We start from the raw sequence: 144,179 nt of genomic DNA, 5'->3' as shown, positions 1-144,179 counted from the left end.
CACTGCCGCAGACTCGCCACAGCTAAGACGGTGTTCATCGTTGTTTTGAACGCCACAGCTCGTGCACGTGGGTGAGTCTACCATGTGGATCGCATGTAGCCTTGATCTGGTCACCTGCTTACCGTTGACAATGATATACCACATCGCCGTGACGTCAGTGACCAGTGTTACGTCGTGAATTGTCCTCCACACTACTCGCCAGTTGACGTTCGGGTGCTTCCTCTCCACGACGTTATCGGGTCGTCCACGTTGGAGGACCCGATAAACCGTCTTTGCCGTCGCCAGTTGAGTCGTTGGTAAGGGAAGTCGAACGTAACTGAGTTCAAGGTAAAAGACACCGATGTAGAAGAGCGAGGAGGGGACGTGGTGTAGCGGAACAGGTGGCAACAGGGAGGGCGGTGCTAGTTCTTCTATTAACAAACTCGTCAGACTGTCCGGACGGCGGTGCCATAGTTTGACTAATGTGCTCTCAAATAGGGCGACCGCTCTGTCATGAACGTGATAAAGGCCAAGCCCTCCGCGATCCGGGGGAAGGGTGAGTGTCTCATATTTAATCTTGAAAAGCATTCCTGAACTCACGAAGGACCCAAAAGCCGCAAGTATACGGCGAGCTAACATGACCGGTATAGGTAATATCTGGGCGATGTGCGGAATGTGTGACGCTAAATGTGTGTTGACATACTGGGTCCTTTGGAGGATTTCCAGGGCTCGTAGGCGGTTCTTGGCAATTCCAGTGCGAACATTTCGTAAAAGCCGTCGAAAGTTGTGAGCAGCGGTCCGTCGTATATCGTCTGTGAAATCAATGCCGAGACATTTCAAACTATCTCTGAGCTGTAAGGGGGTGACACTGTCCTCAGACAATCCGACCCCGATGTTCATCGCCACCGATATTGCAACGTTGATACGACTACCAGTGGCCATGCTATATGTCGCTATCCAATTCAGTGCGCTAGCGGTGTCGTCGCCGTTGCTGATGACAATCACCAGGTCGTCAGCGTACGCTTTACATCGGAAAGTGTGGCCTCGTAACGTCATACCCGTTAGTCGTTGGCGCAGGCCGCATAAAAGTGGTTCCATGGCCACAGCGTAAAGTAAAGTGGACAGAGGGCAGCCTTGGCGTATCGATCGAGAAATGGTGAGGGGCTGCGTAGGTCGGCCGTTGACGATCACATTGGACGTCGCGCCACGGAGTAGTCGCATGACGACAGTGACGAATGGCTGTGGGTACCGCATATGTTGGAGGACCGCATCCAAATAGTCGTGGTCCACTTCGTCGAAAGCTTGACTAAAATCGATTGCCGCCAGTGCACCCTTCAGACGACATGCCCTCGCCAGTGAGATCAAGTCACTATATTCACTGAGTGCTGTTTGAATATTATTGTCGCCCCCTAATGACATTTGATCGGGTGAGATAACAGTTCGTAAGGTCTGGCGTATCCGCGCCGCCAACAGTCGAGAAAAGATCTTAAAGTCGCAGTTCAATAGCGTCAACGGGCGGTAGTCCTGCAGCCGTGAGCCACCGGACGGTTTGTGAGTAGGAATAATCATCCCTTCCACAAGGACCGCAGGGAGCGGCACTCCGGGGATAGTAGTTCGCGACAGACGTCCATCCATCGGGACGCTAATAAATATTGAAAAGTAAAATTCCAAGGGGAGGCCATCAGGACCCGGAGACTTTTTGACAGCTCCTTTTCTAATGGCGTCGATCACTTCCTCTTCTGTAATATCTTCCATCAAGGCCGCTTCCATTGCCGGGGTGACGGTGCCGTAAATCGTCTGAGAGACGTCCGCCGGCCGCGGTGGTCTCGCGGTTCTAGGGCGCAGTCCGGAACCGCGCGACTGCTACGGTCGCAGGTTCGAATCCTGCCTCGGGCATGGATGTGTGTGATGTCCTTAGGTTAGTTAGGTTTAAGTAGTTCTAAGTTCTAGGGGACTGATGACCACAGTAGTTAAGTCCCATAGTGCTCAGAGCCATTTGAACCATTTTAGAGGCGTCCTCCAGTGCTGTCGGATCAGGGGCCTGCGCGGAATAGAGTTGGGAATAATGATCGTAGAACGCTGTGTTTATGTTTTGTTGCGTGGTGAGGCGACGACCGTGTCGATGGAGCGTATCAGCGCTCGTTGGCGTCGTTTACGTTCAAGAAGGACGTGGAACATTGACAGGCGCTCGCTCGGTATGCGATCCTGCGTCCTCGAGCGGATGACTACACCCTCTAGGTGGCGTCGCATATGACCGATGATCTGAGCCTTAGCACGGTGGACCGCCGTTTGCCGTTCCGGAGACGGCGCCATAGCATCGAAGTCGTGCAGTACCCTGAAGTAAAAGTAGAGTGTAAGTCTACGCCAAGCAGCGTGGTCGCGACCGTAGGTTATCAACGTTCGCCTCAGTGCCGGTTTGGCGCAGTCCAACCACCAGCGGATCGCTGTGGGATATGAACGGAGGCGATTTTCACACGAATGCCACGTATCCTCAACAGCTTGGCGGCAATCCGGTTACGACAGGTGAGAGATGTTTAATTTCCACGGGCTGCGGCTTCTCCACACTTGTTGCCGCCGCAGGGTGACGGCACAAATGTAAGCTGAGTGGTCCGAGAAGGCTGCACGCCACAGTTCCGCATCCTGTGTTCCAGTGGCGAGAGAGTGTGAGACATGAATCCGATCGATACGACTGGAAGAGTGACTTGTGAAGTGTGTGAATCCCGGTCGGTGGCCGTGAAGAAGTACCCAAGTGTCCACCATCTGCAGGTCTCGAATTAGCGCCTCGAGTTCCGGGCACGGATTATGTCGTGGGAGTTGGTCTCTGGGCGCCAGTACGCAATTGCAGTCACCTCCAAACACTAGATGGTCGTGGCGGCTTTGGAAGAGCGTGGCGACGTCTTCCGCAAAGAATCGTGAACGTTCCGACATTTGTCCGTCCCGGAAGGTGCGTTGATATTGATAAGGCCGACACCCAGTACTGTGATTGCCATTCCTCTTGCCCCAGGTAGAAACAGGATATCGTCCACCACTATCCCTTCCCGAAGCAGTACAGCGACACCGCTGCCTGTAGGGGAAGCTGGAGAGACGCAAGCATCGTAACCGTACATGCCTGGGAAGTCGTCGACATACACTTCCTGGAGAAGGGCTATATCGATGGAAGCAGAATTCAACATATCCTGAAGCAAGGATAACTTAGCGCGCGTCCGTATAGTGTTGATGTTTATAGTTGCAACGCGATAAGTTTGAGGTCTATCCATAGCACCTGTGTTGGCCATCAATACCCTTGTAAGGCTGTCTCGTCACTGTATCTTATGGCGGAAAAGGATCAACACTAGTGGGGTAAATTTCCCCGCGTGTCGTCCGACACGATGGGCAAGGAGATTTCCTCACAGTCGTCCGCCCAGTCGCCATGAAGTACATCGGCTGTTGGTGGCTGTTAGTGGCTGCTGTGGCACTCGCCGCTGACTCCATCAGCTCTACTGCCTGGGAATCGGCAGCGGCTGTCTGCTTGTGATCCTGCTGTTCTGTGGGGTCGGAGGGGCTGAAGCCGTCACCACGGCGAACTGTTGAGTCTGATGTTTCAGCGGCCTCTGTAACGCCGGTACCGTCGTCGGAGTGTCCAAAGTCCATGTCAGACGATTGCTGCAAACACTCCTCCGATGGAGCACGCCGCCGTCTCTTGTGTTTTCGCGAGGAACGCTGTTTACGGACGTGTGTTTCAGTATCTGGATGTGGGTGGATTTCTTCAGCTGCTCCGGTGTATGGAAGAAAAGCCGCTGTCGGCACAACCCGTGGGTCAATGTCCATCCTGGCATCCACGCCTTCTTGCAAGGTCGGTCGGTGATTATCTTCAGGTGGGGGCGCCGTTGTAGAGGCCGAATCCTGTACTGCAGAATCCATCATGGTCTCGCTATCGGGAGTGGTTATCGGACTAATGTGGTCAGCATCGGAAAGGGTTGCTACCCGTACAACTTCGGCGTAATTGAGAGGAAGGGTCGTCACCGTAGGAGTCATAGATTCACCTGTCGGGATTTGAGTAAGCCGTCGCCGGAGACAAAAGGTTCAAATGGCTCTGAGCACTATGGGACTTAACTTCTGAGGTCAACCAGTCCCCTAGAACTTAGAACTAATTAAACCTAACTAACCTATCACACACATCCATGCCCGAGGCAGGATTCGAACCTGCGACCGTAGCGGTCGCGCGGTTCCAAAGTGTAGCGCCTAGGACCGCTCGGCCACTCTGCCCGGCCGTCGGAGACAATCCGACCGGACGTGCCCTTCTTGGCCACAACCAGAGCAAGTGCGTGCCTAACCGTCATACATAATGATCGCCCTATATCCGCCGATGACAATATATGACGGTACATGTTTGGTCAGTTCAATTTTGATCTGTCTTACCCCGTTAAGAACGGGGTACGTTGTAAAGGTGGTCCATTTTTCGGCCATATGGCTGATCACTCTGCCGTAGGGCTGGAAATCCGCGGTGACTACCTCCGGTGGTTATTAGAAAGAGAGGCCAAGCCCCGCGTGATCGATAGAGACTGCCCCAATATGGCCATCAGAATGTTTGAATTTAAGATCGTTCGCATGTGCAAAGTGCGTGCCTAACCGTCATACATAATGATCGCCCTACATCCGCCGATGACAATATATGACGGTACATGTTTGGTCAGTTCAATTTTGATCTGTCTTACCCCGTTAAGAACGGGGTACGTTGTAAAGGTGGTCCATTTTTCGGCCATATGGCTGATCACTCTGCCGTAGGGCTGGAAATCCGCGGTGACTACCTCCGGTGGTTATTAGAAAGGGAGGCCAAGCCCCGCGTGATCGATAGAGACTGCCCCAATATGGCTATCAGAATGTTTGAATTTAAGATCGTTCGCATGTGCGCGCATGATTCTGTTGCACACCTCGTCACTTACTAACTTGACGTAGACAACACTGCTCGTGATAGAGAGATGGATACCAATTATGTCTCACTGTTCAATTTTAACGTCGTCACGTAGAAAACGTTCCACTTCAAAAGCTCGCGGTCGTGCATGATCGGGTTGAAAACTGATCTTGATGGTGGTTTGTCTGTATGAATGTGCCATGTTGCGTCGGTAGTGATGGACTCCAAACTAGCGTCAACGCAGTAGTAAACAACTACGGTCACTCGCGACCGTGTGGACGGGACGTAAACAAGATGTCCTCGCCGCAGCGCTGCGGAAAGCAGACTGACCAACTGAGTTACCCAAGCACGACTCACGCCCCGTCTCATTCTGGAAACATCCCCTAGGCTGTGGCTAAGCCATGTCTCCGCAATATCCTTTCTTTCAGGAGTGCTGGTTCTGCAAGGTTCGCAGGAGAGCTTCTGTAAAGTTTGGAAGGTAGGAGACGAGGTACTGGCAGAAGTAAAGTTGTGGGGACGGGACGCGAGTCGTGCTTGGGTAGCTCAGTTGGTAGAGCATTTGCCCGCGAAATACGAAGGTCCTGAGTTCACGTCTCGGTCCGGCACACAGCTTTAATCTGCCAGCAAGTTTCATATCAGCGCATACTCCACTGCAGAGTGAAAATCTCATTCTGGAATCATAAAAATTGTCCACCATAGTGTATTTTAAGAAACTTCTCTTTATATACTCTTATTTTAGACCTTTTGAGCGGTCTAAGGCGCTGCAGTTACGGACTGTGCGGCTGATCCCGGTCGAGGCTCGTGTCCTCCGTCGGGCGTGGATATGTGTGTTTGTCCTTAGGATAATTTAGATTAAGTGGTGTGTAAGCTTAGGGACTGATGACCATAGCACTTAAATCCCCTAACATTTCACACACGTTTCAACACTTTAGAAGTTTTATGAAACCTTTGGATTAAGAGTGGTTTTATCCTGTGGCAACCCATCCCTTCGCGGGGAATTAAAATAACGAACTTTTCCAGAAGATGGAACGAGAGCACAAAAACGTCGCAGACATACTGTGGTTTGGCGCGTCAAGAAAACGAATAAGTTTTTTTTTTGTGCTGACATGGAGCAAAAAGCTTCATTTTTAGTGCACAGGAGAGACTACAGTTTGGACGGACAAACGTCGGTAATAAAGAAGGGAGAAAGACAGAGCTAGGTTTTACAGTGAAGAACAGTTTTTTAACCGTACTGCTGAGACCGCCTAATGTTTGTGTGACCAGACTGTGCTGTTAGTGCTGAGTGGTTGCAGCATACTGATATAACGTATCTGTGCAGTCTAGAACTATTTGCCTAATATAGCATATTGTTGCAGGTAGCCGCGCGTGATTAGCCGAGCGGTCTGAGGCGCTGCAGTCATGGACTGTGCGGCTGGTCCCGGCGGAGATTCGAGTCTTCCCTTGGGCATGGGTGTGTGTGTTTGTCCTTCGGATAATTTAGGTTAAGTGGTGTGTAAGCTTAGGGACTGATGACCTTAGCAGTTTGTAACCTCCCCACAAAAATATAAAAATGTAAATGAACCATGCGTAAACTCCCCACGGAAATAACAATTAAATGAATTTTAAATTATTGTAACCTCTGAACAAAATTGGCTCCCATTTATAATCTCTGTGCAGAAATGTATTCACATTTAATGTTCCCACAAAATTCTTTTCTCATTTAATGTGAAGTTCGAAACAGAAAAATTCCTAACACAAAAATAATAAAACATTCAGTAACCTGGTAAATTTTATGACGACAGCAACGCTGCGCCTCGGCCCTGTACTCTGAATAAAAAAAGCAAAAGTTCTTACCTCAATAAAAACTGCGAATATATCTGCTCTTACATAAAAAAATTTCGGCACAGCTCCGTGCAATGCTGGCCTATGCTTTGTGACTCGTGAAAGGAAAGATTATTCATTGGATAAAATCTTTAAATTGAAATGAATGCTTTTTAAAAAAAATTACTTTATATTATAAAAATTATTATTGGGGCATTTTTTTAAGAAATTGATGACAGTTAATATACATTACTAGATATGCCCAAGGCTGCTTCTTTACCTTCTACAATAATACTCATCCTCCATAGTCTCGACCAGAGCAGACTCCCGACACGAGCCGACACGCGCACACAACTGCCGACTATTGTCGACTACCGAAGACTAAACAAGACTACTGCCGACTAGCGACAAGCAACAACTAACTACGTACTGCTCTCTGGTCAGAGACTCTCCCATGCCCTGCCCATCGCCGGCAACGCATACGTCTTACATAACCCTCCACTGGGGGGGCAAAAATGTGGCAGCGATGGTGAGTCAATTGGACTTGCCATGAGCAACAAATTTTTCTTAATTAACTAAGTTTACAATCACAGAATATATACATATATATAATTGCAGAACATGAAATAAAATATTTTGCACATGCACTGAGTACAGAACATATCAAGCAATGACAAAATGTATACACAATGAGTACAAAACGTATTAATAAATGGCAAAAGTGTACACGCACTGTAGTACAGAACATATCAGGAAATCACAAAATGTATAGGCAATGAGTATAAATCATATTAACAAATGACATAAAGTGCACACGCACTGTAGTACATACATAATGAATACAAATCATATTAACAAATGACAAAAGTGCATACGCACTGTAGTTCAGAATATATTAGCAAATCACAAAATGTATACGCAATGAATACAAATCATATTAACAAAATGACAAAAGTGCACACGCACTGTAGTACAGAACATATCAGGAAATCACAAAAAGTATACGCAATGAGTACTAATCATATTAACAAATGACAAAAGTGCACACGCACTGTAGTACGGAACATATCAGGAAATCACAAAATATATAGGCAATGAGTACAAATCATATTAACGAAAGACATAAAGTGCACACGCACTGCAGTTTTTTTTTACTATTTTACAAGAACCAGGATAGGAAAGGGAAGGATTGCATCATGGTTGTAGCACATTAGGTTGCACGCAGCTGCACTGAAATTCCATATCTTTCTACAGAGGCACAACACCAAGTGAGACAATCTGAAGTTATTTTCCCTGAAGTATTAATCAGTGCAGCCAAGACACTGAAATGTCGTATTAATATTCCATGTTATCATTTCGGTAGTACATTAGGTACACCAAACATTGGGACCATAATAACATCTCCATCGCTCAAGGTGGTGGACAGCATGTCGTTTCAACACCACGTTCTTGTAAGGTACACCAACGTATAATTAGTGCAAAAACCAAATATAGTGCTCCATGAGCATGACGATAGACAGGACAAACGGATATTACAGTAATTTCTGGTAATTAGATCAGAAGGTGAAGGACATTAAGTCTTATGCCAGTCATCATTGATAATTACACTAGTCTAAAAACTAATTAGAGTAATTTGTGGCACTCATCGCCCAGTTATTGAACATTTCTGTACCATGTATGAAGTATTACAGAATAATGTTCGTAAGTCATTTTTTTACAGAGAACATTGACACTCATTGACCAGTTACAAACCATCAGAAGTCATCATTCAAAACAGTAGTTAATGAGTGTAGCATCAAGCTACTGGTATTCATATATATAGCATGAAAGTGACATAATACAAATTTAAAGTATAAGAAACAGTGGCATTAATTGGTCAGCAAGTGCTGAATATCATAAAACATTTTTCATCATTCAAGTGACATATGACACATTTAAAAATAATTATTGGCACTCATTGGTCAGTTACAAATCATCAGAAGTCATCATTCAAAACAGGAGTTAATGAGTGTAGCATCAAGCTACTGGTATTCATATATATATAGCATGAAAGTGACATAATACAAATTTAAAATATAAGAAACATTGGCATTCATTGGTCAGCAAGTATTGAATATTACAAAACATTTTTCATCATTCAAGTGACATATAACATAATTAAAATGTAACACTCTGTAGCTATTACTCAAAGTCTGTGGTTGGAAAAAAATTATTCCGTATTACTCATAACTCTTTTAAATTGGTATCATTATTTGGGACTGGTAATACATTTTTTTTGTGCTAGCAATGCATTGCGTTGGGATCGATAATTGATTGCTGGGGCACAACAATATTTGCATTTGACTTATTGCTGCAAATGAAGATGTGTAAGGTCATTCGTCATGAGACAGCTGTAGCAAGGTTATGAAACAAATAGAGTATATGTGATCACATTCATGAATGACACACGTTTAACAACTAACTGCTTATAGCACATTAATTTCATGAATAATTTCTCCTGCAAAAAATACAAAATGGATTATTAAGCTGAAAGAAGAAACGCATATTATGCTGAAAAGTAGTGAACTTCGAATTAACAGGTAATGAAACGTGTATTAAATGTATATGTTCTCTAGCTGTCCTTTCCAAAACCTTCAGTCATCATACCATGCGACATAAGACATACTGTCAAAAGGAACTGCAACAAATACTTAAATAACTACATAGCATTTCTTAACTAACAGTAAATATATAAACTTCATCTGCAAAGAAAAACTTCATTATCATTACTATCATCACCTGCAAAGAAAAACTTCATTAACCATATCATCATAACTCGATTATTATCATCACCTGTAAAGAAAAACTTCATTATCCATAGTAGCATATTCTTCATCACTATTCGTCATCATTCATTATCATCTGCAAAAAGACACTTCATCATACAATTATTCACAGAATAAAGTTCCTTATTTCTAGCACATTTCATCACTAAAACTAAGATGTGTAGTTCTGTCTGACAGTCTGCATCAATCGCCTCGTATTCTGAAAGAAAAAATTAGTTAAGACTGCTATCATACGATGTGTATAGTATATTCTTGTTAATGCTTGTTAATTCTGATCCATTTACTCTTCGTGACGAGGTATTGCTTTTTCTTTCGTCCATTCCGAAGGTGAAATTCCCATTTCTGTTTAATTTATTTGTTTTACACGTTATTTCTTTCTGAAAATGATGAACAATGATTAATGTCTTGCATTTAAATCACATACCCATTAAATAAAAGCTGGTTTCTAGTGATATAATTGAGCATACAGCATAGCATGACAGAAAACGTAATATGTCAAAAAACATAGACTGTGTTCAGATGCAAAAATGTACACAGAATATCATAATGTAGCAGCAAAAAAAAAAAGTAAAATAGTCACGATGTTGAGACATCATAAGGCAAAAATATCAAAGTCAACTGTGTTTGTTACATCTTAAATATTTCATAATGCGTACAAACAAAACAGGAAAACAATCATACATAAATGAAAAATGGAAAATGTGCACAGTCTGATGTGTAACGACAAGAAAAGCGACCTGCTAACCTTACCTTGCCGGGCACTTGCCAAGAAAATATATGATAATCATCAGTAAGTAGTCACATAAATATAATCGCATAAGTGGTCCTAAAATGTGTAAGTTCATCTGGAAAAATATGCACGGTCTGATGTGTAACGACAAGAAATGCGACCTGTTAACCTTACCTTGCCGGGCACTTGCCAAGAAAGAATATGAAAATCATCAGTAAGTGTTCATGTGAATATAATCGCAGAAGTGGTCATAAAATGTGTAAGTTCATCTGGAAAAATGTACACGGTCTGATGTGTAACGACAAGAAGAGCCTCTGTTGGATAGATAGTGCGTACTACTAATATCTTCTGTCCAATGTGAAAGTCACGGCGTGTACAAACCAGTTTTTGCTGTCTTCTCCGACGCTCTGCGGCACGTTTGATGTTGTTCACCGCAATGTCAATTATTTCATGGTGTCGTAGTCGACGAGATGTAGGAAAGGTTACTAATTCTTTAATTTTGTTAGGTGGTTCAACATTTTTCAGTATAACAGACGGAGATAGCATAGTAGATTCATTTGGTATGGAATTAATTACATCCTGGAATGAGAGTATGTGTGTGTCCCAATCAATATGTTTTTTATGGCAGTATATTCTACACAGTTTACCAATTTCTTTCATTAATCGTTCACAAGGGTTCGAAGAAGCATGGTACCTGGATATATAGATCGGAGAAATGTTTCTAGCTTGTAACATACATGTCCATATAGCAGATCGAAACTGTGGTCCATTGTCGGAAATTACTTTCAACACATGCCCTACATGAAATAGAAAATGTTTTACAAATCCCTTCTAAACAGTTTTAGCAGTAGCTTTGCCTAACGGAGTGAAGGTAACAAATTTTGAAGTGAGTTCAACAGCGACAAAGATGTAGCAAAAACCTCTATTACTTCTTGGAATCGGACCAAAAATGTCTACAGCGGTCATGTGTCTCAATTTAACAGGTACAATGGGATGTAATGGAGGAATATGTGAAGTCGTATCTGACTTAGCTTTCTGGCAGATTTTACATGACGCTAAAACTCGTCGAATACGTTTCTCCATGTTGGTAAAATAACAGTTCTGTCTCAGTATAAGAAAACATTTTCTGGCTCCGTAATGTGCGTAACTTAAATGAGTATACCAGATTAAGTTGTTAACAAGCTCGTCAGGAATACATAATAACCAATTGTTGCTATCAGGGTGAGAGCGGCGAAACAGAATGTCATTGCGTACAGTGTAATGGTTTCTAATGGTAACATTATTCCTATCTTGCCAAAGCTGTTTAATTTCTTTCCACACGTTGTCTTTACTCTGCTCTTGTGCTATGTCTTGTAATGACGACGAAATGAAATTCTCAAATGCAACTTGTTGAATGTACATGACGCTGAAATTTGCTTTGCAGAAGTTGGTTGCGATGTCTTGCTGATTGTTGCTGAGAGAACGCGATAGTGCGTCTGATACAATAATTTGTGTACCGGGAATGTGAACAATTGTAAAATTAAATTCCTGCAAATAAAGTTTCCATCTACTTAATATGTCGTGTGTAAATTTAGCGGAAAGTAAAAACTGTATCGCTCTATGATCTGTGTAGTGTTTCAAGTTCTGTAACAGAGTAATTGCGTTCAGCAGGTGACAGAATGCGACTCGCAAAGGCGATGTTTTTAATTACTGTACAACCATCTTCTTCAATTTCTTGAAAAATATGTACGCCTAAAGCGGTGTTAGAAATGTCGGTGGCAATGAAAAAATTTCTAGTAAGATCTGGATGTGATAAAAGAAGTGCATTCAACAAAACATGTTTCAAAAAACATTTCGTGAACAAGATTCTGCGTGTCAAAAGTATCGCTTACGTTGCTGGAAGATGCAACCTGTACTGTATCTAGTCAAAGTCTATCTGACGTGCTATTATTTTCAGGAGGATGCTGTGGCATTTCGACTATTTGAACTGTTCTGTTATTTCTTCCTGACGTATTACGTTCGGGATGATATCTACTGTCTGGTTCATTCATAATAATTTGTTGTTGAGGATGATTCTGCTGCTGATAAGACCGACTGTTATTAAACGTACGCTAAAAATTCTGCTCATTACTTTTACGTCTGTCATGATAGTCATTTCTATACGGTGCATTGCGATAGGAATTTAAATGGTATGTTTTCTGTATGTACTGATTCCCTTGTTGCTGTGCATTACTATTTGTTGGGGCCGACGCTATACGCGTAGGCGGCGAAACATTAAAGCTTGGTTGACCTTGCAGACTGCATTGTTGGTTAGGTATGCTAACCGGTTGGTTTCGTTGTTGTTGCGGAGAAGAACCTCTATTGTTACCAAAATGTGTTTGAGACTGCTGAAAATTTTGTACATACTGATGATTAAGATTTTGTCTGATATTAAAATTACGCTGGTAGTTCTTGTCATTTCGGGAGCGTATAATGATAAAATTGTCATTTTCGGTAAAACTTGTCTTATCAGGTTTTCTTTACTCATTCTTAATCCTAGACAGATCGATAGTTGAAGAGCTGTTTTAATAGATATAAAGGATAGTAGAAGAGAAGGCAGCAGTGCAGAAAACTAAAGACGAAACTGCACTACTACGGCTCGGGGCCCTGTGCACGCTACGGCACATATTCATTAAAGCATAATGAATCCCCTGAGGTTAATTATGCACTGCAAATAAATTTTAGTTTCTGCGTTACAGGCAATGCCGGTGAAAATTCAAAAACAAATTGTTGTATCCAAGCTAATGCTAGTTTCTGCATTAGAGGCAATGCTGGTGGAAGTACAAAAATAAATCGACGTATCCAGTTCAAAACATGTACCTGTGCTCTGTCATTTTTAAATACCTTAGATTTTCTTACGGATAAAAATTGCTCGTAATCTACGTTATCGTCTCTGAATGTCTGAACAGGTTCAGGATTGTATGAGAATCTATTCGTCTGTGATTGTTCGGAATCCATGTCACGTACTCTCTGTAAATTACCTAAATTATACTGGCTGTGTGAGTGTGACAAATGTTCGGAATGTGGCGTGTGCTGTGACGTGTTATTGATTGAAATATTTTTTTGTCATCTCTTGCTGTAAAGTCGACAATTTTCTACGTAACTTATTATTGGACGAATCTATCTCACTGATCGTCTGCTGTAAATTTTGGAATTCAGGTGTTTGATTAAACAAAATCGGTGAAGTATCGTCTGATTTGCTGTCATTATTACTTTCAATAACGTCAATACGACTGGCCAATTCATCATATTTTTCAGTCAGTATTTTTACCTGATCATCGTTTTTAGTGTCACAAGCATTAATTTGTTTTTGTATTTTACGTGTGGTTTCGTTCAATTTTTTAACGTCTGCTTTGATGACACCGGAATCCTGTCTTAGTTCTAATTGTTCGAGTCTGTCGGTCACTGTCTGAAAGTCTACTATGTGTGTATCTGTTTTTGATTTATGATCGGAAATTTCATCACGCAATTCGGTGTTCAACTGTTTGATAGTATTAATTTCGTCTGATACTGTAGCAATATTGTTGTCTACGTATGGTTTTGCTTTCGTAAACAATTTACATTTATCTTCCTGTCTCTGTGCGGTAATTGTTTCCATGACTTGTCGCTTTACTTTATTCTGTTCCTGTATAAATTTACGGAAACGCGTTTCACTGTTTTGTAGGTGGTGATTAAAACGTTCGTCAATTTGACTGTTCTGTTGGTCGAATTTCGCGTCTACTTTTGCATCCAGTGCGCGCGAAAGTTCTGCTGACATTAATTTAAACTTGTCGCGTAACTGTGTTGCGTTTTCAGAGCATTGTTTACTGACTGCACTAATTTCGTCTCTAAGTGATTCTGTTGTAGCTGTTTGCGTATTCCTTAATTCTTGAGCAACAGATCTAATTTCTTCACTACTTTTCCTAGCACAAGCCTTAATTTCCTCACGTAATTGTTCCCTAGTATCATGACATTGCGCGGCAACGGCTCTAATCTGTTCACTAAGTTGTTTGTTGTGTTCATTAAGTTGTTTGAAATTTTCACTAAGTTGTTTGTTCTGTTCACAAAGTTGTTTGAAATTTTCATTAAGGTTGTCTTGTTTTTCATTCAACTGTTTGTAATTGTTGTCTAGTTTTTCATTAAGTTGTTGTTTGAGATTTTCTATATTTCCATTAACTTGTTGTTTGAGATTTTCACTAAGTTGTTTGTGATTTTCACTCTGTTGTAGCAATACTGCCATAATTTGATCCAAGCCAATATTACCTACCTTATTCTCTGTGCTGTTTGATGGCGTACCTGCAATTGTCACGTTTTGTGTAACCATTTGGTCGTTCTGTGATTCTCGAAAAGGTTTGCCAATCGGATGTGCACTGTTAGTCACTACACCGGAATCAAATAAATTTGACGTACTTTGAGTACATTGTTCATTTTCGTTAGAAACATTTATCTGTTCATTACGTAAATTTTGCAAACCGGGTGTGTCAAGCTGGGCAGCGTTCATTGTAACAGAACGTCCCGTGTCATCAATTGTCGTTAAATTAACATAGGACACAATTGAATTCGTTTGTTCATCATTAGGATCAAAATCAATATTAGTGGTCGGTACGCACTGATTGTCTGTAAATGGAGGATTGTCATCATTACACTGAGTGTCGCAAATATTATTGGTCAAATTATTCGAGTCGGCTATTTCACTCATTGTACATCGCGATGTACTGTTAACAGTTTTTCGCGGCATTTTCACTAATCAAATTTAAGCACAAATGAAACAAGGACAATGCAAAAATGCAACAAACACAATTACAACAAAGAGCAACAAATTTCTGATGATCTGTGAAGGAAAGAGTGAGAAATTAGTAAATGCGTTGCGCCAGATGCAAACTACGTTTAAATAAATAAGAGCAGATATATGACTACTTATCAGAAGATTCACAAAGAAATACGATCCTGGCCGGATGTCGCCAAGTGTAACCTTCCCACAGAAATATAAAAATGTAAATGAACCATGCGTAAACTCCCCACGGAAATAATAATTAAATGAATTTTAAATTATTGGCTCCCATTTATAATCTCTGTGCAGAAATGCATTCACATTTAATGTTCCCACAAAATTCTTTTCTCATTTAATGTTAAGTTCGAAACAGAAAAATTCCTAAACACAAAAATAATAAAAAATTCAGTAACCTGGTAAATTTTATGACGGCAGCAACGCTGCGCCTCGGTCCTGTACTCTGAATAAAAAAAGCAAAAGTTCTTACCTCAATAAAAACTGCGAATATATCTGCTCTTACATAAAAAAATTTCGGCACAGCTCCGTGCAATGCTGGCCTATGCTTTGTGACTCGTGAAAGGAAAGATTATTCATTAGATAAAATCTTTAAATTGAAATGAATGCTTTTTTTAAAAAAAATTACTTTATATTATAAAAATTATTATTGGGGCATTTTTAAGAAATTGATGGCAGTTAATATACATTACTAGATATGCACAAGGCTGCTTCTTTACCTTCTACAATAATACTCATCCTCCAGAGTCTCGACCAGAGCAGACTCCCGACACGAGCCGACACGCGCACACAACTGCCGACTACTGCCGACTACCAAAGACTAAACAAGACTACTGCCGACTAGCGACAAGCAACAACTAACTCTCCCATGCCCTGCCCATCGCCGGCAACGCATACGTCTTACAAGTTAAGTCCCATAAGATTTCACACGCATTTGAACATTTTTGTTGCAAGTAGATCAATTGCCGAACAAGTAATGATCAGTTTCACATACAGAAACACTTATCTGTGACCTGACACAATTATTGTTTACATACGTTGAGTATGGTTGATATTTTAACAGGGTCTAGTGACCAGACACAATTATTATTTACATACGTTGAATATGGTTGACATTTTAACAGGGTCTATAGTTAACACAAATTTTAGCAGGCGCGCGGCGTAGCCCCATGGTCTTGGGCGCCTTGTCACAGTTCGTGCAGCTCCCCCCGTCCGAGGTTCCAGTCCTCCCTCGGGCATGGTTATGTGTGTTGCCCGTAGCGTAAGTTAGATTACGCATTCGTAGGGACCGATGACCTCAGCAGTTTGGTCGCATAAAAAAAATTGTAACATATCAAACTGTGCATGCTGATATGATAAGTCAATTTCTGTACATGTGCAAATAATTCTTTGATGCTACGTTTTCACTTGTGTATATGGCACAGAAAGTAACTGACACTCATGAACGTCAGTGTTCGTGATCAAGAGAACCTCGACTAATTATTCAGATTACACTGTGCGCCGTGGTGCGTATTTTCTGGCACACCAGCTCCTCTGCACGGCTGTCGATTACCCGGCTGTATTACGATCATTGCCCCTGTTGTGATCGAGCGGGGGTATTTGCGGTCGGGTAGTTTGTCGTCGGACTCGCTACGAGGCGCTAGCACGAGCTAGAGGAGACGAAGGAGCAGAACACGCGGGCTCGGCCAGCAGCGGCGCGGCCGGTCTGCCTTGCAGGACAGTCGCGAGTCTGTGGTGCGCCTGCCCGATGTCGACTCCGGGCGCTGCTCGCGGCATTGCTTTGATGCCTGTTTTCTCGGACATACCCATTCCTCGAGACCATCTCGAACAACGCTCTCCATCGAAGGTGTAAGTGGTTCTGGTGCCTTCGTTTCTTGGAACTAATTGCGTTGTGGGGACTGTCACTTGTTGGTTGGTTGGTTGCCCTAATGTACATGTTGTTGAAGTAAGAGCAGCGGGCAAGGTGTGTGATCGCATGGACACCAGCAGTCCCTACTTGCTTTAAGGCAATCAGCGTCCCCAAAAGATGTAATAACAGTAAGGTATTGAAGATATTAGCTGATAGTCGAGTTCTGATTTTCTGCATACCAAACTTACATAGTTAGCAGTTACATTGCAGACCTATGCAACGAAATTAAAGCGCACGAACCTAGTTTAGTTGTGAAGTTGTGCATTTGCATAACGTGATAGTATCTTGAAATTATTTCCATTTCATCTTTGTACACATTGTCTTTCTTAATCATATGTGTAAATATTGTTGGGTAAACTATGAGAGTGTAAAGGACTGATATTGACAGCACTGCATTGGTGTACAAGTCTTAGTTTAAATGTTATACAGCATTAGTTTCTATTGAAACCACTTATCGGTTTTTTAATGTATACTGTTTATTCATCTCTCAACTTATATTAATTGATGTTTGCTTGTTGCTTGCCATGATTTCTGTGGTCTGTTTGTGTCCCTGTTTTCTGCGAGTTGGAGTGTGTGGGAGTGGTGCTACGTTCCGCTTCGGTGCACGGAAGCTGTGACGTGTAGTTTAATGGGAAGTGGCTCCCGGTTGGGCCCCGGTGTTTAGGTGTTGTTTTGGATGGTTGCCCTGCTGCTTCCGGCATTTTTAGTTAAGTCACCTTTTTCCCAGGGCAGCCAGGCGTCACTGCCCATTTCATAAACATCCAACATCTCTCATGTAGTTTTTTTAAAATTTTGTTTAATTTGCTCGCCAATGAATTATATTAAGTGTAACATATTCTGCTAGTTGTGTTATTGCTGAAAAAAACTTGTCTGATCCATCTTTTAAATTACTTCAGATTTCTTCTTCATTAAGTAATTCTAATTTGCTGCTTGCGTGAGAAGGAAGCTCTTCGTCATTTTGGATTGTTCTCAAGACGGGTACGTGTTCATTGTATGTTAGCTGTTTTATAAATGTAGTCTTGAATAAATTGTTAATTTATTGATCTACTAGTTGTGTTTCAGGAGTGACATTATAGCGGCCTTGTCCTTCCATGCTAATCCCGACTTCCAAAGTCACACACTGATTGGCCAAAACTCGTACTCACTAGTGACAAGTGTATCCATAAGCATTTCTTGTAAACTTCAACCCGTTTCGGCATTCATCGTGAAACCAATATGAGATCTTGCCCCTCAGCACCCTCTCCCCCCTCCCTCCCCCCTCCCCGCGCTGCCCACTTAGTCTCCTCGTAGCGTGGGTACGCTTTTGCTTCAAACCTGTCTATAACAGACTGCACAGATTTCGTATTTATTGTCAACGCTAGCTCCGTACTATGTATCTAGCTGTGCACGCATGTCTTTATATGACAGAAGCTTTCCTGTAACATTTGTTACCTAGTGTCTATAATTCCCAATGGAAATCAAAACGCAATAACGGATGTTTCTTATGTATTTTTAATTAATGTCTTAGTAAGATGTCATAAACGTGACTCTGAAGGTGACGGATAGTAACTCTACACCATATACTGGAAGACTTAAAAACGTTAAAATATAGTGAGTTTCTCTAATTTGTTCCAAACATACTTCACAGAATGAGTTTTAAATCATTTCTTCAGAGAGAGTTTGTTAAACAGCTCCTGACATAATAGCATCCAAGGCTTTCTTGTCAATTTTATCTCTTTTCAGGACCCAGTTTGCAGACAAGCTACTATGACAGGTGCCCATCAGTAGAACTTCGTCAACGGAGGTTAGGTGCTCGAAGTCAGCTGTACTCTGACGAACGTAGAAGGGGAAGTGGGCTACTGGGCTGGAGCAAAACGTGCCGTAGGACCGAAGGGACCACAAGCTCTACAACTGCGATGTCGCAGTGCATAAGCGGGGAAATAATCGCTAGCTTCGCTGTTGGGGCCACTTAAACGAATTTTCTAAGAGAGACGGACAAAATTTTGGACGTCGCACAGCAAGTAAGTACACATAGAAAGACCACGTATAAAATAACATTGTTGTCTACAATTCATTGGCAGCATATTGGATAGGTTCAGCTGTCTACGAAAGAGGTTTAATCAGATCTCCTGGGACTTGTAACCTTAACATGTTGTTCATACTCCACAAATCTTTTATGCTAAGTGCTCCGAAATCATTGTCATTTCAGCAGTACAACATGCCTGTGATCATCGTGGAAAAACGTTTCGGCACATAAGTGAGTGGTCTCCTGGCGTCTTCAGTTACTATATTGTAAAATGGTTTCAAGCATTTTTTACGTATCGGGTCTAAGGTCTTTGCCAAGAATCGACAAATTGCACACCTGTCTCCGATTTCCTCAATTAAAGGCTACACGATGTTGGTGATTGATGATGGTTTTGTCAATTCACGTATTTTCACTGATGTACTGAACGATGAACAGACACGAAGTGAGGCGTAAAATCAAAAGTAAACTTTCCATTACTTACAAGTAAAAAGTAAACCGAATTCCCGAAACTGTGGAACCCGTTTACAAGTAATGCAGCCAGAAGTTGGTTGGAGATCGCCTCACTCACTCCGTACGTCACCTATTTCGCCAAAAAATTGGACACTACCCCCCTTTTGGATCTTTCTTTTTTTTTTTTTTGGTCATCAGTCTACTGACTCTGGTTTGATGCGGCCCGCCACAAATTCCATTCCTGTGCTAACCTCTTCATCTCAGAGTAGCCCTTGCAACTTACGTGCTCAATTATTTGCATGACGTATTCCAGTCTCTGTCTTCCTCTACAGTTTTTGCCCTCTACAGCTCCCTCTAGTACCATGGAAGTCATTCCCTCATGTCTTAGCAGATGTCCTATCATCCTGTCCCTTCTCCTTATCAGTGTTTTCCACATATTCCTTTCCTCTCCGATTCTGCGTAGAACCTCCTCATTCCTTACCTTATCAGTCCACCTAATTTTCAACATTCGTCTATAGCACCACATCTCAAATGCTTCGATTCTCTTCTGTTCCGGTTTTCCCACAGTCCATGTTTCACTACCATACAATGCTGTACTCCAGACGTACATCCTCAGAAATTTCTTCCTCAAATTAAGGCCGGTATTTCATATTAGTAGACTTCTCTTGGCCAGAAATGCCTTTTTTGCCATAGCGAGTCTGCTTTTGATGTCCTCCTTGTTCCGTCCGTCATTGGTTATTTTACTGCCTAGGTAGCAGAATTCCTTAACTTCATTGACTGCGTGACCATCAATCCTGATGTTAAGTTTCTCGCTGTTCTCATTTCTACTACTTCTCATTACCTTCGTCTTTCTCCGATTTACTCTCAAACCATACTGTGTACTCATTAGACAGTTCATTCCGTTCAGCAGATCATTTAATTCTTCTTCACTTTCACTCAGGATAGCAATGTCATCAGCGAATCGTGTCATTGATATCCTTTCACCTTGTATTTTAATTCCACTCCTGAACCTTTCTTTTATTTCCATCACTGTTTCCTCGATGTACAGATTGAAGAGTAGGGGCGAAAGGCTATAGCCTTGTCTTACACGCTTCTTAATACGAGCACTTCGTTCTTGAACGTCCACTCTTATTATTCCCTCTTGGTTGTTGTACATATTGTATATGACCCGTCTCTCCCTATAGCTTATCCCTACTTTTTTCAGAATCTCGAACAGCTTGCACCATTTTATATTGTCGAACGCTTTTTCTAGGTCGACAAATCCTATGAAAGTGTCTTGATTTTTCTTTAGCCTTGTTTCCATTATTAGCCGTAACGTCAGAACTGCCTCTCTCGTCCCTTTACTTTTACTAAAGCCAAACTGATCGCCCCCTAGCGCATTCTCAATTTTCTTTTCCATTCTTCTGTATATTATTGTTGTAAGCAGCTTCGATGCATGAGCAGTTAAGCTGATTGTGCGATAATTCTCGCACTTGTCAGCTCTTGCCGTCTTCGGAATTGTGTGGATGATGCTTTTCCGAAAGTCAGATGGTATATCGCCAGACTCATATAATCTTCACACCAACGTGAATAGTCCTTTTGTTGCCACTTTCCCAAATGATTTTAGAAATTCTGATAGAATGTTATCTATCCCTTCTGCCTTATTTGACCGTAAGTCCTCCAAAGCTCTTTTAAATTCCGATTCTAACACTGGATCCCTTATCTCTTCTAAATCGACTCCTGTTTCTTTTTCTATGACATCAGACAAATCTTCACCCTCATAGAGGCTTTCAATGTATTCTTTCCACCTATCTGCTCTCTCCTCTGCATTTAACAGTGGAATTCCCGTTGCACTCCTAATGTTAACACCGTTGCTTTTAATGTCACCAAACGTTGTTTTGACTTTCCTGTATGCTGAACCTGTCCTTCCGACAATCATATCTTTTTCGATGTCTTCACATTTTTCCTGTAGCTATTTCGTCTTAGCTTCCCTGCACTTCCTATTTATTTCATTCCTCAGCGACTTGTATTTCTGTATTCCTGATTTTCCCGGTACATGTTTGTACTTCCTCCTCAACTGAAGTATTTCTTCTGTTACCCATGGTTTCTTCGCAGCTACTTTCTTTGTACCTATGTTTCCCTTCCCAACTTCTGTGATGGCCCTTTTTAGAGATGTCCATTCCTCTTCAACTGTACTACCTACTGCGCTATTTCTTATTGCTGTATCTATAGCGTTAGAGAACTTCAAACGCATCTCGTCATTCCTTAGTACTTCCGTATCCCACTTCTTTGCGTATTGATTCTTCATGACTAATGTCTTGAACTTCAGCCTACTCTTCATCACTACTATATTGTGATCTGAGTCTATATCTGCTCCTGGGTACGCCTTACAATCCAGTATCTGATTTCGGAATCTCTGTCTAAATATGATGTAATCTAATTGAAATCTTCCCGTATCTCCCGGCCTTTACCAAGTATACCTCCTCCACTTATGATTCTTGAACAGGGTATTCGCTATTACTAGCCGAAACGTGTTACAGAACTCAATTAGTCTTTCTCCTCTTTCATTCCTTGCCCCAAGCCCACATTCTCCTGTAACCTTTTCTTTTACTCCTTCCCCTACAACTACATTCCAGTCGCCCATGACTATTAGATTTTCGTCCCCCTTTACATACTGCATTACCCTTTCAATATCCTCATACACTTTCTCTATCTGTTCATCTTCAGCTTGCGACGTCGGCATGTATACCTGAACTATCGTTGTTGGTGTTGGTTTGCTGTCGATTCTGATTAGAACAACCTGGTCACTGAACTGTTCACAGTAACACACCCTCTGCTCTACCTTCCTATTCATAACGAATCCTACACCTGTTATACCAGTTTCTGCTGCTGTTGATATTACCTGATACTCATATGACCAGAAATCCTTGTCTTCCTTCCACTTCACTTCACTGACCCCTACTATATCTGGATTGAGCCTTTGCATTTCCCTTTTCAGATTTTCTAGTTTCCCTACCACGTTCAAGCTTCTGACATTCCACGTCCCGATTCATAGAATGTTATCCTTTCGTAGATTATTCAATCTTTTTCTCATGGTAATGGTAACCTCCCCGTTGGCAGTCCCCCCCCCCCCCCCCCCAGAGATCCGAATGGGGGACTATTCCGGAATCTTTTGCCAATGGAGAGATCATCATGACACTTCTTCAATTACGGGCCTTATGTTCTGTGGATACACGTTACGTGTCTTTAATGCAGCGATTTCCATTGCCTTCTGCTTCCACATGTCGTTGATCATTGCTGATTCTTCCGCCCTTAGTGGCAATTTCCTACCCCTAGGACAAGAGAGTGCCCTGAACCTCTATCTGCTCCTCTGCCCTGTTTGACAAGGCCGTTGGCAGAATGAGGCTGAGTTCTTATGCTGGAAGTCTTCCGCCGCCACTGCTGATTATTTATCAAAATTTAGGCAGTGGTGGGGATCGAATCCGGGACCGAAGATGTTTTGATTATGAATCAAAGACGCTACCACTAGACCACGGGTAATCCTACTCCCATATAAATTTTCAGTTCTAGCTCAATCACTTTAATATAATTTCTTATTAAAGGTGAATGTAAGAAAATAAATTTAATATAATTTCTTATAAAGGTAAATGTAAGAAAATAAATAAAATGAATTGGTGAACAAAAGTGAATGACTCATTTCCCTAGGTGAACGATATTATTCGCTTTCGTCTTGGGCAGCCATAAGATTTTTATGAGTAACTGTGTGTAAATGTTTTTCGAGATAAGATTTATTTACAGTTTTACCACATTCACAAGTAACTCTAATTTTCTCATTTCTCTTTACACATTGTTTACATTTATCCTCCTGTTCGATATTCATTTTTATAAAGTACTTCAATATTTTTTTAAATCACACATTCGCTGCACTGCTTTAACTGTGACTCGGTGCTGTACATTTAAAGATTACAAAATTTAATAGGAAAAAATTTCACGTAATGAATTCCAGATCATGACATTCATCACTTTTATTATTAAGTTTCTTCATTCCTTTACATTTCAGTTTCATCTGTCCCTCTTCAAAAAACTGAAGATCACATTTAGAAATTAATTTAGAATATCTACTTGGCAAAATAATTTTAAAATCATTATTAAGCTGTATACTAGTTTTTTTTCTCCATATCTTGTATTTAAATATGCACATCCAGTAACATTATATAAAATATTTACCTCCATCTCACTTATTATTTTATTTTCTTTCAAGTTACTTACATTGGAGTTTGATAAGTCTCAATTTCTACAGTGAAATTTTTAATAGAGAACTAATTCGTATTTAATTTTTTTACTACTGAATTTTATTCATTATAAATAGACTCAGGAAATAACAACAACTCTAAAACAGTTTACACTGTTGAAGAAAGAGCAGAAATGATTTATAATGCAGCTGAATTAAGATCATTTTTTGGAGAAGAAGAAGAAGAAGATGATGATCATTATTCATGTGAAGACTATCTTCAATATTATGAAGATGACAATAATGAGTAAATCGACTGGTGACATCGAAAGCAGTCTTCAGACTGCATCTGGTTAAGCAGTCCCAGCTGTCTTCAGACAGTGACTGCCAAATGTCTATAAGGTAATGTATGTATTTTATTTTCCAGAACATATCTTTTGTGATCATGTGGGCTCAAACCCTTTCTTGTTTATTTCAATTATGTATATTTCGTGTTTTAGACTTCGAATCAAATTCACTGTTCTGTATTGATTTCAATTGTTGAATAAATAATCTTTCTAATCTTCTAATCTTATGGTTTTTTTAACAACACATTTCTTACCCTCTTTAGTTTTCTTCTCTATTTTATCACAAATTTTATAAGCCTAAATTTTTGGTCTTAAATTGCAGAATACTTCCATTACTTTTCCATTACATTTATCTTTCATTTTTCCTAAAACTTTCTTGTTTACTTGTGTAATTTCAGAAATATTGTCTGGTGGATAATCACTTGTAACAAAGTAATCAATCATCCATATCATGTCTGTATAAAAATCTTCTGTGTGTATATTACAGATATAACTGTATATTCTATAGTGAAAATTATACATCAGCTCTTTAGATAAAGCAGGTATTCTTATTCCAACATAGATTGGCTTATTAAAAATAGTTCTTCCTTTAAAGTGTGGCTTTGCTGTAAGTTTAACACATTTTTCTCCACCTGAAACTAATTTTATGTCTAATCTTTTTCTTACATTTTCCATTGTCTTAACAAACACAGAATTGTTCATCAGTTTATAGAAATCTTTTTCAAAATATTTTTCTAGCTTTATTTCTTATTTCAATTCTATATATTTCTTCAACCAATCAGATTGCTTAAATTTTAAGACTGTGTACTTTTATTAACTTCATGTCTAGAGATAAATACTGTTTAAGATTGGTAATGAACTATGTATTTATCTTTCAGAGTAGTAAACAACTAGCTTTCTTTAATTCCAGGCACAATTTTATTTTCACGAGTGAGGGGTAAATCTTTCTTAAATCATGTAACTCATTCAGATATTCTAAATCTACTTCAAAAATATATCAAGTTTTAGCAGTATCTGAAATCTCACATATATTCGTACTATCGAAAGAATCAGAGTGCAGCCTCAAGGCTGCTTCAGCTGCTAATGGTTCAACCCATTCAAAACTTCCATATGGTAAATATTGACTCATAGCATAACCATATAAATTGTTTGCATCTAAGTAAGCTAAATAATTTGGTAACTTAGTCACATCATAATGACTCACACATTTGTTGTTTACCTTTACATATCACTTGCAATATTGTGCTATTCCTCCTCTTTTTCCCCTTTCAACCATCAGAACCATATCATAATCATGTAACAAATCAAGTGGTTGTTGAGTCATTTTCAACATCGCAATCCAAGATAAACCGAGTGCAGTAAAATACCTAGATGGATCTAAATTGTGTACTATTATACAAGTTTTTCTAAAATTTTCAAAAACATCAGTTTGAAGATACAGATCATGATATTGAAAAAGATTTTTCATATTAAATTTTTTCCAATTTGATTTTGCATGATTTTAGTCTTCATTACTTATTTCACACTCATGCAATTCATTGTAAAATTCATCTTTTGCTGGTAATTGTCTTCTCAAATTTCTTCCAAGAATCCATGTAATCATATGGGAATACATCCTTTCTGATCACTGAATCAAATAATTCTGCTTTGAAAAACTTCTTAATTTTTTTTCACTTAATCATTTTTCAAATCTGATGAAAGTTTGTCAAGTGAAGAAGACATAAATTTAAATGTGTCAATAAATCTTATCTTCAGACTTTCATTCTTTTTACCAAAACTGATATATCTATCTTCATTATTGGGTATTAAATCTCTTTCTTATCATCTGAAGTTTTTTAACAAAGACATGAGTATCATATCCAGATATGTTATGTAAATAGATTGGTAGAAAGCTAGGATGTTTTAACTGTAAATTACAATTATTAGACAATGGATTTATATATTTTCCAGTCAAATGATCGTGATATCAAACCATTACATTATTTATTGTGTAATGACATCCACACAGTGTACAAACTTTAGATTTGTACTGTCTTGATTGTTCTTCAAGAGTTAGTGGTCTCATTTCTTCATATCCAGTATAAATTCTTACAATTTCTTCAACCTCTTTGTTTATGGATCCAATAAAATTTTTATAAGAATTTGGTTGTCTGCAAACAACAGGATCTTTATAATGGCCATAAGTGTACTTGATATAATAACAGAAGCCACTTCATTCATGCTTTTGATATTTCATGGTAAATGAATTTTCTGGATTCGGTTGACATTTGTCCATGATTAACAGTAAACATTCAAAATCAGTGTAAATAACAAATGGAACTTTTTATGTATTTTAATAATTTTTAACATTAATATATAACCCTTTCTCTAACATTTCCACTTATAATTGTTTGTTAATTAAACAGCTTAGATCAGGTTTCTTTAATTTACTATAACCCTGTAAATTATTTCTTTTACAATAGTCACAAAGAAGAACAGTTGTGATGTTCTCCATTTGACCTCTCCAATAATTGTTGAGATGAGCAACTGTGAATCTCTCCATTTGGCCTTCTATTTAAAGAAAACAAGAAACAATATTCTTGCAGACGCAATTCTTATTTAAATAGTTAATTATTAATTAATATCGTTTTGTCTTTCATTTATCATATATTCTAAAATACACTTTCTGTAGCTACTATCATATTTATCTTCATGTGAAGGATTGATATACAAACAACTTAAATATTTCATTTCTTGACAAGCAATACATTTTTTGAGAATGGGCGCTGTCCTGTGGCCGATTCAGCAGATGCTTGATCAATTTGTTCTTTATCTTTTTCCATTCATGATTATACTTTTGAATGCTCTTCGCTGGCAATTCACCATAAATACTTTTTATAATATATTTAGCTCTGTCTTTTCCACATACACAAGGAATTCGATTTTCACTGTAATCTATTATGTGAAATTTATTAGAACATGTCTATACATTGCTCTATAACTATTTTTGTATATTTATGTAAATATGTATGTTTATGTAAAGTAAAATTATCAATTGACTTCACAGTATTGCAATATTTATGTATGTGATTACGTAGGCTTTCCCAGTGTAATAAGTCATAACAGTCTCTTTGGGTTTGCTGCCAGACCCTAAAATCAACTTAACTTGATATTTCGGCGATCCAACTGGTCGCCATCTTCAGGAAAATGCTGCTTCTTCTGATGAGTCCCACTGAGAACTGACGCCAGGTTGCAAATCGGCGTCCTATATAGGCCACCTTTCAGTACACGGCGCATGCGCCGCCCATCACGGTTTCTGCCTTCCAAAACAGAGAGGTGGCGCCGCCCTTAGTGTAACACTGCTGGCAACGATATATCGCAATCAAGGCCACACCCAAGAACCTTCAGTTTTGATGCGAGATAATACAGGATTCCACGTTTTGCTAAGAGGACACCCATTGTCGCTGTTGATTAAATTATCAGCCAAGCTAATTTCAATCGCCTCTTTATAAACACTGTTCCAAAAACCAGAAATGTTGGCAACCACAACAGTTTCCTCAAATTTCATTTTGTGTCCCTCATTTAGGCAGTGTTCTGCTACCACCGACCTTTTCCGGCTGTTGTAGCCTCGTATGAAGGCGATGTTCCACACACTTGTCAAGCTCTGCTCGGCTCTGTGAAGGATGATTTGGGGCTTAGGAAACCCAGGGTTTACAAAATTCCGTGTCAATGTGGGAAAGCTTACGTTGGCCATTCTATTCGCATAGTGCACCTTGTAAGTAGGCTGTTTAGGTTTTCTTGTTGGTAACGCCACGTAGCGCTCTGTATGAAACTCACTGGCTGTGCTGTGTGCAGTCTGTGGCTACTTTGCATTGTTGTCTGCCATTGTAGTGTTGGGCAGCTAGATGTTAACAGTGCGTAGCGTTGCACAGTTGGAGGTGAGCCACCAGCAGTGGTGGATGTGGGGAGAGAAATAGCGGAATTTTGAGAGCAGATGATCTGGACGTGTGTCTATCAGAAACAGTACATTTGTAGGAATGGATGTCATGAACTGCTATATACAGGGTGAGTCACCTAACGTTACCGCTGGGTATATTTCGTAAACGACATCAAATACTAACGAACCGATTCTACAGACCGAACGTGAGGAGAGGGGCTAGTGTAATTGTTTAATACAAACCATACAAAAATGCACGGAAGTGTGTATTTTAACACAAACCTATGTTTTTTAAATGGAACCCCGTTAGTTTTGTTAGCACATCTGAACATATAAACAAATACGTAATCAGTGCCGTTTGTTGCATTGTAAAATGTTAATTACATCCGGAGATATTGTAACCTAAAGTTGACGCTTGAGCACCACTCCTACGCTGTTCGATAGTGTGTATTGGAGAGCACCGAATTACACAGGGAGCCAAAGGGACCGGTGATGGACCTTAGGCACAGAAGAGACTGGAACAGCACATTACGTCCACATGCTAACACCTTTTTATTGGTCTTTTTCACTGACGCACATGTACATTACCATGAGGGGTGAGGTACACGTAAACACGTAGTTTCCGTTTTCAATTACGGAGTGGAATAGTGTGTGTCCCGACATGTCAGGCCAATAGATGTTCAATGTGAAGGCCATCATTTGCTGCACACAATTGAAATCTCTGGCGTAATAAATGTCGTACACGCCGCAGTACATCTGGTGTAATGTGGCCGCAGGCTGCCACAATACGTTGTTTCATATCCTCTGGGGTTGTAGGCACATCACGCCACACATTCTCCTTTAACGTTCCCCACAGAAAGAAGTGCAGAGGTGTAAGATCAGGAGAATGGGCTGGCCAATTTATGCGTCCTCCACGATCTATGAAACGCCCGTCGAACATCCTGTCAAGGGTCAGCCTAGTGTTAATTGCGGAATGTGCAGGTGCACCATCATGCTGGTACCACATACGTCGACGCGTTTCCAGTGGGACATTCTCGAGCAACGTTGGCAGATCATTCTGTAGAAATGCGATGTATGTTTCATGGCTCTCCGATACACACGATCGAACAGCGGAGGAGTGGTACTCAAGCATCAACTTTAGGTTACAATATCTCCGTATGTAATTAACATTTTACAATGCAACAAACGTTCTGATTGCGTATTTGCTTATTTGTTCAGATGTGCTAACAAAACTAACGTGGTTCCATTAAAAAAACGTAGGTTTGTGTTACAAAACATACTTCCGTGAATTTTTGTATGGTTTGTATTATACAATTACACTAGCCCCTCTCCTCACGTAAGGTCTGTGGAATCGGTTCGTCAGTATTTGATGTGGTTTACGAAATATATCCAGCGGTAACGTTAGGTGACTCACCCTGTGTATCATGACTTTTGAACACTTTTAAGGTAAACACATTGTTTGTTCTCTATAAAATCTATAATTTGCTAACTATGCCTATCAGTAGTTAGTGCCTTCAGTAGTTTGAATCTTTTATTTAGCTAGCAGTATTGGCGCGTGCTGTATTGCAGTAGTTTGAGTAACGAAGATTTTTGTGAGGTAAGTGATTTGTGAAACGTATAGGTCAATTTAGTCAGGGCCATTCTCTTGTAGGGATTATTGAAAGTCAGACTGCGTTGCGCTAAAATTATTGTGTGTCAGTTTAGTGTTCATCAGAATAAGTAAAGAGAGTAATGTCTGAGTACGTTCAGTTTTGCTCAGCTGTTTGAAAAGCAAATAATGTAAGACGTTTATCAGCACAGTAATTCAATAATTTTTCTAAGGGGACGTTTCATATGGCGACCCTGACAGGATATCTCACTGGAATCTTCTGATTTTTTCTGGTAGTTTGTGTAATTAGTGTAGCTATCGTTTATTGCTAGTTTATAATTATAGGGAGAATTTCCTTTGTAGTTGTTGTTTTTCATTGTTGTACAGTAAAACATTTGTGGCATGCACGTAGATTTGCACCAAGTATTTTGCAGCTGCGCTTGCAATTAACTAGATATTATTTTCAAAGCTATATTAATATGTTTTCTTATTTTGCTCTTCAAATTGTGCTTTTCTGTGTCATTGTGTGAAATATCGTGACAATAATGGCGTGTGAAAAGCGTAACACTAGGAGCCAAAGTAAACTGAGAAACAATAGTGACGACGAGTGTAGCTTATCACCACCACTGTGTAATCAATTAACAGACATTCGAAGTAGTAATTTGGTAATTGTGCATAGGGAAATGGAGCAGGTGGCAAATAATGGTGTAGACAATGAAACAAGTAGTGAACAGGGAAGCATTATCGATCGATCAGTTGGCAACAGCTCGCCTCAGGAATCCGAAATGACAGAACACAATATTGCAAATACTGTAGACTCAGGATTTGGGTCCTCACCATTTACTCAAATGAGTCAAGGTACACTTTCTGCTTGTCAAAATGTGTCTGTTGCCGGCGAAAATACACTGCCAAAGAGCATAGAGAAACAGATTCCAGACATTAATACATTATTATTGCAATTAATGCAACAAACAGAACAAAATCAGAGACAAACACGGCAAAAGCTTCAAAAGTTACACACAATGGAATAAAATCAGAGACAAACACAGTAAAAGCTTCAAAAGTTAGACACAATGGAACAAAATCTTCGGAAGTTAGACACCTCGCTTGAACAAATATCTGAAGATTTAACTACTGAGTTACATAAGATTGAATCGAAATGTGAAAAAATCTGTAATGACGTAAAAACACAAATTTGTGAGCATTTTCAACCTATTTTTTCGTGGCATGAAAATGCATTACAGAATCACGAAGCAGCCATAAAAGAACTGCAAACTATTGTTCATGGAACTCATGAGACCTTGCAAGCCAAAATTGACTCAGTTGCATTTACCGATTTGGTTACGCAACTTACAAAAACTCAGGAAAACTTAAAGGACACAGTAGATACTCGGAAAATCGGTTCAGAAAGACAAATGGAGGAAATTAGTTCATTATCAGAGAAAGTAGTCGAACTTTCGGATCAGCTAAATAATTTATCTACGAAGGTAGATGATAATCTGAATGACACAAAACCGGTAGTCTTTAATGACACAGAAGAGTGCGAACAAATTAAGAAATTCAAACAAAATCAGAATCAAATTAATACGCAACACCAAAGAGAAATCCGGGAAGTATAAGATCAGCTGACACAGGTAATACAAGAATTTCGTATTTCAGAGGACACTCGCGATCCAATACGGGAACTGGGACATAGAAATACGGCAATGACATTCATCCACTAGCGTGGCTTCATCAATTCTCTCATTGTTTTCCTCCCAACTGGTCGTTAGAGCACAGATTAGAATTTATGTGTGGCTATTTAGAGAATGAACCAGCTGTAAGAATGCGATCGGTCATTCACGATTGCCACAGTGAACGAGAATTTTATCATGCCTTCCTCTCAGCATATTGGTCTCAAGCTACACAAGACCGAGTAAAACATAGCATCAATAATGATGCAACATTTCGAACAATCTGAATTTTACAGTCTTGTGAAATTTTGTGAAGACATGTTGCACAAGAATCAGTACCTGTCAAACCCATACAGCCCCTCAGAACTCATCCGCATTTGCTTAATCAAATTGCCTGAACATTTACGACATATTATTTTGGCAGGACGTTGCAAAGACGACATTGAAGCTTTTCAGGGACTGTTACAAGAATTGGTAATTGACACTGACAATCGCGGAACGCGAAAACAGGATCACAACAGTTACAGGTCACATCCATCCCTATTCCACTATGAAAGAAATAATAAATGGACACGACAAGTCTATTCTTACAACGCAAATCGTGAACAAAACAGACACCTCCCATATGACAACCACTGGAAGAGTAATAGTTACAGAAAAAGATCGCATTTCCGTAGTAATGAATATGACAGAGACAACCATAGAAACAGACAATATGGCAACCAGAACAATTATTATCAAGGGAGACAGAATAACTTCAGACGAAACAGTTCAGCGCGCAGTTACGATTCAGGGAGAAATTCTCCACCACGTGACCGACAAGAAAGAAATTACAGAAATTACCGACATGACGACAGACGATATAATCATAACGACAGACCTGAATTTCATCAGAACTGGTGGGATTCAAACAGGACAGAGCCCTCTCGACACGGTGAATTTGTAGTAGTTAGGTCTCCTAATCCCGATAACGACGCGCGCCAACAAAGAGAGAGACAATGACTCGCACCGCAGGCAGCCACGTGTGTCAGATGGCTGTGAGAAAAATAACATAGCTAACCTTGAGAAAAATTCCAGTATTCTTTCCCGACATTTACCGCATGATAATTGTGTTCAAGTTGAAACTCTGAGTACTACGAAGAGTAAAGGATTGCACCACATTTCACATGTAAAACCGTTTATTGAAAGATAATCTGCTTTTTAACTTAGTCTTTGCCATAAAATTTTTCACTTCACGCTACTAGCACAATTTGTCACACTGAGAAACTGTTAAAATGCAACAATGTTTTCAAGTTAACTATCCAATCTAGAACCTAGGGAACATATTTAGAGAGTAATTACTACTGCATTGTGATAGTGAACAGAGGACACAGTGTTACTGTGTGTGTACATTCTTGCTTGTTAGTTGCACAATTACGTAACAACTATAAGGCTTACATACTTAGAACATATACTGCTAATGAGATTTTAATGCAACATTTTGGTTTAGTTGAAAAGACATTCTTTATCTGAAGTACTTTCTGAGAGATACCAGATGACACAGTGGATAGTTTATTTGACAGCTACAGGATTATATCACGACGCTACTAATGAGTGACACAATTTATATTATTTCTTTTGTGCTGTATCTGTTTTATATCTGCACAGTTTTTCTGAATTCTTTTGGAAAGTAAAACGTGTTTTAGTAGTAACTTTGTGGTACAGCTGCAATAAGACAGCCTTCTTGGTAGCACAACAATACTTTACAGAGTAGTACTTTCTTGATCACGGTATTGTACATAATAAGTACGATATCTATACGCATAACATTTCGCTTTTGTTTATTACGAGGTAAGTACATTGACTTCCACAGAACTTTCCTTACGTAAGACGATAATTACGACACTTGGCACATTTTTACCCTTAAGTAAGACAGAGATTAACAAGACGCACAATGTAGCGCTACAGGACACGCATTTGAGTGATTAATTTTGTACTTGAAACATTTATTTTTAAAGATTTTTAAATTACAAAGAAAGTTTTCCATGATACATTTCATTCCATTGCTGTAACCTGTAACACCTGAGGGTATAATTACATTAATCCTCAGGGGGGTACACACTTACTTTGTGTACCATGTGTTTGGAAAGCACAACGAACCCTAGCTAATATGGTTTTTGCTTATGCAACTTTAAACATCTGTACCATATTTCTCTAACACTGAATTACACAGCTATCTTATTATTTAACACAGAAACAAAATTTTTTATGTCAGTGACACATGTTTACGCAATTACACAGTTGGATAATTTCACACTTACGAAATTGTATTTTGTCTGCACTGTGTGAACTGTTCATGTTTTTTCAGAAACATTGTGATACTATGAGAGCTTTGAATGTCGCATTTGGTATGGGGTCATGATTTTTAAAGTACGTTTGAGGTAGATGACACTATTGAAATTATTGCAGAAAGCTACGACGTTTCTGAGATTTGGCTGAAGTGTTATGGCGTTATTATTACGACGACGATGTGTATTATGCTGTTGAGGTATGTTTACGATCAATAAGCTGATGCTATATGAAGAATTTGATTATGCTACGTATTTATTATGATGAAATATTGAAGAAGTGTCAACGTATATGTACATGTGTAATAAGATGAGGAATAATGAGTAGTGGTTAGTGACTCTGACTAGTGAAAAAGGATGTTGGAAACAAAGAATCGTACTTTAAGAGTTTTTTGGACACTGTTATATTTATAGGATTTTGTTTCTACAGATTTGTAACGCAGATATTTCGACCTGTGAAATTTTATTTGTATCAAACTGTCTCTGTAGCGGAAACTGATGTAAATATTTCGGTAAGGAAGGTAGGTCACTGTAAGCACCCAGCTGTGTGACAGTCACCTGAAAAAAAAAACCATTAGTGTATGCCTTTCAGAGGCACAGGTAAAAAAAAAAAAGAGGCCATTTCCTCGCTATTGACGTTCCTTTGTAGAAAGCATCGCAAATACGACACACCCAACATTGAATACACATGATTACACTGTGGAGCTCTTAATTTATTATATTTACTAAAATGCCTAATGAAATGACAAGAAACATTTTTATATCTATTGTCTTTCTAGTTGAGAGATTGCTCAATTGGTTCAATATCTAGTTTCTAGCTCCACTGCAGCATTGGTTAAAATAAAATTTGACAGATGTACTAATATAAATATTTTCTGTCTACAGATCCAGTAAATAATAATTTTATCATATACTTCCAAAAAAATGAGGGAGCACAAAAAGACATTTCCCTTCACAGGAACTGCATACATAATTTTCTTTCCAACTACATAGTAATTTTTTTGGTAGAATAACTTCTTGTGGTGCACCACTTTAATTACATAGACATTAAGACGTGATTATACATTTCCCTTATCTGCATTGTTATCTTTACGGTACTATTTTTTCTACTTGTGGGTTTATCATGTTTACGTATAAGTTATTGCATTTTCTGCTGCTGTTTGCCAGGCATTGTTCTACTGAATTTTACATTCTATTAAGCTAGTTTTACTACTGATTTCTTTTTCATGTTGCTGCTCATTGCCTCATATTAGTTGTATTTGCTTCGCTAATTTATATTTACTGCTGCTAACTTTGCCAATTTGCATTTTTTGTCCTTGATTTTTGTGTTAATTGTTTTGTGGTGCTGCTTTGCCTTGTCCCTTAGTTTAGCATCTGAGCTCAGTAGATTTAAGTTATCTTAAGATGGGGTAGGCTATATAAGAGAACGAGTTGTGATGAATTTGAAGAAATGCATCGAGAAGCTATAAGATAATGGTTTGGCCAAAAAAGTATTTTGAAAGACGATAGGAACAAAAAAGTAGGGTTTAGGAACAACAGGTTTAGGTAGGATTTTCTTGGAAATAAATGATGACGCAAGATAATGGAAAATAAATAATGAGGTAAGAAATATGTGAACATATAAATACAGAAAGCATGCTTGGATAGGGTTTTTTTGGTGGAAACAAATGTTGAAATAAGACAAAAGATCTATGGAATGAATGTTTTGGGTTGCACTGCAGTACCAAATGTTACACGGAAAATAAACCCTGTACTTTCCTCCTGTGTTATCCTGCTATGTGTTTGTGTACCCTTGTGTATTTGTGTTTTTCCAGTCTTTACGTGTTTAGCTGATGAGAGTTATGTTGTAGAATTTTTCTAATACTATGTTATTTTCCTTGTAAAGAGGTTTAGACATTGAAACTTCCTGGCAGATTAAAACTGTGTGCCCGACCGAGACTCGAACTCGGGACCTTTGCCTTTCGCAGGCAAGTGCTCTACCATCTGAGCTACTGAAGCACGAATCACGCCCGGTCCTCACAGCTTTACTTCTGCCAGTATCTCGTCTCCTACCTTCCAAACTTTACAGAAACTCTCCTGCAAAACTTGCAGAACTAGCACTCCTGAAAGAAAGGATACTGCGGAGACATGGCTTAGCCACAGACTGGGGGATGTTTCCAGAATGAGATTTTCACTGTGCAGCGCAGTGTGCGCTGATATGAAACTTCCTGGCAGATTAAAACTGTGTGCCCGACCGAGACTCGAACTCGGGGAACTCGGGACCTTTGCGGGGACTGATGACCTTAGCTGTTTAGTCCCCCTTAAACATCCCAACAACCACCACCAACACCTTTGCCTTTTGCAGGCAAGTGCTCTAGCATCTGAGCTACCAAAGAATGTTTAGACATTATTTATTCTGTTCTGTTTTAATGCTCATGTGTGAAATTAATGTTTCGAAAACTATTCTCATTATTATATATATTTACTTATGTCATAATTCCTGTAACACTGATGTATATGTTTATTTCCATTCTTTTGTAAAGCCTGTGTTACTACAAATGTTATCTTGAATGATGTATTTTGTACCTTTGTAATTGTATTCTTATGTTGTAAATTTATAATTGTATAGCCACCACTTCTTCAAATTAAGTATCATTTCACTGCACACATTTCTGTTGGTCGTAATATATGCACAGTGTGTGAGAAGTTGGGACCGTTAGTGTTTGCACGTGTGTTGATAATTCAGCAAGGGACTGGTTAACAACACTGCTGGTTCTAAGGACAATTCCAAAAGCTTTGTGAGTGCACAAGTGGTGGTATATGGACTTGCTATATTATCTGCAAGACTCTTCAATGGTGGTTGTGCACCTGCACTGTCACAACAGATGGCTGCTGGCCATCTCTACAAGGACTACAGTGGGTCTGCATCTTTGATGACCCACCAATACCATTATTTCTACAAGGACTTCAGTGGGTCTACACCTTCGATGGCCCACCAATACCATTATTTCTACAAGGACTGCAGTGGGTCTGCACCTCTGGTGGCCCACCAATACCATAATCTCTACCAGGACTACAGTGGGTCTGCTCTGTGATGACCTACCTACCAATATTCTCCAAAACTTCGACTGACTCTACTGTGGGTTTGATCTCTTGTGGCCCATTACCTGTCTGCATGTCGAGAGTCAGCACTGTCTTTCCGTTCGAAGGACAACACCACTTCTTCAAAACTGCATGGAAATCCACTACTCCCATGTGCATTTTCTTTTACTACTCAGACTTTGAGAAAAACACTGCTATTTTACTGTGTTGAACGATCAGTCTTTATGGACTGTGAGAAAATTTTAGCTTTTGACCAACATTGTATCAATAAGTGTGTGCATTTGATTTCTTTGTTATTGTAATTGTAAAAAAATTTAACAAATATGTATTGGCCAGTGCCCAAAACAATTTGTAAAATTTTTTGTGGGGAGCATGGGGGCTATGTAAGTAGGCTGTATAGGTTTTCTTATTGGTAATGCCAAGTAGTGCTCTGTATGAAAATCACTGGCTGTGCTGTGTGCAGTCTGTGGCTACTTTGCATTGTTGTCTGCATTGTAGTGTTGGGCAGCTAGACGTGAACAGCGTGTAGCGTTGTGAAGTTGGAGGTGAGCCGCCAGCGGTGGTGGATGTGGGGAGAGAAATGGCGGAATTTTGAGAGCGGATGATCTGGACGTGTGTCTATCAGAAGCAGTACATTTGTAAGGATGGATGTCATGAACTGCTATATATATTATGACTTTTGAACACTTTTAAGGTAAATACATTGTTTGTTCTCTATCAAAATCTTTCATTTGCTAACTATGCCTATCAGTAGTTAGTGCCTTCAGTAGTTTGAATCTTTTATTTAGCTAGCAGTATTGGCGCGTGCTGTATTGCAGTAGGTTGAGTAATGAAGATTTTTGTGAGGTAAGTGATTTGTGAAACTTATAGGTTAATTTAGTCAGGGCCATTCTCTTGTAGGGGTTATTGAAAGTCAGATTGCGTTGCGCTAAAAATATTGTGTGTCAGTTTAGTGTTCATCAGAATAAGTAAAGAGAGTAATGTCTGAGTACGTTCAGTTTTGCTCAGCTGTTTGAAAAGCAAATAATGAAGAGGTTTATCAGCACAGTAATTCAATAATTTTTCTAAGGGGACGTTTCAACCTCCCTGTTTTGTAAGGCAGAAACCGTGATGGGCGGTGCATGCGCCGTGTAGTGAACGGTGGCCTATATAGGACGCCGATTTGCAACTGGCGTCAGTTCTCAGCGGGACTCATCAGCAGAAGCAGCATTTTCCTGAAGATGGCGACCAGTTGGATCACTGAAATATCGAGTCAAGCTGATTTTAGGATCCGGCAGCAAACCTGAAGAGACTTTCACAATGTTTACATAGTTTACTTCTGGACTGGCGACTGCCGAAGCAGACTTCAGACTGCATCTGCCCTTCCATTTATAGAGAAAAACATTCATTAGAAAGAATTAAAATGTTCTAATTCCTGCAATGTACCTTTTAAAATATTTATTACCTTTGGAACTAATTCTCTAGATTCTTTTGTCAATTCATTATATTCTTAGAAAGTATCACTCATGAAAAATACAACAATCCACTAATATACCTAAATGCAGAATTCAATTTAGTTGGGAGTCCTGTAAATTCTTTATTTATAGATCCTCGTGATTTATATGTAAAGTTACACTCATCTAATGCCACATAGAAAACTCCATTAAAGATTAAAAACATTCTTCCTGAATAAGTGTTGACTACACCATTTAATAAAAAGATTTTACTTAATCCTGTACTACATATTGATTCTGGATATCCTGGAATTAATTGTAGTGTTTGTAAATGTAGTGTTTGTAAATTCATCATATACAGGGTGTAAACTAGAATAACTCGAAAACATGTGTTGAATGCAAATTTGATTTTTTCAAGGGGGCATCTGCTGGTGCTAAAATTAGCCCACCACCCTCTGGGAGAGTCAGCGGGAGGCAACTTTAAAATTTCAAATACGAACCCCCGTTTTTTATTTCAGAATCAGATTCTACATAAAATACTACATACATTTTGTCTTAAACATTTCTTTTGATTCTCGGTATTTTGGACTGTAATTCAAGAAAATCCATCTTCACATTTTTTCATGGAAAATGGTTACGGATAAATGTATTGTATATGTATATGTATATACACTTAAAATATTATAAAACATTTTTTTCGCAAGAAGAACTGGTTAGTACACACTTTCATTTTTAGTGACAGCTGAAGCAGTCTCAGAACTGCATTCATCTGTTTGCCATGGAACACTTATTTTAATACATTTATACAATATGGACAATGTTCTTTCAGCCATTTGTCTATAAAGTTCATAAGGTTTAAATACTTTGTCAAAGAATACTTTTGATTGATATTTATATTCTAAAATTAATCCCTAATTAACTTTACCTACAAATTCCATCAAAAATTCCTCAGTCAGTTTTTGAGCAGTTGATATATGATCACAATTCTATTTATCTTGAAATTCTCTGATAAAATCTTCATATAGTATCTGATTATATGATATTCTTTACCAATCCAAATTACCTTGAAATCCTCACATAAAATCTCCACTCAAATCTTGATATTTTGATATACCTTCCCAATCTTATTTATCTTGAAATTCTCTCATAAAATCTTCTGACTGTTTATCCATACGATATTTCTTCCTACTTTAATTGGTCCTCAAATTCTCTTATAAAATCTTCAAATAATCTTTGGAACATTGCTATGACAAACCAATATAATTTATCTTGAACTCCTGTCATGAAATCTTCGAATACATTCTGATTTAATGACACACAATCCAATTTCATTTCTCCTGCAAATTCCCTTATAAAGTCTTCAGAAAATTTTTGGCACTTTGCTACATGAATGTAATTCAATTTATCTTGAGATCCTTATAAGATTTTCAGATAAATTTTGATAAATTCATTAATTGTGTTAATATGATTGATCCTGAAATTCTCTTATAAAATCTTCAGATATCTTACCACTTCTTACTATATAATCCAAACCTCATTTACCATGAAATTTTCGTATAAATTTCTCAGGCAATTTATACAGTCTTGAAATTATATGTTTCCTGAAATGTTCACTAAATGGATTTTCCTTTTAAAAGATTTCCTTACAGTAAATTTCTTAAATACTAGGCATATGCTTGTTCAAAATTTAAATTTTTACACATAAGATAAATCATCTCCATTAGTTGTGGTTTCTCATTCAGCTCATTGTTAATGAGCTCAGTAAGTTTTCCTTTCTCCAGCTATTTAGTCTCGCCATTTATTAGAAATATATTTTAATAGTTTTGAAAAAGAAACAAAATTTCCACAGGACAATTATTTGTCTGCTGGAATAATTTGTAAAATTTTCGAGGGGGGAAAATCCCATCAGGAATTTTTAAAGGGGAAAAATTCTAATCATTGCAAGAATTAAAGATTTGACATCTGAAAAATTAGCTCTAAAATGTGGTTTCAGATGTCGAAAAATCCCATACCTGTAATTTTGAATTAAAAGAGAACATATTAGCTTGACCAAAGGACACAGCACACCCTCAGTGTGTGTTTTCTCACGTAAAATGACATTTTGTTTTTTTTTTTCTGTACGGAATTCAGGGTTTTCCATGCATAACTCTGCAAAAATAAAAAGAGTTCCATGCTTTATTAATTTTGGACTTTCAGAGAGTGGATGCCATTCTGTGAATAATTTATGACAATGTGATGCCATCAGCTGAAAATATTAATGATACAAGGAATTTCACAGAAATCTAGTTATTCCCTAAATATTTTCTTAACAAAATCCAGTGGATGGATTTTATTATCGCTAAAATAAGAATAAGAAAATCCGAGGCTTGGAGAAGCATGCACATATTGTCAATAAATATAAGAAAATTTTATTAAATTTAGTTGGGACCCATGATGGATTTCAACATAATTACCATGAAGGGAAAGAAATTTATTGAAAGTCAGTATCCAAATTTTACAATCGATGAAATAAGGGTGAGAAAAAAGAATGACATTGCTAAGATTCTAGAATATAGAGATACCCAAAAACAAGAAGTAAAAATGTGTGTGTTGAACACACCAATAATTATAAAAGCTTTTGGGGGACTGCCATCCCCCCTCATGCATTATGAAAAACAAACTGTTTTCTTCAGTGACCAGCAGTCTAAGGACAGCTTAGGCAGATACAGTCTGAAGACTGGCGCAGCCAGAAAGGCTGCTTCAACTGCTGCTCGTTTGGCAGTCGCCAGTCGCCTAATCAGCTCTATACAAACTAATTTCTAAAATTTTAGATATTTTTTAAAAAGCTATTAAAAATCATCTCTAGTAAATGGAGTTGATTATAGACCTCATCAACAACAAGCTTTTCTACAATAAGCAAGTGTACATGGTTACTGATGAAAGAATAATCCATGCTTTAAAGCAAAAGATGTTGCTGAAATTTTAGAATATAGTAATTCACAACAAGCCATCAGAGTAAATGTTGATTTAGATGATCAAATTACATTAGAAAATTTATTAAAAAAGGGATGGTATTGCACAGAACCCCTTTAAATACAAAAAATACAATATTTATCTATGAATCCAGTGTCTACTCTATAATTGTATCTTCTTAAAAAAAGAAGCAAAACGCTTTAAATGATGGGTTATACATGATGTTTTACCTTCAGTCAGAAAATATGGTGAATTTAAACTCCAAAATCCAATTATTATAAAATAAAATTGAAGATTTACAAAATAAGGTTTAAAATATGGAAAATAATAATATAATTATGTTAAATGCTGCTACAGATATAATTCAAGACAAAAATGAAGTTATTAATTATCATGCCATTCCTCCAACAATTAATCAAGATACATATAGTGAATCTATATTAATAAAGAAGAACCATTTGTGGGAATATCCATATTATGTTATAAGAACTCAAAATATTTCTGTGAATCCTAGATTGAATGAAGTACAAGTAGATTATCCAGAAATGAAAATAATTTTAAGAATAAAGAATCCAAACTCGATAAATATGAATAACTTAATGAAAGAAAGATCATCAATAATTTGTCAATGAAACCATTTTGATACAAATTTAAATAAAGATATTCTTCTGAGAGAAATAATGGATACTAAAATTCACCAATAAATAACTACATTCTCTTTATTTATCAAGCTATTGTGTGAATTATCGAATATCAACCGATTAACATAAACTTTATCTCCTTTCTTTCCTCAAACTTTTTCAGCAAGATACCCATCCCGACATTTCGTTTTCTGTATTTGATACTCATAAAAATTTCCTCTTTACTTCTTCCCAATCTAAAGCTTTTAATTTATGTGTGATTGGATTAGAATGAACAACAGATTAAATTTCAAAAACTTCTGTTGACTAATTAGTGGTGTTTTTTTTCAAAAATTTCTTTTAATTTAGTCTCACTTTATCACCTTTTTTAAATTTCACGTATTCATTAGATACATAGTTCAATGTTTGGTGTTATTTTGTTCATCAACTAGTTTTGAGACTAGATCAGCCCATTTATAATTTCCTTGAAGGTCAAATTTCTTCCACATCTTTTCCTTCAGTGGTTATTAAATCTTTCAACAACATATGCTTTTAATTCTGTAAAACCCAAATAGTAGTCAATGTTGTATTTTTTCATCAATTCTTTATCTTTATTATAGAATTTTTTCCAATACCTGTTTGCGAATTTTTTACTTACATCCAACTCTAAATATTTTATCAAATGCATCAACTGCATTCTTACCTGTTCATCTACAACTGGAATAGCCCAACCACATTTAGCAAAAACATCGATAACAGTGAATAGATATTTATATCCATTATTAATTTTGAAATTCCTTTCACATTACCTGAATCCATTTTGACTAAGTCAACTTCCTATAGATCATCTATACCAAAAGCAACAACATTTCTTTGTTTTAAATTGTTTTTGATCGGTTTATGTAATTCACTAATGATTTCTTCACGAATATTTTTAGACCTTCGCCAACTGCATCAAACACAGTCTGAAGACTGCTTTGGCAGTCGCCATCCTCAGTGACAGTTGAAGCAGTCTCAGAACTGTGATCAGAACTATGTTTGCCAACAAAAGTGCTTTAACAATGTACTCTTTTTAGTTTTACAAATTGAACAAAGACTTTCAATTCTTTGTCTGCAATTCTTAGGTTTTACTCTGTTAGGATTATGTGTTTCAAGAAATTTTTTACGCTTTCAATAATAGATGTCATTGTGATTGTCCTGAAGGACCAAGTACAAAGCACGATTCTCCATTTGTATAGATTAAAAATTATATTAATATAATTTATTATGCTTCCATTCTGTCATCATCATTATACTCTAAAGGTTATTCACCAGACATGATGAGTTCACCTTAAACAGGTACAGTTCTAATCTATTCATTTCAAGTTGGGTTATTAAATTGTGTTGGACACAAAATTTGCAGTTTATCAACTCTGAATCTTTGCATCTCTATTTTAAAATCATAGGCGACAGTTCATGATTCACATTGGCTCCAAATAAAATAATTCTCTAGATTTTTTCATCATACCCAAATGTGTATTTCAATATTTCTGTACCAGTACTAAAATCAAATTTTAATTAATCTTTGTCACACATTCTTTTGTGCAGATCATTATTTGACTTAGATATGGTGTTAAATCTGCCTTTGAAAAATAATCTGTAAAAGCTTTCTCTATTCCCTTTTTTGTAAAGAAATTTGTTATACTTATCTTGATGAATCTGATTAATTTTTTCATTAAGCTGTGCAGCAGTAACTTAGTTATTGAAATGTGTTAAAATGCTTGTTTATTTTAGGTATTGTAAGATATTCTTCTTCTACGTATTGTTACCTGGTACCTGCATCATAAGCATTACCACATATTTACATCTATGATTCTTCTACCTTCAAAATCGTTATAACATTTAGTTGCATTAAAAAGGTTTTTTCCATTCTTTCCGAAATTGTATGATTACATTATTAATTTTTGGATGTATTAAACATTGAAAATCTCAGTTTTTTGATTGAAAATCTTCAAATTTTGGTTCTGATGACTGAAAATTCTTAACGATATTGTTTCCAAAAATGTCCATTTGGTATATCTAAAATATCATTAAACTTAATGTTTTGCATAACAGTTCCAAAACAAACACAAATGACCAAAAATTATTTCGTCAGAGTTTTGTATTCTCTCACTATTGTACTACAGATCATTTATTCCCAAATACTCAACAAGCTTACGGTATATTAATAATTTTTATTTATGGACCGTCTGACAGCAACTTTTTGTTGTACTAGCTCATCATCAGTTTTTTTCTTATTTATGACTGCATTTGCGATTACTGCAGATCTGCCAGTAAATGAGCCAATTGTCGCAAGATATGGCATAGCTGTTAATAATAAAGGAAGAAAACCACCTTCATGTTGTGTTCAAACTTTGCCTTTCTTCTTTCTTGTTAGATATGCAATAACCTTTTTTCACAACAGGAGTAGACAGTGTAATGAATAAATTACCAGCAGTTTTTTTTTCTCTTTCTTTCTTTTTTATACATCAGTTAAACATACTATTTCATTGAAACTTCCTGCCAGATTAAAACTGTGTGCCAGACCGAGACTCGAAAGTCAAAGGTCCCGAGTTCGAGTCTCTGCCCGGCACACAGTTTTAATCTGCTAGGAAGTTTCATATCAGCGCACACTCCGCTGCAGAGTGAAAATCTCATTCTGGAAACACCCCCAGGCTGTGGCTAAGCCATGTCTCCGCAATATCCTTTCTTTCAGGAGTGCTAGTTCTGCAAGGTTCGCAGAAGAGCTTCTGTAAAGTTTGGAAGGTAGGAGACGATGTACTGGCAGAAGTAATGCTGTGAGGACGGTGCGTGAGTCGGGCTTGGGTAGCTCTGTTGGTAGAGCACTTGCCCACGAAAGGCAAAGTTCCCGAGTTCGAGTCTAGGTCCGGCACACAGTTATGATCTGCCACGAAGTTTCATATCAGCACACACTCCACTGCAGACTGAAAATCTCATTCTGGATACTATTTAATTGATCATTATTCAGTTTAAATTTTATTGATTTTGGTTTATTCTTGCCAGTCGGTAGCAAAGTATAACCGAATGAAAAGTTATTCATTTATATACATTAAAAATTTAATAATATTTAAAATACTTCTGTTCTGTATAACTCCATAAAAGTTTCATTCACTATCTTTAGCTTACTGCGATATATTCTCTTCTTCAGCTTAAATTTGTTTTTTCCATTTTCATACCATGCTGGATCTTGCATATCACAATAATCTCTTCTAGCTCTGTGTCTTTTCTCTTGATCTCTCTTCTTTTCATGATTGTAAGAATATGCGAAATGTACATCCAATGCGATCGACTTATTTGTATTTTTCTATTTCATTCTGCTCGTCAATTCTGAGCTCTTTCCTTGATGAAACTACAACAGATCTTATAGGTTCAATTTTAAAATGTTCAGTTCCTACATTTCTCATATGAGCTTAAATGGGTTTTGGAATTCCTGTTGAAGCATCATCTTGATGACCACCCATTCTCTCAGATAACATCCTTGTAGTACCTCCAGTATATACTCGTATTTTATTGTCAATGCTAATTGTAGTCTTGTATATTGTACTAAAAATCTTTGAGGTTCGCCGATGACATCGTAATTCTGTCAGAGACAGCAAAGGACTTGGAAGAGCAGTTGCATGGAATGGACAGTGTCTTGAAAGGAGGATATAAGATGAACATCAACAAAAGCAAAACGAGGATAATGGAATGTAGCCGAATTAAGTCGGGTGATGCTGAGGGAATTAGATTAGGAAATGAGACACTTAAAGTAGTAAAGGAGTTTTGCTATTTGGGGAGCAAAATAACTGATGATGGTCAAAGTAGAGAGGATATAAAATGTAGACTGTCAATGGCAAGGAAAGATTTTCTGAAGAAGAGAAATTTGTTAACATCGAGTATAGATTTAAGTGTCAGGAAGTCATTTCTGAAAGTATTTGTATGGACTGTAGTCATGTATGGAAGTGAAGCATGGACGATAAATAGTTTGGACAAGAAGAGAATAGAAGCATTCGAAATGTGGTGCTACAGAAGAATGCAGAAGATTAGATGGGTAGATCACATAACTAATGAGGAAACTTTGAACAGGATTGGGGAGAAGAGAAGTTTGTGGCACAACTTGACCAGAAGACGGGATCGGTTGGTAGGACATGTTCTGAGGCATCAAGGGATCACCAATTTAGTATTGGAGGGCAGCGTGGAGGGTAAAAATCGTAGATGGAGACCAAGAGATGAATACACTAAGCAGATTCAGAAGGATGTAGATTACAGTAGGTACTGGGAGATGAAGAAGCTTGCACAGGATAGAGTAGCATGGAGAGCTGCATCAAACCAGTCTCAGGACTGAAGACCACAACAACAACAACATATTGTACTATGTATTACATTCATTTATATAGAAAAAATTATTTAGAAAAAAATTATAATCCCCAACCATTACCATCTAAAACCAAACCTATACCTAATTTTTGTTTTCCAAACATTATACCAACTACTTCTGAAGAAGCAAGTCTTTCATTTAATTTTGCATCCACACAAAGTAATCTTTCTTTTGCAGCCTTCTGTAGGATTTTATCTGTTTTATGTCTTTTCTATAGACCTTGATTACCTCAGTATGTAATATCATGCAGTTTACACACCTCATCTAGTGGAGTTATACCTTGAACTCCTTCAGCAAGCTGTTTATCTAATGGATTTCTTGGACCACAAAATTTATATGTAGGAAGTGTTATATCAATGCTTTCCAAACTGATTAATCATCCAATTTACTGATCCTTTTCCATATTTTTCACTTTTCCAAAAGTGTGTGTGTGGTAAATTATTCAAAAATCTAATCAATTATGGAATACCTTTCGGATTATTGATAGTAAATTCACTAAACTTATTTGTCAACATCTGAGTTATTCCAACTTTTCCACTGCTGATTCTTCACCATGAATTATTGCTAATCTATGGATTAAATCTCTAACATCATTCATCGAAACATATTCCACTGGTTATTCTGTATATTTCTAATTAACCTTTTACACATTTTCTCAGTGACAGCTGAAGCAGCGGCAGCTGAAGCACCCTCAATGACAGCTGAAGCAGTCTTAAAACTGTGTTCAGGTGAACTTACTTCTGAAGAAACTGGATCTGATGGTACTTGATACACTTTTCGAAACTAGACATGAACAATTTCTTTTATCAGTTTATTGTATTTTTTTGCCTCTATTTGAGTTTATTTTCTTTGGATTAGTTTCAGAATATAATGCTGCTGAGTAGTATAATATTTCTGCATAGTTTGATAAATCTTCACCATCAAATTTATCATTCAAATCATCCATAGTAATTTATTTTTTAGTTAAAAGATTCATTAATCCATCTATGCTTTGTAGTCTTTTCCTCCAATTGTTAATTTATCACCATCGAATTCAACAGGAAAAGTCCAACAAATTTAAATCTACCAACAGGTCTTAATCCAAAAGTTTGATCTTCGCTGTGATTAATATACTTTAACATTCATTCACTTACATATATTTTTTTAACGTCTTCATCTGACCTTTTCTTCATGTACTCAGTCATTTAAATCTTCAACATGTTTAGGCTTTTACCCTTTTTCAAATTTATTCAATGCATCTTGAATTTCTGATTCACTTAATGTATAGTCATATTTTCGAATCATGTAATTGTCTAATTGGTGATAAATCTCCAAAATCTTCATGATGACGATATGGAATCATTTACTTTTCAACCTCTGTCTTCTTCGATAGCTTTCAAATCGTTATCACCTAATCCTTCGATTCCTTGTTTAACTTGTTCAGTAGCATTTTTAACTGGTTGATCTTCTTTTTTATTTTTTCGTGTTCTGTTCATGGATGTTTTTTCCAAAGTATGTACTGTTCATTCAATTCTTCTGCTTCCTTTCTCTTTCATTTGGCTTTTTTAACAACCTCCACACCGTATTTTGCAAAAATTTATTAAGGATGGAAAAACATAAATTTGTTTACATTCAACATATTTATGTTTAAAATTTAATTAGATAATATTCTAAATCTACATCTATCAAAATAATAATAGCCAAAATGTCTGGTCCACATGTATCATTATTGTGCGTGTTTTGCAGCACAAATACGTGTGGTTTTTGAAACAGTTTACAATAATCACTCAGTTGAACATTATTCATTCTTACCAAGGTGACACATTGTAAGCAAAGTCAGCTGTGCTGCAGCATTCGCCGTTGCTGTGGTGTAGAGCAGTCACTGCAGCATGCTTGTGATGTTGGCAAAAGCTGCATTCATGAGAGCCACGACGATCTGCGTTGTCTATAATGGAGCAAAAATATTGAGGAGATCTGGACTGGTTGTGCTCGATGGAATCGAGTCAACTGAGGATACAGGGATTACATGAAACGTTTGTAGATTGGAGCCAGTAACACAATTTTTAATACACATTTACTAAATGAATTTTGATTAGTAGGTCATTGTAATCAACTGCAACACTAATTTACATCAGTTTGTTCAGTGATAGCTGTGGGTGACATAATATACATGTTTGCATTGTGGTACAAAAGGTCTAATGCATGTTTCTTTTTGTTCATGCACGATACTGTCAGTTGGCATTAACACCATTACTGCATTATCACGTGCATGTTAGTTTCAGTTTCCGCATACCCATTACTTTCCTCTGGATACCATACTTTTATGTTAAGTGTTTATCAAAGTTTTCGTTTCTTAAGTGCTTAGCTTCACGTTGACGTGTAATAAGTGACACGTCACGCCACATTCATGAAGCAAAAGTACTGCAGTTTGTTCCACAGTTCACACACAATACACACTATGTGAGTTTCAAGTAACAATACTTCACTGTGTTCCACTTCAGCAGATCATCACATCACTTCATTGCTGTTGTCAGGGTGAGTACAGAAATTAAATTCACTTGATTCGACATTAGTGCAAAGTGTTTGTATTTATTTCACCAGGCGAAATTGTATTGTCATGCATATAGCGTCTCTTGATAACACATATTTCTCTTTGCTCTTGTATAAAGACTCCTACCATGAAACGCAAATGTGCATGCACTACTTCACCACTGACAGTTCTGTTTGCCATTGACAACTAACGACATCCTCTGTCAGTACATGTCATGTTAATTACAAATGTGCTCAAAGACAAATCCCACAGCTTATGTACTCTGTTCTAGGTACTAACTGTATGATTTACATAGTGTTTATGTTATATAACTTTCTAATCTTTTCCTCCTACAATCCTTCGTGACTTTAATTTCGTTGTGTTGCTGTTTGCGGTAAAGAAGTCTACCTTTACAGTGTTTTTTTCAGTGTGTAATGTGAGTTGTCATTACCACTGGAGCTAAGGACGACACTCACTGTTTTTACTTCGTACAAACTGGTGTGTAACGTTGAAATTAGTCGCTAGAATTAGTACAGAATACAAATCTGCTTATCACACAATGTTGCCATTTCACTACTGTTGGACTGAAATTTCAATAGTTTTATCACTTCACTTTAAAAACACGACCCACAGTAGCTTGCTGCTTATGTTTACAAACTACATGCCAGGCATAAACAGAAAATTATTATATACTACAAATCATTGCATCCGTGCAAAACTTAAATCTACTGGTAGAAAAACTGTATCATCGGTACAGCTTCTGCCTAACTTTCTTTATTTAGAATTGCATAGCAAAAGAAATAGAATAATTGTCTCCATGATAACGCTACTAAGATTACATCAAAACAAGTTTCTTGTTACTTTTCTCTTCATAATATGAAAGAAATGACTTTACTTAAAAGATTATCCCTGAACTTCTACTACTAATGTAAAAGATTGTTGTTTAGCAAAAGGGTTTACTTTAGATCTACTTATGCACATGAAGAAAGTAAATTTGTCTTAAGAATACTGCGAACACTGTGAAATGTACAGTGGGGGCCGTTACTGAATGGATTTATTAGTATAAATTTTTGATTTTTATTTTTCACTTGATGCTCGTCAATGGCTTCTGGCTGGCGGCTAGTGGCAGCAGATCAGTCACGTTGCAAGAAACCGGACAGAACCACTTTGAAACTCATGTGTTGAGCCATCAGCAGGTACCCTCACGTGTTGCTGACGAGGTAACGCTACCGAACTGCGCGTCTACAATTTGGCCGACCAATAGGGCGGTTTGGAAGCGGTCAAATGAGTTTGGAACCGTAGCCAGCCGGACCAGATACGCTGTCTGGTCTCTTCTGCGGGCACCTTTGACCCAACCAGACGTTCTCATCACCTGCACTCTCGGGCGGCTGCCCATTCAGTCTGGGCGGCTTCTCAAGGCCTGCCTTTCCTTTTTGCGGCATTAAACATTCATACAGTTAAAAATATGATTTTTCACTTCAACAAGTGCCTTTCCCCTCCTGGCCAATCCTGACGCATAAGCAGTCTTAGATACTAGCACATATACTAATTCTCATAATATTTACGTAGGTCCATCCACTCTGGAAAATGTTCACTCAGTAAAATATTTCTTTATATCTTGTAACATGCGATGGATTTCATTCAATACAGCTCCTCTGTTGGCTCATGGGACAGAACAGGTACAGCGGCAAAATGTATCATGAAGCTTTATTTGCATTGTATCCACATATTTGATTCGGACTCCCAAGACATAACTTATTGTGAACCGGCTTACATTTAATGAGTGGCAGGGCTATCCTCTTCCCATTCACTTTTAATACACATTTGCCACAAGAAAGGCCAATTACTACATTTCCTTCTTGTAAGAAATCTACTCCCCACATGCAGCTGACTGATAAAACTTCACAAACTAAGAATGTGCTTTCTATTGCTCCATTACCTGCCTAAACAACGCACCAACGATCCTACAATTGTGTGCCATCTGCGTATGTGGTGTCTGAAGTTCATAAATCTTATTATAGAATTCTAAAGCTATACAATTTGTATCCGCACCTGTGTCAACAATAACTGTGGTTGGTACTCCACCTACTATGGTGTGAAATGGAGCTTCGATTGTTTCCTTTTATGTTAATTTACACAAATGGTTTTCTTCGCAAAGTGCATCACTCAAATTTTTGCCCTGATTGTATCTTATTAAACACACTCTCTCACGACATTTGCCCTGTTTCTTCAGTGACTGCCATTTGAGGGCTGTATGAGATCACATTTAGTTTAACGCCTCTGAATTGCTGGGCTTAGTGCTGCCCACTACTTCTATAATTCCTATTGGTGGCTGTTGCCTCCAGTTTTGTCCATATCTATTGTGTTCAGCGGCACGGTTCAGTGCTGCAGAAACGCCAGCCGATTGTTTGTTGCTTCCTGCATGAGGATGGAAATTACTGTTTGACTGTTGTCGTACTGGTTGCTAGTGGTCTGGCTGATTATTGTTATTAGTATTGTAATTACTGTACCCTGGATGATATCTACTGTCTTGCCTACACGTATTATTAAAAGGAGGAGAATTTCTTCCATTCATTTGTCCTAGGTTATTATTACCATTCTAAGATTGAGGCAAACTATTCCCATTTTTGTTACCATTACCGTTTTTATTGTGATATTGGTAATGGTTATTACTGTTGTGGTTTGCTACTTGGGCATTACTGTCCCCATTCAATTACACTTCTTCATGCAACAAGTCAACAGAATCAAGCGTTGACATGAAAAGTTCTATGTCTGAATCTGATACATGAAGTACTTTTCCTTTTATTGAGACTGATAATTTTCAGTTTAAGAGCCATATGACTTCTTATTTGGGCATTGCTTTATTTCAATATTTCGTCCTATTTATATACTTCTCATAATATTTACGCAATGTACCTGCTTTACTATTGTACATCTCGGGATTATGCACCTTGCGCCTTAAACATTCTTGTGTTTTTGGTGACCAATACTTATTTAGTAAAGCTTGCTCGAATTCCTCATAAGTATGGCAATAATCTATTACTTCACTTGCCCTTAAGGCTCCATCACCTTGAATATGGGTTGGGACAAACTGTATTTTCTGTTTATCATTCCATGATTTTGGTAGTATACCACGGAAACTTCTGTTAAAAATAACAGGGTGTAGTATTTTGCAATCCGGTTTAAAACTTTGAAATTGTCTGTATTTCAGTAGACTCTCTTTCACAATTATGTTAGAAAGAGAACCGGCCGCTCACTGTTCACAAGCTGCATGAACGGTCTGCAGCCTAGGCATTGTTGCCGAACAGCTGATTGATGTCGCTGCTCGATATGTCACAGTCTATGTCTCTGGCAACTTATTGACACGTAAATCAGACTCAACTGCTGCCCTTTTGTCGCTGCAAGCTCCCTCTTTAACGTGTCTACTTTTTGTGTGTCTGTTCGGTGCTTTCTCCTAACATGTTTGCTGCAGACAAAGCTTTGTGTATCGCTTTCTTTGCGGTTACAGGCAGTTCGTTCCTTAAACATTCTTGAAATTGGTTGTCTTTCACGTTCAACCAGTTTACAAAGTCAAGAGTAAACTAAATGCATTTTTCTACAAACTTCCCTTCTACAGACTTGTCCTGTTCTATAATGAAAGCCTGTAACTGTGTAGCTATTTGCTGTGCAGAATTTTCTAATTTACTTCGTGCTGCATTAACTTATGCGACCTGCTTCCTTACGTTATTGACAGCTTTGGGCAAGTGCTTGTATGTTTTTCGCATTTCGTAAAATTCGTCACTAATATTTTTGAAGTTAGTTTCAATGTTACTGAATTTTCTATCAAGGTCGTCAAGAATTTTTGTGGCAACATTTTCTTGTATCTGATGGGCTATGGCGTTGAAATTTTCGTTTACTAGCGTGGTTATATTATTTTGAACTTCAGTAACCACAGTTTGAAGTTTTCTATGTAAACTGTCAGCCTGATTTTGAAATTTTGCGTCTAAACTGTCAGTAAAATTTTGTAGTTTTGCAAGTAAATTGCCTGTTACATTTTTTGAAGTGTGCATTTTGTGCATGAAGAGCACGATGTAAACGTTGCATCTATTCTTTGAAAAATGTGAACATTTTCGTGAAATTAGTAGGTACTGATTCACTCTGAATGGGTTCTTCAGTATGTTCGGCCATAGTTGCATTTTCACGCTCCTATAATTCACTACTCTGATTTTCGTGACTCGCCATACTTGGTTCGTCACTGTCTACATCTGGCTCTACTCTGGGTGGTGTAGCCATTTTAATGTTTCTATCAACTTTGCCCATAAATTTAAAAAAATACACCTCTCTGTATTTAATAACATTGACCGTTAATTCTCCTCAAGTTACACACAGCTAATGTTACTTTATAAGAATTACTGTTAATGTATATCGATTTACGATAAAACAATCTAGCGACGATTCTCAGTCACTCTGTAAAGCGGCGATCTTGCCAACATAACATTTTGCGAAATTCTTCAAAAAAGAAATTGCAAGCTATTGTGAACAACGTTTCTTTCTTTTGTTTTGTTTTTTGGATTTTCACACTCCTTACCTCCTTTCTTACTGTGCTCCAGCAATGTCTTGAGTCGTGGTTTTTCTTTTAAGGGTCGTGTTCCACATCTCGTATTACCCAGCTTGTTGAAATTGTTTCGTATCACATTACAGTGGTTTTTCATGTAACAGAAACACATATTTTTTTAGATATCAAAATTAAAATAATAGATATACATACATGTCTACATACATAAATGGGTCCTGTAGTAAGGGAGCCATTGTTAATGGTGGTTTTATTTTTATTTTTGTTTTTATTTATTATTCAGTTTCAGATAGTTGAATCTTCAATTAAAACAAGAAAAATTACACCATTGAAAAATCATGTAGAAATATTTTTTAAATATTGAAATTGGAATTCAGTTACCAACATCAAGGTCCATATTTCTTAGCTAGGCTCCTCTACTGGGATTATCTGTTAGAAAATATAATTTTGGGACATGATTTGCGTCTAAAAGCTATAAGACTTCGTTTTGTGAAAAGTGAAACTTTAGATGTAGGCTCTATTCTGAAACCAAACCAATCATATAACACTGATTGGTGCTGTTAATAGGCGATCATTCACAAAGAGACATCCCCACACAAGATAAGCCACATTTAATTATCGAGTTCGTGGAAAAAGGCTAAGGAAAAAAAGGTATGATTAGTCATACTATCAAAAACGCACAAACAACAAAATTTCTACATATCATAAACCACGTAATACCTTTATGAGTGTACCAGACACTGGTTCACCAAGAAGAGAGAGAATAAGAGGTTGCAGCTCCTTCTTTCTTAAAATTACATAGATAATACAACTACAGAGATATTAATTTCACTGTAATCGCAGTGTCTATTACGAAGCAATAAAATCGTCTCAGTGCAACTGCACGAAAACACACAGTCATGAAATCCGCAAACACTTGGGGAACATTACAGTATTTTTCAGTAAGTTTGAGCTAAATAAAAACAATCTATTCCTTTATATCTGAGTCTAGTAAAATATTCTGACTATATCCTGATTTTCAAGAATGAAATGATCAAATATAACAATTGAATTATGGAGACATTGATCTAATGGAATAATTTCGTTATTATTTTCAATGAAAGTAGGAGCTTCCTCTTTATGCTTATTTTCAATTTTTTTCATCCATTTATAAATTCTAAGTGTTTTGGCTGATCTAAACTATTTGAATAAAAATACAAATTATTAATTTCTTCCAATTCAACCATCCTGGAGCCTGGATATAATTGTCAATCATTAATGTCGTTTTTCCACAAACACTTGGTCCTGTGATTGCACATCAAATAGAACTTGGTAAAAGTTTACCATGTTTATTTTTTGATTACTTTCTGGAATTCTTATTTTTTTGTTCCCAATTAATTTTGCGACTGCAAGAGCAGTCTTGACTGCGCCTGTTCATTTATTTTAAAAATTTAATAAATGGTTCAACTATTTCAACTGAGTGGTAAGTCATCAATTCTCAAAAAAGGATTGATTGAACCTATATGAATAAGTTAAAAAAGAGTTTCAATTCTTGGTTTTTATTGAATTTTTTAACTCAAAATATTACAATAACAAATAATGTGTTATATATCGATGAATAAACGATAGAAATTCCAACTGGTCAATGAAATTTGAGAAATTTATAAAAATGTATTCATTTCAAGAAGCCAAATACTCACATTAAATCAGATTAAATTTTAAACAGAGTTACTATTGAGAGTGATGTTAAATTATATATAGATATAAAAAAGGTAATATTGCAAGTATGCTTGGATTTAATAACCAGATTATTGAAGCTAATGAAAAGACTGATACTAAAGATGTTTATAAAATTATTCCATTCGAATTAATAAACATAAATTTTAATTTGGCTGATGGAATGTTTGTGAAACATAATGCGCATTTTCATATGGAAACTAATATTATTCCTTCATTCAAACCTAATGCACAATTTGGTTGACCAATATTTCATGGACCACTTTTTCCTCTTCATATTCCAATTTTTGAACCAATCCAGGATTTAGTAATTACTATAACTGATGAAAATGATAATCTGATTGACTTCAGTGGAACCACTGTGTCAGTTATTTTTAAAAGTCTTAGTCATAATAAATTTTTTCCTTAATAAATCAGCTATAGATAAAGCATGAGTATAATCGAGAAATCAAGAGTTATTTCTCCTCATTCCTTGTGAATGAGAAGACTAAAAGTAATTTAAATGCGCCACATAAGGATGCAGGACTTGAAATAAATATTGGCAATGAATGGCTTCATCTAAATCATGCACAACTTGCATGAGTTTTCAGTATTATTGGAGCTGATGCAAGAGATTATCCAACATATGATGGAAAATCCAATAAAAAATTAATCGATGATCAAGTAGCAAAACTGATTGATTTCATAACCATAAAGAAAGGAAATAATATTTTATTAGAATCGAACATCCTTTTATTCCTCATCAGTTTTACTGCATTTGACTACATCTGTTACTGATAAAATAAGCTTAAAAGGGCATATTCTTAACAATGGAAAAATAAAAAGCAAGAGAAATGAAGTTCTTTATTCACTATCAATGCTTAGTGGATTTTTTAAAGATTATAAGGAAATTATGTGGGAAGGAGATTTAACAGTAATTTTTACAAGATCATCAAGTTCTGGAGATTATATTCTTCGATGGTCTGATTATAATTTTGCTGGAATTGAAATAAAAGACACTCTTCCAAAACAAGGAAAAATTGTCATAGAATCGATCGAAATTTGTGTACCTATTGTTAGATATGAACTAAATTACGAGTTAGAACAGCTTGAAAATATTCGTAACAATCTTAAAATTCCAATATCTTTTTATGAACTACAAACTGTAGAAGTTACTGGATTAAGTGGCAAGAAAAATTTTGAGTTAGATATCACGAATTACTATTACTCAGTGGAATTTGACATGCCATATTTCATATTTGTTACATTTGAGACAATGTGTAAAAATAATCAGCTGATTGATTCATCATTATTCGATCAAGTTAACCTACAGAATATGTACTTGAAAAGTGAATGAATCGAAATTTTCTCACAGGAGATGTGAAATTTTAATCCTTCAAATAATAATTTTCTCAAAGCATACGATGCATTTCTTAATTTTAAATGAGTTACTCTACTAAAAGGAGACATCGATATTAGCCCATTTAGTTTCATTACGAATTATGAAATTAACATGACTCAATGAAAGAATATTGTAACATCACAGAAAACGACTATGAAACTTTTAATGACAAAATTCCTGCAGAAACTTTGCCATATGTTGTTATATACTGAAAGAAGAATCGTACATATCATGCTCAACACAGAATTCTTACCAAAATTTTTAACTATTGATGTTTACTTCTTCATAAAAGTGTTAGTGACAGCCAAACCAATTTCTGACTCCATCATGTAATCACCTTCAGTTATTAAAATCAGTTAATATTTGTCAGAGAAATTAGTGAAAAATCGATCTATTACTGCCACTGTAGAAAGCTCAATGCTACGTAAGGTCCTGCTCCAAGCAAAGGCTAACTCAGAGCGATGGCTGCAGGAAATGCAACCGGCTACCGCACAGCCTAGCCACGCCTTCCTGTCTATTCTGCTCACCGTCGCTCCCAGCTACACTTGTCTTGCAGCAGTTGAGGAAACTGCCAATAGATGCCTCTGGCCACAGAAATTTAATATTACGAAAATTTCGCTACTTCTGGACCGATTTTGACGATTTAAACGTTGAAATGAAGCTAATTAAAGTTACCCATACATTCTAAGTGATTAAAATCGATTTTAATGGTCATTACATAGTTCGAAATTTTTTGCTGTCGTACCAACGTTGTCACCCAAATACCAACTATGTATAAAATCTATCAGACCCCTTAATCGAGTATGTAGACTGAAGGCTTTTGGCCACTATCTCATAAAGTCATCAAGCATCAGTGGTTGGAGGACAGATAGCCATTTGACATAACGTTTTCTATCCTCGCTTCTGTACGATTTGTCACTATCGAGGTGGGTTTAAAGCCTGTCTGTATGTGGAATGGCGTGTTTCATTCCGAAATAATGGAGCACTCTCTTAGCTCAGAGGCATGTCTCCGTGATGTGCTGACGAACAGAAGGCAGAGTCCTGAAGCTCAGTGATCACTGAGTGGAAGGTGTTCGATAGAGAATATTTTACACTTTTTGAGGATGAATTTCTTTATTTTCTTATGTTCACCTAGGGTAATGAGTCATTTACCAGTTCATTTTATTTATTTTCTTACATTCACCTTTTATAAGAAATTATATTAAATTTATTTTCTTATGTTCACCTTTTATAAGAAATTATATTAAAGTAAGTGAGCTAGACCTGAAAATTCATATGATAGTAGATTCAAAAGGGGGTACTGGCTAATTTTTGATGAAATAGGTCACAAACTATGAAATAAGTGAGCTAGTGAGCCAAAAGTGAGCCCGTACCCCTCTTTTGGATCAACTATCGTTCATGTTATTAATCTAAGTAAATATACAAACACAGTGGCTCCCAGCCGATTCAAATCCCTGTGTTCTTTTTGTTTTAGAGTATTTCTGCAGCACCATAATTAAAACACTTTTAAACATAATGAATTCAAAAAGCGCAGCTGACGTAGTTAGTTTGGTTTACAGATGTATTATAAAATTAAACAGATAATTTAAATTCATAAACAACTTTATGAACACATGTATCATTATTACAATTAATGGAATGGCCGAGGTCGTTGTTCATTGGACAGTTTCTTAATCTCGGAAACAAAATGGGTGCTGGTACCTCTCCCATGTACACATTAACCATCAAACGATATTTACTCTCTTTTACAACGACTGCTGGAAACTCAGCTTCAGCACAAACAGGATCTATGAAATGGATATCTTTTACTGAGATACAAGGAACACCAGGTTTTTTGATGCCAAGTTTTGTCTTCAAAGCGTTGTCGCACGATAACTCAGTAAGATACTTTCCTACTGAATAATTAACGTGAGATCGAATTTTTGAAACAAATGAGTACTGGATATCGGTGAATTTCTCTGTATCATTCACTTGACAGTATTTCTTGATCCATTTGATAATATAAAACAGAGGATCTTCAAAAACAGATTTAATATTGTCAGAGAACTGATTTAGAAGAAGAATGTAACAATCGATATCTTAATTATTAAAGGTATTTTAAATGCGCCTTCGCAACTACAGAACTAACGTATTTTTCACCAAACACTTTTTGTTTTATTGAAATAAAATATCACCACGTTTACAATTTGGCTTGGTTCCTGAATCGACAATCAGTTCGCTTCAAAAGATTTTGCTTTGATGTACTGTATTTCATACCTGGTTTCCACTAATATGGGGAACATTGCATGGATTATCCGAAAACCGCATAATCCGCACTCGTATAGTAGGGAGCTTGATGCACATTTAATCACGTTTAATGGAAGAGAGGAGAACGCGATGATGGCGCTCAGATTGATGCAATTATCCAGTCATTTCGTATCGAAAAGCAAAATCATATTTTTCGAACCGCTGTGAGGTAATACCTTGTCCTAGTTCCCTTGGAGGCTTCGTTACTGTGAACACAGCGTAACGTCTTAACATGTGCTCGCGCTACTCATTCCATGAAATCTTGCTTATTCACGTGTCTTCTAGCAGCCACTATGGGTCGCTCTGCAGATGTTGGCCGGATCGCATTCAAACTGCGGCACGTACGTGAATTTTGTATTATAATAAGTTTTATGGGAGCCGACATTTTATCAGTGATACACCTTACCACCTTGCTTTCCCTCGGGGAAGCACACTCATTCCTTTCCCCTGATGAAAGTGTTGCGCCATTAATATCCTGCAAAACAAGTGTAGCTTCACGCTACTCTTCCTATTCTTGTGATGACATTGAACCAATGTGGTATAGGGTCATTTATAATCTGGTCCCGAAAAACAAACGTCTGTGTCTCACTGGTTTCGTCCGACTGGTCTTCGTGACCCATTTGACCACATTATCACACAGGTCTGTCGCTTGCAGAGAAGAATACTGACACTGGATACGCCGACAACTAACCTTCCTTGCCCGATCAGATGATGCCGGTTTCTCGGTTGAACTCTTCTCTGCCAGGACTTTTCTGTTTTCCCGCGGACGAAGATTACTGTTATCGTATCTCTCCTAGGTCACTACACCCACAATGAAGTCGGGCGTGAAAATGACCCCGACCGCCGTCCTGTCGCCAATATATGGTGAACGCGCATAGGAAAGGGCAGAGTCTTCCACGTTACCTTGTTTTGTTTGTAAATATGTTGAACCTTGTCTTTAATCGTCAATGTTTTAGATAGTTTTTGTTTTTTTTTCGCTCACTCTAGAGACTTACCCCATCGCGTTGTTCTTAGAGAAAAAATTTCTTTTGAGTCCCAGAATTGTGCTATGTATGTCCATCTTCCCCCCCCCCCATGAACCATGGACCTTGCCGTTGGTGGGGAGGCTTGCGTGCCTCAGCGATACAGATAGCCGTACCGTAGGTGCAACCACAACGGAGGGGTACCTGTTGAGAGGCCAGACAAACGTGTGGTTCCTGAAGAGGGGCAGCAGCCTTTTCAGTAGTTGCAAGGGCAACAGTCTGGATGATTGACTGATCTGGCCTTGTAACAATAACCAAAACGGCCTTGCTGTGCTGGTACTGCGAACGGCTGAAAGCAAGGGGAAACTACAGCCGTAATTTTTCCCGAGGGCATGCAGCTTTACTGTATGATTACATGATGATGGCGTCCTCTTGGGTAAAATATTCCGGAGGTAAAATAGTCCCCCATTCGGATCTCCGGGCGGGGACTACTCAAGAGGATGTCGTTATCAGGAGAAAGAAAACTGGCGTTCTACGGATCGGAGCGTGGAATGTCAGATCCCTTAATCGGGCAGGTAGGTTAGAAAATTTAAAAAGGGAAATGGATAGGTTGAAGTTAGATATAGTGGGAATTAGTGAAGTTCGGTGGCAGGAGGAACAAGACTTCTGGTCAGGTGACTACAGGGTTATAAACACAAAATCAAATAGGGGTAATGCAGGAGTAGGTTTAATAATGAATAGGAAAATAGGAATGCGGGTAAGCTACTACAAACAGCATAGTGAACGCATTATTGTGGCCAAGATAGATACGAAGCCCACACCTACTACAGTAGTTCAAGTTTATATGCCAACTAGCTCTGCAGATGACGAAGAAATTGAAGAAATGTATGATGAAATAAAAGAAATTATCCATATTGTGAAGGGAGACGAAAATTTAATAGTCATGGGTGACTGGAATTCGAGTGTAGGAAAAGGAAGAGAAGGAAACATAGTAGGTGAATATGGATTGGGGGACAGAAATGAAAGAGGAAGCCGCCTGGTAGAATTTTGCACAGAGCACAACATAATCATAACTAACACTTGGTTTAAGAATCATGAAAGAAGGTTGTATACCTGGAAGAACCCTGGAGATACTAAAAGGTATCAGATAGATTATATAATGGTAAGACAGAGATTTAGGAACCAGGTTTTAAATTGTAAGACATTTCCAGGGGCAGATGTGGACTCTGACCACAGTCTATTGGTTATGACCTGTAGATTAAAACTGAAGAAACTGCAAAAAGGTGGGAATTTAAGGAGATGGGACCTGGATAAACTAAAAGAACCAGAGGTTGTACAGAGATTCAGGGAGAGCATAAGGGAACAATTGACAGGAATGGGGGAAAGAAATACAGTAGAAGAAGAATGGGTAGCTTTGAGGGATGAAGTAGTGAAGGCAGCAGAGGATCAAGTAGGTAAAAAGACGAGGGCTAGTAGAAATCCTTGGGTAACAGAAGAAATATTGAATTTAATTGATGAAAGGAGAAAATATAAAAATGCAGTAAGTGAAACAGGCAAAAAGGAATACAAACGTCTCAAAAATGAGATCGACAGGAAGTGCAAAATGGCTAAGCAGGGATGGCTAGAGGACAAATGTAAGGATGTAGAGGCCTATCTCACTAGGGGTAAGATAGATACCGCCTACAGGAAAATTAAAGAGACCTTTGGAGATAAGAGAACGACTTGTATGAATATCAAGAGTTCAGATGGAAACCCAGTTCTAAGCAAAGAAGGGAAAGCAGAAAGGTGGAAGGAGTATATAGAGGGTCTATACAAGGGCGATGTACTTGAGGACAATATTATGGAAATGGAAGAGGATGTAGATGAAGATGAAATGGGAGATACGATACTGCGTGAAGAGTTTGACAGAGCACTGAAAGACCTGAGTCGAAACAAGGCCCCCGGAGTAGACAATATTCCATTGGAACTTCTGACGGCCGTGGGAGAGCCAGTCCTGACAAAACTCTACCATCTTGTGAGCAAGATGTATGAAACAGGCGAAATACCCTCAGACTTCAAGAAGAATATAATAATTCCAATCCCAAAGAAAGCAGGTGTTGACAGATGTGAATATTACCGAACTATCAGCTTAATAAGTCACAGCTGCAAAATACTAACACGAATTCTTTACAGACGAATGGAAAAGCTAGTAGAAGCCAACCTCGGGGAAGATCAGTTTGGATTCCGTAGAAACACTGGAACACGTGAGGCAATACTGACCTTACGACTTATCTTAGAAGAAAGATTAAGGAAAGGCAAACCTACGTTTCTAGGATTTGTAGACTTAGAGAAAGCTTTTGACAATGTTGACTGGAATACTCTCTTTCAAATTCTAAAGGTGGCAGGGGTAAAATACAGGGAGCGAAAGGCTATTTACAATTTGTACAGAAACCAGATGGCAGTTATAAGAGTCGAGGGACATGAAAGGGAAGCAGTGGTTGGGAAGGGAGTAAGACAGGGTTGTAGCCTCTCCCCGATGTTGTTCAATCTGTATATTGAGCAAGCAGTAAAGGAAACAAAAGAAAATTTCGGAGTAGGTATTAAAATTCATGGAGAAGAAATAAAAACTTTGAGGTTCGCCGATGACATTGTAATTCTGTCGGAGACAGCAAAGGACTTGGAAGAGCAGTTGAATGGAATGGACAGTGTCTTGAAAGGAGGATATAAGATGAACATCAACAAAAGCAAAACAAGGATAATGGAATGTAGTCTAATTAAGTCGGGTGATGCTGAGGGAATTAGATCAGGAAATGAGACACTTATAGTAGTAAAGGAGTTTTGCTATTTGGGGAGCAAAATAACTGATGATGGTCGAAGTAGAGAGGATATAAAATGTAGGCTGGCAATGGCAAGGAAAGCGTTTCTGAAGAAGAGAAATTTGTTAACATCCAGTATTGATTTAAGTGTCAGGAAGTCATTTCTGAAAGTATTCGTATGGAGTGTAGCCATGTATGGAAGTGAAACATGGACGATAAATAGTTTGGACAAGAAGAGAATAGAAGCTTTCGAAATGTGGTGCTACAGAAGAATGCTGAAGATTAGATGGGTAGATCACATAACTAATGAGGAAGTATTGAATAGGATTGGGGAGAAGAGAAGTATGTGGCACAACTTGACCAGAAGAAGGGATCGGTTGGTAGGACATGTTCTGAGGCATCAGGGGATCACCAATTTAGTATTGGAGGGCAGCGTGGAGGGTAAAAATCGTAGAGGGAGACCAAGAGATGAATACACTAAGCAGATTCAGAAGGATGTAGGTTGCAGTAGGTACTGGGAGATGAAAAAGCTTGCACAGGATAGAGTAGCATGGAGAGCTGCATCAAACCAGTCTCAGGACTGAAGACCACAACAACAACAACAATGTCCATCTTTTTTATTTCATAAAAAGGGGGGTGCCGTCTTTGACTAATGATCAAAACATCCTTGATCCCGGTTTTGAACCTAGTCACTGCCTAAATTTTGAATTAGAATTGTCAGGAATGACGGCCGAAGACTTCCAGCATAATAAGTCTCCTTCGTTCTCCGAACGCCTTCGTCAAAAAGGGTGGAGGAGCGGGCAGAGATTTTAGACACCCACCTGCCGTTGGGGAGGGAAACTGCCCCTAAAAGGCGGATGCATCAGCAATGATCAACGGCTTGAGGATGTAAAACTTAATCTAAACCACTCCTTTAAAAATACGTTACGTACATCAACAGGAATGTGGCCTGTAATTCAAAAAGTATCATGATGATCTCATCATTGACAAAAGATTCCGGATTAGTCCTTGTTCGGGTTTCTGGGAGGGACTGCCAAGGGGGAAGTGACCATGAGAAAAATATGATTCAGGGCGTGGATGTTTCAAGGTGGTACGGAACCTAGAAACTCTGAAAAGAAAACTTCTAAGGCTCAATCTACATATAGTGGAGATCAGTGAAGTGAAATGGAAAGAAGACAAGGATTCCTGGACCGATGAATATTGGTATAACACGAACAGGGTCAGTTATGAATGAAATCTAAGAGAAGAGGTACTGTGAACAGTTCACGCAAACCAACGCGGACTACAAGTTGTGGTTTACATGCCTACGTCACAACCAGAAGATGAAGAGATAGAGAAAGTGTATGAGGATATTGAATGGGTACTTAAGCACTTAAAGGGAGATGAAGATATAATGAGGGGGGTTTGGAATAGCAGTTGTAGGTGAAGGAGTAAAAGAAAGGGTTACGGAAGAATATGGGCTTGGTAGCAGGGATGAAAGATGAGAAACACTGAGTTCTGCAACAGATTTCAGTTAGTAATAGCACGTACTCTATTCAAGAATCGTAAGACTGTGAGGGATACCTGGAATAGGCCTAGAGACACGGGAAGATTCCAGCTGGAATACATCATGGTCAGTCAGAGAACTCTAAATCAGATTTTGTATTGTAAGGGGTACCCAGGAGCAGATACAGGCTCAGATCACAATTTAGTTAAGTGTCACCACTAGAATGAAGTTTAGGAGAATCATACGTAACAATGCGGAATGAACTTGTATTCTAAAGTGCTGAGCAAGGACGAGGCACATTTGAAGTTAGCTTAAGACGTGGATAATCAGATATGGGATAATACAGTAGGCATTTCAGTTGGAGACCAGTGGACATCTCGAAAAGGATCAATAACAGATATTGGAGAGGCTAACGTAAGTATTAGGACGCCAACTGCGAAGAAAACTTGGTTCATAGAAGGGCTCCTTCAACTAATCAAGGAACTCCTGGGAAGAAGGAAACACAAGGATGTTCAGGAAAAGACGGGAATACAGAAATATAAATCACTTAGGACTGAAATAAGTAGGAAGTGCTAAGGAGCCAAGGCGAAATGACTGCAGAAAAATGTTAAGGAGTAGAACAATAAATGGTCGACGATATGAATAACTCAGCAAACTGAAAATTCAAAACAGACTTCAGTAAATTAAATGTGAGGGTGGTAACATTAAGATTGCAATGGGAACTCCACATTTAATAGCAGAGGAAGGAGCTGATAGACGGAAAGAGTACACTAAAGGTCTCTATCATTGAAGGAATTGGCTGATGAGGAAGTCGGTATGGAAGATATGAGGGAATCCTGTACTGGAGTCACAATTTAAAAGAGCTTTGAAAGCCTTGACATCGAGTCAGGCAAGAAAGACTGACGTCAATCCATGAAAATTTCTAAGATCATTGAGGGCAGTTCCAACCAAACGAATATTCAAGATGGAGTGTATAATCTAAGAGACTGGCGATATACCAACACACTTCCGGAGTAATATCATCCATACAGTTCGAAGACAGCAAGAACTGGAAAATACGAGAGTTATCGCACAATCAGCTTAACAGATCATACTTCCAAGTTGCTGACAAGAATAATATGCATTAGAATGGAAAGGAGAATTGAGGATCTGTTAGAATTACGATGTTTGGCTTTGAGAAAGGCAAAAGCACCGAGAGTCAGTCGGGGCGTTGCGCTTGATAATGGAAGCATGACTGAAGAAAACGTAAGGCACATTTATAAGATCTGTCTACCTGAAAAGAGCGTACGACGATACTAAACCGTGCTGGATGTTGGAAATTCTGAGAAAAATTTCAGTAAGTTATTGGGAAGGACGGATAATATACACTATGTACAAGAACCAAGCTGAAAAAATAAGGTTGGAAGACCAAAAACGAACTGTTAAAGTAAGTGTTCTGGCCCTGGCAGGCTAATGGCGCCAGATTGACCGCCGTGTCATCCTCTGCCTAAGACTCCTATAACCTGAGCTGAACTTTCCGCCGTGTTTCCCCCAAAGTACGGGATATTCAGTCACAATGTGAGTGGAGATTTCTAATTAAATGTATTGAAGAATTCTTCGTAAATGTGGGTGGCTGCTCAGCTATGAACTGCGCTAACCATGACAAAAATGGTTTCCGCGTGTCTGGATATCCAAGTGACACCAAAGGAAGTGAAATACGGACCATAAACTGCCGCAGAGACAACTGGGAACCGGACATGGCGCTAAGTAGTGTGTTGTAAGTATATGCTGACAAGTAGCTATAAACATGAAACCAATTCTATATAATTGCGTTTCTTCTTCCACTCGAAAACTGGGAGTTCTCCCTCTATCAGTGGAGTTATCGGATGCGGTATGGAGGGGCATGTGAACAATATGCAGCTCACCCAGCCGTTGCAGCGTTTCTTGACCATGGAACAGCTAGCAAACGGTCGAGTCGCTCCTCAGTAGACGTCACGAGGCAGATTGTACACAGTACCAGTCCTCCTGCCAGCCGTAGTGGCCGAGCGGTTCTAGGAACTTCAGTCCGGAACAGCGCGATCGCTACGGTCGCAGGTTCGAATCCTGCGTCGGGCATGGATTTGTGTGATGTCCTTAGGTTAGTTAGGTTTATGTACTTCTCTAAGTTCTAGGGAACTGATGACCTCAGATGTTGAGTCCCATAGTCCTCAAAGCCATTTGAACCATTTTGAACCAGTCCCCCAATTAAGGAAAATAATCCCGAATCCCGCGTGTGGCATTGAGTCATGCTGATCACTCAACTACAAAGGCAGACCGAAGAGGTAAAGACGAAAATAAAATAAAAGTTCAAGGGTGGCATCAAAATTCAGGGTGAAAGGTTGTCAATTACAAGATCCGCTGACGACATTGTCATTCCCATTGAAAGTGAGGAACACTTACAGGATCCGTTGAATCGAACAGTCTAATCAGTACTGAATACGGATTCATGGTATCCTGATGAAAGACGAAAGTAGTGAGTAGTAACAGAAAAGAGAACAGCGGAAACATATCAAAATTGTTGATCAAGAACTACACGAAGTTAAGGAAACAAAATAACTAAATAGACGAAACAAACACAACATAAAATGCACAGTAGCACCGGTGATAAAAGCATTCCGGGGGAAGAGAACTCTCCTAGTATCAAACATTCGCCTTAATTTGAGGAAAGAAATTCTCTGAATGTACGTTTGGAGCACAACATTATATGGTAATGAATCGAGGGCTGTGGGGAAACGGGAACAGAAGAGAATCGGAACATTTGAGACGTGGTGTTGAAAATTAGGTAGAGTCATAAGTTAAAGAGAATCTGCGAAGAATGGAACAGATGCAAAGCAATGGCAAGGAGACAGAACAGGATATAGGACATGAATAACTTCTGTGGCACTAGTCGACACTGCTCATCCGAATCTACCTGCACACTTCGTACGGTGTGTGGTGGAGTGTACCATGTACCATACAAATCATTTCCTTTCCTGTTCCACTCGCAAACAAAGCGATGCGAACACGACTATCTGTATGCCTCCGTATGAGCGCTAATTTTTTCGTATCTTATCTTCGTGGTCCCTATACGAATTATATGTTGGTGGCAGCAGAATCGTCCACCAGTCAGCTTCAAATATCGGTTCTCTAAATTTTCCCAATAGTGTTCCTTGAAATGAACGTCGGTTTCCCTCCAGGGATTCCAACTTGAGTTCCCAGAGCGTCTCCGTAATACTTCGATACTGTTCGAACTTTCGGTAACAAACCTAGCAGCCCACCCACCTCTGAATTACTTCGAAGTTTTCCTTAAATCCGACCTCTTGTAGATCACTGACACTCAAGCAGTACTCAAGAACATGTCGCACTAGGGTCCTATATGCGGTCTTCTTTACAGATGAATCACACTTACCTATAATTCTCCCAATAAATCGATATCGACCATTTGCCTACCCTACTACAGCCTTCACATGCTAGTGCCGTTTCACATCGCCTTACAACCATACGCCAAGATATTTAAACGACCTGACTGTGTCAAGCAAGACATTACTAGTGCTGTATCCCAATGTTACGGATTTGTTTTTGCTCAACGGCAGCAACATACGTTTCTTTACATTTAGATATACCTGTCGTTCATCTTTTACCAACTACAAATTTTTACTGAGTCAACTTGTAACGTCATACAGTCAGCCGACTTCAACACCTTCCCGTGCACCACAGCATCAAAAGCAAGCAACCGCAGATTGCTGCCCACCCTGTCCGCAAATATTAGTGGTCCTGTCACATTCCTTGGGGCACTCCCGACAATAACCTTGTCAGTGATGAACCCTCGCCGTCGAGGACAACATGTTGTGATCTGTTACTTAAGATGTCTTCGAGCAGCTCAAATATCTTGCACCTATCTCATATGCTCGTACCTTCGTGAACGTCCTGTAGTGAGGCACCAAATGAAATGCTTTTCGGAAATTTAGAAATATGGAATCTGCCTGTTGCCCTTCACACATAGTTAGCAGAGTATCATGTAAAACGAAGTCTTAAATCCAATTAGCTGTTTTTTATGGGACCACAATTTTCTCTTGTTTTCTGCCAAGTCTTTTGCTAGGGTATGGTTGTGTTAGTTGCTTGCCTCGCGCGCAGATATTTTTACTGACGCCTGTCGCCATTTGCGCGTTCGCTTCTCAACCGAAAGTGCAACAGCGTTTCATTCCTCAGAATTTTTCAAATTTTATTGTTAAACCGTGGTAAGTCTTTACCGTCCTTCATGATCTATAAAGATAAAGTCTCAAAAATCAAGAATTATTCTTCCTATAACCGTAATAATTTCAACAATACACCTACTAAGCACATAGTTATCCAGACCACGATTTGTAATCTGCCTAAACTTTGACCATAATTCTTCAACGTCCATCTTAATGCAACTAATTGTTGTCGGTTCATTGTCTGAGATGCTAACAATTGCTTATCTGCTCTTTCTAGCAGAAACACTTTCCTAGCCTTCTTGACTCATTTATTAACTATCAGATCATAATCGCTATGATGACATCTTGATCTAACTCCCGTCTCTAAGCGGAAGTCATCGATTAGGTCTGGCCTTTTTGTAGCTACAAGATCTAACAAGGAATCCCTTGAATGCGAGGTCGCAATTTCATAAGGCTCATTTGAGTGTGTTGTCTTCACAATTATGACAGGCAAGGTATTAGCTGGTAATGATTCACCACACGCATCAGGAGGGCAGCAGAAAATGAGTGTCCTAGATATGCAGAAATCAAACTTTTATGGGATGTATACATTACACTTCACAAACTGAACGTCGTCGACATTCAAGGAATGTTCAAAACAAACTATTAACTTGCACTATGAACAACGAATGAAAAATGGTACAAGACAGTGATGACAAAGGTTCGCGCAATCAAGACTGAAAGCGAACTCCTTAGGACTTACGAACTGTGCAGGACATTCAGCTAGGCATACACTCTTAAAGAAAGATTCATATTGGAATAACGGGGTGAACTGATGGAATGTGATGGCACGCAACGGGATGTGAAACAGTCTGTCGTGGATCTTTTCATGAAACTGGCTATCCTTTAAGGCACTGAACAAAAAAAAAAAAAAAAAAATCCAAAAGCTGAAGTTGTCCAATGGGTACAGGTGGTATGAACTGCAATGTCACACACTTTTCAGAAGTGATATAGAGCCGTGCGCGGCTCGCAGTCATGCGGTTTATTGCTCGTCATCTTGTTTTTATGGTTCTGCCCCCCAATTCGATTTATTGATCACTAGGTTGCTGGTTTGCTTGCCCGTGAGTGGCAGCAGCAGCGCTTATCTATAAGTGCACTGTCGTACTATCTCTGGAGCGACCACTAGTATTTCCAGGTCGATGGGCAAGAGTTACCTCTGCGTTGATGGGTGCAAGCCAGTGTGCCCGGTTCGCCGTGTCTCCGAGTTCCGAACGGACATCGAGTTGAGTCGGGTTGGAGTTGCAGTGAGCTCCTGACAGCCATGACTCGCCCGACCTTTGCCGACACCCATAACTTGATTGGGGACGACCTTGGTTGATCGTTCGGTTGGTCGTCTCATCGGACGACGTTATTGGTCGCCGAACGCTTATGGAAACTCTCTGTGTGTGTGTGTGTGTGTGTGTGTGTGTGTGTGTGTGTGTGTGTGTGCGACTTGTCATTTCTCCTTGTTGTTCCATAGTGATTGGTTTTCAGATTGTCGGAGTTCTTGATGCAAGTGTTTACGTGGTACTGTGTGTAGCTTCTGTGATTTTCATTGAGCAGATGAATGCTGTCTGTGTACTGGAGTAGATAGTCAGTCGGTTGCGAGAGAGCAGAAAGGAAGTCTCCGCAACGTGTGTATTTATTGTTACGCTTCGCTGCCTGTCTCACCTAAACTGTTGTTAGAGTTTCCTCCCTTTCTCCCCAGGCCGACCCTTGGAACACTTCTGAACACCACTTTTCAGTTGTCTGTGATTGTAATTTTCTTTCGTCGCAAGTAGTGTGCCAGGCCTTCAGCCGTGTGTTAATTTTGTCTGTTCTATGTTCAGTATACGACCTTCAGCTGAACTTTATGTGAATTATTTTAAAATTAGGCCTTCAGCCATATTTTACTTAAAATTCTTGTTTGCTCTGTATTTAGGCCTTCAGCCGCATTTGTTTTGAAGTTTGTGGCTTTCAGTCATAATGTGTGAATTTCTGTGTTTAAGGTTTCTCTTTAATTATCTTGAATTCTTAAAATGGCCTTCAGCTGTACTATGTGAATGCTTATCTTAAGGCTTGTCTTTAATTATTTTGAATAATTGTTTGGGCCTTCAGCTGTTAAGATATTTCAAGTGTTCTTAAGATGGTTTTCTGTTGTATTGTGTAAATGCTTGTCTTCAAAGGTTGCTTTTTATTATGTTGAAATATTATTGGGCTTTCATCCAAGGAATTAATTCAAATTTTCCTCAATATGGCTTTTAGCCGAAATTGGTAAATGCTTGCTTTTTAAAGAATTTCCTGTGTTGATCTGAAATATTATTCAGCCCTTTAGCCGAGAAGATATTTTAATTTTACTTAAGTAAGGCCATCAACCATTTGTCTAAATTCACTTGCCTTAAAAAGAAATATTTAATATATTTTAATTTCACTTAAGTAAGGCCTTCAGCCATTTCTCTAAATCCTTCTCCTTTAAAAGGCAATATTTAAACCTTCTTATTGAGAAGTTACTTTGGCCCTAAGCCATGAATTGATCGTTGTTGTTTTAAAGAGAAAACTGTGCATTGTGTTTTTAAGGAATAAAGTTCTGTGGTCTTGTGTAACAAACAGTAACTGATCATGGCCCCTTTCCACAATCTGATCCACTCTGTCCTGCGAAACCAGATTTAAGATATTTTGCTCTAAAGGAGTGTTGTGGCGACTTCTGCCACCAAATGTATCAGGATGACCAAATGTAGTGGGAAGACACCAAATGTAGTGGATTGGTGCCAGGAGTTGCCGTATTAAAGCATGGTGAGAACTTTCCAAATGATTTATTCGTTTCCACTACAGTGGTCCATTCACCTCAGCCTGTGTCACAGGGCCCCGCAGTGCTGAGGCCACTGCCCCAGCAGCCTGTACAATGCAACGCTGTGTCGTGCCAGCCTTTGGTGACCCGCTGAGTTCCGACGATATAATGATGGCCGCATCAGCAGCTGACTCAGAGCTGCTCAGTGTGAGCCACGGGCGGCCAGCTGCATCCTTCTCCTCGCCAGCATGGCTGAGATCACGATGACGAACAAGCACCTGCTATCGAGCATCCAAATCTATGGCCCTCACGTCAGGAAGTCTCCGGCATGTGTTGGGAACCGATGTGACAGCCCGCGGTAGCGAATCCAAGAGTGGCCCGCCACTAGCTGGCTGCGGACCCCGCGTCAGCGTCAGAGGGCCTGCCGTGGACAAGAACACTGGCGCCTCATCTGTTGCTGCGTGTAGCCAGGTGGTGTGATATGCCGATATGCCCCGCCGACCAGGAGAGCTGCCACACTTGAATTAATCTTGATAGAAACAGCACCTATTTATACTCGGCTGGGTGCCTCTGTTTTGCCAAGTATGTCACGTATGTATAACACTTAGGTTGGCCAATGGCCCTCTTCTACCTGTGACTCGCGCCATGGAAACTGCTGTGTGCGCCCTCTCCGGCAGTTCTACGCTCTTGTGGCCTCTATTTGCCTTCGCAGCTGCTGGTATGCGTAACTTACTGCAATCTGAACCGCACCTGGCTGTAACTCATGCTCCGAAAATCGCGCAAAACTTTCCCTATCCTAAACGGTGGTGCCGCTTCATTATTCCCATCTTCGGAAAGACCTGGTCCCTGGGGCGTCCTTTAACTAACTTTTAAACTTGTTTGGATTGGCACTTATGACATACTTACTTACTATTAGAAAACTTAGATGTGGTCTAGTGCTCCTAGGCACATGATATGAGGGGAAAAACATTTTAAGAAATCCGTAATGGATGACCACTCTGCTGATCGCTCGTTCAACCCCTTACCTTCGCCCTCAGTATCCAATCTACTGGAACTTCGACTACCCTCGGTTTCCTCTGGGAACTGGCTCTCCGCCTGATCAGGGAGAAAACAACACATAACTAAGTTAAGGCAGCGACGACACTTGGCACAGAGGTGCTCAAAATGATCGTTATTTGCCGTTGCCTTTCCCTATACTGAGCGACATGTTGCACAAGCTGTTCGGCTGATATGCGCCCCTCTTACTCTAAAATGAACTGGTTTACGGATCTCAACAGACCTGGCACCAGAGTTCGATTTAACAAGGTCAGATTCTGCCTTGGAAAAAGCTCTAAAGTGGCTTCTGGCCAGTACAGCTGCGGCTAAGTAACATTCAATTGTGTGACTCCTGAAATTGACGCTGGCAGGTGGAAGGTTGGTCCTATGATGTTACACTTAGTTCCAATGATTAAAATTCCGCTCCCCCTGAGCTCTATGCGTTTTGCTTCCGTAAACAGTCCTTGCTCAAAACAATTTGCTACTACTACCAAATTCTCGTAGGTGGAGAAGATCCAATGCATCCTGACCCATTGCAAGCTCCATTTTGGCTCCACGATGTCCCTTGGACAGTCTATTCCTTTCCCACTAGCTAAATATAACTGCATCGTACACGTGTCCCATATTTGTAGCTTCACAGATTTTCCTCCAACATTCCCTTTTTTTGATCCCAACTCAACACCGATCGTGTGACTACTTTCCTCCCTAAATTTACATTATATAAACTGGTGCAATAAACGCGACTTTCCTGCCCCAGCGCTGTCGATAACTAAAAATTTAAACAAGAAATGGTACGACTCTGACATCGTTCAATAAATATTTATCACGGCTTTCCGCAAAATTTACTCAGACGCATTTATTCCTCCAGAACTGCGTTCGATTTCTCCTCCAACAACACTCCACATACGTCAGACGCTACACTTCCCTTTTCAGTGACCTGAGGACAGGGATCACCATCACCCTTCCTCCCTCTTCAAAAGGACTGCAGCCCCGGCAGGTTCACAATACTCGAAAACACATATACGAAAGTACAATGCCTAATTACTCTACAGAAACCAACTGATACATGATACGAAAACAAAACACAACAAAAAAAAAATACATATACTCTACCACTTTCTGGACCGCAAAGCATACAGTACTTCATGCTGTACTCTATCTTCCTGGTTTTCTCTGCGCTTAGCACCTCTCTTCACTCTCTCTTTTTTCTTCTTTCCATTATGATACACGCCTGGAATCACATCTGGGCAAACCTTAAATAGCCGTAACCGCTCAATGTGTCAACCGTCGTTCTAGTTGGCAGCTGAAGCTTAACATTAACGGGGGATGTGGTTTCAACAACTTGGTATGGCCCTTGATACCTCGTGAGGAACTTCTTCGATTTCCATTTTTGCATCTAGGGGCTGGACAGCATTACCCATCGCCCCACTCTATACTGCGGTAAACTTCCTTCCCGCTTCACTGCGTTTTCCTGCCCTTCCAAAGCCTTTGTATTCCCCTTTTGTACACGTTTCCAAACATCCCGAATTGTCCTTGCGAATTGTCGTACAGATTCACCAGTCCTTCCTTTCTGTAGCTACACTAAATCAAACGGTGACGGCATTTTTCGCCAGTACACAACCTCATATGGAGACAAACCGGCATTTGTATGGACTTTTCCATTGTGTGCGCAAACCATATTCTTTAGATACTCGTCCCATTGATGGTGATGAGAATCCACATAAAAACTCAGCATCTTCCCGATTGTTCTGTGTACCCAGTCTGCATCTTCCCGATTGTTCTGTGTACCCAGTCTGTCCTTCCGTTGGCCTGTGGATGCAACGCGCTCGTCCTCAACTTCTTCACGTTCCACAATTTATGCAATTCCTTCATTAAATCCGACATGAAGTTGGTCCCTTGGTCAGTAATTATTGCGTCTGGTACACCAAACTTCAAAATCCAGTTATTTACTAACGCTTGCGCGACCACTGCTGCCTTTTGATTTGGCATAGCCACCATCTCCACATTCCTCGAAAAATGGTCCATTATTGTCAGAACGAATCTGTTCCCCGATGGTGTTCGCCTAATAGGTCCTAAGGCATCATTTCCCAGCAAAGAGAATGGACATCGTTGTAGCTGTATTTGTTTCCGACTCAAATCTGCTCTCTGCGCACATGGTATACAGTTCATGACATACTGATACACATCTACTTTCCTACCTCTCCACCAATACCTCTCCGCCACTCTCCTATTCGTCGCTCTACACCCTCCATGACCAGATAACACGTGATCATGTGCTTCCTTTGAAACCTCATCCCTCAGCTCCACTGGCACAACTACCCGTGGCCATAACTTCGTTTCCCTGTACAGAAGACCGTCGTAGATATTAAATTATGGCTGTGTCCGATACAATTTACAATCGTTGTCCGCGTCCTGTAATTTTCGCAATACCGCTAGGTCATAACCTATGAATTCCACTTTCGCCACCTTCCTACTTAGTGCATCTGCACTACCGTGCTTCTTCCCAGGCTTGTGCACCACCTTGTAGTAGAACTCACTAAGCCTCACAGCCCATCTAGCGAGTCCAGTGGAAGGATCCTTCAACACCAACAACCACTTTAAGGCAGCATGATCTGTCACTTCCAGAATTCTTCTCCGATATAAAAACATTTAAAATATGTGATTCCATAGATTACGCTAAGCATCTCCCTCTCTGTTGTTAAGTAATTCCTCTCTGCTGCATTCACGTGCCTAGACGCATAGGCTACAGAATGTTCTTTCCCATCAATTTCCTAAGAACATACCCATATGCTTGATTCAATGCATCGCATGCTAGTATAAACTCCTTTTCAAAATCTGGAAACACAAGAACTGGACTTGATGTTAACTCTTCTTTCGGTTTGTCAAACGCTTTCTGACACTCTTCTGTCCACTCAAATTTCGCACCCTTCCGTAACAATCGATTCAACGGCTGTGCTAAATCTGCAAAACCCTTCACGAACTTTCGATAGAAATTGCAAATTCCGATGAATGACTGCACTTCCTTAACTGTTTTCGGTTCCCGAAAATCCCTTCCGAAAATCCCTTACAGCCTGTACCAACCCCGGATTTGTTCGCACTCCGTCCTTACTGATAATGTGGCCCAAATATTTTACCTCTTCTAACGCAAAACGGCCCTTCTCTAGGCTCAACGTCAAACGAGCTGCTCTTAACCTCATAAAGACTTCCCTTAACCGCTGTCTATGTTGCTCCATACTACCTGAAAACATTATAATGTCATCCAAATACACCAGACACTGTTGTGGTTTCAAACCCCTCAAGACACTGTCTAGCAACCTCTGAAACGATGCCGGGCGTTTTTCAAACCGAATGGCATTCTAATGTACTGGTAATTGCCTCCGGGTGTAGAAAGCAGTTTTTGGACGATCCTCTGGAGCCACCTCTAACTGATGATAACCACTTGTCAAATCCATCGTAGAAACGTACTGGCACTGTCCTAAATGATCCAAAGTCTCCGATATGTTTGGTATGGGGTATGCGTCCGTTGCTGTCTTATTATTGAGGTATCGGTAGTCACAACAGAACCCGTATTTCTTAGTTCCATCTGCAGATTTTTAGGCGCAACGACAGTGCCCGCTCCCCAGCAACTATTACTATGCTCTATAATACCGTCCGCAAGCTGCTGATCAATGAAATCCTCCACAATCGGCTGCAAATACCTCGGTATTCTGTATGGTTTACGGCAAACAGGTGCTTCAAATGGTTCTGAGCACTAAGGGACTTAACATCTATGGTCAACAGTCCCCTAGAGCTTAGAACTACTTAAACCTAACTAACCTAAGGACATCACACAACAACCAGTCATCACGAGGCAGAGAATATCCCTGACCCCGCCGGGAATCGAACCCGGTAACCCGAGCGCGGGAAGCGAGAACGCTACCGCACGACCAAGAGCTGCGGACAAACAGGTGCTTCATTCCCTGTTAGTATCCTATGTTGAACTAATGGAGTTGCTGGTCACGGCCCTTGTGGAAGAAACAAATCTTCTTCCTGTCGGTTAAAGTTCGCGTCTGTAGTACGTCACCTTCGTGGCTTAGAAATTTTAATGGCCAGTAGTGTATCTGTTCTACAGCCTCTGCATTTCCAGGAGAGGATCTCGCTAGAATGCCCACTGGCTTCCCCACTGCATTTCCCACAATGAAAATACTTTGAACAAATCCCACACCGTAACCCACTACTCACAAACCTACGACAGAGCCCACACTTCTCACTCATGCTAAAACTTTACAGTTACTGAAAAAAACTATATACATTATCTAATTTCAGTTACACCAGTAGAACCATTTATAGAACTAACAATAGCACTCTCGAAATTCTCTATCTACTAAGAAAGCAACTACTTGTATTAATACTACTACACCACAGCTAATACCAGTACCAAAACAATTATACAAAATTATTGGTGAAACCAAAATTGCAAGCGGCCACTGGAACACTCATAGAAGGTAAAACTCTGATTGAAAATTTTACTCAAACATTTCTCTAGAAACAATAAGAAACGTCAGCTGAAAGCTAAAGCACGAAATTTACCAAACGACTTCAACGCACAGAAAACTCTAAAAAAATACACAGGAAGCGAATGTTTCCAAAAGTTTAATATATCGTTATTTCGCCACCAACTGCACGAAACACCGAAGAAACCTATTAAATTTAATAACTGTATAACAGTGCACAAATAACTTCGTCAGTACTTAGCTTTTTAACGGCTACAGCTGCAACTGCACACCGCAAAATGACTACAATTTCCCTACAGATCTGCTTGCAGTTGAACCTCGACCTCAATATAGTATTGTAGGTGGAAGTTAAAGAGGATACAGTATCATTACTGGCTGTATTGACGATTCTCGTCAGTGACAAATTGCAAATCAGTCTGAAACATCAGTATATTAGCCCTTGCGGCGGCAGGTTGCCAGCAGTTCTCAGCAGAGCCTGAAGTCCATCCATGCTGAAGCCTAAGATGACGAAGAAAATGAAGTGATTTCTGCTCTAACATTTACTACAAGAAAATTTAACATTGCTGCGTTTCATGTCCCTTCCTATATTCAGGTTGGCTGAGCTTCGATCTGCTGAGTGCTGACGGATCTAATTGCTCCTTCCTAAGGATAGCCTCTATTCAGCTAATAAGTAAAGTGAGTTGCACAATTTCACTGAGAAAAAAGTCGCCTCATTCTCTTTCTTCTCTCTCTGTGACCAACGAGGTGGTCCTTACCGACACAGCAGTGGTTCTCCGCACAACCTCTTGTTTATTTACGTTAGCCAATCACTGTCTTATGTCGTCTAAACATTAAGTGTCTGTGAATTCAACACGTCCAGCGGCATCTCACGTCTTCAAAGGCTCAGAACATGAAGGTTCCTAGACATTTTCGAGCTGTTTATGCATGGAAGCGCTTTGCGAAGAAAAACTCAGCTTTCTATTTTTGTGCGTAATAATGCCTTCTTTTAAAAATGTTCCTCCTCTATCCTCTTTCCTGGGTTGTAAAATTTTTTTCGGCAGGGGACTTGTGCCATGGGATATCCTGTCTTTGTTCACCCCAAACGCATTCGATGGCCTACTGTGGCAGTACAAGAGCAGTCTGGATGTTGACCTGTGCCTCCCTCTGGCGTCCCTCTGGTGTCATGGCTCTGAGCGTGGTTGGCTTCCTAGACTCCCCTGGCAGCCTGCGTGCTTCTGCACCGTCCAAAAAGCGTTCAATGACATCTTATTTACATAAGACAAGCAAATAAGAATCAACAGTAAATGAAGAGTAAGGTTACATTAGTCAGTTGTCGACAGTCCCAATATGTGGTCTTGTTTAAATATTACAATCAAATGGGTCTTTCATTATGAATTTACATGCGTGAAATGACTGTTTATGAAAAACAGTTGCGTAACAACATAAGTTGGTAGTAGCAGTTCTCTGCCTCACATACTGTAAACATCTGGTCATCGGCATCGAGAGACTGGTACGCCACATTCGCCATCTACTACGGCTGATGAAGTCTGGCATCGATTTGAAGGACCATGGAGTGAGACAACCATATCTTTTAGCTAATTCAGCTGACCTCGATGATAAGTAGTGTTAGTGATACTGTTGCTGTCTGGGTGGCTGACCTATGTACTGAATTTCACACCAGGTACACGCGCACGTCGTTTACAAAATTTAATCATATATTGTTTCTACTGTGCTGTGTACACTCAATATTTAATCCGTCTCCGTAGCTGCTGTGTAAGTGGGGCAGATTGCTGAGCGAAGGGGCCTGGGTTCCATTCCTGAACACGTGGGAGATTTTCTCCACTCGGGGACTGGTTGTTACGATGTTCTTACTCTTGTACTGTCGTAATTAACATTCCACTATTGAGGTGGATGAATGACCAGTATGAAGGTGCAGATGGTAATTACCATACCTGTGACATTTTCCATATACAATGAAGCGCCAAACAAACCCTTATCGGCATGCGTATTCAGATAAAGAGATATGTGAACAGGCAGAACACGGCGATGGGACACAGCATCTCCGAAGTAGTGAATATCAGGAATCCGGTAAAACATCAAATCTTCGATATCGCTGCGGTCGGAAAAAGATCCTGCATGGACGGAACCAAAGACGACTGAAGAGAATCGTTCAACGTGACAAAAGTGCAGTCCTTCCGCAAACTACTGCAAATTTCAATGCTAGGCATCAACAAGTGTCAGCGCGCAAAAAATTCAACGAAACATCGTGTATACGGGCTTTCAAAGGCAAAGGCCCTATCGTGTACCATTGATGACTGCACGACACGAAGCTTTACACCTTCCCTGGGCCCGTCAACTGGCACAGGACTGGATATGACTGGAAACACGTTGCCTGGTCGGACGAGCCTTGTTGAGCGGATGGACACGGAGACAACCTCATGAATCCATGGACCCTGCATGTCAAACTGGTGGACGCTCTGTAACGATATTGACGTGTGCAGCTGGAGTGATATCTGACCCCGGATACGTCTAGGATCGACTCTGACAGGTGACACGAACGTAAGCATCCTGTCTGATCACTTGCATTCATTCAAGTCCATTGTGCATTCCGACGGACTTCGGCAGTTCCAGCAGGACAATACTACACCCTGTAAGTAGGCTGTTTATGTTTTCTTATTGGCAACGTTACGTAGTGCTCTGTATGAAAATCACTGGCTGTGCTGTTTGCAGTCTGCGGCTAGTTTGCATTGTTGTCTGCCATTGTAGTGTTGGGCAGCTGGATGTTAACAGCGCGTAGCGTTGCGCAGTCTAGGTGAGTCGCCAGCAGTGGTGGATGTGGGGAGAGAGATGGCGGAGTTTTGAAATTTGTAAGACTGGATGTCATGAACTGCTATGTATATTATGATTTTTCAACACTATTAAGATAAATACATTGTTTGTTCTCTATTAAAATCTTTCATTTGCTAACTATGCCTATCAGTAGTTAGTGCCTTCTGTAGTCTGAATCTTTTATTTAGCTGGCAGTAGTGCCACTCGCTGTATTGCAGTAGTTCGAGTAACGAAGATTTTTGTGAGGTAAGTGATTTGTGAAAAGGGGACGTTTCATATGGCGACCCTGCCAGGATACCTCACTGGAATCTTCTGATTTTTTCTTGTAGTTTGGGTAATTAGTGTAGATTTTGTTTATTGCTAGCACATAATTGTAGAGAGAATCTCCTTTGTAATTGCAGTCTTTCATTGTTGTACAGTAAAACAGGTGTGGCACGCATGTAAATTTGCACCAAGTATTTCACAGCTTGCAATTAACTAGATATTATTTTCAGTGATATGTTAATGTGTTCTCTTATTTTCTGTGTTATCGTGTGAAATATTGTGACAATAATGGCGTGTGAAAAACGTAACACTTGGCTCCAAAGTAAACAGAGAAATAATAGTGACAACGAGTGTAGCTTACCAGCACCGCTGTGTAATGAATTAACAGACATTCAAAGTAGTAATTTGGTAACTGTGCATAGGGAAATGGAGTGGGCATCAAATAATGGTGTAGACAGTGAAACAGGTAGTGAACAGGGAAGCATTATCGATCGATCGGTCGGCAACAGCTCGCCTCAGGAATCGGGAATGACAGAACACAATATTGCAAATACTGTAGACTCAGATTTGGGTTCTTACCATTTTCTCAAATGAGTCAAGACACATTTTCCGCTTGCCAAAATGTGAATGTTGCCGGTGCAAATTCACTGCCGAAAAGCACTGAGGAACATGTTTCAGACACCAGTGCAATGTTATTACAATTAATGCAACATATGGGACAAAAGCTTCAAAAGTTAGACACAATGGAACAACACCAGAGTCAAACACAGCAACAGTTAGACGCAATGGAACAAAATCTTCACACCACGCTTGAACAAACACGTGAATATTTAACTACTGACTTACATAAAATCGAATCGAAATGTCAAAAAGTCTGTAATGAGGTAAAAACACAAATTTGTGAGCATTTTCAACCTATTTTTTCGCGGCATGAAAATGCATTACAGAATCACGAAGCAGACATAAAGGAACCGCAAATTATTCTTCATGAAAATCATGAGACCTTGTAAGCTAAAATTGACTCAGTTGCATCCACCAATTCGGTTACGCAACTTGCAAAAACTCAGGAAAACTTAAAGGACACAGTAGAAAGACACATGGAGAAAATTAGTTCATTATCTGAGAAAGTAGTTGAACTTTCGGATCAGCTAAATAATTTATCTACGAAGGTAGATGATAATCTGAATGACACAAAACCAGTAGTCTTTAATGACACAGAAGAGTGCGAACAAATTAGGAAATTCAAACAAAATCAGAATCAAATTAATACGCAACACCAAAGAGAAATCCGGGAAGTACAAGATCAGCTGACACAAGTAATACAAAAATCACATATTTCAGAGGACACTCGCGCTCCAACACGGGAAGAGGGACTTAGAAATACGGAACAACCACAAAATAATAACACAGGACACTTCGGAAATTATGAAAGAAATTGGCAAAGCACACCGAATTTTGAGATGGAACCGCCGAAACGACGTAACAATGATCGACATGTGACTCGCCGACATTATGATTTTGACTATAAGCTGTTCATTACTACACGTAAATTCAAAACATTTAAGAATTCTGGCAACGACATTCATCCACAAGCATGGCTCCATCAATTCTCTCATTGTTTTCCTCCCAACTGGTCATTAGAGCACAGATTAGAATTTGTGTGTGGCTACTTTGAGAATGAACCAGCTGTAAGAATACGATCGATCATTCACGATTGTCACAGTGAAGGAGAATTTTACCACGCCTTCCTCTCAGCATATTGGTCTCAAGCTACACAAGACCGAGTAAAACATAGCATCATAATGATGAAACATTTCGAATAATCTGAATTTTCCAGTCTTGTGAAATGTTTTGAAGACATGTTGCACAAGAATCAGTACCTGTCAAACCCATACAGCCCCTCAGAACTCATCCGCATTTGCTTAATCAAATTACCTGAACATTTACGACATATTATTTTGGCAGGACATTGCAAAGACGACATTGAAGCTTTTCAGGGACTCTTACAAGAATTAGAAATTGACACTGATAATCGCGGAACGCGAAAACAGGAACACAACAATCACAGGTCCCATCGTCGCAATTCCGCAATGAAAGAAAAAATAACTGGACACGACAAGGCTATTCTCACAACACAAATCGTGACCAAAACAGACACCACCTGTATGACAACCGTTGGCAGAGTAGTAATAACTACAGGGAAAGATCACCTCTCCGCGGTAATGACTATCACAGAGACAATCAGAGAAACAGACAATATGGGAACCAAAATAAATATTATCAAGGGAGACAGAATAACTTTAGACGCAACGGACCAGCGCGCTGTTACGATTCAGGGAGAAGTTCCCACCACGTGACCGACAAGAAAGAAACTATGGAATCTACCGACATGACGACAGACGATATGATCGTAACGACAGACCTGAATTGCATCAGAACTGGCGGGATTCAAACAGAGCAGGGCCCTCTCGACAAGGTGAATTTGTAGAAGTTAGGTCTCCAAATCCCAATAACGACGCGTGCCAACAAAGAGACAATAGGCAATGACTCATACCGCTGGCAGCCACGAAACGTACGTATGAAACTGACGACGCAGCTGCCGTAGCTAGTAATTACTTAAAAATGGAAGACATTAGGGACATCTTACTCCAGGAACACGACGTAAAACATAACAACATTGCATATCCTGTGATTCACATTACAGTTAATGACGTAAAATTTACGGCAGTACTTGACTCTGGCAGTCCCATTTCAGTAATTAGTGAAACGGCCTTTAGCAAATGTAACAAATCGAACGATTGCCCCACACTTCCGTTACGTAAGATTAAATTACAAGGTGCAATCTTTGGAAAAAGTGTAGATGTACGCCAACAAACCAACTTAGAATTCTTTTGTCAAAGCCACAGCCTTCTCTATGAACTTTCTCATTGTTCCATTATTGTCGACGGAAATTATATTGGGAGTAGACTTTTTGAATGAATACAAGGCAATCTTAAACTTTCACGATGCTGAAATAAGTTTACAGAAAGAAGGTAAGTCATTAGCTTTGAAATTTGAAGATTGGCTCTCAAACCATGACGAGGAAATTAATCGGCTTTACCTTCTGTTAGACAACAGTTCGGAATTTTCTACAGGACTAGACACTAACAATCACTCTGCAAGTACTGACAGGGATGATATCGACGACATATTTGATACTTATGAGTTAATTCAGAATAAAATTCGAACAATTGAGAATTGTAATGACACTGATAGGCAAGACCTTTTTGAGATTTTACAAGCACATTCCACAGTTTTTACTTACAAAACAGGAACAATCAAGGGATTTCAATACCAATTTCGTGTTTGTGAGCATACTAAATTTTGTGTTAGACCATACGTAATTCCAGTACATTATAGGGACCGTGTTAGAACAGAAATACAATCTATGCTTCATGAGGGCATTATTGAGCCTGCAGTAAGCTCATACAACAATCTGCTACATGTTGTTGAGAAGAAAAATGGATCGATCAGGCTTGTCTTACATTCGAGACAAATCAATACTACCATCATTCCTGAAACAGACAGGCCGCAAACGATGGAAGAACTTCTTCAAAATATTAATGGCGTAAAAGTGTTGTCTTCTATTGATCGCAGATCCAGCTTTTATCAGATCGAACTTCATCCAGAATGTAGAAAATACACAGCTTTCCTTTGTTTCGGCGTCTGTTATCAGTTTCGGAAACTTCCTTTTGGTTTGAACATTTCTTCGGCAGCATTCATTCGCGGGCTAAATTCGATATCACCTGAGTTCTTAAAACGTCACATCACCTTATATGTAGACGATATTCTGATAGCAGAAGCCTCATGGGAACAACACAATCGCATCCTCAACAGCGTGTTACATATTTTTGCAGAATCTGGAATTACAGTTAACTTGGAAAAGTCTGAATTTGCTAGGACAAAGGTGAAGTTTTTGGGACATATTATTTCTTCTGAAGGTATTCAACCGGATCCTGAAAAGTTAGAAGCAGTAAGAGCCATTCCAGTTCCATCCACAAAAAAACAAGTCCACAGTTTTCTAGGTCTTGTAAATTTTTACCGTCGTTTTCTGAATATGCAAATCCTAGTTACACCAAAACTTTGTTCTCTCACTGGATAAAATACTATTTGGAACTGGGACGAACAAGCACAGTTGGAATTCAATTCTTTGAAAGCATCGCTACTTAACGCGCCAATTCTAGCTCATCCAGATCTGTCACAAGATTTCTGCCTTAGCACGGATTCTTCTAAAGTCGGCCTTGGTGCCCATTTATTTCAAGAAGTCATAAAAAATGACACTACTGTTCAGAAAACCATTGCTTTTGCTAGCCGAGTGCTAACAAAATCTGAAAAGAATTATTCCCTTACTGAATTAGAAGCTTTAGCTATCGTTTGGGCATTTAACAAATTCCGTTTCTTTCTTTCTGGTAAGCACATAAAAGTATACAGTGATAATCGTGCATTACAATATCTTATGTCTTCAAAATTAAATCATGACAGGTTAAAACGTTGGGCATTGTTTCTGCAAGAATTCCGCTTCACAATAGTCTACATTCCCGGCAAGGAGAACATTGTTGCGGACACACTGTCACGCGCACCGGCCTTACATTCAGAAAGTCGTCTTTGAAAACTTCATCACCACATCTTTAAAGGACATTGCTCATGAACAAGATAAAGATCCGATCTGGAAAGACATCAAGAGCAAATGGCATGAAAAGACACACACACAGATTCGGCATTATTACCCGGTTAGAAACAACATACTCTTCAAACGCTGCACTGTTGATGACAAGCTATGGGTACTTTGCATCCCAGACGATTTTGTTAATAAGCTCATTTGGTACATTCATTTCAGCTACGCACATTTTGGTCCACGAAAATGTTATCATATTCTTCGAACGACTTGTTATTTTAACAATATGGAAAAGAGAATTCGAAGAGTCTTGTCTATTTGTAAACTTTGTCAAAAGGCGAAACCATCTACTGTCTCATATCGTGCTCCGTTGTTTCCTATTATTCTTTCTAAATTAAAAGAATTTGCTGCTGTTGATCTCCTGGGACCGCTTGTCAGAACATCTAATGGATTTTCGTACGTTCTAGTCGCTGTTGAACTTACTTCAAAATTTGTTTCTTTCGCTCCGTTACGTAAAGCCACTGGACGGTCTGTATCCAACGCCTTTGTTAAAAATTTCTTACGTGAAGTTGGACACGTTAGTAAAGTCATTTCAGATAACAGACAGCAATTCATATCTGCTATTTGGTCACCCATGCTTCGGAATCATAAAATCAAACCTGTTTTTATTTCATTGTACTCACCACATTGTAACCCATCTGAACGGATTATGAAAGTAATCAATAAGCTTTGCAGACTTTATTGTCACAGAAAGCATCAGCACTGGGACAGATATTTACACTTATTTCAAAACGTGCTGAATGAAATGCCTCACGACTCCACTGCTTTACCACCCACTCTTGTACTGAAGAATGAAGAACCACCGAACAGTATCAGAGAGCTTGTACCTTTCCCGAATATATGTAAACTTCGACACAAAGATATAATTGATTTGGCTATTATAAATATAAAATCTGCAGCAGACAAAAGGAGAAAACTACACGGTAAACCAAATGCAAAGAAATTATATATTGGTCAGAAAGTTCTCATTAAAGCTCATTCATTGTAACATAAGAAGAAACACTTGAGTCACAAATTCTTTCTAGTTTACAATGGACCTTACAGAATCCGACGTATACCACATGATAATTGCGTTGAAGTTGAAACTCTGCGTACTAGGAAGAGTAAAGGTTTACACCACATTTCACATGTAAAACCGTTTATTGAAAAATAATCTGCGTTTTAACTTTGTCTTTGCCATAAAACTTTTCACTTCACATTTCTAGTATGCTTTGTCAGACTTAAGAAACTGTTAACATGCAACAATGTTTGAAGTTAAATATCCAGTCTAGAACCTAGGGAACATTTTTAAACAGAAATTACGAATGCATTGTTATAGTGAACAGACGACACAGTGTTGTATTTGTACATTCTTGCTTGTTAGTTGCACGATTTCGTAACGACTATCAGGCTTACATACTTAGGACATGTACTGGTACTGCTAATGAGATTTTAATGCAACATTTTGGTTTACTTGAAAATACATTCTGGATTTAAAGTACTTTCAGTGAGATACCAAATGACATAGTGGTTAGTTTATGTGACAGCTACACGATTTTATCATGACGCTACTAATGAGTGACAATTTGCAATGTTGCTTTTGCAGTGTTTCTGTTTTATATCTGCACAGTTTTCTGTTTTATTCTGGAAAGTAAAACATGTTTTAGAAGTAATTTTTGTGGTATAGCTACAGTGAGACAGCCTTTTCCGTAGCACAACAATACGTCACAGTACAGTACTTTCTTCATCACAACAATAAGCGTAATAACTACGATATCTATACGCAAGGCATTTCACTTTTGTTTATCATGAGGTAAGTACATTGACTTCTGCAGAACTTAGCTTTCGGAGGACGATAACTACGAGACTTCCACAGAGATTACAACATGACGCACAGTTTAGCGCTACAGTACACGTATTTGAGTGATTAATTTCGCACTTAAAACATTTATTTTTTAAAATATTTGAAGTACAATGGTACAAGGGTTTTCCGTGATACATTTCATTCCATTGCTGTAATCTGTAACACCTGAGGGTATAATTACATTAATCCTCAGGGGGGTACATGCTTACTTTGTGTACCATGTGTGTGGCAAGCACAAGGAGCCCTAGTTAATATGGTATTTCCTTATACAACTTTACACATTGGTGCCATATTTCTCCAACACAGAATTACACAGCTACCTAATTATTTAACAGAGAAAAAAACATTTTTTTACTACATCAGTGACACATGTTTACGCACTTACACAGTTGGATAACTTCACACTTACGAAATTGTATTTTGTCTGTACTTTGTGAACTGTTTATATTTTTTCGGAACCACTGTGATACTATGAGAGCTTTGAATGATGTATTTGGTATGAGATCATTCATTTTAAAGTACGTTTGAGGTAGATGACACTATTGAAATGAGCAGAGAATTTTTTTTAGGTTTTGAAATTATTGGAGGAAGCTACGACGATTTTGAGAGTTGGCTGAGGTGTTATGATGTTATTATTACGATGACTATGTGTATTATGCTGTTGCGGTATGTTTATGATCAATAAGCTGATGCTATATGAGTTATTTGAGTATGCTACATATCCGTTATGATGAAATATTGAAGAAGTGTCGACGAATAAGGTAAGGAATAATAAGTAGTGGTTAGGGACTCTGATTTGTGAAAAAGGTTGTTGGAATCCAAGAATCGTACTTTAAGAGTTATGAAATGTATGTAAATGCGTGAATGTATTACAATGCCAATGAAAATTTTTTGGACTCTGTTATATCAATAGGATTTTGTTTCTACAGATTTGTAACGCAAATTCTTGACCTGTGAAATATTTTTGTATGAGACTGTCACTGTAGCAGAAACTGCTGTCGTAAATATTTCCGTAAGAAAGTTAAGTGACCACCTGCACGTAATGCATCGTGGGCAGCTGCGCGACAGTCGCCTGGAAAAAACCCATTAGTGTGTGCCTTTCAGAGGCACAGGAGGAAAAAAAGAGGCCATTATCCTCGCTATAGACATTCCTTTGTAGAAAGCATCGCAAATACGACACGCTCATACTTGTAAACATATGATTATACTGTGGAGCTTTTAATTTATGATATTTACTAAAATGCCTAATGAAATGATGAGAAACATTTTACATCTATTGTTTTTCTAGTTGAGAGTTTGCTCATTTTGTTTAATATCAAGTTTCTAGCTGCAGCAGCATGGGTTAAAATAAAATTTAATAGATGTACTAATATAAATATTTTATGCCTACAGATCCAGTAAATAATATTATGATCTATTCAAAAAAAAACGAAGGAGCATAAAAAGACATTTCCCTTCACAGGAATTGCATATGGAATTTTCTTTTCAAATACTTGGTAATTTTTTTGTTAGAATAACTTCTTGTGGTGCACCACTTTAATTACATAGACATTAAGATGTGAATAGACATTTCCCATATCTGCATTGTTGTCTTTACTGTAATATTTTTCTACTTGAGCTTTGTCATGTTTAGATACAATTTATTGCATTTGCTGCTGCTGTTCGCCAGACATAGTGCTACTAAATTTCACTTTACATTACTCTGTTAAGCCAGTTTTACTACTGATTTATTTTTCTTGTTTGCTGCTCATTGCGTTATATTAGTTGGAATATTGCTGCTTGCTTGGCCAATTTGAATATTTTGTCATTGCTGTTTGTGTTAATTGTTTTGTACTGCTGCATTGCCTTGTACCTTAGTTTAGCATCTGAGCTCAGTAGATTTAAGTTAGCTTAAGAGGGGGTAGACTATATAAGAGAATGAGTTGCAATGAATTGGAAGAAATACATTGAGAAGTTATATGAAAAAAGTACAGAAAGCAGGTATAGATAGGGAATAATGCTGAACGAAGGGAGATCTCCAAGAAAAAAAAAGTTTTGTTTGCAAAATTCTGCAGTACCAAATGTTACACTGAAAACAAACCCTGTCCTTTCCCCCTGTGTTATTCTGCTATGTGTTTGTGTACTCTTGCGTTTTTGTGTTTTTCCTGTCTTTATGTGTTTATCTAATAAGATTTATGTTGTAGAATTTTTCTAGTACTAAGCTACATTTACTATGATGAGGAATACTGTTATCCTCAAATATAATTTGCATTAATAATATGTTATTTGCTTTGTAAAGATGTTAGACATTATTAATTCTGTTCTGTTTTAATGCTCATGTGTGAAGTTGATGTTTCAATAATTATTCTCATCTTTTATGTATTTACTTATGTCATAATTCCTGTAACACTGATGTATATGTGTATTTCTATTCTTTTGTAAAGCCCCTACTACTACAAATGTTATCTGTATTATTATGTTTTTAATTATGTATTTTGTACCATTGTTATTGTATTCTTATGTTATAAAATTGTAATTGATACCAGTTCATCATATTATTAACTTGTAAGTTTCACTGCACACATTTCTGTTGGTCATAGTACAGGGTTATTACAAATGACTGATGCGATTTCATAGCTCTACAATAACTTTATTATTTGAGATATTTTCACAATGCTTTGCACACACATACAAAAACTCAAAAAGCTTTTTTAGGCATTCACAAATGTTCGATATGTGCCCCTTTAGTCATTCGGCAGACATCAAGCCGATAATCAAGTTCCTCCCACACTCGGCGCAGCATGTCCCCATCAATGAGTTCGGAAGCATCGTTGATGCGAGCTCGCAGTTCTGGCACGTTTCTTGGTAGAGGAGGTTTAAACACCGAATCTTTCACATAACCCCACAGAAAGAAATCGCATGGGGTTAAGTCGGGAGAGCGTGGAGGCCATGAAATGAATTGTTGATCATGATCTCCATCACGACCGATCCAACGGTTTTCCAATCTCCTGTTTAAGAAATGCTTCTGCTTTAGCCTTTTCCGTAAGATTTTCCAAACCGTCGGCTGTGGTACGTTTAGCTCCCTGCTTGCTTTATTCGTCGACTTCCGCGGCTACACGTGAAACTTGCCCGCACGTGTTCAACCGTTTCTTCGCTCACTGCAGGCTGACCCGTTGATTTCCCCTTACAGAAGCATCCAGAAGCTTTAAACTGTGCATACCATCGCCGAATGGAGTTAGCAGTTGGTGGATCTATGTTGAACTTGGTCCTGAAGTGTCGTTGCACTGTTATGACTGACTGATGTGAGTGCATTTCAAGCACGACATACGCTTTCTCGGCTCCTGTCACCATTTTGTCTCACTGCGCTCTCGAGCGCTCTGTCGGCAGAAACCTGAAGTGCGGCTTCAGCCGAACAAAACTTTATGAGTTTTTCTACGTATCTGTAGTGTGTCGTGACCATATGTCAATGAATGGAGCTACAGTGAATTTATGAAATCGCTTCAATCATTTGTAATAGCTCTGTATATGGACAATATGTGAGAAGTAGGGACAGTTAGTGTTTGCACGTGTGTTAATAATTCAGCAAGGGAGTGGATAACAGCATTGCTGGTTCTAAGGACAATTCCAAAAATTTTGTGAGTGCACAAGTGGTGGTTATGGACTTGCTATATTATCCGCAAGACTCTTCAATGGTGATTGTGCACTTGCACAGTCACAACAGATGGCTGCTGGCCATTTCTTCAAGGACTACAGTGGGTCTGCATCTTTGATGACCCACCAATACCATTATTTCTACAAGGACTGCAGTGGGTCTGCACCTCTGGTGGCCCACCAATACCATACTCTCTACCAGGACTACAGTGGGTCTGCTCTGTGATGACCTACCTACCAATATTCTTCAAAACGTCGAATGACTCTGCTGTGGGTTTGCTCTGTTGTGGCGCATTACCTGTCTGCATGTCAAGAGTCAGCACTGTCTTTCCGTTTGAAGGACAACACCACTTCTTCAAGACTGCATGGAAATCCACTACTTCCATGTGCATATTCTTTTACTGCTCAGACTTTGAGAAAAACACTGCTGTTTTACTGTGATGAACGATCAGGACTGTCTTTGTGGACCTTGAGAAAATTTTAGCTTTTGACCAACATTGTATCAATAAGTGTGTGCATTTGATTTCTTTGTTATTGTAATTATGAAAAATTTTATCAAATCGGTATTGGCCACTGCCCAAAACAATTTGTAAAATTTTTTTGTGGGGAGCATGGGGGCTATGTAAGTAGGCTGTTTATGTTTTCTTATTGGCAATGTTACGTAGGTCTCTGTATGAAAATCACTGGCTGTGCTGTGTGCAGTCTGTGGCTAGTTTGCATTGTTGTCTGCCATTGTAGTGTTGGGCAGCTGGATGTTAACAGCGCGTAGCGTTGTGCAGTTGGAGGTGAGCCGCCAGCAGTGGTGGATGTGGGGAGAGAGATGGCGGAGTTTTGAAATTTGTAAGACTGGATGCCATGAACTGCTATGTATATTATGATTTTTCAACACTATTAAGGTAAATACATTGTTTGTTCTCTATTAAAATCTTTCATTTGCTAACTATGCCTATCAGTAGTTAGTGCCTTCCGTAGTTTGAATCTTTTATTTAGGTGGCAGTAGTGGCGCTCGCTGTATTGCTGTAGTTCGAGTAACGAAGATTTTTGTGAGGTAAGTGATTTGTGAAAGGTATAGGTTAATGTTAGTCAGGGCCTTTCTTTGTAGGGATTATTGAAAGTCAGATTGCGTTGCGCTAAAAATTTTGTGTGTCAGTTTAAGGACAGTCATGTATAATTGTTCAAAGGGGACGTTTCAACCCCACACGTCCAGGATTGCTATAGAGTGGCTCCAGGAACACTCCTCCGAGTTGAAACATTTCCGCTGGCCACCAAACTTCCCAGACATGAACACCATTGAGCATTTCGGGGATACCTTGCAACGCGCTGTTCAGTAGAGATCTCTACCACCACTTACTCTTACAGATTTATGGACAGCTTTGCTGGATTCATGGTATCAGTCCCCTCCGGCACTACTCCAGACATTAGTCGAGTCCATGCCACGTCGTTTTGTGGCACTTCTGCGAGCTCGTGTGGGGTCTTATTACTTTGGATCTTTAGTGTAGATTTCTGCATATAAAGGAGTTGGATGTGGTCAAGAGCGTCACACGAGGCAATGTGCGAACAGCAAGGGTTGAACAACACCGCCAACGCACAAGTGGAAATCTCAAAACGGCCTCGGCAAGCTAGAGAACTCCGCGTCTGCACCCACAAAGAGTAAGTAGAAAAAAAAGGGGAGCGTAAAAGCAAAGCTGGGAGAGTACAGTCGGGGGAGAGCGGTGATGGAGGCAGAGGTTGGCGCGAGTGAGTTCCGCGAGCTTCTCTTTATCGCATTCGCTGTGAGCGCTACGGAAGCGGCGCGGAGCTTTTTTAAGTCGCCGGCGGGATAAGCCGCCGAGGCGCGTCGATATGCGTTAATAATGCACGGCCCTGGCTGCCTCTTCCCTCCCCCCGAACCCCTCCAGTCGATGGGCGGTAGTTTACCAGGCGGCGCAGAGCGGAGCGGGGCAAACACGACCACCCTCCCTCGAGGCTGGACAGGCTGGCTCTCTCCCCCCGACCCCGGCCCGGCGCTAAATATGCCGGCCGCGCAGCTTGAGCTGATTACTGGGACCCGACTGGCGGTCGCGCCAGCATTGTTCTCCAATAAACGCGTGCTGCTGCTGCGGCCCCCACACTCGACAATTCAAGCTTTCTGCCGGTTACTAACGCTCCGAGATGTGAAATAAAAACAGCGGGTTGGTAGCAACGTGCATGGTGGAAACAAAACAAAGCAGCTGAGAGGAAAATGTAAAAGAAGACTAAGACGTCCTGCAGCGAATAAAGTTAGCCATCAATGGCAATTACGTGGACGAGCTGAAAGATATGGTCTTGCCGAACACGTGGCGCACATAGGTCAATGAGTTTTCCTTTTAGTGTGTGATTCACGTTGTGCATACTCTAAGTGCAGTGGCAGCTGAAATGCTGAGTAGTTTATATGTTTGTTTCTGTGGCCCTCTATTGCAGTAGCTACTATTTATCTTCTTTTTTTTTTCTCTTAAGCGTGTTGCAACTTAAGAGATTGGCACACCAGAGGCGTTTCTCTTTTATTTGCAAAGCATCATTTCTGGTGCTATGGTAAATATAGCATACACAATGCGATTCTACACTTCGTTATTTACAGATTAAAAACAGGTTTTACCTATGAATCTAGATTATAACCTACCATCGTCGTTTATTACTTCCTTATCATTAATTTGCAGTCATTACTAGGAGAGTCAATAGTTAAAAAAACCTGGACTTTATCCGATCGCAATATTTCGAACTTTTGCAACCCGTTTTCCTTTTACTGCATTTGAGTTCTCTGCACTTCATTTTCTTTAACGATTATACACTGTCCAGTCACATTGCTGAGACCACCTGTCAGTAGCATGAATAACCATCTATTGTGACGCGTACCTCTGCGGGACGTGGAGAAGAGAGTCAGTGAGATTCCGGAAAACACTGACAGCGTCGTGGAGCCACGCCGACTCCATGCCTTGGCCGGAGTCGGTTGAGGATCTGTGGAGCGAACTGCCCGATCGCGGTGGTCCTACAGATTGTCGAGTGGGTTTTGATCCGGGGAGTCTGGTGACCATGGGAGTACGGTAAACCCATCCTAGAGCGAGGAGATGGAAGCGACAGAGGAAATTACCGACTTGGAAGCGAAATCACAAGTGATGGTAGACGCCAGAAAGAAACTGTGAGCACAATACAACAGTACAAGTTACTCACCAGCAAGAACATCAGTCTGAAGATAAGGAAACATACCATGAAAGCTTTCGTTTGTAGTGTGGCCCTACACGGATGTGAAACTTCGACAATGGGAAGAGAAGAGAGAATGATGTTGTTGTGTCCTAGGGTGTGTCCTACAAGTTTGTTTCTTCTTGTTTGGATGTGCCTCTGTAGAGACCTGATTTCCTGTACTCTTCTAAGCATCTTTTCATTATTTACTTTGTCTCTCCAGCTGATCTTCATCACCCTTCTACAGCAACACATTTCCAGGGCATCTAGCCGGCTTCTCTCTTCTCTTCCCACTGTCCAAGTTTCACATCCGTATAGGGCCACACTCCAAACGAAAGCTTTCGTGGTATGTTTCCTTATTTTCAGACTGATGTTCTCGCTGGTGAGTAAGTTCCAAGGGGCTACTCTAGGTGGGTGTAAAAATGAAGGTGCGCAACGGAAAACAATAAACGCTAAATGAAGATTTGGCCCTGTCTGACTACCACCTGAAGCACATCTTAGGATCTCTCAATTCTATAAATTACAATCTAAACATGAATGAATGATGAAGGCAACTAATCCTACTAAATGGTAAACGTTGTTCCGGCTTATATATTTATTGTAGATTACAAAAACCTTTAGATTATAAAGTTTACGTTTCCTAAGTAAAATTGCTAATCAATTGCCCAAGTCTGCCCCTTATTATGACTGCGCGGTCTAATATCAATGACGCGAAATGGCTGACATCATCTACGTATCAAACACCAGAAGACACTACTTTCAAAGATGATCTACGGTGGTGTGGAACCTCAGTGGAAACAAACTAACGTGGTCACAGCTGTTTAGATTTTATAACCCTAATAAGACGAAGCAATTTGCGCTATCACCGTATGTGCTGCGTCTGGTGCGTCGAGGTTATGGTTATCGTACTCGTCTGCGACGATGGAAGACCTCCAGCCACAAATAAACTCTTTCAGACACTAGGACGGCAGAAGGTGGTCCTCTGACTAATAAACTCTGATGCTGTCTTCCCCTCTCTCTGTTATACGGACGAGAAAAGCGAACTACCAGCCACATGGACGGATTTCAGATAACGTCTCAACGTAAGTAAAGGGAGAGGAAGTGCTCTCAATTACTGAATACTGCGTACTCAACGACGACTCCCAACCCGGAGGTGAAGTCCAGAATCGTATAGGTTCGCAACAGTATAGTGCCTAACTGTTCTAACTATAAACTCTCCTGATAGCGAAGACAGCAAGTCCGTCCAACAAAATCTGATGTCGAGCGACCGTCACACACGCTCGCTCACAACGGAAGACCGCGTCTCTCCAGCGCTGGCTTCCCAGCAAGGCTTGGCTCCACACCATCGTAATTCCGAAAATGAATCATATTCCCGAAATCACGGAATATTATCCCTCTCTTCAGATTCTTCCGAACGCCGACCAATCATATTTTAGTCTTTTGTCGTCCAGCGCAAAAAATTTGCGAGGAAAAACCTATACTCGTACAATGGTACGCTTCTGAGTAAAAATCCTTGAAAATAACCCTGCCTACGTGGTTTCTGAGGTGCCGCTTCTTCGTTCCTCTCACCTGAGTCCAAGATATTCAGCGTTCGGAAGTATTATCCGGTTATCCTTCTGGTCCCTACTACAATAGCGGCCGGCCGTCACCCTACTGTGCTCGAGAGCTCAGATTCCACGACGTCTGTCTGGCTACTTCCTGTGTTTAAGCAGGACCAACACACCTGTGTGGGCCTTCCACCCAGGGCTTGAGTTCCGCCTGCCGTTTCATTTCCACCGGAATTCCAGCCTCCACTAGTATAGGCAATCATTCATTACGCCATCTTATAATAAAGACACTCCGTCACCTTTCATGCAATAAGCGTTAACAATTATTTACAAGGTGTACGTGACAATGTCAGTCTCCTTCATATTTTCATACTTGCGATGTACAACCTATCAGATGATACAGAATTGTGTTTGTAGATCACGCAAAGTATATGGATGAGTTCTTGTAAAGTGCGAAATTGTAGCCACCTTACAGATGGATAGATGCCCTGAAAATGTGCTGCTGTAGAAGGATGATGATGATTAGCTGGAGAGACAAAGTAACAAAAGGAAAGATAATTAGAATAGTACAGGAAACCGGGTCTCTTTGGAGGCACATCCAAACAAGAAGAAACAAACTTGTAGGACACATCCTAAGGCACAACAACATCACTGGAACAATAGGAGAAGGAGGTACTGAGCGAAGTAATAGGCGTGGCGAGCAAGGATATCATACAAGCAACAAATCATGAATGATGTTGAATGTAACACGTATGTGGAAGTGAAGAGGAAGGCAACCAGAAGATAGCAATGGCGTTCTGCTGCTAACCAACCACAGGATTGAACACTAAAAGAAGAAGTGTTCTTCGTACTTCGCACGTACACTACGAACTGTTTGACACGTTGGGTTGTGTTGCTGCTAGATGCCTTCGTGCCAAGGAAACTAGAAACTGTATGTGGAGAAGCACATTGTGGGGCGGCGGATAAGTTTTGTAAAAATAATTTAATTAATTGCTGGATAAACGCTTGCATGTAGAATCAGTTTCTGGCTTTTAGAATGTTGTTAATGCTGTCTTTCGCCGTTCTCAACACTGGCTCTCTATTTACTTCTTGGCACCCAGAAAGTGATTTAATAAAACATGGAGCCAGTAATTAGAGATCCTAGTGCCCACTTCAATTGAGATACCATTATCGCTGCAGCTTATAGCTCTGAGGAATTAGGAGATTGTCCGGGATTTCTAATCAAAAACGGTTTTCCAAAATAGTTGAGTATATTCTGAAATTCACTGATAAAAAACACAAGTATCCCTACAACCTAACTAACAGAGCAGTTCAGAGTCTAATGCGCTGATGCAACTATAAATGTCCGAATTAAATGTTAAAAAGAATGCTCGCCATAATTTGATGAAAATACTTCATCAAACGCCACGCTAAATATTTGGTAGAATGTCTGTCTCGCGACGGCACGTGAAAATACGACAATACGCAAACTGAAGCTAGATAATGAAAATCATCCCAGAATTAACACTTCACATGAAATGTTTTCATGGTTCCGCGTATCTCTAGTAACTTAATACGGCACCCGAGGCTGTTTGTAGCAGATACACTGATGCGACGCGACTCCCGACACAGATGGCGTGTCATTCAGCGTCTGGAGAGAACTGGGGCCTTTTTTCCTCGCGTAGCGTCCTTATATATAAAGCCGCGGTGCGGACGACGAAGGGAACGCCTGATCTTTTCGGCTCTCTCGACTAGCCGCTGGGCTAGTAACGCACCACTTCAAGTTACATAATAATTTATAGCTTCTTTTGCTTATGGCCGATGAAGCTTTTAATTTAAAAGTGCATTCAGCACGCAGGTAAGTATTGATAATAAAATTTTGACGTGGCTAAGTTAAATACTTTGGGCGAGAGAATTAATTAAATTACACTGCACGCAGTAGATGAGCTCTGAACTGCCCCTTTTGAGATCCGCTATCGCTATAATTTTATAGGTATTAAAAAGAAACTTTACACATCTTCATAATCATAGCGGACCTCCAACCTATTTAAATCTAAACATCCTAGCCTTATTTATTAGCCTACTTAATCTATCTTGCTTCCTTCAGTTTTGAGATGAAAACCACAAAATCATGAATTTCCACTAAAGTCTTAATTTGTGAAATCCAAAGTACTGTTATTATTAAATCATTATGAAAGATGAATCTAAATATAAATTTTGAAGTCTCTAGCTCTTTTCTGTTGCGCCAATGATTTTTTCAGAAAAATGCTCAAATTTCGAAAATGACTGAAGTTATCGAACTGATATTTAACACACCTTAATTTAGTATTATTTCTGACATGCTAGAAAAGTTTTAGGTCATTTGCTTGATTTTTAAGGTATTGCGCAACATTTATGACGTCAGAGCTAGTTACAGCAGACTGACTGGCACACAATGGAAACTGATGTGAATTTACTACAGCGTGGGTAGGCTGCTTCCCTACAACATGGCCCCCAAGGGCGGATGCATACTTATGACGATTCACTGTGCTTTTCAGAACGAAGAAATCACCCAGGGAATGCCACGGAAACATCCCAAGACGCTAACGCTCCCTCCTCGTTGCAGGGCTTATGCTTTTAGGGGTTTCGAGCAGTACACATCATTGGCAATTTATCCGACAGAGCTTAAAAGATGATTCATCCGAAAAGACCGCTTGTCGCGAATCTGTGAGCGTTTAGTTCTGCAATGTCCAGTCTTCGTCGCCAATGAACAGCAGTCAGCACGGGCGTATGCTGTGGATTCCCATACTGTTGTGTCTACGAATCCTGCTTACTCGGTTCGCTAGACAAACAAACGAACAACTCGTATTAATGAGTTTTATTACAACTAATCAAATATGATACTTAACTATGGCAACTACACAGATGTGTAGCAGGCAAAGGGCGACATACGAAACAGTCATTGCTGTGACTCCTGATCTGTAACTGACAAAAGTCTGTCTTGAACTGCTATAGAAGTGGCTAATCTTGAAGCTGCTGTCCAATTGGGCCGTCACCAACCGGGCATGGCGCTTACGTCCTCTTCACCGAGGGGCCGCTGCTGTCACGTTGTCGTCGGGGAAGGAAGGTCAGTCAGCATGCGATTGGCTGACTTCTTCTCACAGCCTTCTCTTCCCTGTCGTTCCCGACTGCCGTGCCGGGTCTGACTTTACGCCGTAACATTCCTCCCCCCTCCCCCAAAGCGACGAACGGTCGACGAATATGGAGCAAGACAATGGCAGGGGGGGAGGGGGCGTTGAAAGAGTGTGGGCGCTCTGATGGACCGGAAGCTGTGGCTGCAGGAAACGTCAGACTTCCTGTTGTACCCCGCCATCCGGCCTTCGCTCTGGCGGAAACGTCCTGAGGAAAATGCCCAAAAGGGTACGCGTCCACCTGCTGACGTAGGAGTCGGCTGCTGTGGCGTGGGCGGGTCCAACTCCATCATCAGGAGGAGAGGAGACGGAGGAGGTGAAGGCTCCGTCTCCATGGTATCGTCCCGCGGTGTCGTAATGACACCCGCTGGCAGTTTCTCTGGCAGTGCTACCCTCGAAATCCGTGAAGCTGGGGGAAGAGATACAGAAGGATCACCATGCACATGGAAATAGCTAATTTGATGGTGATGTCTGCGTTGCAATCCGTCTCGGCCTCATGAGATATATGCGTGCCCCAAGTCGACGAATGATCTCGCTTCGCTCCCACCGTCTGCTGCTGCTGAAAACCCAGTAAAAGACAACATCATGCGGCGCAAAGATATACTTGTGACCTTCTTTCGGCGCCAGATGCTGAGCAGGGAAGAGCAGTTGGACCAGTGTGCGCTGGCGGCGGCCGAAGCAATTCCGCCGGCGATGGTCTGTCTCGTGGATGCAAACGATAGTAGGCGAGATACAGTTGCAATGCTTAATCCCTGGTGTGTGCGGCGTGAAGTTTGGCTGTTTGCTGCTCGAAGGTCCTTACAAAACGTTCTGCTTCGCCGTTTGACTGTGTAGGGAACGGTGCACTACTTAGATGACTATACTATTGCGTTCACAGAAATTCATTTGACGGGAACTGACGGCCGATGTCCGACAATATGACTTCAGGCAAACCTTCGAGGCATAAAAAAGAGGACCACGTCTGGACTGTGCTACGTGATGATATGGAGTTCTTTGGCACAGCAAAAGGAAACTTGCTGTAAGAATCTACCATAATCGACCAACGAATGTTCTAAAAAGTTCCTGCAAACTCTATGTCCACAAGTTGCCATGGTGATTGCGACTTAGGCAAGCGGAGAATTTTTGGGTCGGAGCGACCTGACGTTCAGCACACGCGTGACACTGTGACGTCATCTGTTCTATTTGGGTGTTCATAACCTGCCAAGTACGGCGTCAACGCGTTAACTGTATCATGTGAAGTGTCCTTGGTGAAGTATCTGCAACACTTCTTTTTGCGAAGTTTTGGGAATCAACACACGTGACTGTCCACTGTCATTTTGAACAGGAATCACACCTTGGTGTATAGTGAGGCTATGCCGGCATGCCAAGTATCTGCGCATTACGGAGTTCTTTATGATATTCAATGAACGAGGGCAAGATGTGCGAATGTATTTTAGCAAAATGTTGAAATCTGAACCAGCTCCCGTGGCCTGTGCAATTTTCCTATAGTTTCGGGGAAAAGATTGAAGCAATTCAGAATCGTGAATATCGATGTCACAACAAGATGCAACAGAAGATTCAAAGTCTGTATCAAGTCTTCAAAGTCTGGATCAGGTCCAATCGGAAGACGTGAAAGTGCGTCCGCATTACAATGTTGGGCTGTCGGACGGTAAACAATCTCGTACTGGTATTGAGACAACAACAAAGCCCATCTTCGTAATATTTGGGGAGTTCTTACAGGAACCAGCTTCATCGGATGAAACAATAACTTCAATGGCTTGTGATCCGTTACCAAGTAAAATTTTCTACCAGACAACTAGTGGTGAAATTTGGTGACACGATACAGAATAGCCAATGACTATTTCTCTATTTGTGATTTGTTACACTGAGCTTTGGACGACACTTAAAACGCGAAAGCAATAGGCCTGTCTTTATCACCAAATCTGTGCAATGCACCGGCTCCGGAAGAGGAAGGGTCAACTTGCAACAGAGCTGCGGTATGAACCTAATATAATAGTTCAGCTTCCCTAAGGCTAACTGCAATTCTGTGACATTGCGAGGAACTGTCAGGTCGCGTATGGCTAATAAATGTGACTGAAGAGGATGTACACCCTGATTGTTTACGAAATGACCAAGATATTGCAACTCAGGTTTACAAAAAAATCACACTTCTCCAGTCTACACTTTAATCCTGCATCAGATAACACACCAAACAAAGCACGCAAATTTGCGATGTGTTCTTCAGGTGTACGACTTTCTACGACAATATCATCGAAACAGTTGGAAAATGGCGGGTGCGGAAGCACTGCCAAAAATCAAACGCAAATATTTAAACAAGCCAAAATGAGTGTTTACCGCATCTTCATCTAGTGGTATTTGAAGATGTGCGTCGCGCTAATCAATTTTTGAAAAGTAGCGACCAGCGCCTGATCTCTCCATGAGATCCTCTGGGCATAGCAATGAATATGTATCAAACCCAGTCTGTGGGTTGGCTGTAGACTTAAAGACAACACAGGGGTGAATGCGACCGGAACGTTTGGGGAGCAAGACCAGTTGACTTGCCATTGACTAGCTAGTATGGGCGCAATAGTTCCGCTATCGTGCGATTCTTTTAGTTCAGCAGCTACTTTGTTCCGTAACGCAATGGGAACAGTTCTGGATCTGCAAAATTTCTGCTGTGCATTGTCGTTCATAGTAATATGTGCAACAAAGTTGTTAGCCTTGGTTAAATCTTCAGATAAGAGTTCAGTGAATTCTTTCAACAAGCTAGTTACACTGTCTTTGTCAATTAATGCAGTCACTGACAACACATTGTCCTAAATTTAAAAGCCAAACAACTCAAACATATCAAGGTCAAATATGTTCTCACAATCGAGTGATTGTAGCACAGTGAAAATTACCATCCGCATATGCGAGCAATACATAGCCAGCAAAGCGCATTTTCCGAGAACGGGAATGTCTTGTCCATTATAAGCCGTCAGGTATCTGCTTCTTTTAGACAGGAGTGGGGAGCCTATCAGTTCATATGTGTTACGATTCAGCAATGTTACAGAGGCACCCGTGTCGAACTGAAATTTCAAATGATCAAAAAGTTTGTTGGCCTGGCGTAGCACTGAAGAAACTGTTTGCTTGCTAGTTTTGCGTGCAGCAGGCTTTGAATACACTGCACTGATTGCGTGGTCCTTGTGACTAGACATTTGTAAGTGGACAGAATTCTTATGTTTGGTTCAAATGACTCTCAGCACTATGGGACTTAACTTCTGAGGTCATCAGTCCCCTAGAACTTAGAACTACTTAAACCTAACTAACCTAAGGCCATCACACACATCCATGCCCGAGGCAGGATTCGAACCTACGACCGTAGAGGTTGCGCGGTTCCAGTCTGTAGCGCCTAGAACCGCTCAGCCAGCCCGGCCGGCAATTCTTATGTTTGTTCCGCTTCAAACGTACGGATTGTAGGTAACCTTTCTTGCCAAAAGCGTAAAACTGTGTTTGTCTGGACGGGCACTCTTGGCTTTTGTGCTGTGAATAGCACCTAGGGCATGACTTAATTCTGTTCGCCTGTTTAGAGAACCGTTTACGCAGCTTGGCACGTGCCTGTTGTTACAGCCTGCTGGTCTAGTCGTGAGCAAGGAAAGACTCAACCCTACAAATTGGTGGTTGCCCAAACTCATCGGCCGCTACGGCCCCTGTATCATACTGATCCAGAATTTGCACTACATGGTCGAAATGAGAGATCTGACTGCTTCAAAATCTGTTCTCTAAGTTTGACATCATTTACATTGACCACAAAAACATCACGCAACGTATCACCGGAATATGAAGCACCACAAGCACATTTCAAGTTGCGTTTCCTCGTCATACCATGCAAATCTATTACCCACTCGTGATAAGTTTGTTCTGAACTTTCCATGCAATGAGGGAATTGGTACTAGCTGCCACAACATTCGCTTGTTGGTCATAATAGTTAATGAGAGAATCTACCACCTGGTCATACGAAAGTTCACTCGGAGCGGCGCTAGGGAACAATTTCTCAATGAGGCAAAAGACTGCACTCCCTACCATTGATAAAAAGTAGTGTAGTTGCACAGTACCTGACACTTTGTGAGCGCTGAAGTGGGTTTCATACTGTTGCAATTACTCGAGCCATTCCTCTCTTTTTTTATTAAACTGACGAAAAGGCGGTATGCTACAAGGAGCTACCGTTGTTGCATGTTGCGCTGCTTTCGTTGCTTGGTTTGTTAGTAACTGCTGTCTCATGTTTGAAAAGATTGCAATCTGCTTCGTCTGCAACTGAAACATCTGTGTTAGCTGTGTTGCATCTATCGCTTGCAGCTGAGGCGCCTGAGCAGGGGGTGGGAGAGGTGGATTACTGATTTCGGAATAGGCAAATACAATAAACAGACAGTGCAAGCATTAAAAATAAGCACACAAGGAAAGAGAATTTCTGCAACGCCCACCTGAAAACGCTGAATAGAAAAAACACTGCAAGACACACTGTTAAAACAAGTAAACACAACCCTGCTAACAAAAGACAAAGTAGAATTAAGAAGCCCACGACAATACAAAATTGTGGCAGCTGTTTAACAGGTTGTCGCTATGATATTCGTTCACCTCGTCGCCAATCATATCGTGTATATGAATCCTGATTACTTGGTTCGCTAGACAAGCAAACAAGCAACTCGTATTAATGAGTTCTGTTACAGTGACTCAGACACAATACTTAACTTTCTCAATTACACAAATGTGTCGCAAGCAAATGGCGACGTAAGAAACAACCAATCTTTGCAGTGACTGCTGATCTCTAACTGACATAAGTCTCTCCTGAACTGCTATCAAAGTGGATAATCATGAAGCTGCTATCCAAGTGGGCCGTCACCATTCGGCCTCTTACGAGGGGGCCGCTGCTGTCGCGTTGTCGTCCTGGAAGGGAGGTCAGTCAGCATGCGATTGGCCGACTTCTTCTCACAGCCTTCTCTTCCCTGCCGTTCCCGACTGGCGTGCCGGCGCTGACTTTACGCCGTAACACATACAAAAGAACATTCGCTGAACGGTCGTTCAGGAGACACTGTTGGCATCCCATTGCGTCATCTAAGCAGTCAACTGCTCAACAGTTGCACGTCTGTTCTCCCATACACGTCTCCATAGCCGTTGGTCACCTCTGTCACTTGTAGCCCACAGTTCCTCGGCGCCAGTTTTAGATGGATCCTTCTTGCCATGTACAGTATACTTTTACGATTGCGGCATGTGGACAGCGTACAAATGTAACAATACTGGAAATGCTTTTGACCCTTGGCCCGAAAGCTAACTATCATGCCCGTTTGGATGTCAGACAAATCGCTCCGTTTCCTCCTTAGGACAATGACTGCTCTGTTCCCCGCGCCCCACAACACGCATCATATACCTTATATTGTTAGCGCTGCCACCAGCCGTCTGTGTGTGATTATTGGACGATGGGGACAAACTTTGGTAGTGGTCACATTAATGCGACTTGACCGTGTTTCTCATTCACTTAGCCGGCCGGAGTGACCGAGAGGTTCTAGGCACTACAGTCTGGAACCGCGCGACCGCTACTGTTGCAGGTTCGAATCCTATCTCGAGCATGGATGTGTGTGACGTCCTTAGGTTAGTTAGGTTTAAGTAGTTCTAAGTTTTAGTGGACTGATGACCTCAGAAGTTAAGTCCCATAGTACTCAGAGTTACACAGTGTTGCTGTGCATAAATCAAACAGTGCTGTGTCCGCTGTAGGTTCTACACTTATATCCACACTCTGCAAAGCACAGCGAATTTCATGGCAAAGGGTACGTCCCATTGAACCAGTTATTAAGGTTTCTTCTCGTTCCACTTCCGTGTGAAATGCGGGAAGAATTCAGAGAGCTCGCTGACTGGTGGAGACAATGGAGAGGCCAACGTTTTAGATATTGAAACAGACCAAAAATAGGTAAACTGAAATGTAAATTCGACAGTGACAATAAACACATATATGCCTATATCATCTGTAAGTAAGAAAGACTAGAATCAAAATGGTTCAAATGGCTCTAAGCACTATGGGACTTAACATCTGAGGTCATCAGTCCCCTAGACTTAGAACTACTTAAACCTAACTAACCTAAGGACATCACACACATCCATGCCCGAGGCAGGATTCGTACCTGCGACCGTAGCAGTCGCGCGGTCCGGACTGAAGCGCCTAGAACAGCTTGGCCACAGCGGCCGCCGACTACAATCCCTATCACAATACCAACTGAAGAGCGATGTATGGATGATAGTCAAGGAAAGTAAACAGAACAGCCAATATGTAAACTTCATCGTAGCAGCACAGGTAATACGGCTCTCAGAGGGACATCAGTGCAGGAGATGTGGTGGCTGGCGGATGCATTGGATAGTGAGCGTGCTGGTGTCGTAGTACAACAGCAATGTACTGATGAAGCACCTGCTCATCGTGAAAGACTGCATACACGTAGTGATTCGATAGTGATTGTAGAGGTGCAATTGCGGAAACTTTCGAAAACTTGTTCGAGGTTCGTACATCGTATGAATGTTCACATCAGGAATAGCGTTTATGCGCCTGCTGCGGAATACTGTGGTTGTAATTAAACTGACAGTGTCCTAAGTGTTGCAGTGCGGGCTGTATTCACTGCAGGACGCTGAAACATCGTAGGTATGTTCATTAATCGGTGTGGTCACGGAGTATGCTGAAAAAAATAGTTCAACTTGCAACCACAAGGCGAAAACGTTGCGCTCTATCCAGAGTGTGGTGTGAATGCTGGAAAAGAGGCGGAATGATCAAACACATGATAAAGGTGGTCCTAGCAGGTTTATTAGTATACGATAAAAGTTTACAACATGTGCTCAGTATGGTCTCCCAACAGAGCGACATGCTGCATCCATAACACGGCATGGTCGACAGTTGCCCACAAAAAAAAAAAAAAAAAAAAAAAAAAAAAAAATATATATATATATATATATATATTCTTTTTTCAGTGTTATCTCTATCTCTGCGATATGTTATCATATGCGGTCCTTCACATTAGGAATAGTCCGGATATACCCCCGACAGACTCGGTCTTTTATATATACCCACAACCAGAATTCAAATGGATTCAGGTCAGGGGATCTCATGGCCACACTTCTTTAAATCGACCAGAGATGATGTGGTTGTCACCGAAGCTTTCTCGAAGAAAATCTTCCACCTGGTAAGCGACATGTGGGTCGCCAAGTCTTGCATGAAAATAGTGGTGTGGACACGGTTCGGTTCTTGCTAAGGTAGAATCATGTGTTGCACATCGAGATACTTATAATGTACACCTAACAGGCCCGCGTGTTGTTGTCTCCTCAAAGAAAAACGGAGCCAGAAAGAAGGAGCTTCTGAAATCACACCAGTCACATAATCTGAGTGCAGTGAATGTTGCTGCCCGACGTATGGCGGAGTGGAACCCCGTATGTGACAGTTCTGTGCATTGAAGCCACCGTTCAGTGTAAAATGTGCCCCGTCCACACAAAGAATATTCCCCAGCCACATGTCATCCATACCTATGTCTGACAAAAGGCGAAATGCGAACTCAGTAAGTTGAATCGTGTCTTTGGGTTCATTTGGTACATATTCAAAATCTTGTAGGGGAACCTGTGTAGAATGCGGCGCAAAATCTTTTGAATTGTTGACCAGGGGAGAGACCCTCTGACTCAGCTCGGGAACTGGCTGCAGAATTTGAGGCATGTGGGCGCCTGCAGCTACATCAACTTCATCAACAGCTGCCTTAGGAACAGGCCGCCTTCCTCTTCCTGCTGCACCACCTACTTCACCTGTTTCTTCAAATGTCATGATCTACATGATGAAGTTGATGTAGCTGTGATGTGAGGTGTCCTCGAAAACTTGTAACTTATTCTTTAGTCTGTTTATTGACATGGAGCTTCTTAGCAGTTGGGTCGCAGACAGGGTCATACAGCGCCCCACAGTGGACGCAGGGGTCAGGTGAGCGAGGATCGTGGTTCACGTAGGCTTTGGCGTAGTGAGGAGGTATACTAGGTACAAAACTCTCGGATTTCTGGTTGGGTGCCAGTCTCACTGGATTCAGTTGTTATATATACACGGAAGAGCTCCTAGGAGAAGTTTTGCACAGGACCCCGAGCCAGCTAAGACCAGCTGTGGCTAAATCAGTGCCGATTCTCACAGAACGGCAGAACATTTTCACTTAAGGTAATAACTGTCGAAGAACCACATTTTCTCAGACATGCATTTCACCACTCACTCATTCCTTCCACGCATATACAAATGAAGCCATATAATTGCAAGCCATAACTCACTTTAATCGCAATAATATGTCTGATTGAAGCTAAATGTTATCATTTCAGATTTATTTATAATGGATCAAATCAGCTTAAGAAAAGTATTATCTTGTCAATAACCTTCAAATCATGTGCTACTCACATGGGTCTTGTATATGAATGAGTGAATGTGCCCATGGCACTTTTTTTGCCCTATGCATGTAATCGCCTTCAAAATTCTAATTAGTAAACAAATTAACTAATTTGCTAATAGTGAATTTTACATTCCTGTCATACTTATGTACCACCACAATAAAAGGAAAACAATCAATAGTAGAGAGAGTATGAATGAGAAAAGTAGCGTTTAAGATTACAAAATAATGACAAGCTTTATTAAACCTCTAGCAATTACAACTTCCCGCAGGACCAACTGATAAATCGTACACAAAAATGACAGACACAAATCAGTTAAGGAATGATGTTTAATAGGCAAAGCATAGATTTGTGTGGAAGGTATACAAATTCTCCCCTGAATTAATTCCTTTTATAACGCAGTCTGACTTGGTTTGCCGGCCAGAGTGGCCGAGCGGTTCTAGGCACTACAGTCTGGAACCGCGCTACCGCTACGGTCGCAGGTTCGAATCCTGCTTCGGGCATGTATGTGTGTGATGTCCTTAGGTTAGTTAGGTTTAAGTAGTTCTAAGTTCTAGGGGACTGATGACCTCAGATGTTAAGTCCCATAGTGGTCAGAGCCATTTGAACGATTTTTCTGACATGGTTTACATGACTCCACAGTGAGGCCCAACTGTATTCAAATGGAATCTGTTGTGGACTGGCAAGACAGCCAATCCACAGTGACGGGTAGCCGAAAGGCACGCGTTTAAGCTCACGCAGGCTGGCGTGAGGTCTGGAACAGTCAAAGGAGTTATACTAGCAAGAAAAGTACGTAGCTGCTGGAATACTTAACTTTAATCCATAATTGGTGAACATCGGTCTGACGGTACATGCATCACAAGATAAATAGCAAATGATAATGGCGCATTGCTAGGTCGTAGCAAATAACGTAGCTGAAGGCTATGCTAACTATCGTCTCGGCAAATGAGAGCGTAATTTGTCAGTGAACCATCGCTAGCAAAGTCGGCTGTACAACTGGGGCGAGTGCTAGGACGTCTCTCTAGACCTGCCGTGTGGCGGCGCTCGGTCTGCAATCACTGATAGTGGCGACACGCGGGTCCGACGTTTACTACCGGACCGCGGCCGATTTAAGCTACCACCTAGCAAGTGTGGTGTCTGGCGGTGACACCACATTCCTTCCCCGCAAATCGACGTACGGTTGTGTTATAAGGCTTCCGCCCGCAGTGGGGAGGACCCCATGTTGGCGTATGCGACGAGGTGGGGAGCCTAACAACATGCGAGGCTGTGCCACCCGCACCCTGCCATTCGGTCCGAGGGGAGCTAGGAAACGCCTGAAAACCTAGTCCAGGGTGCACGCCAACATGCGGTGTATGCGCCCGTAAAGAGACAGGAGGGGCCGAAGGGGCGACCTCCATCGGGTCGGGGCACCCGACGGGCGAAGACGCCATGTGGTCCGGAGCGGGCAAGAGTTCCATGTCGGAGGACAGCTGGTCACGGGAAGAGATCGACGGCGCGTGACCCAGGGAGGCGTCCGGCGGTTGCAGCGACGCGTCCACTGCGGGCGTCGCCGGCGGGAGAACAGGCGGCGGCGGCGGCGCGTCGCCATGGCAGCGTCGGCAACACCTGGGGATGAGGCGAGCCAGTAGATGGGTCCCCTGGGCGCTGACCCGACGGCACCGTCGCTGAAAGCAGACGGGGAGCGGCAGAACCCGTGCGACGACAGAGGCGCAGCTGATTGAGATGCCGACGCACCTCACCAGAGGCCCCCAAAACCAGATACATAGCGCGGCCGAGGCAGCGAAGAATGCGCCCTGTGAGCCAACGCCATGAACCGCGATAGTTGCGATGTTATACAACGTCGCCTGGGGCAAAGCAGGTGTCTGCCGCTGCACAGGAACCTGATGTGGCGGATGTAGCAAAGACATCAAGGTGCGATGAGGGCGACCTTGAAGCAACTCAGCCGGCGAGCGACCATCGCGGGGCTGAGAGAGATACGAGGACAAAAAGAGATTTAAGGCGTCCTCCCGAGAATGGGACTCTTTCAACTTCAACATCTGTGATTTGAAAGTCCTGACCAAACGTTCAGCGGCACCGTTTGACAGTGGCGAAAACGGCGCGGACGTCAGATGTTGAATACCATTGGCCTTGCAGAATGACTGAAATTCTGCGGACATGAATTGTGGGCCATTGTCGGAAACAATAGTCTGTGGAAGACCTTCAATGCAAAAGATAGCGGATAACGCTTGGATGGTGGCAGAAGACGTCGTGGAAGACATCCAGACAACAATGCGTAATCGCAGCATCGATTCCGAACCAAGTAGAGTGTTGACGAGCAAGTTGTTTCGTTCGCACTATACCCCAATGTCCTTGGTGGAGAAGCCGTAACGAAAGTGGGACCACGACCCTGGACTGATCATTATCAGAACGCAACAGCAAAACACCACTTCGAACAAAAAGTCTCTGCTTGTGAGCAAAAAATCGGCGAACCAACGGATCCTCGATCCGTCACTTTGACAAGGGCCATTGCGTAGCAACAAAACGCAGAACGGTAGCAAGGACAGGGTCAGCAGCTGTGGCTGTAGCTACACGACGAAAATCAATCGGAAACGATTCGACCACGTCATCGGTTTCCTAATCAATGAACATGCAAGCAAGTTCGGAAGAATCGAATGCTCTATCCTCAGCAACAGGCAAACGGGACAACGCATCGGCGTTTCCGTGCCTGTCAGTGGACCGATACAAGATATCGTAGCGGTACTCCGAGTGGAAAATAGACCAGCGAATGAATTTCTGCGCTGTACGTGGAGGTACAGGCTTGGTCGGATGAAAAATGGATGTCAAAGGTTTGTGGTCTGTGATGATGGTAAAGTGACGACCATACAAGAAATCATGAAACTTTGTAACACCAAATACGAGAGCCAATGCTTCTTTCTCGATCTGTGAATAATGTCTGCGCAGACGAGAGCAATTTGGACGCAAAGGCAATAGGGTGATCGTGCGAACCATCTTTGTGCGAAAGCACAGCACCGATCCCGAAATCCGATGCATCCACCATCAACAAAAGGGGTTTCCGGGGATCGAATGGCGTAAGGCAAGTATGGGAAAGCAACGCCGATTTAAACTGGCGAAAGGCGAGTTCGCATTCCGTCGTCCAGACGAACGGAACACCTTTACGGCGTAAGCAATGGAGTGGAGCTGAAATGGAAGAAGCGTGGGGGCACGTAGCGATGATAGTAATTGATTTTTCCCAGCACACTCTGGAACTGCTTCAAATTCTGCGGCGAAGGCAAGTCTTGTATGGCACGGAGGTGCTCTGGACTGGGATGTATGCCTTGGGCATTGAGTACATGGCCCAGATAGGGTAAGTCCCGAGCAAAAAACGCACATTTGTCCTTCCGCAAGCGAAGACCATTTTGGCGCAAAACCTGAAGTAATGTTCTGAGATTGACTAAATGCTCTTCTTCTGTCTTTCCGGAGATCACAATATCGTCCAGATAGTTTGCTGCAGTAGGGACCGACGCACAAACTGTTTGCAGATATTGCTGAAACAATGCAGGGGCGGATGCACACCCGAATGGCAGTCGTTTGAATCGATACAAACCAAGATGCGTGTTAACCACCAAAACGAGCTGGGATTCTTCGTCCACCGGTATTTGAAAGTACGCATCTGCTAGGTCCAACTTCGAAAAATATTTACCCAGGCACAGTTTGTCAAAAAGATCTTCCGGGCGGGGTAAAGGAAAAGTTGCAGTCACTAGTTGGGGATTCACTGTTGCCTTGAAGTCCACGCAAAGTCTCAATTTTCCGGAAGGTTTTGGCAAAATTACTAAGGGTGATGCCCAGAGAGAAGCCTGCACACGTTCAATTACACCTTGGGATTCCAAATCGTTTAATGTTCTTGCGACCTCATCACACAATGCGTGGGGAACATTGCGCGCTCTGAAAAATTTCGGTTGCGCGTTTACTTTCAGTTCCAAATGTGCTTCATAGTTCTTAGCACAACCAAGGCCCGGTGCAAAAATGTCTGCAAATTCTTCACATAGACGAGAAACACTGTCTGAATGCACAGTCTGGTTCACTGATAGGACCTGATTTACTGTAGACAAGTTAAACAATTGAAACAAGTCGAAACCAAACAAGTTCACTGCAGAAGAAGAACGAAGGATGTACAATGACACCAGTTTTGTTTGTCCTTTGTATGTTGCAAGAAGGCTGCACTGTCCCAACAAAGGGATCGCTTGTCCCGAATAACTACTGAGCTTAACATTTGCTGCACGCAACGGAGGTGTGCCCAACTGTTTGTACGTGTCGTGATTGATCAATGAAACTGCAGCTCCGGTATCGAGCTGGAATGGTATCACTTTGCCATGAATGTCCAAGTCTATAAAAAGTTTATTGTCCTGTCGATGACAAGAGCGACTGTCTCGTCCAACGTGAACTGACACTGGTACAGAATCACTTGCGACCTGACGTGATTTCCGGCGACGTCGACGCACACTATGTGTGGGACGAACACAGTCACTGTTAGAGAGAGTGGCACTGGGCGGAGTGGAATGAACTACATGAATTTCCATGGGCGACGGTTCACAAGCCTGAGTATTCTTGGTTCGATTCCGATTCCGGTGCGAAGCAAAGGGCCTGGAATGGTTGTGAGTGTCCGATCGGAGCTTTTTCTGGCAAACACTTTGAACATGTCCGTTTTTATTACAGAAAAAGCAAATAGCCTGGCGTGACGGGCAATTCTCACGCGAATGTCTAGTAGCACACCGCGGGCATGATTTTATCACTGCATTTGCTTGCCGGCGCGGTACACGTGGGCGAGAGCCAGGCGGCAGCTGCGCGGACGGGCGCAAGGGCTGTTTACTGTTCCGTGCAACGCGCCCGGCAGGCCGGTTAACGTGACACATGGCCGGTGAAGTTGCAAATGATTCCTGAGCAAAGTCAAGTGTGTCCTGTCGATCCAATAGGTCTATCACTTGTTGAAGGGAGGGATTGACTAGTTTTAAAATCTGCTCCCTGATACGAACATCAGAAACGTTCTGTGCAATTGCATCGCGTACCATAGTATCTGTATAAGGAAGTCCACATTGACACTCAAAAGCACAATCCCTAGCAAAGTTGCAACCCACTCCCCATTAGTCTGACCGGCCGTACGTTTTGTACGAAAGAAGGTATACCTTTTTGCAACTACATTGACTGATTCTTTGAAATATGCATCCAATGCAGACAAAATTTCGTCGTAGGACAGAGTTGCTACGTCGTGTCGGGGAAACAATTTGACTATCACACGGTACGTGGACACGCCGACGCACGATAATAAGAAAGGCTGCCGCTCGTTACCTTGAATTCTGTAGGCGGCGAGATGGAATCCAAACTGGCGAGACCACTCCGTCCAGGTTTCCAGTGCCGCATCAAAAGGACGAAAAGATGGTTCAACTGCGGGTTGTGTCTGCGTGAGCGGTTACGCGGCGGCTGCTGCAACGTTTTGCATTGCATGTTGACCCTGGACGAGCTGCCCAAGGGCATCCAGCAAGGCCTGCGTCTGCTGGTTCGGTAAGCGATAAAATTCGGACAGTACATCTGGGGATTGTGGCGAAGCCATGACACAAGTAAATTAGTCTGTATTGGTACAAACGCGAATTGGCTCGTCGCCAATCCTCAGCGCCAAATTGTTGTGGACTGGCAAGACAGCCAATCCACAGAGACGGGTAGCCGAAAGGCACGCGTTTAAGCTCACGCAGGCTGGCGTGAGGTCTGGAACAGTTAAAGGAGTTATACTAGCAAGAAAAGTACGTAGCTGCTGGAATACTTAACTTTATTCCATAATTGGTGAACATCGGTCTGACGGTAAATGCATCACAAGATAAATAGCACATGATAATGGCGCATTGCTAGGTCGTAGCAAATAACGTAGCTGAAGGCTATGCTAACTATCGTCTCGGCAAATGAGAGCGTAATTTGTCAGTGAACCATCGCTAGCAAAGTCGGCTGTACAACTGGGGCGAGTGCTAGGACGTCTCTCTAGACCTGCCGTGTGGCGGCGCTCGGTCTGCAATCACTGATAGTGGCGACACGCGGGTCCGACGTTCACTACCGGACCGCGGCCGATTTAAAGGCTGCCACCTAGCAAGTGTGGTGTCTGGCGGTGACACCACAGAATCAGCTACGAACAGTTACACCACAAACATTGTTTCACCTGAGAACAGGCAGCTCTGAATATCATGTAACAATGCAGCAATACTTTACCCTTTCACTTTGAGTAGGCGGTAGCAGAAAACGGCGCGCTGTGGGCAATGAGCGGCGCGCTGCGGCAGCTGTGATGTGACGTGTTCCCGAAAAATTGTAACTACGAAGACTGGTGTTCTGATTATTAGAAAGCGAGAATCTTCCCTATCAGAATCAAGAAATCCCTGCAGATTTCAGTGTGAAGTGCGCCCGTTGGTCTGGCCAAACCAATCTGACTCTAAGGTACGATAGTACGTGCTGGAATTGCCAAACATCAGACGGCCGACTAATAACGAATATTTCCACCCTCATAATGCATGACATGTCCGAGATGATACGCAGTTCGACTGTCGGTCCGGGTGGAAACTGCCACAGGCCGTTAGTCCACCAAAAGATACACACCACAAATCTCACCCACTAGGGAAAGGCCTGAAGTTCTCCACCACGGCAGTACCAGAATACGAAGTCCCCTAAAGAATCACAACCACCTTCCACCAAGCCTCGGTACGAGAGCAGAATTAGCAAACGAGAAAGCGCCGCCACATTCTACAAACCAATCGAACTATCCTCTATTCACTGAACCTCTGCTCTTGACTGTTGTTTTAATCAGGTAGACACAGCCTTAGGGTTCCCATGATGAGGGAGGAAGCCTCCACTTTGCATATCCTGAGATGTGCCACTCAGCGATTCCAGATCTTTCTTGCCTGGAAAAAGAAGATTATAGACTAGGGAGGCGTCCTTCTCACGGTAAGCACGGCCATGTTTTGGCAAGAAACATATACCTAAATGGGATCAGAGTCCCACATTTATGGAGTGATCTGATCCTTCTGGGCTGATCATTTCCAGCGACTGAAAGAAGGCTCTTAAGCTTCCCAAACAGTCGTGCCTCTGAAATATACGTTTTTGCCGCTCTTGACTGTTGTTTTAATCAGGTAGACACAGCCTTAGGGTTCCCATGATGAGGGAGGAAGCCTCCACTTTGCATATCCTGAGATGTGCCACTCAGCGATTCCAGATCTTTCTTGCCTGGAAAAAGAAGATTATAGACTAGGGAGGCGTCCTTCTCACGGTAAGCACGGCCATGTTTTGGCAAGAAACATATACCTAAATGGGATCAGAGTCCCACATTTATGGAGTGATCTGATCCTTCTGGGCTGATCATTTCCAGCGACTGAAAGAAGGCTCTTAAGCTTCCCAAACAGTCGTGCCTCTGAAATATACGTTTTTGCCGCTCAATAGAAGATTCTGTGGACTTCCTGGCGTCAGGGGGGGAGGGTTACAGTCCTACGTCTGCTACACACGTATGCTAGCTGCTCTGTCCGTATCGCCCCAGTTCCTAACATGAGAATGAACAGAGTTTTACGACCTTCCAACGGTTTGCCCAAAATCCCAGTTTACAGCAGTCTCTCTTAAATGGCTTCCTCCACCGACTTGCAGCCATTTGGCCATCTTCTGTGACAGATTGGCTCTGGCCCAGGTGAAATGTCTTGAGAACCAGTGCCATTCCGTCCGGCCCTTAGCAGAAAGCTTCGGCCTGAAGTCCCTCTGCAAGTAAGAACCACTTAACACTGTTTCCCATAATCACTCACATGCGCAGGTCACAGTCCTCAGCATTTATGGCTCAAAAAATTGCTCTGAGCACTATGGGACTCAAGTGCTGAGGTCATAAGTCCCCTAGAACTTAGAACTACCTAAACTTAACTAACCTAAGGACAACACACACATCCATGCCCGAGGCAGGATTCGAACCTGCGACCGTAGCGGTCGCGCGGTTCCAGACTGTAGCGCCAGAACCGCTCGGCCACCAGCGGCCGGCGCATTTATGGCCCCCAGTTCATCTGGCTCCCCGTTCTTGGTCACCTCTTTTATGTCACCCCCCCCCCCCCTCCCCAGGTATAAGCTCACTACAAGTTACACATGCAGTCATGCAGTTACAGGAACAATCTGTCCACAGTTTTCTCATGTAGAAAAAGTCATTAACCACACATAACAAATGTAGTGTCGGGGAACACTGAGATTTGAACCAATTATAAATTTTGTACTTTTATTAAATCACGACTTAGAATAAAATACGTAACAAATCAGGTCAGATCGCTCTGTAGAGCATTACAAATAACACCTTTGACTTGAACCCAAGAAAAGATAGATTAACTTGATAAAACACTGTAAAAAGAAAATCTTCCCAAGCAAAACGATTACACCTTTTACGAATTTAAAGAGATTAACAGCCGTTTAAAAAACAAGCTTACCGGAGCATTTTGAAATCCAGGTAAATCAAAGTTAAATCAAACCTTACAGAACTTCTGAAATTCTAAAAATTAAACATTTAACGCTTCGCTTTTATAATGAACTTGTCTGGTTTCGGATTTGTATTCTGGGCAACGTTGCTCAGAACCTGAGTAATATGACACATCCAACTGCTTCCATTCGGCGTATTTACATCATAACTTTATTTAAACCGTCACCTTGTGTGCAGATACTCGTAGTTTACATCAATATAAACCATTATCCAAATGGTAGATGAAACTGCATTAGGGACAAGACACAGTAACATGTAATAAATCAAAACGGTACCCACTGCGAACACATTCACTCTACAGGTGGCATCTATTCATATTCAACTAACACGTGATTCAGTGCGCCAAATAACCTGGTAGCTAATGGACGGTACATCTTACAACAAATTACAGGATTCCAATGAAAAATATTGTTTAGTCACTGCGGTTGAGAAGGGACGGAAATAGCAAATCACAAGCTTGCAGAAAATCCACATTCCGCGCACAAGCGAACCACCATTACTCGCAGGGCTCTAAAAGTCAGATTTCACAGCCAGCTCTGCATGCTCAGTATCAGCGAGCTACACGTTTCAAAGCACCAAGCTGCTGCTCTGAATGATAGGACAGAGGGCTGGCCGCCTCAGCAGTCAACAAGTCAACACACCACTTACAGCCAAACACCACTCCCAAACTTTCGGAACCGCCCAAATCGAGCAAACACCATCGCTGCCCAGCGATTCAATGAACCAATGTGTGCAAACCTTGTTACCACAAACCAAATTGTGCCACCGTTAGCACATTGCTCTTTACAGCATGATTCCACAATCGTAACTGCTTCATCTCTTTGCTAGGTGCCAACAGAAAGATTTTGGACGGAGCAAGTGTCGCTCGGTGAGAAACCGTACTTCTGCATTCTTAATGGTCGACCCTTTTAGTTTCTTAGTGCTTTGTTACTTCACCTGTCTCATTTCTGTTCCTTATCATCTTACATCGAATCTACTTTCTGGCTTCCCAACATTGGCTAAGGTAAGTTCATTCTGATTTTACGATCTTGTCCTCCGTCTGTCCACTTATCTGTTATAAAGCTCATGAATTGCACATGATCTCTCATACGTTCTTCCTCATTTCAACATGGCCAACAATTTTTTTCGAAATTCGCGAAAGCAAAGTATCTCCTACAATTAAATTCCCATATTTCTTGAGTTACCTCTTGTACTGCAAAACACTGTCACTACACCAGCCCCATTTTCAGAGACCTGTCTTTTTTTGTTTTTTTTTAGCATTTCTTTAATGCTTCCGTTATACTACGTAAGCTACTTCTCAACTAACCCCGTGATTGATAGGTTCGTTTCTTCCATTTACTTGAAAATTAGGATAACAGTCGCTATACTGCTTGTGACATGTTCTCCATTGCTTCTCTCTCATCATCTTGGAAGGATTGTGATAGGTATATGTGTGTACATCCAGGTTTGCATGACTCGGCTTCCTTTGTGACTAACCAAAATAGGCAAATAACTGTCACCACCTTTCTCGGCGGTTTCCTCAGCACTTTGGTTCACAGGTCACATACCAATACCGACGAAGAGTCTGCATAATGACACTAATGGCTCTAAGATGGACATGAGGAACGAGGAAGACATCTGTGGTTTTTCTGCCATATGTGGAAAACTTGTGGTCAAAAATACGTCGGCTCCTCACAAAGATAAACTGATATTAAATCCCCCACTGAAGACATCGGAACTTTCTAGCCCTGTCAAAGATAATACAATGCTCCACAAATTTGGGGTTTACACGATTTCCTGCAAATGTGGCCTTTCTCACGTTGAGCGGACGGCTCGTAAGTCCATGAAGGACGCATGGAACGCCGTAGCCTCCTACAGGTCAGCAAATCGAATGGGGTAGAGAACGTCATCGACACCGGTACTCTGCGCTGTACGATAATTTTCAAAATCCTGAATCGAATTAATCTTTTTGGAACTTGTTGGCAGAAGCAGCTGTTGAAATTCTATTGGCGAAGAATGTAATTAATGGTTTCAAAGTGAACAGATAATGGAATCCGGAATTTCCTTCAATAAACTCAAAAAGACGTTACTACAATGTATTTAAGAACGATATAGCAAAATTACAACGCGGATTGAAAGCGTAGCCACAGATATAATTCATGCTTACCCTTTAAGGCCGATCAATGTCTCTGGTGCTTGTGTATCTTTTTTTGTTGTTAGCTACAATATAGCAGGTCAGCAACTCGAAGCAGTTAATTCCATAAATTATCTGGGAGTCCGCATTAGGAGTGATTTAAAATGGAGTGATCATATAAAGTTGATCGTCGGTAAAGCAGGTGCCAGACTGAGATTCATTGGAAGAATCCTAAGGAAATGCAATCCGAAAACAAAAGAAGTAGGTTACAGTACGCTTGTTCGCCCACTGCTTGAATACTGCTCAGCAGTGTGGGATCCGTACCAGATAGGGTTGATAGAAGAGATAGAGAAAATCCAACGGAGAGCAGCGCGCTTCGTTACAGGATCATTTGGTAATCACAAAAGCGTTACGGAGATGATAGATAAACTCCAGTGGAAGACTCTGCAGGAGAGACGCATAGTAGCTCGGTACGGGCTTTTGTTGAAGTTTCGAGAACATACCTTCACCAAGGAGTCAAGCAGTATGTTGCTCCCTCCTACGTATATCTCGCGAAGATACCATGAGGATAAAATCAGAGAGATTAGAGCCCACGCAGAGGCATACCGACAATCCTTCTTTCCATGAAAAACACGGAACTGGAATAGAAGGGAGATCCGATAGAGGTACTCAAGGTACCCTCCGCCACACACCGTCAGGTGGCTTGCGGAGTATGGATGTAGATATAGATACAACGAATTGTTTTATTTCAATCTGTCGGCTCACTCTGGAAATGGCCGAAAAGTAACTATTGTTGGGCCACGAAAACATGAGGATACATATCACATGACTCCTGCATGGAGGCATCTAATATCATATGGCTGCAGCAAAACAAATTCGACAACAGCTGTTTCATAAAGAGTAGAATAACACACTGAAACTCTTAAATTATGAAAATGCACCCAGAAATTAATAACGAATTATTAAAATGTAATAATAAAAACAGCCGAAACATTATGAATAATTCGTTTTATCTCAACGTAGTAGGCTCCACGTAGTAGTCTATAATCAGTTACAAAGGGAAAGGGTTACATGCTGTATTGTCACCTTCTGCTTGTTTTATGAAATAACCATTCTTGCAGTTATGAATCTGAATTGTGTACTCTTCTAGCACTATACACTGCCATTCAGTACACTTTAACATTGCAGGAAAGGGATGATATAAACTGAAGAATGATAACTTGAGTAAAATTTCATATTCCTTTTTGTAATAGTTCCATATTTCAGGATCATGGCTTCTTTTGTCTAATGATGAAATGGAAGTCTTGGGTTTTATATTTCATAGTTTTCACAAGAGCTCAATATGATATTTTATTTCACATTCCTGTTGGTTGTCATAACACCAAAAAATTTACAGCAAACACTCGTTTTTAATACTAAAGAGAGCTTATCCATAAGTGCTTCTTTTTCATGACACATTTCCACATTTCACAGGGAATGCATGTAAAGACAAAACAATAAACCCACATACATGCTGTCAGCTAGTGAATGGCACCAAGAATACGTGTTTGGTGCATAAGCTGCATGCTAGATGTTGACTCAACAGCAACTGTAAAACGTCTGTGAAGCGATAGACTGATTTGGTGCGAATTCACATCTATATATTAGAACAAGACCTTCTGCTTTGTTAAAGAAACAGTAATGCTTCAAAATAACAATTATAAGTGACGTTCTATTTTTCAGTAGTGAACAATTTAAACAAAACTTCGTCTTACGAAGTTTATTAAATTTGAGGATAAAATTAGTAACACACACTGTTTTAAATGATTATGAAAAATAACTAGTGAAATTTTGGGATATAGCACATGTATAAGGCAATAAATATTTACCTTTTTTCTGCATATGAATGTATTTAAAAAAGTTAGGTATATTTTTGAAACACAACAATAATTTTCTATTTAGTGAATAAATAAATTTCGTGAACATTTGCGTGAATAATATTTTGTAAAGTATCTAAAATACCCAGAATTTTGATAACTCGTGTTAAGTTGGAATCCATAAGGTAACTAATTTTCTTAGCTGAGAATTAACTCACGGAAATATATAGAACTGTTATTGCGTTATCGACCAATATCGAAAGGCAGGAGGTATAGCAAATGCGTCAGTGTACAGCGTAACTGTTTGAGAAACATGAATCTCATATGTGCAGCCAAAAGTAAGGTCAAGCATTACTGAAAATAAAATGGTATTTCAAAATTCGATTATCGGAGGAAGTTGCAGTAAATCTTTATAATAATGATGAAATCCCCTCGCCACAGAAGCTTATCAAAAATGAAATACTTTTCGCATGTTAGTGTCTTACGTAAGCATTACTCAGCGAAATGTATGAATTTGTTATCTGGTATAACCGTTAGTCTGCATTACTTCCGCCCCATTGCGAATGAATGAGGCAATTCGTTTGATTTAATGCAATTATCTTTTCCCAGTTAGGATCCGAGAAGTGAGATGTGGAACACGGGAACTTGAATCTCTAAATTTTATTTCCTCATCCACTTATTACAAGACACAAGTCGTGCTGCTATGTGAATGTATACTGGGCGGCAAGAAATTAATTGGTAGAAGCAAGCGTACTCTGCATTTTAAAAACGTTCGTAGATGGCAGCGATCATAATGACAGTGCTAATCGCAGTTGTCTTCCTATGGAACACTCACGCCCCAACCTCCTGCAGCTGGCGCTGATCAAAAATTGCTACCGATGTAAAATATTGAACGTTTGAAGATGACATTTGAGAGGAAAGTTTCTTTCTATGAAATTCAACTAACATAGCTACATAAATGACATACATGTATCTTATGCTAATAACAGTCAAAGGGTCGACAGCCTGTATTCACTCACATGTAACCATTTGCGTAAGACACGACAAGTGGTCGTTTGCTAATTTCACTGGAACAACTTACTGATTTCTTCCGATTAGGGAGCAAGATACATCATCCGTACCTCAGCAGCAGCAACAACAGAAATTGCTAATACAATCGTTTTACTTTTCGCAGTGAACAATCGGTTGTAATAGTCTTTGGTCGAAATTAAATTACAGGTTTACTTTCAGGACCCCTACCATGACACGAAGCTGAGGACTACAGTAGGGTTTACAGGGAGGAACCGCATCGCAGAACGAAGACGTTCTGCAACATTCACCACATGTGACTGTGATGCTGCCGGCGCCTCTACCGTTGGATATCGTACTACAGCGTTATCGAATGCAGATTCAAGTACAATTTGCATCAGAAATCGCCGATGAGCTTTGATGACGCTCAATGTTTCAAATTAGTCATTTGTAAGAACGAAAACCATCGCTTTCTAGACAGCATGTTATTGAAAATCTTGTGTTTTGATTTGATATAACGTGTCGCCTGCTACTGTATACCAAATGATTTGCTGATTCACTATGCACACAACTGTAGAATGAGTCGTATACTAAAACATTAAAGTACTGACAGAAAAGTAACCTGAAGTGTACCCCCACCATCCAGTACAAAACCCTTAAACTAAAATAACTAACAGGCCACACTTGGGGTCTACATCCTTCAAACATTATCGTTACAATAAGTTCCTCGTTCTTCCAATCCTAATATATGCTAATGGTGCTTGGACCTAAAGACTAAAGTAATGAGGGGTAGCAAAACAGAGATAAGTAATAAACTTAACATTTAAATTGTAGATCAAGTAATAGATCAACTGAAGGATCTCTGCAACCACTGAAGTGATGTAACCCATAACGAACGAAGCTAACAGGATGAATGACGAAAATACTGAGCATAAAAAGGATCTCGATGATAGGTTATGTTAAGGCAAAGGAGAATAACTTCCATGGTAGCAGAAGTATCTCTAGAGGCTAAAAACCATAGAGAAGACAGAGACTAGAATTTAAGAAATTACTGAGGGCTCTGTTTGTGCTATTTTGAGATGAAGAAGTTACCTCTAGTAAAGAAGTTGTGGAGGACAGCATTACGCCCATGACCAAATGGCGATGAAAACTCTGTGCTTGGCGAACAAATCGTAGGAAGTAGATCTCTATCGACAAAAGCTCAAGAAAGCGAGTTACACCCACATGAACAAAGCAAAAATACCACAACAGCAAAATCTATGTCAAGTTGTGGATTGCGTAATAGACCGAGAGCTACTAGCATAAACATCACAATAGCTTCATATGGGAAGAAAAATAAACCCACTGAAGATAACATATAAAAGGTGCTGAAACATGTCTGGATGAAAACAAAACTACAAAGGTGTCTTGCATAATGTGGAATTCTTTGCCAATTTTCCATTGGTACATTCCCTTCTTTGCCAAGTTCAGAACGCAGATCATTTTTCCTTCTAGTATTGTACGTGTGAATATCTCTGTTACTCTAAAACTTGTGTAGACTGTTGATAAGAAATTTCAAAAGTAAATAAATCAATTGTGAAGCTTTGGATAATATCCTCATCTGCTTGAAGAGATACAAGCATGATGTACATGTGTGAACTCCACACATAATTCCGATTACTTTCTTTTGTGCATTGAATACTGTTTGCTTAAGCCAGGTGTTATCCGAGAACATTATGCCTTAAGACTTCAGTGAATGAAACACAGCAGAATAAGTTAACTTACTGACTTCTGTAACCCCAAAAATTGGCATTTATTCTTATGGCGAAAGGAACTGCATTTAAACGTTTTAACACTCCTACAATATGATTTTCCCGCTCCACATTTCTATCAATATGCACACCTAAAAACTTCAAATTTCCACACTGTTCATATACCTTTCTGTTACACTAGATTAATAGGAGGCAGGATATTTTTGATCGTATAATACTGAATGAACTGATTTTCCCCCAAATTTATAGCTAGCTCATTTGTTCAAAACCATTCGCTAGCTTTCACAAAAACATCACTTACTATTTTCTCCGTTGATGCTTTTTTTGCTCGACTTCACCACAATGCTTGTATCATCTTCAAGCAGAACTAAGTTCTTGTCATGTTTCAAACAAACGGTTGAACGTTAACTTAAAGCAAAAACAGTAATGGACCAAGGATCGAACCCAGTGAGACTCTTGAGGATAACTGTCTGCATTCTGTTTCACAAAATAAGCAAGGCATTTCCGAACTACATATGCCATAAAATCTTCTCTTACAGAATATTATGATTTACACACTCAAATGCTTTCGATAAATCACTTAAAATACCTGTTGGTGATATTTTGTTACTTAAAGATTTTCTTATGTGCCCTGTAAATGTATAAATAACGTACTAAGTAGAATCTCCTTCTGAAGCCCAACCTGGGATTGGCTAAATATCCCATCACTGCACAATTAGGTCACAACTCTGCTGTACATTACCTTCTCAAAAATTAAAAAAAAATGTAAGTAATCAGACAGGGTGGTAGTTACTGATGTCTGTGAAGTCGCCTTTTTCTGTAGAGAGACCTAACAATAAATTTTTTCAATCTTTCTGGGAAACCATCCTTAGTTAGTGATGCATTAAGTAAATGATTAAAAATGTTGCACATCATAGGGCGACAGCTTCATAATAATTTATTGGATCTACTGTCATCCAACGTGAACTTTTATCTTTTAGAATCGTGATGATCTTCCTTCTTTCAAGTAAGAATATCGCATTAATTCTTAATTCACTGCATGTCCTCTGAAATGCTTATTCAGTGTACTGTTCTGCTTCTCTTCCGAACTATTTGTACCAGTCTTCTCACTTAGTTTTAAAAAGTAATTACTAAAAATATCTGCTACACTGGAAATGTCTTTTATAGCGCTCCCATTCTATGTAATAGAGTGTGTGTCATATTCTAAGTCTTACTACCCTGTCCCTTGTATTTCATGTTATTATCTAGTCTGTCAGTTTCAGACACGATGTGATTACTCCTGCATTTTTACAAATTTTTTACTTTGTTACGGTACTGTTTATAATAAGAAAGTGTTTCTGGGCCGTTACTGAGTCTGCCTATTTTTACAGGTCCTATTTAGAGTTCCGTACCTCACTCGATGAAAAGGAAACCCTTACAGGGTCATTGTGTTGTCCGTCTCTTTGTCTGTCTGTCCAGCTCTTTAAAACTCTTTTTCTCAGGAACAGATTGACACATCAAGCTGAAATCTACGTCACATATTAAAGTGTATGTTCTCTTGGCGATGAAAAAAAGTGAAGCTTCGAAGTGAATAAAATTAAAATAACGGCTATTTGTGTCACAGATTTTGATACTCGCAAATTAGTCCTTCAAAAGCTACAGGATACTCCCGTTGACCTAGAGTCATGAAATTTGCCAAGAAACGAAGTTTCGCACTACAATGAAAGGAAAAAATCGTAAAATTGTTGATTTGTAATTATACCACACGAAAAAAGAATTTTTTGCCATTGGTAATCTGACTGTCGGTCTTCCGGTCCGTGTTTTAAGACGGACGGGAAGACCGACATTCTTTCTTCTCAGGAACGAATAGATGTATAAAGCTGAAATTTATGTCAGATATTAAACTCTGTGGTCTCCTGGTAGTATAATAAACACTAGCTTCTAAGGCAATGCAATAAAACAGACATGACCATTTAGATCACATATTTAGATACTCGCAAACTCACTCATCAAAACCTGTAAGGTACTTACCATTAGTCTAGAATCATGAAATTTGCCAAGAAGCAAGGTTTCACTATACTATACAAGGAAAAGGCCTAGAAATGTGAATCTTTAACTGTATCATACACAAAAATTGTCTTTTTTTTATCTGACTATCTATCTGTCCCTCCATCAGTTACATGTTCTTTCTTTCTTAGCCATTGATAGACTTATCAAGTTAAAATTTATATCACAAATTAAAATCAACTGTCCGTTGGCAACGTAAAAAAAAATGATGCTTCTAAGTCAATGCAGTGACGATATCCGGCCATTTATGTCAAACATTTTGATTTTGACAGTTTCACACATGAAAACCGACAGGTTACTTCCGCTTGACGTACAATCATGAAATTTTGGAAGAAGGAAGGTCTCTAAAGTACAGGTAAAGGAAAAAACAGAGGAAGTGATATCTTGCCAGTATCAATGTCGATAATAGGCAAAAGTCGTCGACAGCCTCCATTCCGAGAATGAATGAACTGTGTATATACATTATTAGTTCTGTACAAAACTCACAGCGTGCTAATCCTATTCGCACCTGGTCACGAAGAGACTCTGATATGTGTGTCAATCCGAGTTTTCTTTAATGAATTTCCATTATTACATTTAATTATTTTTAGGAAAACTATTTTCGAAAATGGAAAGAGCTCATTAAGAAACTTTTCAATTAAGAGCTGGCAACAGGCTCATTGTAAACATCATCCCATTCAACTTTATCAAGCCTTCTTTAAAATCTTCAGTAGTTTTGGCATTAATAAACCTCATTCCTTTCCTAGGGTATTTCCGAATATTGAACTAAGTTGCATAATGTGATTACCTGTGCATCGTGATCTGACAAACCGTATGTGTCACTTCGTTTTGTTGAATGAGTACACATTGTCTGTTTGGATATTACCTTGCTGAGGAACTCGCGTATGGAAATTTATGGCTGATACCAAATTATAAGTGTCTAACACCACCTCTAGAAAATTTTTGGTCAGATTCCTTCAAACAAATTACGTTAAAATCATCACAAATTTATTAATAATCTCTTCCTTTTGTCTGATAGACAGCACAATAATTAATTTCTCAAATACCCAGTAGAGACATACACATTGTTACATATCTCAACAGTCACTTACAAGCACATGCATCTGTATCCTGATCTATAGATGATTTATTTTTTCTATATTTGTGTCTGTATATCCCTTTTTATAAATGTGAGAACTACTCCCTTATCCATATTGGATCTACGTGAATCCGTAGCTTGTAACCACTTACATTAAAATTTCCTAACTCTGTGGTGTTCAGACAGAGAGATGATACCAATTTCTTACCAATTATTGAAATGGTGCAAACAAATCAGTATCTCACTTACTTATCCGCCACTCCCCTAATATTCTGATGATGCAAGTTGAATTCAGTTGTTCCTCTGTTATCATAAAACGAAGTGAGGGTGTCTGTCACTTTAATTTCCTGTAATGCTGTCTGTCTCAGTTCTGAATCTGACCTATTTTGTCGGTGTCTCACGTGACTCCATTTACCACAGGGATTTTCATTTGTGTGCTGGTGTGCCCCTTACATTTGCTGCTAATAGTACTTCTGACTTATACCCTCCAGTTAAGATGTAGCTCATGCGAAGTATATCCCCAACTTCTTATACCAGATTCAGAAGCAACATCCGTATGAGTTTTTTATCCATCTGAAGGAGCTTCCTCAGCTCCATGTTTACTCCATTTCCCTCAGAGTTAACGCAGGGCTGGCTGGTCGTAGCACCACAGAGCGTCCTCAGAACCCACATTTTGGGCTCAATTCCTGCTCCTATTTTGTTCAGGACACTCCTTGTACTGTATTTATCGTTTTTAGCCAGGCTCTTCCAGCTCCCTCTTCTATCAACAATTGATTTTCTTTGTTAAAATCCTTGCGCATTTGTCCTATGTTTTCTGTTACCTGGCTAAGACTATCACTTTGTTTCACAAACTTGTGGCCTGCACTCTGAACCAAATTTTTTCTCTAGCTCCTGCCCGTCGACCTCCTGTGACTGCTACATAGTAGCTGATCCCTTCCTTTCCTTCTTCCCGCCTCTGTGGCCCAGCGGCTCTAGGCGCTTCAGTCCGGAACCACGCCGCTGCTACGGTCGCAGGTTCGAATCCTGCCTCGGGGATGGATGTGTGTGATGTCCTTAGGTTAGTTAGGTTTAAGTAGCACTACGTCTAGGGGACTCATGACCTCAGATGTTAAGTCCCATAGTGCTTAGAGCCGTTTGAACCATTTTTGAACCTTTCCTTCTTTTCCTGTTGTTTCCATACGTTTTACTTGAAACTCTCTTAGCGTTGTTCTGCTGTGCTTTACATCGGGCTCTTTCCTCTCCAATTCTGGTAGCAAGTGAAATGTTGTGTATAATTAAGAATTTTCCAACAGCAGTTTCCCCTGTTCGTCCTTTGCCTACCACCTCTTCTCAACACCCCTTCACCTTTACCCTCTTCATCTGTAGTAATTCAGTTATCAAGAAGAGCACAAATCTTCGCATCCTATACCTCGCTTTCTCTTTCTTTCTGGCTCAGCCGACAATTCAATGGAAGAGCCCCGTTGATCACCCCACTCACTACCTCACTTTGATCGCTCCAATGAAACTATAACCAAAATTTTCGCAAAACGCTTCCTGTTAAACTACTCTGCGTTAAAATCCACGTTTACGCTAGACACAATGAAACAAATAAAAAAGAAATTTATGTCACTCTTTTCCTATGATTCTCGGGCGTAAAATTAGGCTTAATGTAATGTTTTCGCCCTCCCCCCCATGAACCATGGACGTTGCCGTTGGTGGGGAGACTTGCGTGCCTCAACGATACAGATAGCCGTACCGTAGGTGCAACCACAACGGAGGGGTATCTGTTGAGAGGCCAGACAAACGTGTGGTTCCTGAAGAGGGGCAAAAGCCTTTTTAGTAGTTGCAGGGGCAACAGTCTGAATAATTGACTGATCTGGCCTTGCAACACTAACCAACACGGCCTTGCTGTGCTGGTACTGCGAACGGCTGAAAGCAAGAGGAAACTACAGCCGTAATTTTTCCCGGGGGCATGCAGCTTTACTGTATGGTTAAATGATGATGGCGTCCTCTTGGGTAAAATATTCCGGAGGTAACATAGTCCCCCATTCGGATCTCTGGACTACTCAAGAGGACGTCGTTATCAGGAGAAAGAAAACTGGCGTTCTACGGATCGGAGCGTGGAATGTCAGATCCCTTAATCGGATAGGTAGGTTAGAAAATTTAAAAAGGGACATGGATATGTTAAAGTTAGATATAGTGGGAATTAGCGAAGTTCGGTGGCAGGAGGAACAAGACTTCCGGTCAGGTGAATACACGGTTATAAATACAAAATCAAGTAGGGGTAATGCAGGAGTAGGTTTAATAATGAATAAAAAAATAGGAGTACGGGTAAGCTACTACAAACAGCATAGTGAACGCACTATTGGGGCTAAGATAGACACGAAGCCCACGCCCACTACAGTAGTACAAGTTTATATGCCAACTAGCTCTGCAGATGAGGAAGAAATTGATGAAATATATGATGAGATAAAAAAAATTATTCAGGTAGTGAAGGGAGACGAAAATTTAATAGTCATGGATGACTGGAATTCGAGAGTGGGAAAAGGGAGAGAAAGAAACATAGTAGGTGAATATGAATTTGGGCTAAGAAATGAAAGAGGAAGCCGTCTGGTAGAATTTTGCGCAGAGCATAACTTAATCATAGCTAACACTTGGTTCAAGAATCATGAAAGAAGGTTGTATACATGAAAGAACCCTGGAGATACTAAAAGGTATCAGATAGATTATATAATGGTAAGACAGAGATTTAGGAACCAGATTTTAAATTGTAAGACATTTCCAAGGGCAGATGTGGACTCTGACCACAATCTATTGGTTATGAACTGTAGATTAAAACTGAAGAAACTGCAAAAAGGTGGGAATTCAAGGAGATGGGACCTGGATAAACTGAAAGAACCAGAGGTTGTACAGGGTTTCAGGGAGAGCATAAGGGAACAATTGACAGGAATGGGGGAGACAAATACAGTAGAAGAAGAATGGGTAGCTTTGAGGGATGAAATAATGAAGGCAGCAGAGGATCAAATAGGTAAAAAGGCGAGGGCTAGTAGGAACCCTTCGGTAACAGAAGAAATATTGAATTTAATTGATGAAAGGAGAAAATATAAAAATGCAGTAAATGAAGCAGGCAAAAAGGAATACAAACGTCTCAAAAATGAGATCGACAGGAAGTGCAAAATGGCTTAGCAGGGATGGCTAGAACAAATGTAAGGATGTAGAGGCTTATCTCACTGGGGGTAAGATAGATACTGCCTACAGGAAAATTAAAGAGACCTTTGAAGAAAGGAGAACCACGTGCATGAATAATAAGATGTTTGATGGAAACCCAGTTCTAACCAAAGAAGGGAAAACAGAAAGGTTGAAGGAGTATATAGATGGTCTATACAAGGACGATGTTCATGAGGACAATATTATGGAAATGGAAGAGAATGTAGCTGAAGATGAAATGGGAGATATGATACTGCGTGAAGAGTTTGACAGAGCACTGAGTCGAAACAAGGCCCCCGGAGTAGACAACATTCCATGAGAACTACAGCCTTGAGAGCCAGTCCTCACAAAATTCTACCGTCTGGTGAGCAAGATGTATGAGACAGGCAAAATACCCTCAGACTTCAAGAAGAATATAATAATTGTAATCCCAAAGAAAGCTGGCGTTGACAGATGTGAAAATTACCGAACTATCTGTTTAATAAGTCACAGCTGCAAAGTACTAACGCGAATTCCTTAAAGACGAATGGAAAAACTGATAGAAGCCGACCTCGGCGGAGATCAGTTTGTATTCCGTAGAAATATTGGAACACGTGAGGCAATACTGACCCTACAACTTATCTTAGAGGAAAGATTAAGGAAAGCCAAACCTACGTTTCTAGCATTTGAAGACTTAGAGAATGCTTTTGACAATTTTGACTGCAATACTCTCTTTCAAATTCTGAAGGTGGCAGGGGTAAAATACAGGGAGCGAAAGGCTATTTACAATTTGTACAGAAACCAGATGGCAGTTATAAAAGTCGAGGGACATGAAAGGGAAGCAGTGGTTGGGAAGGGAGTGAGACAGGGTTGTAACCTATCCCCGATGTTATTCAATCTGTATATTGAGCAAGCAGTAAAGGAAACAAAAGAAAAGTTCGGAGTGGGTATTAAAATCCATGGAGAAGAAATAAAAACCTTGAGGTTCGCCGATGACATTGTAATTCTGTCAGAGACAGGAAAGGACTTGGAAGAGCAGTTGAATGGTATGGACGGTGTCTCGAAAGGAGGATATAAGATGAACATCAACAAAAGCAAAACGAGGATAATGGAATGTAGTCGAATTAAGTCGGGTGATGCTGAGGGAATTCGATTAGGAAATGAGACACTTAAAGTAGTAAAGGAGTTTTGCTATTTGGGTAGCAAAATAACTGATGATGGTCTAAATGTAGACTGGAAATGGCAAGGAAAGCCTTTCTGAAGAAGAGAAATTTGTCAACATCGAGTATAGATTTAAATGTCAGGAAGTCTTTTCTGAAAGTATTTGTATGGAGTGTAGCCATGTATGGAAGTGAAACACGGACGATAAATGGTTTAGACAAGAAGACAATAGAAGCATTCGAAATGTGGTGCTACAGAAGAATGCTGAAGATTAGATGGGTAGATCACACAACTAATGAGGAGGTATTGAATAGAATTGGGGAGAAGAGGAGCTTGTGGCACAACTTGACCTGAAGAAGAGATCTGTTGGTAGGACATGTTCTGAGACATCGAGGGATCACCAATATAGTATTGGAAGGCTGCGTGGAGGGTAAAAATCATAGAGGTAGACCAAGAGATGAATACACTAGACAGATTCAGAAGGATGTATGTTGCAGTAGGTACTGGGAGATGAAGAAGCTTGCACAGGATAGAGTAGCATGGAGAGCTGCTTCATACCAGTCTGAGGACTGAAGACCACAGTCCCTTGACTGCCGTTTTGACTCTTGGAAATAGGAAAAAGTCGCACAGAGCTGAATGTGGTGAATAACGTGGTTGTGGTAGTACTGAAATTTGTTACGAGGTTAAAAATTTCTATACTGATAGAGCAGTATAGGATGGCGCATTATCGTGATGTATAATCCAATTATTGTTAAACAAACTGTTTCCCGATTGATGTTCAGTTCTTCTGCAATCATTTTCACGGATAATCTTTGGATCAGGTCGTACGAGTTCACGCACCCTGGTCAAGTTGACATTCGTCCGTGAGGTTGATGGTCGTCCACTGTGGTCTTCATCCTCAACATTCGTTCTGCCTTCACAAAACATTTTATGCCAACAAAAAACTTGAGGTCTTGACATAATCTCCTCCCCAAAAGCCTTCTTAGGCTTACCGTAAGTAGTCGTCGCGTTTTCACCCAATTTAACACAAAAAGAAATGGCATACCGTTGCGCAATATTATGTGGTTCCATTTACGTGACGAGAGACACAAACACGTATTAACTTATTACAGAACAACTCACGACTGAGCAGTTGCATCGATGTGCCACTTGGACTAGAAGCAGCTTATAGACCAGGGTCAAAGATATTGTGCCTACGCAAGCCTGCAGGGTTGCCACATCTTGAAAAGAAACCCAGTCTCATTACTTTATTGTCGCACCTCGTAGGAGAGTATTGTTACCAAAAAATTTATGGCATACGTAAGTTAGGTACACGTCTACACCATGGGGACATCGAGTGAAAGTTTCATCTAACGTTCATCTAACAGGGCCGCTGTTGTTCATGGTGTACACTGCGTAACAAATACAGTGAAGCACCCAGAATCAGAGATAGAAACTACGTTAAATTTCAGGAGCTGAGAGTGTATGTTACGTTATTTGAGTGCTTACAGTATCGAGTTTAATTTACTGGAGTATGATAATGCACCCCCTCTTGCATGGGTTACAAAATCGAGTTAAATTTACAAAGAACTTGGCAGTACGAACCCATAGAGGAGTATGATATTGCATCCCCTCTTGCATGGGAGCATACACTGATTTGGTTGGGAAGGGAGCCGTAAGGCTGTTGTATCCTCTGCTGTAGGAAACTGGTCGACAAATGTTGTAACAGGTCCTTGATATCCGTGGCACTGTCAATGCTGTGGAGTTGGTGTCTGAGGTTATTTCGCGAATGTTCTATCAGGGACAGACCCGGGGATTTTGCAGTCGACAGGAGTACCTCAACATTATGCACAGTTCATGTTTGAGACTTGGAAAGGTTCCTGGGACCTTGATTAAAGTGCCTTTGCCTCGATTTCTGGCAATATCCCCATTTCGTTCGATTCTGAGGTGCTATTCCAATACAGCTGCTCAGCCTCTGCAATGGTGTTCGAGTTTAGGGGGAATACCAAGTCGGCTGAAGCGTGAATGGGAATTTGGATCGAGGAGGGAGGCGTGCAAGGGTAGTCTGTGCAGTTGGGTGTAGCCAGTGTGTCAGGTTGGCCTAGTGGTTAACGCATCTACCTAGCGAACAGGATACTTGGGTTCGAATTCCGGCTTGGTAGAAATTCTCATTCATCGCTTCAGTCTGCATACATACAGCACTAATTCATGCCGGTGGGTATTCTATCTACCACAGAAAACTGTTGCTTTAATTATTTACGTATCTCCCAATGGTGTGCTTGTGTAGAAAGTTATATTCACATCCGACCATGTCTACAGGTTCTTCACTTTCTTTCTCAGGCAGTGGCAGTGAAGTAACTGGTAAGGTGGATGGGGGAGTTAGATTAGTTGCAAGGATTTTGTGAATTTACGTCCATTTGAAAAGCGACTCACTTACAACACCCTTGTGCGACTAACTCTGGAGCATATCCCCAAGATTAGGAGGTCTTTGTCAAGTAGCTATGACATCTAACATGGAGAGAAGTTATAGAAAATCAGTTTGTTAATTCCAGTGGGAGAATTTGGAAGCAACGGTACTTCATTCTAACGACGTGGTGTTGGATAAATGTAGATAACAGGTATTCAAGGAAGGTTGTTCGAAAACTTCGCTACCATAATAACACAGGGTATTCGGAAATTCCCATTACAAACATTTAGGATTTGAAGAGGGAAGCTAAGTACATAATATTCTGAACAGGAACCGATGTACCGTTTCCGTGCTACAGCCATTAGAAAACACGTTTGCTGGGTAGGTGTGCGACAGTGTTGCAATGGTAAAAGAGAGGGTGGAGGTGGATACGTAGGATTGGCTGATGTCATTTAACGTCCGTCCTACGTCCCTGACCCTGTTCGAGCCACATTCATGTGTCTGTGGGTGTTAGAGCAACATGGTTGAACACATGTTTGTAGAACACACTGACATAATCCTAGTGAACGACAAAGCTTAGTGTTCTAGAGTGCCGGCCGGAGTGGCCGAGCGGTTGTAGGCGCTTCAGTCTGGAACCGCGCGGCGGCTACGGTCGCAGGTTCGAATCCTGCCTCGGGCATGGATGTTTGTGATGTCCTTAGGCTAGTTAGGTTTAAGTAGTTCTAAGTTCTAGGGGACTGATGACCTCAGATGTTAAGTCCCATAGTGCTCAGAGCCATTTTTTTGTTCTGGAGTAACCACGAGCGCCGGATCGAAGAGGAATACGCAAGAGGAGAGAAGGCGCTGAGGCGACGTCACCCAATAGCCCACTAACAAGTACCGTGTTACGACAGGAGCGACCTCTGCAAGAAGTGTATATAAGCGCCGTTCCTGCCAGCCTCGGCTGGACTTTAGTGGACATTATTCGCAGAGTATTATCACGACCTTGCAAAGAGTGCTACGAAGACAATTATTAGTGATCCACAACCTGTGTGTAAAACTTGCAGGAACATTGCATATAGCCAAGGACTCCGAATCATATTTCCTGTCGCCCATCGCTTGCGACAACTAGTAGTACATTAAAGTATTGTCAAATCTGCTTTACTGTAATAAAACTATTAATGTAATTTGCTTGAATTGTTGTATAGCATTTCGAGAACGCAGCATCCTTTAGGCACCCAACACGAGACGATGGGCAGGACCCCACACTTACAGTAATGGAAGAGCCGCTCATCGCCTTGTTCAAGACCGTTCTCTGCCTTGTCTCACTCCCTCGTATACCCTTTGGGCCACAATTAGACAACAGCTTCAAGAAAGGGTACCTTCCCCGTCAACAGGCGTCACTGTGGTGCTCCAAGGAGACGTGGCACACCCGATCTGGAAGAGGCCGTACGGCATCAGTTTGAAGAGAACCCATCAACGAGTACATAAGTAATTTCTAGGGGTTTTACGAGTGGGACTGTAAAAGAAGTGATGTGATGAGCCACGCTTAATCCATTACTTGCAAAATTGGTCGCGTTACCAACGTGTTTTTAAATCCAGAATGAGATTTTCACTCTGCAACGGAGTGTGCGCTGATATGAAACTTCCTGGCAGATTAAAACTGTGTGCCGGGCCGAGACTCGAACTCGGGACCTATGCCTTTCACGGGCAAGTGCTCTACCAACTGAGCTACCCAAGCACGACTCACGCCAAGTCCTCTCAGCTTTACATCTGCCAGTACCTCGTCTCCTACCTTCCAAACTTTACAGAAGCTCTCCTACGAACCTTGCAGAACTAGCACTCCTGAAAGAAAGGATATTGCGGAGACATGGCTTAGCCACAGCCTGGGGGATGTTTCCAGAATGAGGTTTTCACTCTGCAGCGGAGTGTGCGCTGATATGAAACACTTGCCCGCGAAAGGCAAAGGTCCCAAATTCGAGTCTCGGCCCGGCACACAGTTTTAATCTGCCAGGAAGTTTCATGTTTTTAAATGGTTGTACCACGTAAACGGTACTTTTCCGGACATAGGTTCCAGTTCAGGTTATTATCTACTAACTCCCCTCTACAAGTTGTAGAAATTTGAAACGTGGATTTCTGAACGCCCTTGTTTAGCGATCAGGAGGTTTAGATAAGATGAAATAGCGCTGTTAAGAGCCATATAGATAGTCATTTTTCCATTGTTCAGTACTCAAATGAAACTGGAGTGACAAGTGCCAGTATTGTATTGTATTGTCCGCCATTCACAGAACAGTGGCTTTCTGAGTTCCTATTTGGCTGCCGCCGTAGCAAAGAACTGTTTTCAAATATATCACACGTGATAAGTTTTACGAGACTCTTTTCTAGTAACACGAATCGATGCAAGCTAACGAAATTCTTGTCCACCATAGCACGTCCGCAGGAGTACAAAAGCACTGATTACCATCATATTCAAAATACAAGGTATGCATGTAAATAAAAGCTTATTCGCTTGGGTCCGTAGCTTCAGGGTGCCCACGACGTTTTCTCTAGAATTTGGCAGTCGATCGAATCATCCGTCGAAAGCGTCCGGCGACGCGTGGAAGAAGCAGGAGCGGCGGGACAGCCGCACAGCGTGTTGGCGCAGTCTCGCTTTCCGCTACAAGTTTGCAGCCTGCTTCTCAGGTCGCGCGGGTGGCTTAGCCGGCGGGATTTAGCGTCGTCGTCTGCGGCTCGAAGAAACGCACTGCGCTTGCTGTTCCGTATGGAGGATTTCGCAGCCGGCAGCTCTCCCGTAATTCTCCACTCTTCTCGCCGTGCCGCTCTCTAGTAGCATTCTACGCTAGTAGCTTCACCGGCCGTCTCTCGTAAGAGACATTAGGCGTATTTCCAGTGGCTCTTCCATACATTACATTTGCAGTTTCATTTTCAAAATGTTTATGAATCAGCGCAGACAAATACTTCTCATCACGTGTCTCATGCGCGGCTCAGTATAACCGGAAACAGTCGGTTTGATTTGTTTTGCAAATAAAACGTTTTTTAAGTAGAATTTTATATGCTAATTCAATAGACTGGTCCCAAATTAGCTACCATCTTATACATTTTGGTGTTAAACATCTTTGCCTGCTCCGAAACCGAGAAATTTAAAACTGGCCGCCCAATCTTCTTCGTGGTCTTCACATTCTTGTTCTGTCCTTAATTTAACAGTCACAAGTTTTCCTTGGTATCCGGCTTTGAGCCATACGTAGAAAAAAATGTGTGTGAAATCTTATGGAACTTAACTGTTAGGTCATCACTCCATAAGCTTACACACTACTTAACCTAAATTATCCTAAGGACAAACACACAGACCCATGCCCGAGGGAGGACTCGAATCTCCTCCGGGACCAGCGGCACAGTCCATGACTGCAGCGCATACGTAGCAGATGTACAACCCATTCCTTACTGTTCGAATATTTCTACTGTTCCTATTACACTGAGCTTCATTCTTATCTCACTGTGCCTCTTATAGTCTAATTTTTATCCAGCCGTAGTTACAAGAAGTCTCATCTCTCCGTCTTCAATGCTCTGTAATCATTTGGCCGTTAATAATCATACTTCGGATACACATAGCAGTAAAAGCACAGTCATAGTATTCTAGAACTTAAGTTATCGCTTTTCTGGTTTTGTTCAGAAGCGTTCCATTAACTGTACCTAACATGGTATGGCGGCATACACCTAATTATGTTATTATTGAAACATACGACATCAGTAAACGTTGTATCTAACGTCCAGTTGACAAAAACTTACAGTCAAGTACATGTGGTAATTCAGCTTCACCGTTTCAGACTTGTTTTCCAGAGAGAAGGGCCACAACGACTTTGAGTTATTTAAATGAAATAGATTAATTTGTGGAATTTCGGAAGTAGAGATAGGCAAAATTTCAATCATTACATATCAACAGTTCCATAAAAATTTCGTGCCTTTCCAAAAACTAACACTTGGGGTATTCAAAAAACTTATGGGAATGTAGCCGGGTGACGGCGTAAGCAATCGCCGATATTTCAACAGGAGGACACGCCGCCATTTGGTGCTCCGACATATCGTGTAGCAAAACAATTAGCTTCTCTGCTATACCGCTCGAATGGAAAGTTGCAGTATACAGACTGGAAACAGATATTGTCGTGCTTATCCTGACATCAGGGTGTAGAGTTATGTAGTGCGCCCATTGCGTGTAGTGACTGCGAATGAGTAATGTATGAACAATCGAGCACTAGCCTTTTACCTTATTAAGCAACTTCTGTATCATTATTGTACACTAGGAATGAGTCAAATGATGTACCACTGTTTTAAATCGACTGGTTTTATATTCGGGAGGGTAGAGGCTCCAATCTTCATCAGGCTATTTTGATATAGGTATTCTGTGGTTTCCGTAAACAGTTTTAGGCAAATACCAGGATCAGTCCTTCTGTGAGGACTCTGCTGCCTACTTTTCTCATCCTTGTAAAACTAGATCTGTGACACTGTGGCTGCCTGTGTACATGAATTACATTACTTTTTGATGTTCTTAAATTGTAACACGAACAAAAAGGGTTGAAATGGCTCTGAGCACTATGGGACTTAACTTTTGAGGTCATCAGTCCCCTAGAACTTAGAACTACTTAAACCAAACTAACCTAAGGACATCACACACATCCATACCCGAGGCAGGATTCGAACCTGTGACTGTAGCGGTCGCGCGGTTCCAGACTGTATCACCTAGAACCGCTCGGCCACCCCGGCCGGCGTAACACGAACACAGGTTCACGATCGTTGTAAAAGTGATCTGCAGATGACCAAAACTGTAGGTTCTACCACCACCTCCATCACTACTACTACTACTGCCACTGCTAGTATTAGTACAGAACACATATTATTCACTTACTGAATCTACTTATCTAACTTACAATTTAGGGTGTACTTGGTGACGACTACAATTCAGCCTTTCTACAAAAATAAAATGGCACTGTAAAGAAACCCAAAATTTGAATGTACTATTTTCTCATAGCAATAGAAAATAATCGTGGCTTACTTATTGGCTCTACTGATCAGTCTTATAGTTTTAGGTACACTTGGCAGTGGCTGACGCACGCTGCTGCACAGAGGAAACTACATGACAGTTCGATGATGTAACAATAGTTTTAACATCTGCCTTTGTTTCACATCCATATTGATAACCGACGACGGTTGCTTCGCTTTCAACTACCCCTTCAGTTCACGTTTCAAAGCCAGCCAAACATTTTTACGACCCATGCTATGGTAATAACCTTGTCCTGCAGTATAAAACGCTTCTCACCTTCTGCTGATAATGCTCGTTCATAATGTTACACAGAGGAAACTGCGTGCAGCTTGGATCAAAGTATATACTGAACAGTCGATGTATCAACATTATTTAATATACATTCTTATAGACGAAAAACCAAAGTTGCTGTATTTTTAACCGTCCACTTTTAACTACTTTTCATAGTCCACCAACATTATAGGGACACCATGCTAGGCAATTAGCTTCATTTTGCAGTATGAAATATCTGCAATTTTCGGTTGATAATGCTAACTTATGCTGTCTTAAATGTTAGTCAATGTTTGACGGACTTTGACAGTGTTCCACAAACACATCATTTTTCCCCATTATGTCTTTGTTCTTTCCCATGATTGATCGAATTAAAGGTACATGTACTTTTTAACATAATTAATTATGTTTACAATTGAAATTTATGAACCAATGTTCTTATTTCAAGTAGTCAGCTCAATCAACGAAATTAACATTTATGACGCATAATAGTTTTCCACTTAATCATGAGGAAATTGTTAATGACTACCTTTGTAGTGTATTTCAACATGTACACCTACACACGTACTCCGCAAACCGTCGTATGGGCGCGACGACGGTAGCCTACCCTGCTCCTCTCACAGACAGAGCGAGGGAAAAGCGACCATCTGTACATCTCCGTATGAGCCTTGTTTCTCTTACGTATCTTATTTTCGTGGTCCTTGCGCAAAATTTAACTTGGCGGCAGTAAGATCGTTCTGCTGCCAGCTTCCGATACTATTTCTCTGAATTTTCTCAATAGCGTTCCTCAGAAAGATCATTCCTCTTCCTTCCAAGGACTCCCATTTGAGTTTCTAAAGCGTTTCCGTAACATTTGCATGTTACTCGAACCTACTGGTAACAAAACCAGTAGCCCACTTAGATGTCTTCCTTTAATCCGACCTGGTCGGATCACAAATGTTCCTGCATCACGACTCAAGAATCGGTCTACTAGTGTACTATATGCAGTCTCTTTCATAGATAACTGCACTTTTCTAAAATCATCCCAATAATCTGAAGTCGACCATTCTCCTCCCCTACTACTATCCTTACATGCTCGTTCCATTTCATATCTCTTTGCAACGTCACGCCTAGATATTTAACTGACGTGATTGAGTCAAGCACCACGCTACTGATTCTGTATTCGATCATTCGAATATATTCCTGTTTTGAAGGCCTAATAATTGAGGCATTAGTACAGCAGTAATTCGGATCAGTATCTTCGAGTGCTGTTCACAGTTTTTCTTTTCACAATACCTTACAATAATATTGTTTTGCTTTCTGCATTAAGCCAGCTGTTAGAACAAGCAAATATATCACCATTCCTTACCGCTTGCAAATATTTCACACATTACAGAAATGGTTCAAATGGCTCTGAGCACTATGGGACTCAACTGCTGTGGTCATAAGTCCCCTAGAACTTAGAACTACTTAAACCTAACTAACCTAAGGACAGCACACAACACCCAGCCATCACGAGGCAGAGAAAATCCCTGACCCCGCCGGGAATCGAACCCGGGAACCCGGGCGTGGGAAGCGAGAACGCTACCGCACGACCACGAGATGCGGGCACACATTACAGACTGGCGACCATGATGTACGCACTGACAAATGTCTTCTATTGACAGGGATTTTCTGAACATTTAATTCATTTTGCAACTAATTTATGTGTATATATTTGATCATGAATTGCATGGGAATATTAATTTCGAGTGGGGAAAGTCCATGAGAGAGTAAAAAGACTGGCATACCGAAAGGAGAATTTATATCGTCAGTTAGAGACAAACGCAAATTTCAAATGTAATTATTCTCATACTGACTATATTGCTGCCAAATGCTTGCTCAGAATGGCTAAAAATTCAGCCTTGTGGTTTAGTTCTATGCAGTAATTAGCAATTTTAAGTAGTTACGTATATCTGAGCTCTGAGAAAATACTCGAATTAAGTACTGTTGGACTTCTTTTCCTTCTGAGCTTACTAGCAAGCCGTTGAATCGAGTAATAAGTAATGATATTTCTTATTTTAATAGAAAAGCAAGTTTTATTTCTCAAAATTTAGTTTAATCGATATTATGGTGAAAACAGCTAAACAACTAACACTGGATACTTTTCTGACTAACAAAGTCGATTTGAGCCCTGTAGTGAAACAATTTATCACACAGCAAAACCCGTCGATAGATGTAGTAACTGAAAGCTTTCAAAACTAGAAGTAATGTTTTCAAAGACTCCTTACTACTAAACTGCGTAAGTGAAATTTCGACAGCGCGAGAGACCATGTCGACGGAAATTCAGGGTTTTCTACAGAAATGACAAATTTCTCAAAACAAAATAAAAAGAAGCACTGTCTGCCGAACAGACAGAAATTTCGGAGAAACACTTGGCTTTGTCGTTCAAAAACTAGCATAGCAGGACCCTGTCTCATTAGAAATTGCGTAACTTTCAGAGGAACAGGAGAAAATGACGAAGCAACTGTCTCCCAAAATATGAACATTAAAAAGAGCACAGGCTGGTTTACCACAGGCCATGCAGACGGTAACAGATGAAGTTACTGAAATTAAGAGGGAGCAGTCCATGCTCTATGAACCTGTTTGACAGCTATCTAATAGGGCAAATAATATTACTGCCGAGGAGGAGAAAATCATGCTGCCCCTGTTACAAAGAAAACAGTTTGCGTAGGAGCTACCTTCCTAGACGTCCTAAAAGAGTAAAAAACTTATTCACTTAATGAAAATGAAATACCAAGAAGCTATTGGATAGATTACTAGTCAGGTAATGGTGCAACATGATCGTTTCAATAGACAAACGGAGACTGAATTATGAAATGCAACAGAATAATTACATCAATATTTGTCACTAACGCAAAACGCTGCTAGTGAGCCAATAGGAAGCCTAAATAAAGAATTAGCGGAGGTAAAGAATATTCAGTCACCTGCACACGGTTCTGAAGAAAAGCTCGCTTCTGAACCTGCATTGAGCAGGCTTCAATGGATACAATCAAAACCTGCGTAGTCCATCTCCTGATAGGGATATGACAAGCGATATAAGTCATCCATCGACATCTACCCAGGAAAATTAGCTCCAACTGCATTTATTCCCGAAGTGGTGGTCGAGGAATTGGGTGGGGTCAGTGATCTGTTAATTGGTATTATGGAGTATGACAATGAGCATGACATTAGCGACCCTGATGGTACTAAATCTGACAGTCATCGCTTTATAGTGTCTCAATCTGCAATGAATGCACTCGTTCTGTTAACGAAGGTAAGAGCATATAGAATAAGTTCACAAATATGTGAGTCGCTCGAAGACTTATTAAATAACAGAACCCAGTATGTTGTCCTCGACGGCGAGTGTCCATCAGAGACAAGCGTATCGTCATGAATTCCCTGGGGAAGTGCGAAAGGACAGCTGTTATTCTCTGCATACGTAAATGATTTCGCGGTCATTTGGCATACATAAATGATTTAGCCGCTACTTCTTGTAGCATAGTCAGGGGGAAATGTTCAGTTTGTCGTTGATGTCAGAGCAATTAATTAAAATTATTGGATCCATCCAGACCTTGCCCAAGAACATCTAATAGCAATACAGAAACTCGATGGTGTTGTTAATGGTGTGATACGGATCTCACCAAAATCGATCTACATGACTTTTTATTGGCAACTCACTGTATCTGTGGAGCCAAAAAAGTACACTGCCTTAATCTACACCAGTGCAAATTGAAGATTCACCTTTCGGCATGCGCTACAGTGCAGATATTTCATTGTCGCATTTGACTCAGTGCTCAGCACTGAATCATCTTATAGGGTAACCCTGTTTACAGATGACCTCCTCATAACAATGGAAACATGAGAGGACCACACTGATCTTCCAGAGAGAGTTTAAAGCAAGATTCTGGAGGCTGACAGAACTGTCAATCTTTGAAAATTTGGGCACAAGGTAATCAAAGTTTAGGGGCATATAAACAAACCACATGGAATTCCCGCTTGATAATATTTCACACATTACACATTCTATACTTATAAATTGCAGGTTCTAATATGATAACAGCATGCATTTTTCTCTCTCCAAGGAAGATGTAAAAATTTCCTGTAAGCACTTATCAGGGATACTTTATAAGATCGGTAACTTGATAACCAACATCACTGTTCAGTCTTGGTTGCAGATTTGACAAATAAGTTTGCTACATATCTTTATTTTGCAATTGCGGCTCTTCTACCTTAAACTGTCTACTCCAACAGTCTTAGTATTGTTTAGAATCACGTGCTGTTTCCTTGGTAGTATTCTTGCACGCAGAAGTCGTGGATTGATGTTAGGTAATCACTCATCTGAAGTTTGTCAAAAATTCCAGTAAAATCTTGTATTACATCCAGATCAATAAGGTAATTGTTGTCTACCTGAATCTGCTGTAATATTCCAGGCAGAACATTTTCGCGAATTTAAAGTGGACATAACTCTAAAATACAGCAAATGCTTCCTTGTTTAACATAATGGATCACCTCTTCTCTAATTGTTTTTGGCTATCCAGTAGCAACAGTTGCCCCTCTCTGATAGCTACCATATATATGTGCACCCCGTGGCTCTATCATCATCATCATCATCATCGTTTAAGACTGATCATGCCTTTCAGCGGTCAGTCTGGAGCATAGTCCCCCTTATAAAATTCCTCCATGATCCCCTATTCCGTGCAAACATTGGTGCCTCTTCTGATGTTAAGCCTATTACTTCAAAATCATTCTTAACCGAATCCAGGTACCTTCTCCTTCGTCTACCCCGACTCCTCCTACCCTCTGATGCTGAACCCATGAGTCTCTTGGGTAACCTTGCTTCTCCCATGCGTGTTAACATGACCCCACCATCTAAGCCTGTACGCTCTGACTGCTTCATCTATAGAGTTCATTCCCAGTTTTTCTTTGATTTCCTCATTATGGACACCCTCCTGCCATTGTTCCCATCTACTGGTACCTACAATCATCCTAGCTACTTTAATATCCGTAACCTGAAACTCACTGATAAGGTAATCTGAATCCACCCAGCTTTCGCTCCCATACAACAAAGTTGGTCGAAATATTGAACGGTGCACAGATAACTCAGTCTTGGTACTGACTTCCTTCTTGCAGAAGAGAGTAGATCGTAGCTGAGCGCTCATTGCATTAGCTTTGCTACACCTCGCTTCCAGTTCTTTCACTATGTTGCCATCCTGTGAGAATATGCATCCTAAGTACTTGAAATTGTCCACCTGTTCTAACTTTGTTCCTCCTATTTGGCACTCAGTCCGTTTATATTTCTTTCCCACTGACATTACTTTCGTTTTGGAGATGCTAATCTTCATACTATAGTCCTTACATTTCTGATCTACCTCTGAAATATTACTTTGCAAACTTTCAATCGAATCTGCCATCACAACTAAGTCATCCGCATATGCGAGACTGCTTATTTTGTGTTCACATATCTTAATCTCACCCAGCCAGTCTATTGTTTACAACATATGATCCATAAATAATATGAAATACGGTGGAGACAGGTTACAGCCTTGTCTTACCCCTGAAATTACTCTGAACTATGAACTCAATTTACCGTCAACTCTAACTTCTGCTTGACTATCTATGTAAAAATCTTCAATTGCTTGCAAAAGTAGACAATAACTTCCTCCTAGGAACCCGGTCATATGCCTTTTCTAGATCTATGAAGCATGGATACAATTCCCTGTTCCACTCGTAACACTTCTCCATTATTTTCCGTAAGCTAAAGATCTGGTCCTGACAACCTCTAAGAGGCCTAAACCCACACTGATTTTCATCCAGTTTGTCCTCAACTAATACTCGCACTTTCCTTTCAACAATACCTGAGAAGATTTTACCCACAATTCTGATTAAAGAGATACCTCTGTAGTTGTTACAATCTTTTCTCTTTCCATGTTTAAAGATTGGTGTGATTACTGCTTTCGTCCCGTCTGATGGAACCTGTCCCGACTCCCACGCCATTTCAGTCATCATGTGTAGCCATTTAATACCTGACATTCCACTCTATTTGATGAGTTCCGACTTAATTTCATTCACCCCAGCCGCTTTATTGCACTGCAATCTATTGACCATTTTCTCCACTTCCTCAGATGTGATCCTATTTCCATCATCATTCCTACCCCATCGTACATCGAAATCTGAAACATTACTGATCGTATTTTCACTTACATTGAGCAACTCTTCAAAATATTCCACCTGCCCAAGGCATCAACAGGATTCACCAGCAGTTTTCCTGACCTGTCCAAAGTACTTGTCATTTCCTTCTTATCTCCCTTTCGAAGACTGCTAATTACACTCCAGAATGGTTTTCCAGCAGCTTGACCCAAAGTCTCCAACCTGTTTCCAAAGTCTTCCCAAGATTTCTTCTTGGATGCTGCAATTATCTGTTTGGCTTTGTTTCTTTCTTCAGCATAACTTTCTCTGTCTACCTGAGTTCTATTACGTAGCCATTTTTGATACGCCTTCTTTTTCCTTTTACAGGCTGCCTTGACTGTGTCATTCCACCAAGCTGTTTGCTTCATCCTACCTTTACACACTACTGTTCCAAAACATTCATTAGCCACTTCGAGTACTGTGTCCCTGTACCTTGTCCATTTCTTTTCCAATGACTGTAATTGACTACATTCAACTAACCGGTACCTTCCTGAGATCACTGTTATGTACTTGTGCCTGATTTCCTTATCCTGAAGTTTCTCCACTCTTATCCTCCTACATATGGACCTGACCTCCTGCACTTTCGAACTCACAATACCAATTTCACTGCAGATTAAATAGTGATCAGTGTCATCAAAGAATACACGTGTGTCGCTCACAGCCTTCCTGAATTCCTGATCTGTTAGTATATAGTCAATGACAGATCTGGTTCCCCTGCCTTCCCAAGATATACCGGTGAATGTTTTTATGTTTAAAAAAGGAGTTTGTGATTATTAAGCCCATACTGGCACAGAAATCCAAGAGTTGTTTCCCGTTCCTGTTGGCCTCCATATCCTCTCCAAATTTACCCATAATCTTTTCATACACTTCAGTTCGATTTCCAGTTCTGGCATTATGACTTGAAAAGTATAACGAATGCAAGTTTGAACGCATAAATTAGTACCGCTTGCCTGAGACCTTGCTGACTAAGCGTATGTACACATCTTAGCACAGCCACCCTTACATAATCCTGACTTAACTGTCGGTAGTGCCTTCCAAACGTAGAACATGTCTCGACTCGTCTGAGACCTTGCTAAATCATCATACATTACACATCTTAGGATATACACGTGACGCCTCTCTTACGCCTCCCCTTCCTCCACGCCTATGTTATTCACGTATTTCTAATAGGCCTTATCTTCTTACACATGCGAGCATCTGCTATCCTCCCTGTTTCATCTCTCAGAGCCACCTATTCGTCTTCTATTGTCGTCCTTTTCCCTGTCTTCAACCACTGGCTAATGCTCCCGGGGAAACTTTCAGTAACCTAAGGTTCCCTCAAGTTACCCAGGTCTCATCTCATTATTTTCCTTCTCTTTTCCAATTTCTTTTGTTTTTCCCCTCAGTTCATAGCCAATAAATTACGGTCCAAGTTCACTTCCAGTTTAAAGCTGTCATAGTTTAAAATATGGTTTTGGAATGTCGGATTTACCATTACACTCGGTGACCAATCGCTTTCGAGGCATGTGGCCAGCTGGCAGGGCCGACTGCTGTGTCTACGGTGCAGGTGGCCGGAGGTCCACAGCAAAGATGGTGTGGTTTGTCACGTAAGATATTTCTAACATATGTAACATAAACACTTACAGAGAAAAGTATATTACTCACGTATATTAAGCAAAGAGATCTTGGAACTGTCTCGCTTCATTGTTTAACCATATCTGTCACCTAGTTAGGAGATTGATAATTACACTCTGCAGTTCCCTCTGAGAAACGTCAAAAATTTTTTCACGAATGTTAGTTTTAAGTGCACGGATATAATTTGTACACTTCTCCTTTAACGATCCCCCTCCTCACAGAGATAAAAATCGCAGCGACTTAAATCAAGTGAAAGAGGAGGTTATATGTTTTAATGATAACTCTGTCTTTTATAACGTTATGAATTTTCTGTAATGAAAAGTTCACCGTGTGTGCAATCCCAGAGCCCTGCTGAAAGATCGCGTCCCCG

Source organism: Schistocerca americana, chromosome 7 (assembly GCF_021461395.2).
Source record: "Schistocerca americana isolate TAMUIC-IGC-003095 chromosome 7, iqSchAmer2.1, whole genome shotgun sequence".
In the NCBI taxonomy this organism is placed as follows: Eukaryota; Metazoa; Arthropoda; class Insecta; order Orthoptera; family Acrididae; genus Schistocerca; species Schistocerca americana.
This window is presented reverse-complemented; position numbering follows the sequence as displayed.